Source organism: Thunnus thynnus, chromosome 9 (assembly GCF_963924715.1).
Source record: "Thunnus thynnus chromosome 9, fThuThy2.1, whole genome shotgun sequence".
NCBI classification, from domain to species: domain Eukaryota; kingdom Metazoa; phylum Chordata; class Actinopteri; order Scombriformes; family Scombridae; genus Thunnus; species Thunnus thynnus.
The window spans coordinates 7,004,506-7,137,686 of NC_089525.1; the positions used below are offsets into that span (position 1 = coordinate 7,004,506).

General features: G+C 39.4%; 11 protein-coding genes and 3 non-coding genes across 24 annotated transcripts in view; 5 read left to right on the top strand and 9 right to left on the bottom strand.

Moving 5' to 3' along the window:
- The window catches only part of irf2b (interferon regulatory factor 2b), a 12,382-nt gene extending 2,701 nt beyond the window's left edge, over window positions 1-9,681 (bottom strand). The window contains exons 1-9 of one of the 2 annotated variants that reach the window (XM_067598572.1): window positions 9,434-9,681; window positions 7,509-7,601; window positions 7,242-7,341; window positions 6,304-6,480; window positions 6,137-6,183; window positions 4,944-5,079; window positions 3,801-3,953; window positions 2,717-2,754; window positions 1-2,054 (exon numbers count right to left, since the gene is read on the bottom strand). The exon at window positions 1-2,054 is cut by the window's left edge and continues 2,701 nt beyond it. In XM_067598572.1, coding sequence (XP_067454673.1) covers window positions 1,791-2,054; window positions 2,717-2,754; window positions 3,801-3,953; window positions 4,944-5,079; window positions 6,137-6,183; window positions 6,304-6,480; window positions 7,242-7,341; window positions 7,509-7,595 — 1,002 coding nt within the window. In that variant the 5' untranslated portion in view covers window positions 7,596-7,601; window positions 9,434-9,681 and the 3' untranslated portion in view covers window positions 1-1,790. Of the gene's footprint in view, window positions 2,055-2,716; window positions 2,755-3,800; window positions 3,954-4,943; window positions 5,080-6,136; window positions 6,184-6,303; window positions 6,481-7,241; window positions 7,342-7,508; window positions 7,602-9,339 lie in introns of both variants that reach the window. The other variant, XM_067598573.1, reaches the window with a different exon arrangement.
- Window positions 9,682-12,747: 3,066 nt separating this feature from the next.
- On the bottom strand, window positions 12,748-23,214 carry LOC137188978 (caspase-3-like). Of its 4 annotated transcripts, none has more exons than XM_067598580.1 (7): window positions 23,082-23,214; window positions 20,755-20,826; window positions 19,739-19,899; window positions 14,340-14,468; window positions 13,871-14,046; window positions 13,546-13,666; window positions 12,748-13,312 (listed from the first exon to the last, which is right to left on the bottom strand). In XM_067598580.1, the coding sequence occupies exons 2-7, from the start codon at window positions 20,820-20,822 to the stop codon at window positions 13,083-13,085; spliced, it is 885 nt and encodes a 294-aa protein (XP_067454681.1). In that variant the 5' UTR covers window positions 20,823-20,826; window positions 23,082-23,214; the 3' UTR covers window positions 12,748-13,082. The 4 variants fall into 4 exon arrangements, with proteins under 4 accessions (XP_067454681.1, XP_067454679.1, XP_067454682.1 ...); XM_067598578.1 differs by having other exon boundaries at window positions 19,739-19,905; XM_067598581.1 differs by lacking the exon at window positions 23,082-23,214 and adding an exon at window positions 22,745-22,955.
- Window positions 23,215-23,711: 497 nt separating this feature from the next.
- cenpu (centromere protein U) lies at window positions 23,712-32,350 on the bottom strand. 4 transcript variants are annotated; one of them, XM_067598575.1, is made up of 13 exons: window positions 32,219-32,350; window positions 31,551-31,605; window positions 30,510-30,597; window positions 29,729-29,939; window positions 27,614-27,692; window positions 27,363-27,446; window positions 27,113-27,263; window positions 25,543-25,663; window positions 25,282-25,360; window positions 24,733-24,780; window positions 24,514-24,575; window positions 24,125-24,281; window positions 23,712-23,963 (listed from the first exon to the last, which is right to left on the bottom strand). In XM_067598575.1, exons 1-13 carry the CDS (start codon window positions 32,221-32,223, stop codon window positions 23,844-23,846), a joined length of 1,260 nt encoding a protein of 419 aa, XP_067454676.1. In that variant the 5' UTR covers window positions 32,224-32,350; the 3' UTR covers window positions 23,712-23,843. The 4 variants fall into 4 exon arrangements, with proteins under 4 accessions (XP_067454676.1, XP_067454678.1, XP_067454677.1 ...); XM_067598577.1 differs by lacking the exon at window positions 32,219-32,350 and adding an exon at window positions 31,809-31,840 and having other exon boundaries at window positions 27,173-27,263; XM_067598576.1 differs by lacking the exon at window positions 32,219-32,350 and adding an exon at window positions 31,809-31,840 and having other exon boundaries at window positions 25,543-25,659; window positions 27,139-27,263.
- A 2,034-nt stretch (window positions 32,351-34,384) lies between these two features.
- Window positions 34,385-50,121, bottom strand: LOC137188979 (long-chain-fatty-acid--CoA ligase 1-like). Of its 2 annotated transcripts, none has more exons than XM_067598583.1 (21): window positions 50,052-50,121; window positions 44,403-44,787; window positions 43,557-43,671; window positions 42,821-42,885; window positions 42,003-42,104; window positions 41,707-41,806; window positions 41,419-41,594; window positions 40,930-40,962; window positions 40,768-40,819; window positions 40,578-40,651; window positions 39,747-39,824; window positions 39,500-39,634; window positions 39,253-39,387; window positions 38,836-38,931; window positions 38,614-38,686; window positions 38,366-38,454; window positions 38,150-38,266; window positions 37,904-38,047; window positions 37,142-37,246; window positions 35,843-35,914; window positions 34,385-35,618 (listed from the first exon to the last, which is right to left on the bottom strand). In XM_067598583.1, the coding sequence occupies exons 2-21, from the start codon at window positions 44,595-44,597 to the stop codon at window positions 35,478-35,480; spliced, it is 2,097 nt and encodes a 698-aa protein (XP_067454684.1). In that variant the 5' UTR covers window positions 44,598-44,787; window positions 50,052-50,121; the 3' UTR covers window positions 34,385-35,477. The 2 variants fall into 2 exon arrangements, with proteins under 2 accessions (XP_067454684.1, XP_067454683.1); XM_067598582.1 differs by lacking the exon at window positions 50,052-50,121 and adding an exon at window positions 46,778-46,894.
- A 755-nt stretch (window positions 50,122-50,876) lies between these two features.
- Window positions 50,877-65,122, bottom strand: st3gal5 (ST3 beta-galactoside alpha-2,3-sialyltransferase 5). 2 transcript variants are annotated; one of them, XM_067598586.1, is made up of 8 exons: window positions 64,727-65,122; window positions 62,887-62,994; window positions 60,586-60,742; window positions 59,497-59,706; window positions 57,339-57,466; window positions 56,738-56,924; window positions 55,380-55,538; window positions 50,877-52,588 (listed from the first exon to the last, which is right to left on the bottom strand). In XM_067598586.1, exons 1-8 carry the CDS (start codon window positions 64,732-64,734, stop codon window positions 52,331-52,333), a joined length of 1,215 nt encoding a protein of 404 aa, XP_067454687.1. In that variant the 5' UTR covers window positions 64,735-65,122; the 3' UTR covers window positions 50,877-52,330. The 2 variants fall into 2 exon arrangements, with proteins under 2 accessions (XP_067454687.1, XP_067454688.1); XM_067598587.1 differs by having other exon boundaries at window positions 60,586-60,706; window positions 64,727-65,118.
- A 116-nt stretch (window positions 65,123-65,238) lies between these two features.
- Window positions 65,239-85,580, bottom strand: polr1a (RNA polymerase I subunit A). The gene is made up of 37 exons (XM_067598584.1): window positions 85,389-85,580; window positions 84,746-84,854; window positions 84,459-84,554; window positions 84,184-84,333; window positions 83,815-83,925; window positions 83,612-83,697; window positions 83,190-83,275; window positions 82,942-83,022; window positions 82,326-82,443; window positions 82,062-82,209; window positions 81,779-81,940; window positions 80,974-81,096; window positions 80,550-80,777; window positions 79,919-80,026; window positions 79,616-79,762; window positions 79,293-79,484; window positions 78,954-79,103; window positions 78,498-78,681; window positions 78,251-78,333; window positions 77,375-77,533; window positions 76,517-76,615; window positions 76,267-76,419; window positions 75,994-76,076; window positions 75,209-75,374; window positions 73,738-73,861; window positions 73,367-73,467; window positions 72,658-72,851; window positions 71,882-72,049; window positions 70,759-70,894; window positions 70,336-70,496; window positions 70,101-70,230; window positions 69,858-69,965; window positions 68,922-69,206; window positions 68,025-68,225; window positions 66,824-66,941; window positions 66,575-66,739; window positions 65,239-65,919 (listed from the first exon to the last, which is right to left on the bottom strand). The coding sequence occupies exons 1-37, from the start codon at window positions 85,463-85,465 to the stop codon at window positions 65,819-65,821; spliced, it is 5,091 nt and encodes a 1,696-aa protein (XP_067454685.1). The 5' UTR covers window positions 85,466-85,580; the 3' UTR covers window positions 65,239-65,818.
- LOC137190400 (small nucleolar RNA SNORA5) lies at window positions 73,023-73,159 on the bottom strand. The gene has a single exon (XR_010930226.1). It is a non-coding gene; the product is annotated as a small nucleolar RNA SNORA5 (small nucleolar RNA).
- LOC137190399 (small nucleolar RNA SNORA5) lies at window positions 74,970-75,106 on the bottom strand. The gene has a single exon (XR_010930225.1). It is a non-coding gene; the product is annotated as a small nucleolar RNA SNORA5 (small nucleolar RNA).
- LOC137190398 (small nucleolar RNA SNORA5) lies at window positions 77,892-78,028 on the bottom strand. The gene has a single exon (XR_010930224.1). It is a non-coding gene; the product is annotated as a small nucleolar RNA SNORA5 (small nucleolar RNA).
- A 192-nt stretch (window positions 85,581-85,772) lies between the features above and the next one.
- Window positions 85,773-94,831, top strand: ptcd3 (pentatricopeptide repeat domain 3). Its single transcript, XM_067598585.1, has 23 exons — window positions 85,773-85,903; window positions 86,939-86,991; window positions 87,966-88,005; window positions 88,189-88,234; window positions 88,323-88,391; window positions 89,332-89,436; window positions 89,685-89,808; window positions 89,945-90,048; window positions 90,152-90,316; window positions 90,418-90,478; window positions 90,754-90,836; window positions 90,988-91,132; window positions 91,365-91,415; window positions 91,513-91,602; window positions 91,759-91,787; window positions 92,128-92,234; window positions 92,370-92,448; window positions 92,910-93,000; window positions 93,203-93,288; window positions 93,413-93,558; window positions 93,694-93,735; window positions 94,118-94,276; window positions 94,651-94,831. Exons 1-23 carry the CDS (start codon window positions 85,776-85,778, stop codon window positions 94,694-94,696), a joined length of 2,049 nt encoding a protein of 682 aa, XP_067454686.1. The 5' UTR covers window positions 85,773-85,775; the 3' UTR covers window positions 94,697-94,831.
- Window positions 94,832-102,440: 7,609 nt separating this feature from the next.
- On the top strand, window positions 102,441-115,573 carry LOC137188984 (plastin-3-like). The gene is made up of 16 exons (XM_067598588.1): window positions 102,441-102,537; window positions 107,226-107,294; window positions 108,571-108,722; window positions 109,015-109,144; window positions 109,297-109,429; window positions 109,689-109,770; window positions 110,348-110,513; window positions 110,660-110,799; window positions 111,022-111,117; window positions 111,651-111,837; window positions 111,959-112,037; window positions 112,169-112,289; window positions 112,431-112,564; window positions 112,750-112,873; window positions 113,070-113,194; window positions 113,328-115,573. Exons 2-16 carry the CDS (start codon window positions 107,234-107,236, stop codon window positions 113,458-113,460), a joined length of 1,863 nt encoding a protein of 620 aa, XP_067454689.1. The 5' UTR covers window positions 102,441-102,537; window positions 107,226-107,233; the 3' UTR covers window positions 113,461-115,573.
- A 4,334-nt stretch (window positions 115,574-119,907) lies between these two features.
- Window positions 119,908-124,630, top strand: LOC137188737 (cyclic nucleotide-gated channel alpha-2-like). Its single transcript, XM_067598343.1, has 6 exons — window positions 119,908-120,173; window positions 120,444-120,931; window positions 121,094-121,372; window positions 121,754-121,852; window positions 122,815-123,192; window positions 123,619-124,630. The coding sequence occupies exons 1-6, from the start codon at window positions 120,089-120,091 to the stop codon at window positions 123,802-123,804; spliced, it is 1,515 nt and encodes a 504-aa protein (XP_067454444.1). The 5' UTR covers window positions 119,908-120,088; the 3' UTR covers window positions 123,805-124,630.
- A 303-nt stretch (window positions 124,631-124,933) lies between these two features.
- Window positions 124,934-127,853, top strand: LOC137188986 (calnexin-like). Of its 2 annotated transcripts, none has more exons than XM_067598590.1 (6): window positions 124,934-125,017; window positions 125,480-125,565; window positions 125,967-126,086; window positions 126,181-126,283; window positions 126,531-126,604; window positions 126,768-127,853. In XM_067598590.1, exons 2-6 carry the CDS (start codon window positions 125,494-125,496, stop codon window positions 126,774-126,776), a joined length of 378 nt encoding a protein of 125 aa, XP_067454691.1. In that variant the 5' UTR covers window positions 124,934-125,017; window positions 125,480-125,493; the 3' UTR covers window positions 126,777-127,853. The 2 variants fall into 2 exon arrangements, with proteins under 2 accessions (XP_067454691.1, XP_067454692.1); XM_067598591.1 differs by having other exon boundaries at window positions 124,952-125,017; window positions 125,492-125,565.
- Window positions 127,854-128,635: 782 nt separating this feature from the next.
- fgl1 (fibrinogen-like 1) lies at window positions 128,636-132,763 on the top strand. The gene is made up of 7 exons (XM_067598589.1): window positions 128,636-128,873; window positions 129,873-130,041; window positions 130,170-130,329; window positions 130,426-130,523; window positions 131,220-131,308; window positions 131,475-131,662; window positions 131,789-132,763. Exons 1-7 carry the CDS (start codon window positions 128,808-128,810, stop codon window positions 131,985-131,987), a joined length of 969 nt encoding a protein of 322 aa, XP_067454690.1. The 5' UTR covers window positions 128,636-128,807; the 3' UTR covers window positions 131,988-132,763.
- The last annotated feature ends 418 nt before the right edge of the window (window positions 132,764-133,181 follow it).

The following is a 133,181-nucleotide window of genomic DNA, read 5'->3' on the forward strand; positions in this document are numbered from 1 at the left end:
TTCCTATGATGAACTATTAGGGACCATTTCACATAGGAAGTCAATGTTTTAGCTGATGGGAGACTGTTGAATCATAACAGTGGATGAATATGACGATGTAGTTTCAAACCAGGCTACACCATGGCAACACTGACTCAAAGATCATTTTAAAATGACTTCATTTACAGGTTGTGCAATTAAAAAAAAACAAAACACTAAAAACTCTACACAACTAAAAGCACATGTTTCTTTCATTAGATAAAAGTGGTGTATTTCTTTCATTTGGCATAGTGTATTCTTAAGTGTTAGCACAACACAGCAGGGAAAAGCATCTAGCAGTGACACATGGATGATTAAAAGAGCCAGACATAATCCAAACCAGATGTGGACAACGGACGTGTAGGGATGGGTATCGAGAACTGGTACTAAATTGATACTGGTTTCTCACTGATCACTACTGAAATATTGATGAGCTCTTGGACGAACGGTGCTGCTATCGGTATTTATGTAACGTTAAAATTCATTCTAACATAGATGGCATTTTCAAATTCCTAACCGCCCCCTAATGATGATGATGAAACTGCCGGCGTCAGGTTACATTTTGGTGTAACTGAAGGTTGCGCTGCAGCCTCTCCTCTGCTCTCTGTGTCAGTGTTTGACCGAGGGCGGGGCTCAGCTCCACCACACACACACACACATGCACACACACATGTACACACGCGCGCACACACACACGTGCACACACAGGGGGGACAGCAGAGCAGAGAGGTGGAGACAGTGAACCAGGTGAGGTGGAAGATAACCTTTGACGACAACTACGCTTGTTACTGTAAGTGCAATAAAACCTTTGCGAGTAAAAAGTATTTTATCAAACCACCTGTTGGACAAGCATGAGCATGTACAAACCAGCCCCTCCTCTCTACCAGCGGTACCTGCAGCAGTGATTCACCTCAGCAGCAGAGGGAGGAGGACACAGGACAGGAAGAAAGATTGATGTCTGTGTTCTTTATTCTTTCTAAACTTCAAACTCTGTATTTTCATGTCAGAACTATTATTTATCTTACTGATATTTTAGATTTCTTTCCAATGAGATATTAGTTAATATAGTGATTTTGCTGTTGTAAACATTATTGTTGCTACTCTATAACAATATTTATTTATATTTAAAATATAAATAATTTCTAATCTTGTTCTGCATTTATTTTTTTTTAAAAATAATATACATTTTAAAAAGCTTTTCTTTAGTAATGAAAAAAAGAAAAGTATGTATGTGTAAAAATGTATCGATAAGGAACAGGACAGATAGGGAGTATCAATAAGAGTAGTAGTATTGATAAAATCCTAATGATACCCATCCCTATAGACGTGTGCACGATTGTATTTATCATATATGTATTTATTTATACCACGCGTCTGCACACATGAATGAGCTCACGCGTTTCGTGACGTGTACGGTCATAAATTTTTAGCTGCACTCCGACGGTCTGCAGTCCCTCACAGTCATGGGAAGATCACAAATTCACATCACGCAGACCCTCATGGCCTTGCAGATGCAGACAGTATAAACTGGGCCTAAGTGCTGACCAATTAATGGGCAGGTCAAGCCATGGCCCAAACACCTTTAGGCAATTTCTCTGATTACAAGGAAAAATGAGGGGATTTCATGGCCCAGACTGAAGCTACAGTAAAATCAAAGGTTTTGAAGCTCGCCCTCTTTAGGCTCCATGTGGCCGTCACGGAGAAAAGCAACATTCTCTGTCATTCCTATGCCCTGGAAGCGGTGATGATACTCCCTCATCTGGGATCAGAGGTCAGGAGGAAGTGACATCAGAGGTTTTCATAATGACGCTGGCCCGCATCTCATGGGTGTGACTTGTCGCCGGAGATGCGAGAGAGTTCTGGTTGTAGGCCGGCACCCAGCTGTCAGCGTGGTAGCTGATGAGGGGGGCCGGGTCTCGCGTGCTGGTGACCCTGAAGTTGGGCTTGTTCGCAGTGACGAAAGTGGCCATGCCGGGAAGAGAACATGAGGGAACCCTGAGAACTGGTGTGTTGTAGTCCCGCCTCCAGACTGCACCCTGTCAGTCAAAACAATGAAAAAGGAGAAGAAAAGAATAAGAGGAAGGTAACGACTGTGCAGCCAGAGTCACAAACATTGTGGTCATTTCTGACGTATGTTGTGGTAAAGACACCACCACAACGAAATAATCATAAAGCTCTGTAACCCTGTTACAATATTTCGACATTGTATGCTTCACAGAATGCTGCAATGAAATGTATTATATGTGGAAAAAAAGTGTCAATGAAACTGTTCAACACCAGCTAAAAACAGCAGTTATTCACAACTTCAGATAGAGATCTAAAGGAGAGTTTCTACATAACACTTGTGTACTCTTACACACACACACACTGCATACCACCAGTGGTGTGTATGTGTGTGCATGTGCATGTGTGTTCACTGTGGGTACAATGTACTACAAAGGACAAACTCAAATCAAACTGTTAATGTTTGACAGTCACAGTTCCTGATAAGGCCCTCCCTTTTCTCAGTTTCTTGCAACATTACAGGAAGACACACACACACACATACACACACACACACCCTGTTTCAGCAGTGAGGTTGAGACAGGTAAAAACCTGTTTATCTGAAGATCATGCCAGTTAATAATTCATTCATCACTCTCTCCTGTGTGTGTGTGTGTGTGTGTGTGTATATATGTTTGTGTAATGGGATATTCACCTGTTTGGTGTCTTCTGTATCACTGTCTGTGTCGCTGCCTGTTGGAAATAAACATACAAGATTAAAGGTCAATGAAATTGTGTTCAGGAAATGATTACTGATGCCAACAAGCCAACCTCAGATCACCAACAGCAGAGAGAAAGAGAAACACAAACAGTGGGAAAGATATGGAGAGCAGAAGAAGGAGGAAGAATTTGTTTAAACCTCTATTTTAAACAGAAAACCACTTTAGGCTCATATCCAGCAGTGTGTTTCCGACTGTTTAAACAGTTAAGTTAAAACATCTGCACACAGTAGCACAAAACAAGTGCCTGCATGGATGATGGTAGCGATTGAGAGAGATGAAAAACATACAAAGAAGAAAGAGGACAGATGGAATGACTACAACTCTAAACTGATAGAGCCAGCTCTGCCTGAATGACTGGTTGGGAAAGAGAAGTGAGACGAACAGTTCTCTGGGTGGTGATGTATAATGAAAAAAAATATATATAAATATAAAAATATCACCATGTCTACTCTCCAATGAGCCTGTATGGAAGCAACACTGTACTTTCATTTTGCCCTTCAATTCCAGCTACAAATTCAACAACACAAAACCTGAACAAGTCTAATTCAAACGCTGTTAGCAGTCGTGATCATCTTGGTTGTTTCACATCTGTTGTTGCTTATTTTCAACAATCAGCTGGTTTGCACATACTGTTCCTCACTTCAGATAAGATGTAGTGACTGCCATAAAGAAGATTCAGACACTATAAGTGAATTATGTAATAGAGGATGATGTAATGACAGGAGTCACCATCTGCTTTTGTAGGCTATTCCATATAAACATTAATTAATCCAAACCAAAAACAAAATATGATGTGAGTTTGACAGCCAGATTAAGCTGCACATCAGTCCCATTACGTATTGCTCTAGAGAGTTATTGTAAATATAGTAATCACTATGTCCTAAAATGCATTACTGTGGTCATAACTCTAGGTAACTGTGGCAGCTGCTTCCTTCTGAAGGCCTGGTACCCGGTAACCAAACCAGTTACGCTACAAAATGTGGTGAAGTTTGATATGTGTGTGGTGTGTCATCTCACCGCAGCATGAAGACACAGGAGAGATTTGGAGCGGGTACGAGTGGGAGGAGCTAACAGTCTGCTCTTCGTTCTCTGTGGTCACTTCGATTGTCTGACAGACGAATGGCAGCTGCTCGCTGGTGATCACGTGATCTTCTACTGAACTGTGAATGGCTTAACATAGAGAGAGAGGATGTGTTATGACAGGCTGATAACATTCTGACTGGATTTACTGATAAAACATGTGAAGTGCGTGCATCTAGCCACTGCCGCGAGATAAAAAGAAAGTGATTTTTTTATTGTTTTCTCCAACAGCTATTGCTAAACCTCAAATGTGTAGTTATCCATCATTAATCAACTAAAAAAAAAAAAAGACATCCGACACCAACTTCCTCTCAATGTAGTGCCGTCACTGAAAAACTAAACACAAATCACAGAGTACAACTACAGTAAACATATAGAGCAAATATTTGTTCATGTAATGAATTTTTGCAATGTGTCATTTTTGTGGACAAGCTTGTATTTATCTTTATACCACTGTGTTTGCACAGTAATGGTATTAGGCATGATGATGCTTATTGTTTTTTGAAAATGGTTAGACTCAATGCAGCAGAGGCGGAGATATCCTGAATTTTTCTGGTTCCCAGTATGAAATTAAGCTTCAAAATGCTGGCTCCTACAATTCCCATTATGCAACTCAATGGCGTATTTTCCCTGCCTGGGAAACACCCACGTCTTTCTAAGTCCACGCCACCAGTAACACAGAGTTTCTGTTACAAATCAAGTCAAGTCTGATGAAATCACCAGGGTTATTTTCTCAGACTTAATACACTCCTAAGAAGAAGATTCAGCTGCTTTCACAGACACTGCTCGTGCAAACTGATCTTCATGTGTAAAATTTGTAGAGTGGCCCTTTAAATGTAAACTGCACATTAAACCAGCACCCTCAGTGTAAAAGTATAGACAAGTATAGAAAATCTTCAAGTCAAAAACAACAACTTATCAACCACACTGCCAGAAATATTTGAATTTAACTAGAAACATGCCTGTGCTTAGATTTAGCTTTTTCACAATAACACTTCCAAACACAGGCCAAACCCAGAGACAGGTCACAGACAAAATAACCACATTATCGTAAAACAGGAGATACCGGTGGTGTATTACCTGAGGCATTGTCGGTCACTGTGAGCTCTACTACTTCCTGCTTGATCACTTCCTGTTTGATCGTTTCTTGTTTTGTGTAGTCAATGGGTCCAACGTGAGCTTCAGAGTGAGTCCTGTCTGGAGACGAAGAGGCTACCTGATGGTGAGAGGAGCAGAGAGGGGAAATAGAAGAAAGACTGTTGATGACTGCTTAAGATGATAAAATGGACAACTACATTAAATCGACATTGTATACACAGCAGGAAGCTCCTAATTCAAACTCCTCAAACACAAGTTCAGTTCTCAACATAATAACCTACATAGATTTTCTTTGATAAGACAGCTGGGATGTAGTGGCCCAACCGGAGACATTGGCTTTGCTCGGGTATTTATTAAAAAGATACTTGTAAGTGTGGTTTGAGGGTGCTTATACTGTATAAACAGCTTATTCCAAAAAAGGACACATCCTAATATCTGGAGCATTTCAGGCATGTAAACACATTAAGTTGACCACAAATACTGAAATAGGGTTTCATATTAAACATTCCAAAACAGCTAAAAACAAGTCATGTCTTGCTGTTTATCTCTTCTCAGTATTTCAGATTGAACAGTTTAAGCTGGTGTTGTTGGGATTATAGCATCTCTGACTTGACTTTGCACTTTGAGATTCACTGTGAATCAAAAGTGCAGCACAAATTAAATGTATCATTAAAAAAAAAAAAAAAAAAAACACAAAATAAGTTTCCTCTTACTTTGTGCTGACTCTGGAAATAAAGCAGTCAATCCCATCATTTCATCATTAGTTAACTGGAACTAGAAGCTACTGCTTTTACTTGTGTGCATTGTTTGGAGAGACGGAACCAAATCAGGCAGGAAAGCTTGGCTAAAGCGCCTGTTTTCTAGTAAATTTCAGAGTCATGTGAGAACAGAAGCCACGGTTGATTGTTCAGGCAAGTTCATGTCAATTTGCCCGCTCACGAGTCACCCCTTTCACGGGAATCAAAGCGACAACATTTCTAGGTAAAGTAAAATATTCCTGTGAAGCCTGACACATCACTGAAACACGTTTGTCTTCTGTGGTATTGTTTCCCCCATCATGCTGCTGTTCTTCAGCTGTGTTTTATGTATGTAATGAAAAAGTTTATGTCAGGTGTGACTACACTTGCATAAGATACTTTTGTGTTATGTGCCACAAACACCACTAGTTTATCTACCTCTTTATTTCCCTTTGGCTTCCCCTCCTTGTCTGTCTTCTTCTTTCCTTCATGGACACACAGACAGAGAGAAACACTTTTAAGAAACTGATTTAAAAGCCACAATAGATAATCTCAGAAAACAGAGTTCATCGCCAAACCAAGCGAGCAGAAGCAGCAGCACTCACCTTTCTTCATGTTTCTCTCCGCGGAGGAGAGCATCTTATAGACTCTGAAAGCATTGGTTCCCTTTTTGATACTTTTATCCTTCACCTCCTCAATGTCTGGCAGGCTGTTCATGGCACAACGGAAATTAGCCTTCCACGTCTTTGGATCTGGACGGTCTATGCCTGGCTGGTATTTCCCTACACATTAATAAAAACAAATTGTCGCAGAGTCAGAAATGTTGTTATTTCTAAGTAAGGAATGCTCAACTCACAAAGCTTCACTTTTCCATTAGTGCTGGGTAATATATCAATATTATATTGATATCCTGATATGAGACTAGACATCATCTGAGATTTTGGATTACTTAATATCATGATATAGCATAAGTGTTGTCTTTTCCTGGTTTAAAGGCTGCATTACAGTTAAGTGATGTCATTTTCTGGACTTAACGGACGGTTCTAACTGTTCTATTTGAGAACAGCAAACTTATTTTTAAAACAGCTGATTGCTTAGAGGAAGCTGATTTTATCTGCTTTCCAAACACCTAAAGTGCAGAACTGTAAATGAGGTCATATAGTTTGCCTCTGCCAATTCTAAGTTCATTTTTAGGAAACTTTTTCTGCACTTGTGGACAGCCTCCTGGCAGTAATTTAGTAGATTCTGGAAAAAATTCTCTTCCTTTTCTTCACTACTGATGTGGCAAGAAGTTGTGGGATTTTCTACTCCTCCAAAAACACTGTATGCTTCCTTACAAGGTACCTTAAGAAGAAAATTCCTGAGGCTTAGCAGAATGAAAAAGTCCTACAACTTGATCACTTTGATTTCTTACCTACAAGTGTTACATAAATCGAAAGTCTCTTTGATTTGAGACAGAGAACTAGTATTGTGGCTTGAAGGCATGAAAATGAAAACCGCTGAAAAGGAGAACCAGTGAGTGAGAGTTAGGTCAGTGTGTTACCTGTATGTATGGCCCATCTCATAAAGAGCGGAGCATCTTTCTCCAGGTCCCAGCCGTGACGAGCAGCGTGCATCCACGGGATCTGGAAGATTCTCTTTTCCTAGAGACATTTTAAGGTCACTTTTAGTCAGTAATGCACTGTCACTCTGCAACCATGAGCATGTGTTTGTACGTCTTTCCACCCACTTTTCCCCCACAAAACAAATGTTATTATTCAGCCTTTTATCAACTGTATTGCAGTGTGAGATCATATGCAAGTGTACTCACTTTGTTTACCCATTTGAGTCCTGGTATCTGACAGGAGTCGATCTGTTCCTCCAGCCACGGCCGCATCCTCATTCTCTCTACTGGCATTGTGGCCTGTGAACACACAAAAAACATCTGTATATACACAACATCTGCATGCACCGTAACTGCTGTAAGGCTTACATTATAATTAAAAACCGTCTTCAAAAATGTACATTTTGACAAAAAAAGGTTGTAATTCGTACAGGCAACAAGACAAATACCATAACATACTGGCACATGGTTTTCTCTGACAGGAAGCAACCACTTAAGATTGTTTTTCCATACAATCAACTTTTGGAGACTGTTGAATCGATCATGTCTGTGGATGTAACAATAAAAGTCCTGCAGTGTTTCACTGTTTGATGTGTGTTACAAAGAACAAGTTCCATAAAACGCTGTTCACATATAAAACTGTCAAATCATGTTTGTAACTGTAGCCATACAGTCCACTCCCTTCCACAACCGCTAACTGCCTTTCTTTGTCTGATGAATTCTAACTTAAACACTTAAGAGGAAAGACGAGAGGAAGGACAACAGAAAGGCATGAAAGAAGATAAAGAATACAGCTTGTTTATTAAAACAAGTAGAGCCGACTTTACCCCCCCACCCCACCCCACTACATCTGATTTAAGAGCAGGGTTGTGATCCCTGTCGTCCGATGTGATCAAAGTCCGGTGGGCCAGATCAACCAGTGAGCCCGACACTCCCCGCACACAGCACAGTGTGCCAACACACTGCCTCCTGACGTGAGAGTGAGCTCCCTAACAGGTCAAACAGGCTGACATGGCACCACATCAAATACAAAATATTATCCCTTATTATAAGCCACAGGACTGAAACTTCCAGCTGCATCCGGCCTGCTGCTCAGTGACACGCTGCATACATAGAGGCTGACCGCAGCGCAGTATGTCTATAACTCTACTATCAACGCAAGTTCACAAAAGGTGGTAGAGGTTGAATAAGTTAAGCCTGCATGTTAAGATGTTATCTCAGCTTAAACTAATTTTAGACCAACACTCTTTGTTATACTACTATGTGGTAGTATGTTCTTTTTTTACTGATTACACAATGAGGGACATTAATTATCCTTGCAAAAGAAAAAAAGGAGGTAAAAAAAATAAAATAAATAAATAAAAGCACAAGCAACTTAATGTAAAAGTTGAAAGAAACTTGTACAGTGTGAACTTAATAGAAATATGTAATATTCAAAATATCTGCATGATAGCTAGAATGATAATTCACAACGTCTAAAAGGTACGTTTGTAGGTTTCAGGCCAACAAATATTTGAGTTTACCTGTAAAGTACTTAGAAACGACATTTTCCCTGCTTACCAACAACCACCCAAAGATATATATTTCATTTGTGAAATAACAGCTAAACTTCTTTTAGGTTGCAAAACGAGATAAATAACCTGTAATGCAGTTTAAATAATACTCTCTACTAAGAGTCCTTTGATGTACAAACACATGTACTAAGGCCTGAATGCAACACGAAAATAACTCAAAAGCCAGTCTCATGTCACTGCTAATATCACACATTATACGTTCAGCGAAAATACTGGTAAATACTTAACTAACAAAACTGTTCCCCCTTTATACTACAAGATATAAAATACCGAATCAAATTGTAGCCATATTGCCTCTGGTGCACAATGTTAGTAGCAGGTTTGTTGGCAGCGAGGGGTCAAGTCAAAAGTTAACCGCGGTGTTGTTTGTGTACTGCCACAAAAACGACAAAGCCAAAAGTGAAAATAAATGTCATTCCTAGTCAACAAACCCGGAGAAAAACTACAGTATTACTTTCACTTACACAGCGAGCTATGGACCCGTCATGTCGTCCTGTAGGAAGTCTGTGTGTGGTGTGAGAGCAAGTCAGCAGCGTTAATATGCGGAAACAATGTTACCTGTTAGTTTGGACGGCCTGTCGCTTCACAGTCCTGCTGCCAGATTAAACACACGCGAGGCTCAAGTGGGACAACTTAATTTATTTTGTGGTCTTGAATGGAAAAAAAATGGAAAAGTGTGGCCGTCGTTTATTTCTGTTTCTGTGTCGAGACCGAAAGCAAAACAAGGCTGGTTCGGGAAGTGGGGGCTCGCGCTGGAAATCCCCCTCCTGCTCTCGTGCTCTCTCGCTCTTGTCGAGCTCGAGCGGCGTCGCGGAAGTCTCTTTGGCCGCGTGCGCGCTCCCCCAGGAAAAAAATAACACAAACGAAGAGGTCTCACTCTGCGCTTTATTCGTGGTACCATATAAAATCTAAACAAGCATGTCATGTATCTCACCAAAATTAAAAAGTTCGACTCGTATTTGCTGCACCACGCTTGTGAAACAGCTTTCATAACCATCCGAGGGCAGCGCAGATCCCCAGACTCTGTTAAAAAGGCCTAAAACCTTTTTATTCAGCAAGGTTTTTTCATATCAACTCTTGTTATTTTCTTTATGTTATACGTTTTTAACACTGTAGCACTTTGAGATTCACTGCGAATGAAAAGTGCTGTACAAACGTACCAACTAATAAACCAAATTTTCACTGCATGTCAGTTACTTTTTTGGTAATTGACTGGTTCCAAATGTGTGTGTGAATTTGCATCATTACAGTACAGTATCAACTAATGTGTGTCCTGCATTACTTCGAAACTGTGGACATGTGGAGTAGCGCAGTGGTTCCCAACCTGGGGGTTGGAACACCCACAAGGAGTCACTGGGTTAATGTCAGGGGTCACAAAATGATAGGACCACAGAAAAAAACATATTTCTGACACCTTTTTTAAAACTTTCCTCAGAATTTTGCATTATTTATTATAGATTACTATATTTTATCTCATCAAGCCTCTAAAAGTTATTGGAATAAATAACAAAAAAATGGGTATAAAACACAGACAGCTTGGGGTTGGAGTTCAACAGGGTCCCAGTAAGCAACAAGTTAATCCAGTCAGTGTTTAGATTGGGAAAATTCAGTTTGAGAGACATGTTAAAAAACACTTTTTAAATATATATTTTTTAAAGTATTCTTTCATAATCTTAAATTACCATTTTATCCTTTCACTTGAATATAATGATAACAAATGAGAGGCAGAAATTGGGGCAAGTTGTTGTGTCCATAGAACTAAACTGAACCCCAAACCAGAGTGTGGATGAAGTGTCACGTACATTTTTTATTGCTATCCCTGGCTGTTACATAGTGAGTGCATACCGTGGTTGTGTGGCTGGGGAACTTTATTGTAGCTGACATTCTGCCTCTACAAAGGATAAAACCAATGGCCAACTGTATCCATTAAAACATTTAGTCATCATAATATGACGCATGAAGTACTGTCATGAGCCCAAATTAACATGTATGCTGTGAGTAATAAGTAAGACTAGTTAGAGTGTAAACCAGATGTTTAATTGCAGAAGGGCACATGGTGAAAATTAACGCCCACTTATGGATCGTTTTCTTCAAAAACATAGACGATCTTTGATTTCATTTTCACTTCCTCTACACATCCCCCCTCCCCCTCCCTCTCACCCTATCTACCCCTTTCTCCGCGGTTGATGCTGGAAATGAAACTTGCAGTTTGCACCAGCGTGTACGTGTGTGTGTGTGTGTATGATTAAACCCCACCTGCAGTTATTTGAAGAGGTCAGATTTTTTACTTTATTTGCCTACACTGAACTTATGCATAGTTAGAGTGCTGGGGTCAAAAAGTGAACACATCCTATTTATACTGAGTGTAGTCATATTAAAAACGCAGCTTTGCAGTTTATAATAAAATGTTTTTTATGCGTAAGAAATGCAGTTCTTTCTTATCTACAAATTATAATATTGCCAATATACTGAAAATGTATTTACTTTTCTAAAATCGTAAGTTGTAAGTGATATTAGACTGATTTTTTAAGCTTTTGAGAATTTATATCATAGCCAATGTTGTGGATAACTTTATATCACTTTACAATAAACACACATTAATGTATCAATAGCAGCTAACTGGCTTTAGAGGTGTCATGATTATTCCCCTCTCTGTTTACATCAGGAGAGAAACAGAAAATAGGATGCACTGTTATTTACTAGATGCAAACAATTTCCATTAAAGACATGTAAACGGTGACAACAGACAGTTTTGAAGTCATCCCGGGTCAGGTCATAGTCCTCTGGACCAGTAGAGATCTGAGTAAAGTTAGGGTTATCTCTGCTGAAACACACACACACACACAGCAGCTGAGTCTCAGGAGGGGTGTGATAATCTAATAGAGAAAGTTTATAATTTAACAGCTGACAGGACAAAAAAAAAAAAAGCAGACTTCTAGACTAGAGGAATAGGGAGGTAAAAAGTCACACTACAGATGCTATATGTCATCTGGTGTTTGTTTTAATTATGAGTGCTTAGAGTATATTTTCATTCTAGTGCATCTAAAAAGAAATGCAACCTCTAACCCTGGCAGAGTTGTTGTCTTGCTCTGTAATTGAGCCCCACAGACCGGTTTAACCCTTCATTCTTTGAATAACTGACATACACAGAGACAAGAGTGACAGCTGGGAACAAACCTGTCACCCGATCTACTAAACGGATACACAGAAGATGAACAGAATCCATGGAGAAAACGGCTTTTGCCAAAATGACGTGTTCTGTGTGTCTCAAGGATTAAATTCAGCAATTTCAGTTCCTGGAACAATGCGCCTTTGAAGGACTGCTGACTCATTAAAGGCCCTCAGAGCTTAACTACATGTGTCTCTAGCTTCCTCTAGTGGTTGCATGTTTGCTCTTGCAAGTCTTTAAGCCTTTTGGTTTTATTCCTGAAAAGAAAATCCTTGTTACGTTTGTCTTTATGTAGAATGGAAACTGAAATTTGTGTGCTGAAATTTTTGCCCCAGAGCAAACGATAACCAGAGGGTACAGTTACTGATCTTAAAACACATTTTGGTAACAAGGGTATTAATGAAGTAATATTTTTTAAAACCTACCAAACTTCTATGATCACCTCAAAATTAAAAGAAATATTCCATATCTTCTAAAACTGTTCATATTTGCGGTAAACTATTATTATTATTGTGTTGCTTAGCTCAGTTTAAGTGGATTTTTACATTAGTACATTATTTAGCTTACACATTACTAAAACTACGAAAAGACAATCATCACGTCTTCTGTTTGGCCAAAACCTGTAGTTATTCATCTGTTTTCATGGGACAGCCTGGTTAGAAACTCAGAACTGTAATAACGTATGAGGACACAGTCACAGTGATCTTTTTGTGCTTGTAGATTTATTGTGTGGTCAACTAATCGTTCATCTTATACAGTGTACATCCATGTATCAAACATTTTTAAAGTTCACATTTTTAAGCCCTTTTTGGGGGATTTACTATGAATTCATTCATTCATAATGATCACAGAAAGTGGTTAAGGTTTCCCTGAAAGATCCAACACTAAAAACATACTTATCATCATAAAATCCCTTTTGTCCTAATGCTGATAGTACATTTCATCACATTACAGCTGTGTCAGTTTTCCATTGCAGGTTACTCTCTTGTAGGTAAAAGAAAGAGAACAGTTTAAGTGGAGCCCTGAGTAGAAATCAGACTAGTGAGGAAAGTAAAAGTCTTTAGTCAACATGGAGACAATGCAGGGGATCTGCTTCATGCCATTAAATCCAGGTAGGTTGGAGGAGGACTCAAAGTTTAGCGCCACCTTGCGGTTGACTCGGGTCATGATCTGCATCAGCTCCAGCTCTCCGCTGTGACAAAGCAACATCTCACACAACGCCTGCATGAACCAGGAACCGTTGAGCGTGTTCCTCCATGAGTAGTAGCCTGTTGGACGGTTATAATGATCAGTACTGTTTGAGACATCTTCATCAAATTGTGATTCTGCTCATTTTACTGTGAAGATACAACAAGCCATAAACAGCATGGTGCAGGTGTTCCATATTAGTTGTTACTTGGGGAACAACCGCTCTATTTAATAATTAACTATGAAGTAATAAAGCATCCGAAGGGCAGAAAAAAGTGGACAAAAAGTCTTTTCTACTGCCATTACTGGTTACCTGGAGCGGTGGAATAGGCATACAAAAAGTCTGCCTCCACAGGAATCCTCTCTATTTTTTGCTCCTCTACGCTGTCGGTCTCAACCATGGCTCCACCATCCAGCTCTGAACCACGGCACGCCTACAACAGACAATGTTTTATGGAAAAAAGCAGTAGATATTACTGTCAAGTGATTTTGGGAACTTGCTGAAATGATAAAAAAGCATTGATATAAATACATTTACATTACAAAACATTTAAAGACACATGTTGGGAGTAGATGGTGCTCTATCATATAGTTTTTAACCTTATTGTGTCCACCACCACATGTATAAATTGACTAACCTGTATGAAGAAGAGCTTTGGTTTCCCCACCAGACTCTTGCAGGCATCTCCTTTAAAGTGTTTTGTCAGGACTTCAAACTTTTCTAAGCCATCAGTGCCATATATCACTCCCTCATCTCCGTGACTTAGCAACACACATACAAATGATGCGCTTTTACTGTGGTCCTCTTTGGACACTGGAAACACACAATGAAACAAGACAGGGTTAGATTACCAGTCCAGATTACATGTTATCTTGAGGAAAGCACAGATATTTTAGGATTAAGCCGTTTTAGTTCTCAGGGAGGAAAAAAAACCTACATGGATGTTGACTTAACAGTTCCTCAAGATATTCATTAAATTCATGAAATTCTTATGTTTTTCTGTCACTCACTTTGCCTTTGATATATATATATATATGTATGTATGTATATATGTATGTATGTATATATATGGGAGTATAATCCTTGAAACAACAAAAATCAATTACCACTTGACATCATGTTCGTCATGTCCTTCACAGTCAGATCATTGGCCATTTTGACCTTATAGCCCAGTTTAGTGAAGGTTTCCATAGCAGAAGCAGCATCAACGTCCGTCCCGTTACGAGTACTCATCCCTGCAGAGACACACAAGTCAAAATGCAGACCGTTTTAATATCAGCATCTACAATTTCGTCCAAAGAACAGAGTCGCAAGCTCGAGACTCATGCAACAGAACCTGGATCTTTTGGTCTCACACTTTCACAGTTGCTGTTTCTTGTCTAATTGTGTGCGTTTGTGTAGCTGACATGGTGCAACACAACTGTGACTCAACTGACTGTGTCTGTTTGGGGGAAAAAAAAACACTGGCAGGATAAAAACTCAAGTTTCCCTCAGTGGACTTCAGTGAAGGAAAAACACAGAGGAGGCAGATGTGTGTTTTTTGTGATTTTCTGGTATTTTTATACTGTTATACCACAAACAGCCTTTTGCTCCGTAGCCTCTGTTTAGTCACTGGTGAAGTTTCTGCCTGGATCAAAACCATTTAATTTATTAAATCATTATCGTTTTAATTGATACATATATATGTGGTTCTTGAGAAATAATAAGCAATCAGCCCATTTCCAACAGGTATGTTCTGACCTGGCACTGCACTATTATTACAAACACACACTCTCTCTGGATATATGAATGCAGAGTGCAAAGCATGTGTGTTAATAATTCATATTAAAACAGACAAAAATCATTGTTGTTATAAGAAACATTTTCACTTTTGTGAATCTGGATCTGATGGTAAACATTTTAATATTATTATGCATTAGTATGCTGTGATGTGAACTGCAGGTTAAAAGCCTGTTCACTTTCTGTGAGTAAAACTAAAGATCAGCACTGTCTGTGTGGTTTCTCTGACTGTGTGATCATTCAAACTGATTGAACTCTTTTAGCTGCATGATGTCAGCCTACAGAAGAATGTCTGTCTTCCTGTTATGATGTCAGCGATTATGACAAATGTCTATAAATGAGTTCCTCAGAAGTCAGAATCTCTTCACCGGCTGAACAGACAAACAGTTATTATATGTGTCAGACACTTGATACGATCTTATGTCCATCTCACGTGTTAGATCATTTTCAAGATCATCAGCCACCATGGCGATAGACAGCAGAGCCAGCAGGATGTAACACTGCACTACTGCACACAAGACTATGAATGTTTTAATGGCTTCATATTGTGTCTAAAGCTCAGACAAATATACAGCACATTATCAGCACAGATGCAGATGAATGATGAGATGACATTTCATACAAATTTACAATGTCGTCTGAATTTAAAGTCATCTCTCACAGTCAGTCAGATGAAAACATAGATACCTGTGAATGTCTGCCTGGTTAAATGCCTCAGATTAACATGAATACATAAACATGTGATCTATTTCCTCTTAGTATTAACAGATGACTGTTTTCCTGTTTTTCTGTGTTTCTGTTTTCTGTTCTGCACAGGACTGTAACAGAGGGATGGAGGACATGAGGAGGCACATGGAGGCTGGAAGCTGTCTGTCACTGAAGAAGAGAACAGGAGGTTAAAGAGTGACCTCCAAGAGGAAAAAGACACAGAGAAAAAGAGATCTGGTCTCTTCACTGCCAGCTCTCTTCTCAGGAGGAAAAGTACGAAGTGCTGGAGAAGGCAGCAGGGTCAATCAAAAAAGAGAGATGAGCAGATCATCTCTCTTCAACAGCGCCTCCACACTCAGAGAGGAGAAACGGAGTCAGCCAGCTGGAAGCTCAGTTTCAAAGACAGAGAAATCAGCAGGGCCGATGAAAGAAGACGAGCACGCACCACCGCTCACATTGACACGTTGGCCCTGCTGAATGAGACGGAGTCAGCTCTGAAAGGGAGCAAGCTGACCTGTCATACTCTAGAGGAACAACTCAGAGAGCAGCTGGCTGACATACAGGAGCATCACCAGAGAGAGAGCTGTCAGAAAGAGAAGAGAGTTTCCAGAAGGAGCTTTCTGAGACAGAAATAAAGTCCAGGAAGGAGTTCTCTACGCTGGGTGAGGGTTGAGAGAGGAGGTCACAGCTAGTGGGAGAAAGAGAAGACAGAGCTGGAGGAGACGCTACAGGTCAAAGATGAGATCTGGATCCACGAGGAGGCGCAGAGGAAAGAGGAGAAGAAAACCTCCAGCTTCAGGTTTGCTGCCTCAGCTCATCTTTTTAACTGATTTCAGATCACGTCAGAGCTTTGGAATTGAACACAAATGATCTTTTCTTTCTCTTTTCAGGAACTCCTGATGAAAAAGGAGAAGAAGGAGAGTGAAACAATGAGAAAATAAGTTTTCTTGATCTGATTCATCGGCATTCTCGCTACCAACGCTCACCCGCTCGACCACAGCTGCTCTCTCTCTCTCTCCTTCTCTCACACTCTCTCTCTTTCTCTCTTTCTGTCATTTTTACAGTACAGTCTACAGTGTGTCAGTTAATAAATGCTGCAGCTTGGGGGTTAGCTCTGAAGTTAGCGACAATGGGTTAGCCTAACCTAACGAGCACTCAACCTGGGGGAAACACCGAACAGGTCGTCAGTGACCGTGACAGTTATGAAGTTCAGTTTTTTAATTCCTCAGTGTTTTAAACTCTCACACCCTGTCACACATCAAGCAAACTAAGCAGCTGTTTGGGGCCTCCAAATTAGGGCCCCAAAAGTCCCCTGTAACTGATAAATGATGATATGTGACATTATTAGATTGTTACTGATTTATCAATGTGTAAGAAGCATTTTACTGTTGAAGAGGCTCCAGCTATTTTATATATTAGTTTAGTTGTGGCTCTGAAGCTGGAGTCAGGTCAAGTCATACATGCACTGATATAGACTATGTATGTATGTACACAGACGCATACGCCTATAAATACTATGCACATAAATACAGCATTGCCATGAATTAGGGAACATACACATGTGCACACATGTAAATGGATTGTTATGTGATGTAAATACTGTTGTTATTGAGAATGTCACTATTTATTATGAGCTTTAAGCTTTAATGTCCCTGACAAATAAACTAATAAATAAATAAATGAAAAAAAGGTCCCATCCAAAAGACCACAAGATAAATCAATCACAAGAGAGAAAAGAAGACAAAACCAAGTATCCTGTATCTAAATTTGAAACTTTTCTCTGATTTTAGCTTTTTGTGAAAGATTGCATCATGTGAACAGCTATCAGACATCTGAAATGTGAGAAGGAGCCACAACTACACACTGACCTTTATGAGAGGTCACACGCCAAAAAGGTTCAGAGCCACTGATTTCATGTAGATATTTATTATATCAGTATAAGCCCCATGAGATGCATCATCTCCTTTTCAAGGGGTCCAAACAAATGCTCACAAAACAAATGGAAAAATATGTTCAATTTGAACTTAAAGAGTAATAAATAATAGCTGGTAGTGTCTGTAATGTATAAAAAAGTACCATATATTCCTCTGAAATGTAGTGGAGTAGATTCAACTTAATTTGGTCATTTCATGTAATTCTCATCAGGCGGTATTGTGTTTTAATTTGTACTGTAGAGGTGGAGTTATATCCTGTGTGAGACCACTGCTGTTAATACATGTCAGCTACACAACAACAACAACACCCTTTTTCAAGTGTGAAAATGATCATGAAAAAGACCGAAGGAGGGTGGAGTTTTGTGTTTCCTCGTTACAAAAACCCGTCTACAGAAATCAAAGAAAAGCCTGGACTCAAGTGCACCGTTTACCAGAATACACAGAATATAGCTGAGGGATGTGCTGTCTAGACCTGCTCTATGTGAAAACTTCTGTTGTGATTTGGTGTTATATAAATAAAAACTGAATTGAATTGAAGAACAGAAGAGTAAAATGGTAAAAGAATGGACATAGATCAATGAAAAAAGGTTGAGCTTGTCTCCAGCTATAAACACCTTGAAGCATTTATTGATGGCAAACTGTTAAGCTAACACAGATGCTGTTTACAGTGTGCCAACGCTCAACATCGATTTTATAGCATAAACAGAATGCTTTTAATGCAAGTAGAAAGGTATTAATTTTAATTTATAGATCTTTTGATTTTTTATTTTAATGTTTTCACTGACATGACCTATATTCCAGTAGAGTCCCAGAATAAAAATAGACCTGAAAATGTGAACGGTATATCCCCTTTAAGACTTTCATTCATGAATCTGTAGTTTCTCATCGATTTCAACTGAAAAACTAATGATTGAAGTGGGAGCTGACTGATTTTACCAGTGAATTTCAGGAGCATTCTTAGTCAAACTGCTGTCGTCACAGTGCTGCTGTGACTAAAATCTGCAAGATTGTGAAACATGTGCATATGTAAATGGGAAGACGGTGCACTTCATGAGACTTAGTTAATGCTTTATTTTACAGGTTCTTTCATTTTACATTAATTTCCTGGAAATTCTTGGAGTAATTTGCAAGTATTTAACAGTGAATTTTTGGGACATTTTACAGAGAGGGTGGTGCAATTTGTTACAAATGATAAGAAGCAATTTAAAGTATTCAGTTGGTTTAGTTGGTAATTTTTCTTTAACTGACAGAAAATAGTTAGTTTTTCGTGTGTAGTTTTGTGTGTCGAACTACATATTAGCATATTAGGTTGTATCTTAAAAACTCTATGAGCACATTGATGAGCACCCTTTCAAAGAAATGTCCTAAGAATTAACAGTTACACAGCAGCTACTTTTAGGAAATTATTGAAAAAGCACAAAACTACACACTGAAAACTAAGTTTTCCTGTCAGTTACAAAACCGTCAAGAGTCTACTTTATTAAGAAATTTTGAAAAAGAACATCTATATATGAACCCAAATAGCCTATGATGTATGGGTACTTACAAATTAAACAAACTTAACACTTAATTAAACAAAAAAAATTAAACAAACCTAACCCCTAACCCCTAACCCTTTTCTTATAATTTACACCAAATGTCCTAAAAATTCCTGTTAAATACCTGCAAATTAATCAAAAAGTTTCCAGGAAATTTGTATAAAATATGGGGACCTATAGTTACTGAGACTTTTTTGAACCATGGTATTCATTGATATTTTGTAAAATGCACATGATGATGGTTCGGTTGTATTCAGGTGTCGGAGTAAGCCATGATAGTGTGGCAGTGAGCCAGCATGCACAACGCTAGGAGCCTGAAACTGAAGCAGCTAAATGGAATTCAGCCTACAGTGTCTTCTCCAAATTTCTTCTGTGGAAAAGGCCTCCTGTACCTGTCACAAGCATTACTAAGAACTTGATTTCAGTCAGTCTCTCATCTCTTATCTGCGTAGCACCTACGCACGCAGATACGCAGAAAGCGATGTGACATAACCTGAAATAGATAAGTGTCTGCATGAGTGCATAGCAGCGTGTGCATGTGTTTACCTGTTCTACTGTGGAAATTCTTGTTGTTGATAATCAGACAGGTTCCCATGTTGGGGTAGTCCATCTTGTAGCGGTAAGGGTCGCCACCTGCTGCTTTACTGCTGCTGCTGCTGCTGCTGCTGGGGACAGTCTCCATCTCCTCAGTCTTATCACTGCCCCCCCTGAAACTTCATACACAGAGTCGTGAACACACGTTGAAATGAGCACTTTTACACTTAAACACATTTTTTAACATTGCACTGAACTCCCCATGCACAGCCAGTATTTGCAACCAGGTGCTGGTCAGTCACAGGAGCATCTTAGGTGAAGATCAAAATTAACCACCGCAAACTGAAATCACTTTGCTGTGACTTTATTAGGAGTGAACAACACGTTTCAACTGTAGTTTCTTCAGGTTTCACTCAGCTTTGGGCAATTTTGAACATGTTTTGTCAGCTCGGTGGTAAGTAAAATTGAAAGGCTTATTTAACCTCAGAGCCACATGACTGCTGACATCACAGATGGATGCCCTCAAGACTTTTGGAATATCTCATTAATAAGTTGATCTAGCAAAGTAATTGGAGTTCAACTCATGATAAATATAATGAATGTTCTAACTCTTTGAGGGAGCATTTACTCCAAAACTTGCTTGTATAAATAAACAATAAAAGTAAATAATAAAAGTAATAAATAAATACTGTATGTATGTATAAATGGTTTGTACCATATACACATAGACACAATATTTGCTGGACACAGAAGTCAAACTATTACCAGATTTCCTTTGTGGACAACTGTTGGTTGGTCAAAAATCTTACTTGCCATAAAATAAATCTTACATCTTAGATCTACAGAAACTGCTATTTGACTTGGACTAATTTGATAGATTACATGTTAATTCTACATATAGAGACTTTGAAGTCTGTAGCTGCTACCAGTATGAGAATATTTACCCTATATTCAATGGACAGAGCAAAACCGTTTCAGTTATTGTGACAGCAGATACAGATGATCAGAATGTCATGTACAGTGATTACCTCTTTGAAAATATTTTGAGGGCGTCCACTTGGTCCGCCTGGCTCCCAGCATCACTGGCCTTATCCATGTTTCTACAGATGACAGATGAAGACATAAGAGACAGTCTGACAATACAAACTATATGGAAACTGGAAACCACCATAAACATAACACCTTTGCTAGTATACATTTCCTGCTCTCTGTCAATGCATGTGCAGTGTGCATCAAATTCCTTTTAATGCATCAAATCTTGTCTCATACCAGCTGAACCAGTGTACCAAACTTATCTTTTACATAATTTTGATTTGTAATGTTGAGCTACTGCTGATTTTTTTTTAATGTAAACTACACTTGTGCAGTATATCATAAGCCAAGGGGAATAATAATGGCAATGCTTAAACTTTTAGCCTACACAATAGAGCATAAGAGAAAGCCTCTCTGTGTCTGTGTGGGTTTTCCTCCACCTGCTGTGGTTTCCTCCCACAGTCATACATCATGCAGGTTACACACTGTACATTAACCAGAAACTCGAGCTGGTGAGTGTGAAGTCTATATAAGAGCATTAGCACTGCAAGTGACTATACATCTGTCCATGTTGTACCCTGCTTCTTGCTTGATGTGTGTTGGGATAGGCTCCATCCCATCATGACCCTGAACAGGATGCTGGATGGGTTTAACAGTCATATTGCCACGTTGATCTGATTTAAGTATTTGCACAGACTGGATTAGAGTTAACCTTTCATGTGGAAACCTATGGCTCGGTTGCCAGAGCAACATAAAGAAAAAAAAAAAACTTGCCAGACAAGGAAGTAAACAAAAACTTGTTCCAATAAGAGAGAAGGGCTTCACAAGGTTTCCTCCAGGAAATGGTTTAGCCAAGTCTGTAAACAGACTCATGCTCAATTTAGCTAGTAGATTTAGTCAAACAACAAACTCAGAGAATACTTTTGTAAAATAGTGCTTCTTCTTCCTTTGAGGTTAATGTTTTATTTCATGAAAGTGTATATAATTTTATGGTAGTAGAGGTGGTCTTTATTTTAGGAAAGTCCTTAAAGCCGTCAGCTTACCCAAATTACAAAAACATGCTCTAACACGCCACCAGTAGTCTCTAGTTTTAGATCAGATCTTACTGTAAACAGGTTTTCTAAGCATGATTTATTCACTAGAAGGTAGATCCCATTAAAGCTTTCGACAGAATTAGAATTGAGTTTTTTATACTGCACCCTACTCATGGATGAGGGCGTATTTTCAATCTCTTTGAAATGATTTATTTTCCTCTCAAAGATAACCAGGGGTTTCGGGGGACACCAGAAGTGCTAACTCATGTCTTTTTTTGTAATTTAGGTGAACTGGCCCTTTAAATGTAAAGCGTGAGTTATATATTGATACACTGATGATGATTTGATACTGAGCAGCAAATAACAATGACACATCAGGTGTCACATGAGTCATGAGTTAAGGGGTTTTTGTAATCACAGGCAACTGTAAGATTGATTCAGGTAACTGAATACCGGATGCAAAAACCAGACTGGTTCACGTTATGGTTAATCTGGTTTGTTGTGGTTAATATGGTTAAGACCATGCATGCATTAAGAGAGCTCATAATAGCCTACATATATCTTATGATACATGATATTAGTATCAGATCACGATATATCATATTAAATAATGTTATCTAATATATAACACGACAAATCTCATAATAGGTCCATGGTTGAGGAATTAAGAACATCCAGTACTGTTCATATAGGGCGCAGCTAATAGTGAAACTATACTGACAGGAAATTTACAGCTTCTTATCAGTAAAGGCAGTTCAGCAAAAAAAAAAAAAAAAACGAACCAATGAACTGTTCGACATGAGTCATTGTTCAAATGTGTAATTACATATAATTCACCTGGTTCAACTTGGTCTGTTTTACTCCACATTGTATAACACTTGCTATAACGTGAAGTACTCTGAACATGTAATTGCATTTATAATTCGGGAAAGTGACAACATGTGAACTTTACCTGCTTCAGGAAGCAATATGGAAGCAAGTCCCTCCTGGCTAACAGCCGCCAAAACGAGTCAACATCCACAAAACTTCTGAACATATCTTAAACTCATAAAAGACTTTCTGACCGCCTGAGTTCGTTTGACACAGCGAATGAAGTTAAAATGAAATGAAATGACAATAGCCTGATTTAGCGTTGACCTACATCTGCGGTAAGTTCAGTTACAACTGAAGTAAACTCATTCGGACACGCCCAGTCCTGTTGTTACATATTACAGAAACGACAGTCATGATACGTCAATGTATAAATCACAATAAAAGAGGAAAAAATACTTGAATCAAAATACACCAACCTTCCTTTGCGTGGGACGGCTGTACAAGTCTTAACAGGTCTCCTTCCTTGTTAGGATGTGTCAAGTTGTTCAAAGTACAAGCAAGAAACTCTAAGCCAATCAGGGAAGCTGCTCCCTGTGTGGGCGGAAGGAATATAGGAGGAACCTCACCTTGACTTAAAGAGAGGGTTCCCAGTCTGAGGGTCGTGACCCGCACAAAGGGTCGCATGATGATATAACAAGATAGGATACAGAAAAAAAGCAACAACAAAAAAAACATATATTAACTGAATATCTTTGGGTTTTGGACTATTGGTCTGACAAAACCAGACATTTGAGAATGTAACCTTGGACTGTGGGGAAAATTAACGGATATTTTTCACTATTTTCTGACATTTTATGCACAAAACAATTAACAGAATCAAGACAATAATCAGTAACTTAACTGATAGACACTGCAACATGTGACAAGGTGGTAGACCTGGTAGACTTTGCTTTATTTTAAGGGGTCCAAGACCAAAAAGGTTTGGAACCACTGATCTAAAGGAGCATGTTACCTCAAAAATCCTCAAATCCCTCAGCACGTCAGCAAAGGTTGAGGAATTTAGAAACTGAAATACATTTACAGGACACAGAAAGACACAAGGAGAATGTTCTTATTTGTATTTATTGTATTTGCAATATTCTATTTCTCTTGAAACATTTCATCATGGTGTTCGTGTGCAGGATATAAAATCTGTCCGTAAGAGAGTCACCGGAGTTTTAAACCTTTGAGCATTGCCATTATTTCACATTCTCCTCCAGTCTTTTTTCCAGTTGGTTATTGATCCCTCTCAGCTGATGTTCTGCTCCTTGAATATGCCTGGCCTCCAACAGCAGAGCTGGCAAGCTGGACGCCCCGTACTGGGTGGACAGGGAAAGGAGAGAAGAGAGGACCACACAGTAAAATAAGAACAGTATGATAATATAATAATAACAACCACCAGACAGTATTCAGGTCAGTATTAGCGCTATTTTAAAAGTTACTTTTCACATCAGTATACTGTGTGTATGTGTGTTTGTACCGTCTCTTTCTCTCGCGGGTGTGTGTGTCGGTAATCTAAGTATTGTCTGTTGAGCTCTCTGATGTCACGGAGGAAGGAATGGCTTCGTCTCAGATCAGATAGTCTCAGCTCAAGTTCTGCTTTCTCTTTTTGCAACAGCCACGCCTGCCTCTCTGCCCTGTTGGACCAAACACACACAGTAAGAGTCATTGTGAGAGCTTGGATGTTGGTGACTTTTAGAGGTTTTAGTTTTACTTTTAGGGATTCTAAGTTAATAATGAAACACTTTTTGTGTAACTTATTTACTTATTAAATAAACTTATTTTTTTCAGTTTATACACTAAAATCTTACAGTAAGCTGAGTTTGCAGAAATGGAAATTGGTGTTTGATCCTCTGAGCTGCTTCTCACCTCATCAGCTCATGCTTGGCATCCAACAGTCTCTGTGTCTTTGTACGGATCAAAGAGCCCACCTGACGCACACACACACACACACACACACACACACGCACACACACGCACACACACGCACACACACGCACACACACGCACACATACAGGACAGAGAACAGAGTAAATACAGGCTGCCATCAAACCATGGTGCTTGTAAAAACTGATTGCCATAGTTACCTTAGCGTTTTCTCTCTTTAGGACCCTGAGCTCCTTGTGAGAAGAGATCTGGAAGAGCAAAAATAAACTTAAATGTGATTAAAAGTCTGACAGCATTTCTGGGTAACAGAAGAACTGTATTTTTTTGTAAAAGTTTTGGCATGAAAGAGATGAAATATCAGTCATCTGCAGCTTCAGGTATCTTCTATTGTCAAACTCTAATTGGCACCTGAGGTAAAAAAAAAAAAAAAAAAAACCTTGCTGGCATTCCTCATTAATGCACATTGGCTTCAAGGTTCTTCACAGTGTAACCATTCAGGATTAAATGAACAGTGCTTACCGTACCCTGATTTTGATTAAGTGCTTATTTTGGATTGGATTTGATTGGAAATTTGGTTGTAATTCTGTACTTTAATGACCTACGTGACAGTATATTCCACTTCTTTAAAAATGTTCTAGCTGACAAAATTATTCTGAAACTCTAAATAAACTCTAAAACTTCATAGAGTGAAGTTGGTATTGTGCTTCAACTTCTCTGTATCACAGAATAAGCAGAATTTGAAGTCTGACCTTTTCCATGAGTTGTTCCCTCACATTGTTGGAGAAAGAATCGATGGACTGTTTGACTGCTTTAGACTCCACCGACTCCCTACAAACAAGAATTTTATCATCTCCAAGTGAAATATTTGCGATAAAAATGATTAAAATTGTGAATGTTAGTCACTGTGTGGCAACATCATTTGAGAGACTACAATTTACAGACATCAAGAGACCCTTAAGAGATATTCATGAAAAGAATGAAGCAGAATGAAGAAGGATGTGACAATTTACCTGTACTGCTCACAGAAATCAAGGAAGGCATCCAGCACCTCCTCTAACTGTGTTCCTCCCTGACGTCTCTTCCTCTTTCGCTCAACTCTGTTGGTCTCTTCTGGTTCTGCAGATGCACTGCCTTCAAGGGGAAGAGGTAGATTTTCATTGTTCAAATGTCATGAATAATGGTAGAAATGTTTTTAAATCATGTTAACACACGATGTAAACAACTGTCAAACTAAATCAATTTACACCTAAAGTGTGTGGCGCTCACTAGTTTATTTAAGGCCTTAGGTTTACTACATGTACTGAACTACAAGTGTTTTATACCATATAGTGAAAAAGTCACAAGAACAGCTTCATATGTCCAAGTTATGCCAAGAAGCTATAAATACACCCACATACTGTATAATAAAAAGTTTTGAGTGAATCTATAAAGGAATAGTTTGGCTTTTTGGGAAATATGACTCTACTCCTCCAACTCTACTAACACTCTAATGGCCAGGACTGTCAAAATATAATGGACGTGGCCACCGTGACATCACCCATTGGTTTTGAAGCCTCGAGTTTGCATTTGACCGTCACCATTTTTAATTTTTGGAGTCAGAAGTGGCTAAATGTGGACGAGAGGGTGGAGCTGACCCTAACGCTAGCTGCTAGCTTGGTTAGCACGGTGCATTTACAGTCTGCGGTTAACTGTGATAATGCTAATGCTAATTTTTGTTAGCAAAAAAAGACTTACAACCATTAAAACAAAATGTACTGCCTGGAAAAACTAAATATCCAACTCCTTAAAGGGTCTTTTAGTACAACCAAACGCTGAACGAGACTTTTTTTAGGCCACCAATTAACTCTCATGAACTGAAAACACACTGAAACAGTGACAGCTATGGCTACTATACTCCATGGTAGTGACTTGTCAACAGACGGCATCCACTTGTTACTCAAAGCAGCCACACCCTTACTATGCATAACTTAAAACCTTAATAAAATTTAAACAGGTGAGTTCTAAAAAAATTCACCTCTCACACAGTTGTCATGAACAGGGAAATTAGTTACAGAGACCAAAACCGTTTTTTGTGGCAAGCTGTAAACATGTTTATTTCTGCTGTAAAGTTGGGCATTTTAACACGGGAGTCTATTGAGATTGACTCGCTTTTGGAGCCAGCCTCAAGTGGCCATTCGAGGAACTGCAGTTTTCAGCTTAATTTTTCTGCCCTAGACGATGCCACTTGGGCCAGGAGCAGTGACTTCCTGAAGTTTTGGACTCACCATAAAGTTGCCTAGAAACCAGCAGAGACTCCAGAAAGTCTCTGCGCCAGGCCAAGATTAAACAAAACAGATTTAACACATTAATTATTAAGCTTTAGAGGTCTGGTAAGAGGATTTTGTTACCTTTGGACAGAGCCAGGCTAGCTGTTTCCCCTGTTTCCAGTCTTTGTGCTAAACTAAACGAACTGTCCCCTGCTTCATATTTACTATATAAATATGAGAGTGACATTGATCTTCTCAACTAACTCTCAGCAAGACAGGAAAAAAGTGTACATCCCAGTATGTACAACTATTCTTTTAAACACTTTTCACTTACCAGATGAAGACTTCCTGGATTTGGACGTGCCAGAAGAAGACTTCCTGGATTTGGGCGTGCCAGATGAAGACTTCCTGGATTTGGACATGCCAGATGAAGACTTCCTGGTCCTGCCCAAACTATACACTCTATGTTTCTTCGGACTCGGTTTCTGAATGAATGAGATATACAATGAGATTAACACAAACTAAACAACAAATCACAAAGTGTCAGCTTCTGGCTTTAGCCATCTGCTGAAGGAAGTCCGTACCCAGCTGGTGTCCTCCACCTCCTCCTCATCGGAGGACAGGACTCTCTTACGTCTCTGCTGGCGGGTGTCAGACTCAGATTCCTCCTAGGAGAGAATAAATGTAATAACGTAATGTAACACATGTGGCACAACATGGTTTTCATTACTCTCAATTTATCTGTCACAAGAAATTATTTTCAGAGATTTTTTTTTCTAAAACTCCTTTCACTAATAAGACAACTGTGGTAAACTGTGGATACATTATCACTCACCTGTGACTGAGGGTCACTGGACTTTCCTGATTCACTCTTTCTCTTCTTGTCCTTCTTCATCTGCTGGTTCTTCACTGGCCTTGTTGGGGCACAAAGAGACACAGAAATACATGATTAATCATATTTATAATCCCATTATTGTATTTTGTATTTCTACTAACTGTTACAACTTTCTGTTTTTAGTTCCTTTTCTAGTTGTCTTTGTCCAACACACAGTTCCTATTACTCCACTGTCTGTGTGAGGAAGGTCATTGCCTCTCTTGGGTTTTCTTGCATTTTTTGCCTTTAGGTTTTTTGTGGCGATTTCTGTAAGGACTGCTCCGCATCTCAGTTCTTTTCATTTAAGACTTTTCTGTTTTCCTCTGCCGTTTATTAAATTACACCTGGATTGGATAGAATAGTAGCAGGGTTTGCACTCTTGAATCCAGGCTTTTCAAAAGATAGTGTCCAGTGCTTGTGGCCTAAATCAACATCATCATTTCACAAAAAGATCGCCCACACACTGACAATACAGTAGAAGAGGCTCTTAAACCGCAAAGTGAAGATTTCAGTTGAAGGACCATCGTCAGTACAACTGGTAGTCAGAACTTGCTTTGACCGAAATGTTCACATTTTCTCATTTTGGGACTTTTTGCTAATGCATTTGACTCATTTGCATCTCAATAGCATCTTCCTCTTTTTGTCGTCAATAGCTTTTATAGAATGGGTTCAATTAAATTTGGCTCGTTATATCCCCCACTGTACTGTAACTGCCCTCTAACTTATTATTCTTCTGTTGATTCTGTTTTACTCCATTTTATCATCTATTTTATTTGATATTGGTTTGAACTCTGTTTATCCATTTCTTTTAATATTGCTTTGTGGTTCTTTCATATCTTATCTTAAAGGGGAACTCCACCAATTTTACACATTTCCACATTCTGTTTACAGGTGTTGGGGAATACTACAACAGTACATATGTGGAAGAAACAGAGGAAGCTGTTTGAAATCTGATACATTGTCTCATGATATTATCTCTGGCTTTGTTGCATTGATTTGGATCCTTTTTTCACTGTCCAATGTGAGTCTGACGATGTTATAGAAGTGCAATGCTAAATCAGTGAGGTTCTATTTTAATGAAACTGATTTGAGCCTTTAAATCCCTTTTAAACATTGTACGATATGTGATCAGATTTACGGATGCTATTGCCTTAACTTGATTTCTCAAGACTGGTTAACACTGATTTTTTTTATTGTATCATATATTTATAGACCTATATATTAGTATTTTTGACACACATAATTTCTAGATGAAGTGTGCACATTTAGTTAATTTTATATTATCAACATGTATGTTCTGTCACCTGAAGTTGTACTAATATATTGTATCTTGAGTTAACGTGGTGCTGGTCCAGGAAACGTCTGGCCTCCATCATGTTAAACATTGACTGATGCATTAAACATTAACCTCCTGCAACAGCAAGGAAGGTTTGAGAAGAGCCTTTTGTTTATGTATTTTGCAATTAATTTACTCTGATTTAGAGTTATTGTTGTAAGATTATTCTTAGTTAATATTGAGTTAGAAGCAATCTGTTTATGTACAGTAGTGTTTATTTGTAGTTGTGTTTGTGAAGTGGTTTGGTCAGCCAGTTTTATGTTTCCTTCATGTGTCATTAGTTTTGTCAGTTTTGTCTCTGTTGAGGTCAGTTTAGTTGCAGTTCAGTTTGCTGTATTCTGAGTTCAATTTTTCTCTGTTGACCTCTTTTGGGGCCTAATTTTGTCATTAATCAAGATTGCTTTAGTCCTTTTTCATTTTTGGGGGTAAATAAAAACCCACTTTTTGAACTATAAAAACCTGCGTCCTGTGCCTGTTCAGTCTCTAACAGTCTGACAGTTTGAACAGGCTTGACATTGTCAAAATGATCAAAATATTTCTACAGACTTTGGCTGCTCCTTTGTTCAACCTTTGTGTTAACGCACATCAGCAAGTGATGTTGATTTACTGTCCATGAAAACAGTTATTTAATGTGAACTGCAAATGAAAGGTCGAGCATGTAGTCACATCTGACTAAAGAAGGAAAATCTAATTTTGTTGCTTTTTTTGCACTCACACAGCAGACAAACAGCTGAGCTCACCTGGCTTTGACCTTCCCTCCAGTACTTCTCTTCTTCTTCTGTTGCTGCTTTTCCTTCTCGCTCTCTCCATCCATCTCTGTCTCTTTCCTCTTCTTAGCGGCTCCACGCTGTTTGGCAGGGACCTCCTTTTTCCCCGCTCTTCCTTTGTTCACCCGTCCTTCCTCTAAGACTTCTAAATCTTCTTCTACAGCGGTACTGTGGAGAGGGTTGCCTAGGCAACACAAGAGGTCAGCACAAGATTGGTGGTTTGACATTATAGCAGACTCTGGAAACAATGTGACCTAAATAAGCTTTTTTACAAAAAATTAAAAAAGAGAGAGAAAACGGAGGAGTACAGAGATAAACATGTTAATGCCCCCAAAATGCTAATTTGAAATCCACTTGAATAAGAGCTGTTAATGTAAAAGTAGACTGAGGTACAACTACAGCTACAACTGGGGGACTGTTTATGAAAAGGGTTACATTTCAAATAGGGTTCAGATGTTGATGAAAAAAACCCTAAAATGAAGGTAAAATCTGCAGTTAGAGACTAAACTGTATCTCAAAATATACAAAGTAGATTGTCACGTGTTGAACAGAATCATGTGCTAGAAAGGATGAGGAAAAGGTGTCTCCTCCATTCACTGTTGGTAGACTGTAATTGAGTGCCGTGTTTGGCATGGTGTCATTTTTTGTACAGCATTTAATTTGAATTGTTTATTGCTTTTTCAGATCTTTTAAGAGACTCATTTATACTCTGTAAAAGACAGAGTGACACTGACATGGAAAAAAAAAGACTCACCATAATTTAGCTGCAGTCCCTCCATGAAACTAGCTCTCTCTATAGCAGACAGGTTGGCAGAATCCAAATGATCCAAAGATGAAGCTTTCTGGAAATCACACAACAGAGTGCAATACAAAATCCAAACCTGTTATTTACAGTCCATCAATGCTTAATAACACAGACAAGACACGGGCACAAAAATATTTGTCCTGATAATATGAAGTTAAATGGGAGACACATTAGATGAATGGTGCACTAGAACAGTGGGACACAGGGAAGGGTTACATATGAAAGAGTAGGAAAATGACAAAGGCTCTGTCAACAACATATTTATTCAGATTTTATCACCCCTACACATCACTCCTGTTCTACTCTCTTTACACTGGCTCCCAGTATGTTTTAGAATTGATTTAAGATCTTACTGAATACTTTTAAGGCTCTTCATGGCCTCTCCCTGCTCTATCTCTGACCTCTTATTACCGTACATGCCAGTACGTACTTTGAGATCCTCAGGCAGAAGTCTTTTATCTGTTCCAGAGACCTGGCTGATAACCAGCTCTGGAACAATCTGCCCGAGGAAATCAGGTTGGCTGAGTCAGTGATTTCTTTTAAGTCTTAAAACATACTTTTAATCGGAGAGCCTTTCCTGATTTGACTTGAGTTTTAATTCTCTCTACTTGAGTTTTTTTCCTACACTGAATTGGTTTTTATACACGAAATTGTTTTTATCTGTTTTTTTAAAACCTGACGATATCATGGTTTGTCTGTTTTATTTTGCTGCCTTTGTGAAACACTTTGTAACATTGATTTTGAAAATTGCTTTATTAATAAAGATGATATTGTTAATATCATTATCATTGTCCACCAGCCAAATAGCTAGTGAATGTTCAAATATTACCAGCCACTCGGTAGATTACTATTGTCTTTGTCTGGTGAGTGAGGCAAATCTAGCAGCCATCTGCATATTTTACCAGCAGGCTGGTGACTGCTGCTGATTTTATGCCCTGGCCATGAAGCTGTCTGTCAGCAAACCAGCACTGTGACCATTGACCAACTCACTTGACTGTCATCTGCTGCAGCTGGGGGCACCTTGTCTCTTTTGCCCTTTTTGGCGCTGTGGAAACAAAGAGGACAGAGGCGCTTCATCTTCATCATCAGTCTCATTCTCATATTATCACTACCACTGGGTGACACCTACAACTAAATTACAGCAGCCCCTAGTGGAGTCACACCAACAACCTGCCAGGCTTTATGTATGTGACCCCCCCAATTCTGAAAAGCTGTTGTATTATGTGCGAGTATGTTTATGCGACGAACCTCAAACCAAAGTCCATTCGGTCACTGAGTATATTAATGTGTCCTTCTTTCTTGCTAAGATGAATGCCTCACAACTGCTAAAACTAAGATAAAATGCTATTAACAACTTTGCTTCTCTGTTATTTAGTATCTTTACATCACCACCAAACAACACAAGCTAGTTTGACCACTTTTCTCCACACAAATGCATTATGAGGTGCGACTGTAAACCTGCTGTAAACTCATTAATCAACTGTAAAGCTGTCAGAAAAAACGTCGACGGGTTGTAAAACATCTCCAACTGTAACTTATACTACGTAATAACGTTACGTTTCTGGCTGCATTTGCCATTAGTCAGATATGGTAGCGTTACACCATAGATTTAGATTCGGATGTTGGTTAAATAATTACAAATACTTCATATATCTTACCTCATTTTGGACAAATGTAGGTTAAACGACGGGTTTGTTTTGAAAACGCTCCGTAGTTCAAACTGAAACCGCTACCCGCGCAAAATGTGACGAGTTCCGGTGTTACATCGTATTTAGTTATCCATCAGATTTTGTGACCTGCAGTCAGATCTTTACTTAAGTAGCTATCAATACCACAATGTAAAAATACTTCATTACAAGCAAAAACCATGCATTTAAAATTCTATTTAAGTAAAAGTATAGAAGTATTACCAGCTAAATGTACTTAAAGTACACTGTGGTATCGATACTTGTAGCTACTTAAATAAATTATCCTACTTCCTCCAACACTGCAGATCACAGAATCTGCTGGGTCACCAAATCTGGTGTAACACCGGAAAGTACCACTGTAGACACACAGGGGTGTCCTCCTTTTGGTTAGGCAGACTAGACGCTGCAGTGGCGTATTGCTGCCCTCTACTGTTTGTTATTGGTTGCTCCTTTTTATAGTGCTTTATATTGTGTTGTATAATCCAGCACTGTATAGAAATAACGACAATTTTTCCATCTTACTCCAGTCAACCAGATAGGGGAGAAGAGTAAAAACAGTTTTTCCAGCTGTTCCCAGGTCTTTGTACAGCTTCCTCCCTTGATGTGAGTCATTCTTGCACTGGATGAGGACATGCCGTACTGTCTCTGTGCCTCACATGGATGTATAATAAGACGTATAATACATCCATGGTGCCCCACACTCACATTAGGGTGTTACCAAATCAGAGCCAGCACATTCCTAAACCCGCAATGCTCAAGCCTCAATCTGGTTATTACAGCCGAGTCTTTTCTTTTGCAAGCAACATAGTTTTTTGCTCTTTTCACAGTTTTCTGGATGGTAAAGTATCACCTCCCCGTTTTTTCTTTATCCCATGTATTTTGCCACATTTTATAACTGCTTTGTTTATAATTGAATTATATTCTGACAGACCGTATTGGAGAGCAATTTCTACTCTATCATCATGAGCAGCATTCTTTGCCATTCTTCATCCATCTGCAGCTTCATCATTGTCTTCTACACCCATGTGAGCTGGTACCCTAATAAACCCACCTCACATCCTGCTGTGTGGATTCTGTACATTGTCTTGGATTTGATTTCTCTTATTGTAATTAAAGCTGCTGCTGAATCACTGCATGTTACTGAATTATCTGCTTTATTATCGTCTACCCACCAAAGTTCCCATAATATTGCCATCATCTCTGCTGTGAATACTCACATTTGATCTGAAATGATATGCCCCTTTTTAACTCTTCATCCAGGAATGGTTACTCCAAATGTCACTCTTCCACTCTCTGGATTCCTCAAGACATCTGTACACATCTGTAAATATGACCTTGATTTATTTTGCATATGGGTCTTAACTTCCTGGACTATATCCCCTGATTTCTTTCTCTTGCTGTTGTTCAGTATGCATAGATTAACTTCAGCTTCTGGGATTAGTCATGATGATATAACCGCCCAACAGATAATTTTTTAACACTTTCATGAAACTTTCTCTATGTGTACTTTCCATATCATCCTTTCATCTGACTACATTTTGAGAAACTAGAACTAAAAAAAGTTTTTAACTTTTTCAAGAGTTTTACCATATCTTTGTTTATTCTGATTTGGCAGTTTATGTTTGTATCCAAATATCATGTAAACACAGCAGTGTTATGAGGTGGTAACATTTAAAAATAACAAAAAAGCTACAGCTTAAAATGAGAGTTTATGATATTAAAATTACAACTTACTTAAAAATTATTTACAAAGAAATCTACTTCAAGACAATTTGCAAAAATTTTGGTTCTACTGGGAGCAAAATGGTTTAATTACCATTCTGAATAGCAGGCAGTGTTGAAACCATGGTTGAAATTTTACTTTCAAAGACATAAATGAAGACGAGAACTTGTTAGTGCAGCGAAATTAAGTAAAAATGACTAAAAAACCTGTTTTAGTACCTAAACAAAAGTTTAAAGTGATGTTTTTCACTAATCTTGGTCCAGTGCACATAAACAATAAAATCCATACTAAATGAAATACTTTATGGATAGAATTAGTCTTGGCTTTATGATTCACAAAAACTGAACTAGATGGTACTCGGTCCAACAAGATTACAGTTTCCTGATGGAGCAAATGACATAACTAGGATCAAACAGCTTTTAGATGGTTTTTAATTAAAACTTTTACAAAATAAATCTGAGAGCACAGTAAAAACAATTACAGCGAGACCACAGACAAAAGTATTTCCATGAAATTAAAACCACAAAATTCAAGAGGACTTGATTCAGGTTGTGAACAATGATATTATGACATTTACCTTTTCACCCTAATAAAACATATAAAACCGGTTCATTCAACAAATCTCTTTCCTTCCTGTTACCATCATAAATAAATTAAGACATTAACACAGTTTCCCTTTGTCCTGATTGTGCTTTAGTACGTGAATTCCCTGTGTACAGCTTATAGCTTTGTTTGCATTAACATTAATATGGCTCACTCTGCTGGTTCCCAGGATCCTAACTGGACCCGAGCTTATTCATGAAAAGAGTGAAGGACCCGACAGAAACAATCCGTCTATCCTTTGTGGGTTTCAACTTTCAACTGAACAAACTCAACAAACACATTCAAATAAAAATCATGACATCTGACAAAAACAAAACAAAAACATCTCATCGAAGACACTGACGTTGTGTTGTGTGAAGGGTGTTCAACCCTCACTGAACCCGTTTTAGTGGTCCGAGTTTTCTCTCTTCATCTTTAAAAGATAAAAAGTGTGTGTGTGTGTGTGTAAGAGGTATTGTGTGTGGTTCATGATATTGAGGTCCTACTGATGCTACAGAGCTGCACTTTGATATTTCCCTTTAAAATGCCCTTAATGCAGATAATATCACAACATAGCTGATTAGAATCAACAAATGATCACATAATTTGTACTCTACATAGCTTAGGAAAAACGATTTGATCGATGGACACAATCATTTTACGCATAAAATCTACTCTGCACCCACAGAGACAGTTTATGCTGCGCCATAGATGTTATATATCATTCATTTTGTTCTAAAGGCTTTGAGTTCCATTAACAGCTACATTACCTGCTGCTCCTGTTGTTTCTAATGTTACTGGTCATGAGGTCTAAACAGGCTGATGATCCTTTTGGTCTGTGAGGAGGACTTTGCCTTGTACTCCCTCTCTCTCTTCCTTTGCTCTCTATCTAAAGACCTTTGGTAGAGCTCCCCTTCTCTTCTTCTACATGTTGATCCCAGTGTACAGCTCATCTATCTGGGATCTGAAGTGTTGTCGCATTTCATTCCTCTTGGCCTTCAGCGTTGGAGTGAGCAGGCCGTTCTCGACTGAGAACATCTCAGTGTGGATACAGATATCCTTCACCTAGAGGACACACACATGTTTTGTTAGAGAGGATAATCATGTCTTATTGCTGGTAAAACAGCGTCTCATGCTTGATCAATGAGTTACTAAGAACGTTGTAAAGTGCACACAACTATCTCCTGGTTTACAGGCAGATGACACATCTATCTGTATATGCTTTACTTCAACTGTTAGTCGTTAATGAACCTCAGCTGACTGACAGATTGACTGAGTCAATGTTCTACCTGCTCAAAGGACTTGAGGCCTCCTTCCTTGCCCAGCCGCAACATGTCCTCCAAGATGGCTGCCTTGACTTCCTGTCAGTAAATGAAGATACTTCAGGTGAAATTATCTTTCATAAAAATACAGACACAGCTCTGCTGAGCACTGTTCTAGTGCGTAAAGGACAGTGAACACTGTCTACATGCTGCATGGTTTTCATCCAGTTAATGTGATGTGGCTGTTACGCTTAACTCACAAACCACATTTCAGTCTTCGAGTCTGTCTCAATACCCACATTTGCGGTATTTGCAAGTACTCAAGTGGCTACTTGTGTGACATATTTTTGGTAACTGCCACAGTGCCCAAGTACCCATTAAGACCACAGGAGTGTGGAGGTTTACCAGAGCTGGGACACTTTTGATTAATAAGGACATCCTTTCACTATTCTGTACATGGTGCAATCCAGCCCAGATGAGTTGTTGAAGTAGGAGTTGGATCAGGACCAAATGGTGTTACAGTCAAAGTCAGATGACAGTAAAATAAAACAACACATTCAGGAGCTGAGAGGAGAAATACAAAGCAATTATATAGAATCAAGCTGTCTAGAAGCATGTTTACTGCACATAAAAGAGACATAACACAACATTATTATGAAATGTTTCTGTCTGATAATGGAACATATTTCTCAAAATCTTTGATAAAGGAGATATTTAATATTTATCTTGACAGTGACAGTGATGTGATATTATTCTTAATCTCATGAAGAAGAACAGATTAATTATTAATATTACATGATAACCACGTGTGGAGGTTCTGCCATAACTTATTGTTCGGATATTAATAATAATATTCATGTAAATCCAACATGTCATAAACATCAACTTCTTGTCTGATTATTGTCAGCCTATAGGTGCACTACTGACAACTGCACTGGTGTTATATAATATATTGTAGTGAATTACGGGATACATTTGGCTCTAAATATTGTTTTGTAGTGGTGAAGCATCAAGTGTGGGTTAAGTGTAGTGTGTGTTGGATACACTTGCCTACAACCTGGAAGAGGATCTTTTAACAGCCAGTATGAACAGAAATGATAACAGCAAACAAAACCTCTTTCAATGGGCACCTGACTGTTGTTTTTAGACAGACTTAAAAAATTGTGTACCTGTCCTTTAAGTACTCAGGAAAATGGTCTCAGACACGAAAACACAATCCAGCACAACACCACAAACTACAGCTTCTAAAAAATGTCAGTTAAATCACCACCTTAATAAAAATGATAAACAGTATGCATGCAGTCTGTATGTCTTGTGGAGTATTACCGCTCTGCCACATAGTTCTTTGTAGCTGCCATTCAGTCCCAGGGTCCTCTTGGCCCAGCCAGACAGGAACTCAGGATCAGGAACCACCACTGCTACCAGACACGCCTGAAGACAATTCATACAAATTAAATACAGGAGGGATTTTCAGAGCGCTTTAATTTACATGTTATGAAGTGTAGTTTCACCAAAGGGCATCACAGTTAATGGCAGTTTAACCGAAAATAATTTCACAGAACACATACCAGGGTTTCCACCAGTGTACTGCAAGCCCAGTGACCCACCAGGCCTAAGCATCACGGATTTAACAAAAAAAAGGAATTTTATGATATTGTCTAAACTAAAATGTGTTATACAAGTGGCATAGCTCCTTTAAGGAATAGCTCATTGCGTAGCGAGTATGTGATTGAGAGAGAGAGAGTGTGTGTGTGACGGTGAGGCTGCAGTGACTGGAGAACAGAGTATGAAGTTATCAGTATAGCTGTGAACAGTGCAGTGTGTGTACAGTCTAGGCTATTTGTCAGTAAACACATGCTACAACTCCTCAACACTCAAACCAAGTTCTCGTGTCTTGCTTGCCACCCGGCTGAAGTGAAGGGGTTTAGCTAGCAACAACTTCGGCTCAGGCTCACTTTAAGGACCAGCTATTCTCATTTTATTGACAATCTCAGCCGCTATTCCGAGTTTTTCTCAGCATCCCTCCCCAGCTGGGCCTAACAACTTTTCTGGCGGAAACCTTGCACACTCAGAATTTGCTCCACCTACCTGCAGACTGTCCCCGTGCACAAAGACCTGCGCCACTGCATCGCTCCTTGTGTAGATATTCTCTATCTTTTCAGGAGCGATGTACTCCCCCTGTGCCAGCTTAAAGATATGCTTCTTCCTGTCCACGATCCTCAGCGTGCCATTCTGTGCAAACACACACACACACACACACTCTGAATGAACATCTGTCCACATATTTACATATCAGGCTGTCAGAGATACAGAGGAAGCATTTGTTGACCCTACCGGAAGCCACTTCCCAATATCTCCTGTGTGCACCCATCCGTCTGTATCGATAGTCTCTGCGGTCTTCTCCGGGTCGTTCAGATAGCCCTGGAACACGTTAGGACCCTTCACACACACCTACAAACACACACAGACAGTTACAAGTGTGTATGTACATTATTCTATTAGATTTCTGAAAGACAGGACAGTGTTTTTCCACGATGACGTATGTTTCACCTCTCCCTCTCCATTCACAGCCAAGTAGTTCATCTCAGCCACATCCACCAGTTTAACTAAGTTACAGGGAAGAGGAGCTCCAACATGACCTGGGAACATGAGGTCAAGATAAGTTCTAGAAAAGCCAATTAATCAGTCAATTCATCACGTTAACAAGGCGACATTTTGGAGGGTAACAAAAAACCCAACACATCTAGTAAACTCTAAATCAAGTAGCTTTCCTTAAAAAGGCCAGAAATGTGTTTTACCTGCAGTCCAGTCTCCAGGCATGGTCAAAGTGCATCCTGCTGTACACTCTGTTTGTCCATAGCCTTCATAGAACTGAGACAGAGAAAAACACTCATTATTACTACACACAGACATGCAAATAACTGATATGGAACAGAGAAGGAGTGTGAAAGAAACATTTCTACATATTACCTACTGCAGGACATTGCAGAATTATGGGAAAGATGGTGCGTGTGTGTTACCTGACAGCCTATTGCAGCTCTGAGGAAGCTGAGGACAGTAGGAGAGACGGGAGCAGCTCCTGTTATCATAAGACGCACACGGCCTCCGAGGCTGGCCTGTAGAGGGCAGCACACTACGTTTAATACTTGACAGCTGGATCAATCGCATCACTGAAAAATCAATGTTAAAAGGTCGATCAAACAGATACTTTCAACCCTAAGATGCAACAAAATGTCTTTATCCTTACTGGTTCAACTTACTGAACACTTTCAGTGACAGGTGCTTCAGGATGATAACAATGTATCTTCTAAAAACAGCCTCCAGAAACACACATATAACTTAAACCAAACGCTATATGACTTAAGTCAGTGTTTGTAAGGCCTACATGTGTCTTCAGCAACCATTCAACCATTTTTAACTGTGCCGGTTCAGTTTACCTGGACCTTCCTGAAGATGAGTCGATCCCAGATGCTGTCTCTCCTCACGATGCCTTTCAACAGCTCTGCTTCCTTCCGCCTGTAGGCAAATCCCAGCAGCCAGCGCTTCACAGAGGTGTTGGCCTGCCCAAAGATCTACAGAAGCACATACACGAAGGCTCAGCAGAATAATCAGGAGCAGCATCGTCATCGTTTGAGTTCATGCCGGATAAATGGAAGTAAGGTGACATCTTGAACATTCACCTACCTTGTCATACATTCTGTTTAGGAGTCGGGGTACGACAGGGAACACGGTAGGTTTCAGTGTGTTCAGGTCATCTGTCAGCAGACGAATGTCTCCCTGGAAATATCCGATCCTTGCTCCCTGCACTAACATCACTCCCTGTCAGCCATATCAGAAGGAAAAAAAAAAGTCATAAGTCAAGTCAAGACAAGTTTTGCAGGAATACTGATCTGTCTTTAAAGGGTGACTAGGGGAAACTATGGGAACATACCTGTACTATTCTCTCAAACATATGAGCCAATGGAAGGTATGAAATGTGGACATCACTGGGACACAATGGACAGTTATCCTAAAAGCCGTACACACGCAGATGGGAACACAAACGCACGGACGAGGACACATGGACACAGATATACGAACACACACACACATACAGACAGGGATGGAGAGCGGTCAGTGTTAATGTTTGTACCTCCACCACCCTCTCAAACATGTGGGCCAGAGGCAGAAAAGACAGCATGACGTCCTCTGAGGTGGTCTGAGCGTAAGACTGGAGAGAGGAGGGAAGTGTTTATCAAAGGGAGGGAAGGTCTGAAGTGTCGATACAGTGGACTGATGGTAAGAGCTCACTCTCTTCTCTTCTGTCCTTGCTTTCTGTCTCCTTCTTCCTTTCCTTCTCTTTGCTCCATCATCCATTTATTCTTTTCTTTTATTTTTTTAAACCAATAAAGATCAAATCTCTCTAACCTCTCTTCCTCTTGTTCTTACTCGTCTGACTATCCTGTGCTTGTCCTGCATCTCACTATGTTTCTAACAACCATTCTGACTTCCTCCTGCCATCGAACTTACATGGAACAGTATTGTCTATGACAGCACAGTGAAATAAAAAACCAACAGCTCGAACAACGTTGGTGAAGAAGGTGTGAGCAGTGGCTGAAAGTACTCAACAGCTCTGTACTGCTCTGCACAGTCACTGGGCCACACCTATTTTTGAGCGATGCAGTCAAACCTGAAATATCTGGTTTAAATCCTTTCATTCAGAAATGTCATTATAAAACATTACTGCGACTTTAACGGCTCAAGTGTTACATCAGCGTCTCACCTCTGTTATTTTGATGAAGGCTGAGCAGTTGGACACAATATTCCCGTGTGTCAGCATAGCTCCCTTTGGATTTCCTGACAGTGCACAAACATTTACATGTGTATTTAGAGGGATAGTAGTAGATATACAGTATATTTCAGATAGTGATGAAAAATGATATTGTGTGTGCATGTGTGTGTGTGTGTGTCACCTGTTGTTCCACTGGTGAAACAGATGACTGCCATGTCCTCAGGTTGGGGAGGCTGGAGGGATGTGGGTGTCAACGGTCAAACAGTGCCACATAACACACAGTATCATCGTCTCTTTAAGTATTAAGTGGTAAGAGGTAAATAACAAGCCGATGTTTACTTACCAGTGGTTGGTGATGGTTGGCTTTCCCGATAGCCTGCGCAACAAGAAAAGTACAAAAATGCATTATGGATGGAGTCCAGTGACAAAGAAAATGGTGAAGATGGCAAAAACTAAAAAGTAAGAAATAAAAACCTAAATATGGATGAAGACAAGAAAACTAGCAAATGACAAAGGAAGAAAAAAGGCAAGAACACAAGAAATAAAACATTAAAAAGATAACAAACCAAAACAGAAAAGGAGCTAAGCATAAAAGAAGGTAAAATAGGAAAGCACAAGATAAAACCAACAAGAACGCAAAGAAACACAGGAAAAGTTTAAGTGAAACTAGACAAGCAAGAGAGAGAGACACGCAAAAAAATGCAAGGTTATTAACCAAAAACAGGAGGGAGGAAGCCAGAGGAAGAAAGCAAAAGTAACCTAAAAGAAAGAAGAAGAAATAAAAGTAACAAGCAAAGAAAGACGGAAGCGGGCGCAGAAACCTCCTGCTGACCTCCATCTCCTGCAGGCTGAGGATGTGGATTCCAGCTTGTTGCCCTCTGTCCACCAGCTCAGCACTGGGGGTCCCCATTAGAACGATGGTTTTCACGGTGTGTTTCCTGTCCTTAACACAGTCCAGTACTAGGTTAGCTTTATCTGCCACGTCGCACACTATTGTGGAGATGGAGGCTGCAGGAAACAACATACAAACAAACTCAGTACCTCCATAATGAAAACACTGACGTACTGTAGGAGGGCATTGAAGTGTGCATATTTCTGTTGTTGTTGTTGTGTTGTTTACCTTTGTCTATAATGTAGTGGATGGCTTCTGTTCCCAGTGTGTCGTACAGAGGGACTGATACCAGAGAGTAGGTGTAACATGCCAGCTCAGTGATGGTCCACTAAAACCACACACACACAAACAAACAAGCACTGGTTTTAAATTCATACTGAATAGGCAAATTATTAGCAGGTAAAAGCACTTATGTCATTTTTGGGCCAAAACTCTATTAAGATTATAGATTCTTTACTAATATGTTTGACTAAAGGTTGAACTAAATGACTGAAAATCACTGTAAGGCTTTAAAGTGTCTGCACCTCTGGTCTGTTCTGAGAGAAGATGCCAATGTAGGGGTCTGTGGTCTTGGAGTGTCCTTTATGAAGAAATGCAGAACCCAGATTCTCCGTTCGCTCCATTACCTAACATACACACACACACACACACACACACACACACACACACACACACACCGTTAAAGCTGCACTAACAATTAACATTCGTTCTACCTCATTATCAGTCAAAGATAAGGCCACTGAGGACATAAGGTGTTTTAGGTCTGAAGTAATCACATGTACTGTTACTATCGCAGATGACATGTTATTGGCTACAACTTTTACTGCAATTAACTGACATAATCAGCCAACAACTCAGCACAATGTGTTCACTCATTCACTCACTGAGGTGGTGCTTGGATGTTTCATTATGAGTAGTTCAATGAAACTGATCAAATTGAGCTAATATTCTAATTAACTAATAATCTCATTCCCATTAAAGTATTATAATGATGTAAGAAATTAGATAAAAGCTACAAAACCCAAACATAAATGACAAAATGAGCCAATTTCAAGGTGTAGAGGAGATCAAGAACATGTGATTTCTTTGGTCCAGAGCCTGTTGGATCTCAATAGTACACTGAAACATTATTCTAAGCAGCCACAAAGGTTCATGATTAAGAAGCTCACATGGCTGACACATGGAAAAAGGCATGCAGGTTATATGCGCCCCACCTCTTGGTCAGCTTCACTAAGAAACCACCACTGTGTGTCAACAACTTCCTGCAAACTTTTAGCTCTACTGCTGTCCAGCTGGAGGCCATAATGTTTTTATAAGGTGAGCTGCTGATGGTGAGTGTTACCTCTCTGTAGGACATCCATTCATAGGGTTGTTTGGGTTTCCTGGAGCCCAGACAGGGACCATTATCTGGAGGATGATGTACACAGCGTGACAGGATATGGGTCAACAAATGAAAATAAACTAGTTTAAGTAAAAAGAATAAGCTTCAGGTAAAGTAAATGTAATGTGAAGTGAACATTGTACTCAGCAGAGGGTGCTCTATGTTTACTGTCGTGGCAGGGTAGCAAGCGCCTAAGTTTAAAGCTGGAGTGTGGGACTTTTGTCTCCTCTTTCTGGCAGTGAGAGTAATAATAAAAACATTGTTGGCACGCTTACATCATAGGCTCCGGCGTAGCCTACTCCGTCGCTACTGTCGTGGCTGTAAAAAGGTGGATAAACTGTTTTGAGCGTCACACAACCCCCCCTCCCCCGAAATGACTCGTTTGCTTTGCCCAAAGAGCATGTGCAGTATGCATTCATCTGGCCAGAGCGGGAATGTCACACCAGACACCAGATTAAAACCTACTGTGAAATACAGAGAGATTTATCTGGACTTAATCAGCATTGTGTGAACTCGTTTGGCAAGGGCTCGAATGACGTTCATTTATATTTAAAAGTTCCACACTGCAGGTTTAAACTCCATGTATGAGGAAAAGCTTGTATATTTCCTGGTCAATAGCAAGGCTAGCAGGCTCTTGAGTAAATCTACAACTGAAAATATATGCTCTCATAATCATATAATATTATTTGTGACTTACTGGAGACTCGAGCCCCTCTGAGGAAGAACTCATACATTGTTCTGGCATCCTCATAGAAATGTGTAATGTGACCGTCTCCATCCAGCAGAGCTGATCGACGCACCAGCTCTCCTCCCTGATAAAAGAGACAAATGTGGGTTATGAAACCTAACGTCCTGATCCTAAAGTTATTCCAACATCAGATTCAGTCTGTGTTGAATCTTGCTTTTAAATTGAATTCATATACAATACTGACATTTAATGAAAAACCTCTTTCTAATGAAAAACTCAAAATCCAGCCGGATACTTTCAGTTTCTCAACAGCTCAATTTTAACTGAAGTTCACAGCTGTGGTATGCATGAGAAACACACACACACACACACACATAGCAGACAGCTGTTTGCCTTAAGTAAACAGCTAACAGCAGCTCTACTTGTTCTATGAAGTGCCACTTGATTGTACACTCCACCCTTTGTCCTTAAATTGCATACCCAAGTCAGGTCAGGGTTGTGCCTGTGTGAGCATTTATTACTCAATCACATCACAGTTTGCTTTAGCACTATTGACATCATAAACTTTACATCTGTAATGTAAACTGAAACAAATTCATAAAATTTCAAAGTTGTTTTATGCTTGAGTAAACATTTGTGCCATATAAGTTAAGTACATAATAGTAGTAGCAGCCTTTATGGAAAACACTTTCTTGCATCAGCTCTGGTTAGTCTTCATTAGCTTAACTGTACATTCTTTGGCTTTTAATCAGAAACAGCACATGTCTGGAATCTGCAGAGTATAACTTGATAGGTGAATGCTGCTTTTGTGTAATCCCTCAACCTTTCAGATACTTGACTCCGACTTAAACTCACCGGAACCTCGACTGACTGCATGCGGAGGTTGCAGACAGGAGGGAGGGCCTTGGGCCGTGTTGCCAGGTAGTAGGTCGTCGCGGCAGCCACTGCTCCCATGCTGACTAACGTAGTGGTGGACAGACCCCTGACGTACTGACTGACATTGTCCAGATCTGGCAACCCCAGCTTCTGCAAGAACTCCTGGCTCAGCATGATGAGGCAGGTGTGTGTGATGAGTGTAGCGAGTAGCTTTGTGTGTGAGTGTGTGTGTGTCAGATGAATGTAGGGCTGGAGTGGTTGCAGTACAGTGTGTTGGATAACAGTGGGCTCTCTCTGCTGGCCCTGAGGTGAGGTCAAGTGTTACAGGAAGGAGTGTGTAGAGGGATGCTGGCCAGGAGGGGACCTAGAGAGAGAGAGAGAGAAATCAGCTGAGTGATTACATCCATTAATTTGTGTTTGTTTATATTCTGATTACAATTACAAACTAGTTATAAAGCATGTGTACTTTTTAGGACTCTTGGAAGCAGCTGTTATTTACTCATATATCTTTATATCTTGGTTAATACAGTATCTACAGATGACAGTGAAACATCTGGTTCAACATTTATTTTTTCAAAATGAAAAGTGTGAGTGAAAGTAGCTCTTGTAGCTACACTGGTGGAATTATTGCTTTATTCTGTAAAGGCAATGTTCTAATGATATTTCAGCAGTAACACACACAATAAAGCTCAGAGCAACAGCAAAGATAAGCATGAAAGCATGACAGTATATCATGAGTCAAACTCAGATTCACAATATTTTAATTGCACATTTTGCACCCTATATCCTTCATCCTGTATTTTTAGAGCCTGGGTGTCTAGAACCGCCTGCTGTATTATTAGAGTGATTTATTGAATTGCATCCTGGATGAGGATGATTATTGCTATCTGGCAGTGCAGATAGTTTTGGATTTATCTTCAGTTTTTTCAGACGTCTGTCTCTGAGATTTCAGCTGCCAACTCAATACAATCAACATATTCCTTCCTTATTCTGTTCCTCCATCACTTGACATAAAATGCGTTTTCAGACTTTTTTAAAAATCTTGAATACGTTGCTGAATCCAAACTGGGCTGAATAATAAATACAGAGACCTCAGCTGCTTTCTACTGCTCCTACTGTAGAATAATAACAGCCTGCATTGTTCAGCTGTGGCTCATGGCAGTATAATTAGATCATATATCATATATTTAGCAGATTTTCTTTTGAAAAGTTCAGCAGGTGTCAGGTGTCAGTTTCCCATGGTGTGTGTGCGTGTGTGTGTGTTTCACAGGTGGGGAAGATGATTCTTAGCGTTGTAACAAACACACACACACGCACACACACACAAAGCCAGATGAGGTTACAGAGCAGGCGAGCTGAGGTGAGGTAATGTGTGTTTAAGAATAAACAGATTAATCTTTGAGCGCAACACAGTGTCAAGTCAACCTGCAGGTCAACCTTGAGGATGAACACCATGACTTTTGGCCCAGACTCCGAGTTAACAAGCTAAACTGACAGACATCACCGCTTACACCAACACACACACGCTGTGGAGACACAGACAGAGCTCTTACCACATCAGGTAGAGTGTTATTTACTCTTCCTCCCCTCTCTAGTCATGTCAGCCATTTGTCCACGACACACACACACACACACACACAGACAGTTTCAGGCCTGGGAAAGCCGCTTTTTACTATTTCCTACTGGCTGTACTGACAGTCTGTTTTAACATATCGGTTAGAAAACAAGTCCTGCAGCCACAAAGGAATACTAGTCTGTTACTATTCCACACTTCATAGAAATGAACATTCACTAATGATGGATGGATGATATATGGAAGGTACGGACAGTTAAAGGAACCACCGGAAATGGAAACGACCAGTCTTAGCCACATTCATTCATTTTGTACACTAATCAAGCCACAGTGGCCTCAAGTGACTATTATGGGATGATGGCAAATGCTTACATGTAGTGTAGAGAGTCATATCATTAGTTATCTGACTCAGTAAACTGTATCTAGTTTGCAAGTCTTGTGTCAAACCCACAAAAAAAACACTACGATACAGCTCAGGTGTTACAGCACAGGAGCGTTCTCAAAGCCATTTTTGTTTTGGGAAGTTAAGAAGAATCATCAGTCTGAAGGGTATTCTTTAGACTGTATGTAATTGCCATAAATCCACTCATCCTCAGTCACTAAGTACATCAAAGTTACCATGAATATGCTTCAAAAGCTACTAATAAATTACAGCACCAACTCTAAGCTAGAAAAATCAGTACAAGACTGTCTCCACTTTCTATAAGCACAATGCAGATGTATCTCTATATGTCAGTGTACATGTCTTCATACAGGACTACTGAATTTATCCTCCACTCACCTGTAACACAAAGCTTTCCTTGTTCAGCTGATGGAAACGCTGCTGTTACTGCTGCTACAGAAACCGACACACGCTCTACTCTCAGGAGGAGGATGCTCTGATATACTACTTGCAAAACACCCACACTGACTCTGTTACAAAGTGATGTGTAACCTCAACTAATCCACCAATCAAAGGTCAGACCGGCTCCAGGCGGGGCTTCCGATTGGCTGGCTGCGAGCAAGACGATCGGTCTGATTGACTCAAAGACTTGATGTAAACAATCAATGAACTTATCGTTGACAAGATTAATTAGATAATAAAGTTTACTTCTCTTTTATCCAGAGAGCTTTCATTGTGCATCAACACATCCTGTTTATCTTATTAAACAAATGTATTATGTGTCTTAGATTGCGTTACGAATGAATGGAAGCACCACTTCCCCTGACCAAGTGCCTTGCAGAAAATAGGTTCCAGCAGTTGCACCGGCCCCCCCTGACCTTTCCCCCAGTGACCTATGACTCATGTGCGGTCAGCTGAGATCATTAGACTGGATGAGATAAAAGCTGATCACTGCAGGAAAAACTGCAGAAGATAGATAGGCGGCCGTCCTGTTGACACTGTGTCGTAACAGACTGTTGTTTTCTTCATGTTGGGTCTGTGTTCAAGAGTCTATTAATGTGTGTCTATGAGCCACGCAGAAACTGACGCTTAGCTTGTTAGCAGTGCTGCAACTGCACCGTCAGTTACATGGAATAACATAATTAGGACTGAAACTAACATATTTTGGCTGATGGTTATTCTAATTGTTTCTATCTGTGACTCAATCAGCTGAGACAAAGGGGAAAAAAATCTTTTATTTCCTGTTGCACTTATCTTGTACAAGACTGGATTGCCAAGCAGGCAAAATATGTAACTGCCTCAGGGCCCCGAACCCTCAGGAGCACTGAAGATCCCAGCCTGAAGCACAATAAAAAGTCAAACCTGGCCCTGTCTTGCAGAGAGGCTGTGTCTAGTTTTGAAGGGAACATGTTACAAGTGTCAGACGTACAAGTTAAACATTGTCAAGGTCACAAAAGCTGAGGTGAACGCCTGGGGAAATTAAAAAAAAAAATTGAATTTTGCTCTTTACTTCTGCAACAAGATGACATCAGCTCATTTTGGATGTCCATAAACGTGCCTCCACTCCAGCCTACAGTGGATAATATAAAATGTACTTTTGGACCTCATACAACAGTACAACTCCAGCATTCATCTGTCTTTGCATTTCACCATGTGCTGCTTTGCTGTGTGCTGTTATGCTGAGAAACTATTAGAACATTTTAATGATTTGTAAAGCAGTTACTGTTCAACCACTATACAATCTTCACTGGCAGGTTCACTCATCATCAATGATGATAGATGATCTATAGTCTATTTGTGGTCTATTTATGAATGTGAGGACAAACACAAATAGTGTTTACTTGATTAGTCTGAAATCTCCAATATTTCTTTAATAATCATGCAGTATTTTTTCAGGCTGACTCTTTTTTTGAAAATGTCACAAGCACCAAATTCATAGGATCAAGCCAAAGTACCCTAAATTAGAGTTGCAACTATTAATCGATTAATTGTCAACTATTAAATCAATCACCAACTATTTTCATAATCAATTAATATTTTTAAGAAGAAAATTTCCAAAGTCTCTGATTCCAGCTTCTCAAACGTGAATATTTTCTGGTTTCTTTAGTCGTCTGTGACAGTAAAGTGAATATCTTTGAGTAGTGGACTGTTGGTCGGGACAACTCATGACACCTTGGGCTGTGGGAGACATTTTTCACCATTTTCTGGAGTAAACAACAAATGAATCGATTCATCGAGAAAGTAATCATCAGATTAAACGATGATTAAAATAATCATTAGCTGCAGGCAACCCTACCCTAAATAAATATGTGCTATGTTGAGAAACCTAAAAGCAGGATCCATTCAGCAGAGATGATTTTGCAGCTGCCAAGATCTGCATCCTCTGTTATTTCACCCAAGAGGACTAAGACATACTGTATGAAATTCTCATTTTTATACTAGTACAACCTAATGACACAAGTACCATATACAATGAATAGACAGAGAGACACAGAGAGACAGAGAGAGAGAGAGAGAGAGAGAGAGAGTCCACTTTAACTTCCAACCAACACATGCCAAGACAGTGCGGGTAGGAGGGTCAGCAGGTTCATACACTGATCTGCTCCAATATGTCTGTCAACAAAGCTTAGCAAACAGTTTTATAGGAACATCGCATACACAGCTCATATGAGGATGTTTTTATGACTGAACGCGTGTTATTCTGCATGCCTGTGGTAGTCATGAAGCTAAGTAGTAATGGGGGGAGGGGGGCTTACTATAGGAACCAATGAAAGTAGGGTGGGTTCATGACTGTCAGCCAATCAGAGACGAGTCACCTTTCACCTCAAAACCTGCAGTGAGCCACTTATATCCCCCCAACAGTTATCAATACACAGTGAAATATCACCGTGCATTGATAACTGTCTGCCTGGAGACTTTACATAACGACACAGTTATTTTAGGTTATTTATCTAAGTTACTGTTGCATTCATGCATACGACCATACACACACACACACACACACACACACACACACACACACACACACACACACACACAATGCATTAGAGCGAAATAAGGTCGTTAATGTTAATGTGCAACATGTCAGTTAAGTTATAGTTCAATCTACCTCGCTGCTTCGTTTCACTTATGATTTAATGGCACAACCACCAACAATCACTTTCAGCGTTTAGTCAGCAGTGACTGGACAACAGTTCATTTATTAAACTGTTCAAGCACCAAACCGTGGATAAAGTAGCATTAATGGCAAAAAAAAAAAAAAAAAAAATCAAGGTCAAGTTTATCGAAAAGGGAAAGACGTTGTACATAAAGTTTTACATCTGCCTGGAGACATATTACCGTGTAATTATCCACAGTGAGCTGTGGTGATAGAAACAGCTCTGCTCGGTGGGACCAGCACACACAACCCATTCTTTAATGTTTATAAAAGTGCGCGTGACAAAGCAATACAGAAAATGCTGTTTTTCTGTCACGGGTCTGGAATGCATATATTACCATAAAACTGCCAGATGCCAGTGAATGAGTCCGCCTGAGCTTTCTCTCAACACTGCTCTGCTTTCCTTTCTCATGCTGAGTTTGTACAAAGTAACGAGCACGCGCTACAGTCAGTATCATTTAGTTCAATAATTGTAAAGTAGCTGACAATAATCATCTTGTATGAAGTTCTCCCCACCTGTTAGCGGCAGCTCTCCCCGGCTTCTTGCTCCTGAACACGCGCGGAGCGCACAATAGTAGTACGCGAGTGTTAAAAACTACAACTTCCTGCCACACGTTTCAAAATAAAATCCGTACTATTTACATATGTTCTTCGTAGATAGATAGATAGATAGATAGATAGATAGATAGATAGATAGATAGATAGATAGGGTCTACAATTGCGATGAAAGTTCCACTTCTGACACATCCTAGAGGACCCCATGTAGCTGCACAAACATTTCCAGATCATTTCACTGTTGAATTTCACAATCGCTCGCTTGAAAAATGAAACATTTCAAGTGTTATTTTGTAACTTTCAGGAGAATGTACTAATTTTTGCAACATGGCCTTTTACAATTTTGACAAGAAAATAATCTTTTCCTGTTTAGTATTGACATTTATCATTGGTACCTGATAAACGAGAGGAACATTACATCATATAGGAACCCCAAATACTGTATGTCACTGATTTTTTTACGTTTAAGAGAGTGTACTCATTTCTGCTGTGTACTGTAGATAGATAGATAGATAGATAGATAGATAGATAGATAGATAGATAGATAGATAGATAGATAGATAGATAGATAGATAGATAGATAGATAGATAGATAGATAGATCTGATATTATGAAGGGCTTTGCTGCTTACAGGACCTTAATGTGCATTGTGGAGTCACATTAATGGAAATATAATCAATCTTCATCAGAGACAAAAAAATCACATAATTATTATCAACAAAGACATAATGTAGAAATGATTAAGGGATAATGATTCATGAGCAAAACCCCACAAAATCCATCAACTTGTAGGAATGTTTTCAGTTTAATTTCCATCATATGTACATTCAATTTATAACAAGATCCAGTGCAATAACTTAAGACTGATAAGACGTGGTAGAAAAGTAAACTGCATCACAACAATAACGTCTCTTTAAGCCTCCGTGACGTTCTTAAACACATAATGTGATTAATACAGACAGGTGCATTTATCTCTTTCTGTTGGTCACATAGACAAACAAACTTTTCCATTTAAAACGAGACTATTTCCTCAGAGAACAGTAAGAAATTCACATTTGAACCGAGTATATGACTGGTATTAATCTTTATATTGGCTGTGCTTTTCCATTAGCTTGATGTCAGTTGTGTTGGCTATTAAATAATTTAATAAAAACATAAGAATTGACTGTATTCATGGAAATGGATGAAATTTAAAGCTTCAGAACATGAAAAAAAAGAGGAAAAGAGCATGAACATTTCCAAAGTAACCACGAGTGTGTTCAGGGGAAATGTTATTAACTACATAACAAACAATGAAAATTATACAAATGATTAAAAAAAAACAAAAAAAAAACCCAGCACAATTTGTAAATAACATTTTTCATTGGTGTAGCTTTCATGGACCAGCCCAGACTAACATAAACAAGTTACATATGTTTTTCTTTTTTTAAAAATCTGACATATCTTTTAAAACATAAAAATAAAACTGCAAAGGCATCTTGGACTTTTTTTTAAAACTTTAAATACAAATCCTTTTGTTCCAGTGTTAAAATAAATAAATAATATAATTCAAAATGCATTGAAACATTCAACACATACTGATCAAAGGCTCTGTCGTTCAGTTTGTAAGTGGACAAAATGTCTTTACAACCAGTGATACCAAAGAGACTATTGTATTACCAATTGAAGCAGTCCTAAATTTAGAGGTGGGTGAGCTATCTATGTTGTAATTGACACAAGCTGCTGTTTGGAGTCCAGACTTGATGTTTGAAATACCTGCAACACAACGACTATCTGGAGTAAAACATGTCTGCAATGCTAATATGGATTAGAATCATTCAAAATTATAATTCTACATTTTCCACATGAAAACTTGGTTTTCCATGTTAGTAAAGGAACTTTAACGGCATTTGATTGGTTGGTTTCAAAGTCTATAGGTCAGATGGATATAACTGCTGTTACAACAGGAAAACTGAAATACTGAACGACTACGATGCTTACTTTCTGTTTTTGTGTCCTGCAAGAAGCACTTTGTGTCAAGTATTAAATGTATTAGATTTTTTTCTCAGTCTTTGCATCAAGTTTCTCTCTCAGCTGTCTTTCATCTCACATGTCGCAAGTCCTTTGCTCTCAAAAAGCACGTTTCGCATACCGTCAGTCTTGCCATTGCTTCAGTACTTGCGTACTTGCTTCAGTGTTTTGTCCTCAGACAGCAATGTACAACAAAAAAATGAAACGCTTTATGGTAAAATATGTGGAGGTCAGCTGGGGCAGAAGGAGCAGTGAATCCCCCCCGTCAGGTCAGTGATGGCTCCCTCTTTGACAAGGCTTTGTAGGAGCTTGGTCTCTTTGTCCACGTTGTGCATCTTCTGCTGCAGCATGGCGCTCATGGGCAGGTGGTCATAGTAGTGCAGTGGCGCCCCCTGCTGGGATAGGTTGTACCCAAAGCCTGCCAGGCTGACCTCGTCACACAGCAGACTGGCTAAATTCAGTGCAGAGACACCAAGGGTGGGCACATTCTGCAGAAAAAGACAAGCAACAAGACTAAGCATTAATAGTTTTCTTATCATTATGATAGATATTCATTTTCTTTCTTTACCTCAGTGGGCTCACATCAATGTAATTAATCAGTTTATCCTCCTTGTTGTCATGTGCCCTTGACAGATCTACTAACTTAGCATAGACTGTTGAGTGATAGTAGGTGACTATCAATTTTTAAAAATGAGAAAATAGCACACAGCAGGTCTATTACTTGACGTAGATGTTAAGTTAATTTAAATGGTATTTTGCTGGAGGTTTAGATTACCAGGAGAAGCTGGTAAAATTTACAGTTATGATACAACAAAAAGCACAAATGTGCCGTTGCTCAGTAAAAATATACAAGTGGTTCTCACTCAGCATGGTTTATGTTAAAGGTCCAGAATCAAATATGAGGGACACGAGAATGATCTTGGTGTCAATGTTATCATTTGTTAACAGCTCTCCTGAGCTCAATCTTCACACCTTCAATACAGATAATATGAAGTAGGGATGTGACAGTAACTGATACAATCTAACTATCTAATCTAACTGTAAAGCAAGGAATCTCTGTCTGTCTGTATGAATGTCCTTCGCTTATCTCAAGAACCGTTCATCTGATCAACTTCAAACTTGGCGAGTATGTTGCCGGGGACCTAAGGAAGTGCAGTGTTGAATTTGGTGCAATTTGGGACATACGACATGTTTAATATTATTTAACTTTGAATAAACAAGTGAACAGCGAGCCGCTCAGCTCTGTGTCAGAGTGCTGCGTGGACTGTTTGATATAAATACTGTCACATCAGAGCGGGACGGGGCTTCTGGGCTCTGACTTGCTGAGCAAGACAAAGGCACGCGCCCCGTTAAGTTAAACTGCCCGAGAGGAAAGAACGAGTGCACTAGGGTTGGGTGATGTCTACAGAATTGGCCTATGACGATGTCCACAGTGAAGCATCGCCATGGACGATGTTATCAGAGAGGGGTCGATGCTAAATTACGCTTATTGGCTTTTTACTTGCAAAGTTTTTATTGCACTTACAGTAACGTTACAAGTGTCGTCGTCAACTGGAGTACTTCATGTGGCTCACTGTCTCTCCTCTGCTCCGCTCAGAGGACACACACTCACACACACACACACAGAGTGCTCAACCCCACCCACAGTGAAACAGGAGAGAAACTTAGCGTGACCATAAGTGACAGCAAAACATAGTAGACACTATTTATTTATGTTATTTACCTAATTTATGTGCACTCGTTTCATTTCAGCTCAGTGTTTGCGTCTACTGCATTTTGCTGTCATTTATGGTCGCACTAAGTTTCTCTCCTGTCCTCTGTTTCACCGTTGGCGGGGCTGAACACTCCGTGTGTGCGAGTGTGTGTCCTCTGAGCGGAGCAGCGGAGAGACAGTAAACCAGGTCCACTTGACGACAAATAACTACACTCCTTGCATTACTGTAAGTGCAATAAAAGCTTTGTGAGTAAAAAGCCATTAAGAGTAATGTAATCCACGCAAAAGATGGACAGACCCATCAGTTGCCCATCAGCCCAACCCTAGAGTGCACAAGGAGAAAAAAAGACAGAGGCGAAGGCAGTAAAACTAGCCAATAGGAGTGCAGACAGATTGCAGATCGATCAATGGAAGGCTGTAAACTGCTTCTTTGGTTCAACCTCAGTTTATTCTCACTGTTGACGTTTCTGTCTGGATTAAAACCATTTAATTTATTAATTCCTTCTCCTTTAAATTACTACATTAGTCAGTTGATATATATATATATATATGCAAGTAATAAGCAATTAGCCCATTCCGAATAGGCACGTTTGGAACAGGCACCGCACTAGTATCATTACAACGTGAATGGTTGTGGTGGTTACTTTAGTCAGTGCTGCAGTAACCAAAACCAAACACAAGGTGGAGCCACTTCTACACAGCAAAGTGTGGACATCTGCACTTGTTGGGAAACACATTTGTCACTTTTCTCACAGAGGAAGCAAGTGTTATGTCTGCAGAAAGACAACTGGCTCCCTGTCAAAGAGGATTTGGTCTAAAGTATGTTTAAATGTTCAAAAACGACTACCAGCCACAGAGATAATGATTTCTCTCTGTACAATATACAGTTAAAGTTCTAGTATGTCTTATTTTAATTACAATTTTCTTATATTTCAGTGATTATGTAATGAGCACCGTATGATCAGATTAGTTTGGCTGAGCACATGCCTACAGAAAAGTACGAACTAAGACAGATTGTTTACGAGTACCTGAGTTGATGAGAATATACTGTATGTGGTACAGTCCAATAGGAAATCCAATTAACTACATATATCTTTATTTTTCTTATCAAAATTCATATAGTTTATTTGATTTGCACATGAGCAAATGTGTTTGCTTGTCTGACTAATGGTTCTACTGGGCAAAGTACAGTAAGTGCACACACAACTACTGCACATGTATGTAGTTAATGCAATGAATATAAATGATTTTTTTTTTTAAACTACTTTTAAATTTGGACTGTTTAATATATCTAACTATAAACAGTCACATGTAGTAAGTAACCAACTGTTAAATAAATAAATAAGACAAAGTAAAATAAGATAAGAATACAAGTAAAATAGAAATAAAAGTGTCCTACAGTGAATACAGGCAAATTTTTTATTACATTTTATAACCTTATCAAATATAATAAACTACGTTTTACAAATCTGTCTTTGTGTTTTTTTTTATTGCTGGGTGTTATCCTGGTTATGAGAACATACAGACAAACAGATGGACTCCCTGCTTTGGGAGGTGTCTATTACCTGGTCCCAGCCCCAGAGGCGCTGTGTGGGTGGGAGGTATTTTAGCAGGTCCAGTGCGGTCTCTCTGATGACATGCGGGTTGAGAAGTCTGAACATGTTGCGCTCCAGAGGGATTTGATCTGGAACCTTCTGCCAGAAGAAGAGCCAGTCCCACAGAGGCTGCCACACAAAGCACACATCTGTCATAGATCAATACAGTACAGACGAGTCTTATCTATACAAATGATTCTTTATTGGAGCTGCAGGCCGCTTTTGAGTCTTGGTTAAACAAAGACTATTATGTGATGGCATCCAGATTAGAAACAGTAGGAGGAGCAGGCCAGTGTGATGTAGAAATGTTTGCTGGTTCGTTTCGCTACTCAACACGGAGATCTGTTCCGAGTAGGGTTGAGTAAAACTGACTTCCTGTGAGAAGAATGAAGTCCTCTCCTCTCTCTTTCTCTCTCTCCCTTTCCACAAATTGTGTAGTGTATTTTATCCATCCTATCATGTCACTCTGTCTCCTTCTTATTCACCATGAAGCTGGTTTAATGACTCCTGTTTCATTAATAATATGTAACAATTAATTATGTTAATATAATAATAACTGTCATACTTTGAAAACCCCTGCTCAAGCGCTTAGGGAAAACTGAATGGTTGAGCGGTCTGGTCTAATGCTTGTTAACCACATCCACCCGCAGTTTCAGGCAGGTTTCGAGAGTTAATGTGTGAATTCTGTATGTGTTCGGAAATAAGCAAAGTGCAGCTGCAAGAAGTGAGAATACGCCCATACTTGTCAGTTTATTTCTGTGTTTTTAGTAGTTTCTCTCAATTGTTTTATAATGTTTCACACTTTTTTTTTACAAATTCAGATTAGTTCCTCAAACGCCATTATTTTTCTTGAGATTGTGTTCCTCTGATTGCAGATGATTTGACTGCTTTCTACTGTAAATGTATGAGCATATCAGCTATTTCTGTGGATTAAAGAAAACAAAAAAAAAAATCACCCACTCATTGACAAAATCAAAGGTTTTGCCTGATCAAGTCAAACCTGATTTGCACCTATTTCACAAACATTACAGTAAGTTTCTGCCTTTATCTTTTAATACAAAAAAAAAAACTACGTTAACTTATGCAGGAATTCAACCAATAAACTGTAAGTTTCTGATGGTCAAAATCATAGCCAGAATTTCCAGAACAAAGCTGCCCATTGTTGAATTTATGCTGACATTTGATATCTTTAAATGTGATCATTTTCATATCAAAAGACAGCACTGTATGTGGAAAGACAGAAAACTCTCTCTAAAAAAAAAAGCCAAAAGTCTAATACTGTAAATATAACAATTTAGACATATGTACTGGATGTGAGCACTACTCACCACAGTGAGCTTGTTGATCATAGCGGATGTCCAGCTGATGTCTCCGCCTTTATACACCACAGCTACGAACAGAGTTTGTGCGTCTGTGTCGACCCAGTGGAGCGGTGTGCCCTCCGGGTAACTCATCCTGATGCTGGTTCGATTCCCGACATCGACGCTGAACTCTCCCAGAGGACCGCTGTTTAACCTGGGTGAGGGAGACACACACACAGAGTCACTGATTAACAGATTTTCAGTGCAATTCGTTGACTTATACGGCTCTCTTGGTTATGCATAGTGGGAACTGTCAGTAATAAGACTTTGGTATAAGTTGAGGATCATTATAGCGTTAAATCAGATTGATACAGTCATATCACCACATGTATAATGTATGTATAGATGAGAATAAATGCATTGTTACACTTAGTGGCAATTTCCATCATAAACATTATAATTGAGTTCATGTTTATCGTTCGGCAGCTGACAGGAAATAAACTTGGACTCAAGCTGTTTCCTAGCAACACAATTTTAATGTAATAGAGTGCAGTGATAAAGAGCGAGTTTTCCAAAAAGACACATGGTTTTAATCCAACATCTTCCACTGTCTTTTTTTTTTTATTACCTGATGATGATGTCAAAGCGGTCAATCAGAGGGCCCAGGTCAAGGCCTCTGAGAATGCCTCCGTTTCCCATGACCACACAGCGTCGACATTTCTCTGATTTTTCCTGCTGGGACGCAGAGTCTGGCAGCTTTAAAGGAAAATTCACAGATGATAAGGTTTGTGTCTTGAAAAATACAGTACAGTAAAAAACATAAAAATGCACTTTGTCATATTCATATTCATTCATATGCATATGTCATGTTGTTGAATAATAAAAGGACGCTTGGGGGCTGAAATGTTGTTATTCTTGGGAAAAAACACTCCTCACGTGCAGACATCCAGTGTTTGTGTGCTGTTTTGGCTTATATTTGTTTGGCTTTTTTATACCACAATGAAGATAATCTAATCAAAAAAAATGGAAAAGCATTTTGTTTCTTATGTATCGAGTTCTAAATCATATTTGTGGATTCTTCTTTGGATTCTTCATTTTTTCATCTTTTTCCAGCTCAGATATCATCACATCACTAATCATTTTATTAATAGATTGAAAAATACTAGCAAGGATGTTTACGGGCAACTTTCACAGAGGTTGAAATGTTTCCATTTGTTGCACTTCTGGCCAGATTATATCAGTGCAGCTACTTTGCCCTCACTCTAAACTCAGTTATCAGTTCCCGCTCAGCCAGCAATGTTATCAGTTAAGCAAAACCTTTCATGCAGATTATATTATTTATCAAGAAGCCTCTTTGACCTTCACCGCTCACCCTTAGAGCTTCACGTCATTGTCTAGATATTATTCCGACAAGAGGTGCAGCAGTGATTTACTGTGTTTACTGTTTGGAATAAGTTGGTCATAGTCAGCTCCTACTAGAGCTGGAAACCAAAGTCACTTCTAGGTGTCTACAAGTGCATGATGACCATTAATAACTACAGATACAGATATCATAAAAGTATTACTAAACTATATTGAACTGAGAAAAACTGAAGAGATCATTCATTGAAATATAAATACTAGTCAAAACTGAATGTAGATATCTTGAATTTAATGTTAACATTCAGCCTGTAAAGTAAATTCCTACTTATTAGTAAGATTAGTCATCAGAATTATCATACGTTCTTGTGTTGATTAGACATAAATGTAATATATCTGTAATCTGAGTCTCTTATTATAATCTATTATATCTGAAAAACAGATTTTAATCTCAATGAGATGTTTACCTGGTTAAATAAAATACAGAGTATAGAAATTTGGAGTAGTAAAACAGTATGTGGAAATATACTGAATTATCATTGGTGCTAGTCAGATTGTAAATATTTTCATCATCATTCTGATTGCCCACAAAATAATTATTCCTCATCAAACTGCATGTGCACATGTTTCAAATATAATTACTGTTAGTCAAGTAAAACTTTTAAATGTTTAAAAAAAAAAAAGAAGAAGAAGCTGACCATTGTCGTTGTGCCCCGCTGTTCTACTTCCCTTGCCACATTGTATTTAGAGTTACTCAATTAAAACCACAAGCCACATCCTGCTGTTTTGCGTGCAGTTATGTGCCAGAACAAAGCTGACACAAATCTGAGAGTGATATGTGGTAGAAGCAGCTGTCAATAAAGGTCAAACCCTTCATATCAAAACACACCTAAAAACAAAGCTTTCCCAGATAGCATATGGAAGTGGGCCACATCAGGCAATGATTCGGCACTGCTGGCCTTCTTCTGACCCAGAAAAAAAAAAGGACGTGAGCCTGAAATGGCCCGCATGTAAAATAGCAAATATGGCCCAAATATCCAAAATCAAATGATGTGGTGGTGCTCTCAGGTGTTCTGGATGTGGGTCAGTTCTGGTTTATCTGGTTTGTTCTTGGTTGACATACGGCTTGCTTGTGGCCCAGATCTGGGAAACAAGAGCGGATCGCCCGAGTGTCATCATTCCACGCGGTATGTGGGCCGGATGAAACCGCCCCCAAGTGTCGGGTTTGGCCCGGATCTGAGCCTCAGCAATTTTGCTTTCTGGGTTGAGCGTTTACAAGATTAGGTGTTCTGGTATCTCCTCTTGTCACATGGCCAGGAACACACCAAGTGCCATTCAATTAATTTTATTACCCTGTAATAATTATCAAATACTGTATGGATGAAATAGAAACGATAGAGCGACAGAGATAAAGAAGTTGTATTCACCTGCTTGAGCAGGTCCTCCACTTTGCCCCGGAGGCCTCTGAACCCAAATGGGGGCGGATACAGAAAGAGGTCATCAGGAAGCGGCGTGTCCTTCCAGAGGAAAGGCTGAGTCGCAGGACTGGAAGCAGAGAGTCGAGCTAAAAAACTCTGCCTGCTTCTGCCGCGATGACACTGACCCTCCAGAACCCTGAGTACATAATCCTGCACTAGCTGCAAGTAAAGAAGAGGTCATGTGAACAAGATATGCTGGAAACTCTAATGACATCCACAAGGTCATTACAATCTGACTCCAGAACCTGTTTTACTGCAGTCCAGACATGTAGGCGTAGCCATAAATGGTATGTGTACATGCTGGTATTTAGGATTATATGTTATGAATCAGAGGCACAAAGGCTCAGTCTGTGGCCACGCATAACTACTGGCAACCACTTTAAAAATAAAAAAAAAAACATTGTGAAAACAGTAAAAGTGAACAGTGTTAAAGCAGTTACAACTATTTGTGTAACATGCATAAGTCAGACACACTCTCTTTATGATTGTTGTCCCCTTTGGAGGGAAACTATGTGGCCTTTCCAGAACATCTTTGAAAAACTACATGCACGACTGGCTTCAACAACTAAACATCTTTTTTCAATACCTCACTTCACTCAGTATGAAGGAACATGTTTTTTAAAAAAAAGGCTTTTCCCCTATTCGACCACATAAACCAAATTACTTCTGCTATTATTATTATTATTATTATTATTATTATACATACATTTTTATTTAAATTTGGCGACGTCTGATCCAAGAATGAGTACAGTTATCTGACAAGTTAAAAACTTACCCTAAAGAGTCTGATAGTGGAGCATAATTAATTCCCTTGAATAAATTAAATCTTCTTACTTAATTGTAATTCATATAGTCACATGATCTAATCATGTGTACCATGAAAATCCATGCATTAAGTCTATTGTGTTATATGGGATGGTGCCACTACAGGGAATCAATCTGAAATGCTTTTTTTTTAACACTCCATTAGACACTGTAACATGTGTGGATCTGCTGTTAAAACTCTCAGCGCTCTTACCCACAATTCTGAATACTGACCTTTTTATGTGCAGGGTTGACGTGCAAGTCCACAGGTTTGCTTTTCTCTGTCCCGAACTGCGCTAAAGTGACCATCGCCAAATACAGAAAACCTAAAAGAGCAACCGGCACTACCACACGCCTGGACACACACACACACACACACACAGGGCAAGATCTAGAAAGTGGGGGGAAGGAGGCATGCCCACATAGAAGAGAGAATTGTTAATTTAATTGTTAAGTTACAAAAACTAGTATAAGTTTCTGCTCACATTATGCAAGAGACAAGTTGATAAACCAACCAGAAGTAGAGGGTTAATGTCACCCTACTCTGTGTCTTACTGACTTTCAAGGAGGAAGGAAGTCTCCTATCTTTCAGTTCATTAAAGTTAATTTTAACATTTAAGGTCACCTAAAAAAGTCTTGTTCAGCATTTGGTTTTACAACTCCCTAAAGATACCAACACTTGAATCAGTTATGAAAGGTAGGGTAGTTGAACAAATGCTAAACCCCATCTTTAGACTTTGTTATTATCTAATCAGACCACTGCCAGTATCTGAGCTTTTACAATGTCATATTTCAAAAGTGTCTTCTTTTTATCTCTCTCCTGTATTTCATCACCTCAACCATCAGATTTCAACTCATGTGCCAAAGAGGGCTCATTAACATGTTGCTCCACCTTCCAGTAATTGTTTTGCACTTATCAAGATTGAAGTTTTGAACAATTTTGGTGTCTTTTATTGGTCACAAATGCATGTCTTTATTAAGTACCAAACAGGCACGCTGATGGTTTAGCAGAAGCACAATTCAAATGTCCTCATGGGTGTTCACAGGTGCGGAATAAGCACTGAACTCTGTGCCGTGTATCCCTGTAAGAGCCGCTGTAGACTTAACAGGACAAAATCTATCTACATCGAAGGTAGACAGGAATAAGCAAAGCTTTAAGTACAGTAAATAGCTGCACTTTTATGAGAGTGGACTATGGTTAGTGTGCATAGAGTTCTGGTGCAACTCACAGCCTGAACTAATGACAGATGCACCACAAGATAAAACACTTAATAGCCTTACACAATTATGCAGCACTATGCCACCGCCTGCTTACCCCGGAAAAACGTTGGGTAATATGTCTGGTGCACGATGCAAACCACAGACCAATGCAACAAACATGATTCATTTGCAGCGAGACCCTTGATGTGAAGTGATGGCACAAGATGCAAGAAGGATTTAAGCACACATGACCGAGTCACATTCGGGAAAACACTCAAAATACTTATTGAGTAATTCTTAGTAACTGCTGAAAGCAAATGTTAAAATATAGTTTCCTAATGCAAGAACGCTCGCCGTGACTGTTGAACTGCTGAACTGTGGTGAGGCGAGTCTATTTGTATAAAGAATTTGAAAGTGATAAAAGCAGTCGGTCAGACTAACAGAGGGGATGCGAGTATGCGTCCTATGAAAGGTTGTTCTACAACTTCTGCTCTAGAGCCTGATAAACAAAGCGTGCATTCATAAAGTAAGACACTATATGCAGGAAGAACCCGGGTCTGATGAGCAGCTGAAGCTCAGGAAGGCAAATAGCTAAACCACAGGTTTTGGTTGCACAGAGATACGACTTTGAATGTGGAAATGAAAATCATTCTTGCTCTGCTTGTAGTAAAAACTCTGCTTAGCGTTTGGGTGCCAATCAACCAAGCTAGTTAAACCAGGAGATACTTAAGAGGATCAAGCTGGTTGTTCAACTATTTGACATCCCTGTTATTTATTCATGTGTGTTCCTCTTCCTACTACAATTACACCCTGAAAATTTCTAACAACTGTCCACATGATCACCGAAACAGTTAGATGCTTTCACACAGTGGCTAAGAAATGGATTCATTAATAATTCATTAGGATTGAATTATTAATTACTACTCATTCAATTAAGAAGACAGCAGAACGGAGCTTGTGTGTCTTTTCAAACAGATTGACATGTTGATGCTTTTTAGTTTGAGTTAATGGTCAGGTTGCTTGTTCTCATTCGTCCTGCTAATGGGCGACCACAGTCGGAGATATCGAGATAAGCCTTTCAGACTCAGCCGTCAGCTGATAAACACTTTGGAAAAAGAGATGTGAAACAGAGAGTCGCCTAAATGTCACATCGGCTTTCATACTAGAGATAGTCTGAGCTCCCTTCAATTGGTTTTTAAATGTTAAAATCACTTTAGCTGTGGCTTTAAATACTGCTGTTCTCCTTTAAATTCCTTAGAAGAATGGAAAGCAGGTCAGGTCTGGTGGCTTTCAGAGAACAGTAGGAGTCTTTGTGGTGTTTTATGTAGACATTACCTGAGTGCTCCCCAGCACCTCATGTTGTCCTCACTCACACTGGATAATGGGAACTCTTCTGGTTTCTCTGCTGAAGACTGAATCCCTCTAACTCTTAGGGGTCTTGCGCTGGACACACACGGGTAGTTAATCATTAGACACATTAGAGGACAATATGCAGTGTTACTCAAGACTCCACTACATTTATGAGGGAAATATACAGACGTGTGACATATTAGAGGGAAAACAGCTCTCTGAACTCTACTGGAGGGATGAACACCATTCTACCAGAAGATATTGCCTTATTTGGTGTTTTGATGATGGTGGTGGAGAGAGATCTGGTGACTGTGAAGGTCATAGCATATCATTCATATCATTTTCATCAAAGCATTCAGTGACGCCTCGTGTTCTGTGAATTGGGGCATTGTCATCCTGGAAGAGACCACTCCCATCAGGATAGAAATGTTTCATCATAGGATAAAGGTGATGACTCAGAATAACTTTGTATTGATTTGCAGTGAGTCTTCCCTCTAAGAGGACAAGTGGATCCAAACCATGCCAGCAAAATGCCTCCCAAAGCATAACAGATTCACCAGATCCCCTCACTGTAGGGATCAAGCATTCAGACCTGGACCGGTTTTTATTTTAATTTGTCATCTGTCTGTATATTTTTTTTACTCATTTTACTCTTTTTAATTCATTCAGATTTTAAATGCAAAATATATATTTAGTTTATATAATCTGATGCATTGTTAATATATGTTCCTAGTCAGAATTATTATTATTTTCCACCAAGCCTGTGCTATGGTTTATAAGCAAGGCAACATTTTTTTCATAATATTGACTGTAGTTAAATATAAAACACTGTCATGCCGTGCCAGGCTTTTAGGACAGTCGTTGCTGTTTAACTGGTGTTTCCAATCAACTGGTGAGACTGGTGTACGTGATTAGGAGGAAAATACACAGAGGCAAGGACCACACTTTTCTCCAAGGCACATTCTTTACTATTCCAAATGTTCCCACATGGGATTATGTAAGGGATTGTAACAATATCTTTTTGGAATAAAGACCTAATTGTTCTATTATTAATCTGATGCTCTGCTGAAAAGCACAAACCACCCACAACAGCATCAGATAAAGTGACAGTCTTAAGAAAGAAATGCATCAAAAACGATATTTCTTATCTGTTTGGGAATCTGATGCTGTAACGTAGAAGAAATACGTCCTTCTTCTCCTCTGGCGTCTATGGCGAACCGTTTTTAACATTTAACAGCTAGACTGTATATCTGAAATGTTCGTTTTGACTATGAAGAATTGAATTGCAGATATCTGCGATACATATTTTTAGATATCTTACATTTATTTTTGACTAGTGCGTCACAATCACAGTCGCAGATATCTTGAAATACTATTTCTACTAAGCAAGAGGGTTATTATGGATATCTTTAATTACCATTCTGACCAGTGAGAATACAAGTTCGAGCAGGAGAAATGCTATTATCGATATCTAAAATGTAATTGCAGATAGGAGTTCGGTTCGGATGATATAAGCAGCCCCGAGATCGACATCACCACAGACGCGAATATCACCTTTTTTCATATCCAGCAGGTAATTCAGACAACAGTTTAACTGTAACACCAGACCGACTTAAAGCAGAGTAAACCTGTGTCGTAACACGTCGTAACAATGAACGATAAAATGCAGTTGGTGCTTAGTTTGTTTAACGGACCACGACCATTAGCCGTTAGCTTATATTTGTTTAGCTGACCATTACAATTACCATGTAAACACTGTTTTATACTCGATGCTATCCATTCAGCTATTCATTATCATCCGTCATTTATTGACTTAGTTACTTACCCTTCCATGGATACCAATACTTCGCCATAATGAATGCTTGGACAGAATAAATGATAAGCTTCTTCTTTTTTTAAATCCCTCAGCTATTCATCCTAGCTTGGTTCTTTCCAGCCCCCCTCACCATCGTTTCCGCTCTGTCGTAGTAGAGGGGCAATGCAAGATAGGATGAGGAGGAGGAGATGAATTCTCGCGGTTAGACTCAAGTTAAAGCAAAGTTAAAATCTGACAAAAATGGCTCCTCCGGTTGCTCCGATCTAGCCAAGTATATGCAGCTGCAGCCGCTGCACGAACGTGTGGCATCCACATTAAACATCTACTTAGACAGGTTTAGGCAGAAGTAAGTGGGTGGGGTGCGCCGTTAGAGTGACATCAGGAGGAGGGTGTCATGTAGGGTTGGCTACACCCTTCTCGTACGCACGGCCCTCAAAAGTCTCCTGACACCTAAACGGCGAGTTTAAATAAAGAGGCAAAGAAACACAAAGTACCCAGTGTGGAAAAAAAAGAAAAACAAGTACATACAATTTTTTATTTTCATTATTAAATACAAAGACAAAAATATTATGAAGGTTGTTTGTCCACCGGATCAAGGACATGGCTGGTGATTTTCTATATTTTTCCTTATTTTCAACAAATCTCATGTGCCAAACCAACAATGAACTCATCCTACTTAAGTATTAAGTATTGTGCTTGATAAATCATATTCATCTGAGCCATAGACCTCTGTTGTTGACATCACAAAGGAATATGATATATGATGCTTTGGATACAAGCACAATGGATGAATGGATGAATTCACTGTTGGTTTGGCTCTGCACATGAGAAATGTTGACAATAAGAAAACTAGAAAATTGCCATTCATCTGGTCTGGCTTACATTCTCTTTCAAATCAATTAATTCAGGAGCTATTTTCTTCAAAACACACATTTTAAAGAACGTGGCATTTGAATATAGTCACATCCACAGTAAATAGGAACTGAGATATCACGAGTTATTTTTATTTGTTCATCAAATAACTAGTGTGTAAATGTCTTTTGAATCAGCAGAACTGAAGTTTCGTAAGTCATCACACCTGACCAGGCTGTTGTATCACATTTACTGCAACGGTTGTTTGAGTTCAAACAGTCCTGTTCCACCTTTGACTACCTTCCCAACGACCAGACAGGCTGACGGCGAAACCAGCTCATCGTGTGAGCCTGAAACAGAAAGAAAAACAGGCGTGAACAGACGCACAAAGACGGCAGTTGACCTTAATTAGGTTAGGAAAGGACTTGTGACAAGAATCCAAAAAAACGGTCTAAACGGTCAATAAGCTTCACCGAATAAATAAAAGTGAAAGAAAGTGTAGTTACTATTGCCTTGAATTCTGAAAATTTAGATTTTGTAACTTTCATTTTGTTTATTTCAACTTCCTCTTAATCTCAAAACGTGGAAAGCTTATTTTAGTAGTTGTGAAAACCTTTAATACTGTGCACAATGCAGTTGACTGTACGCTCTCAGTCAGTACCTTGAACTTCCTGTGTGGGGCCTGCAATGGAAATGCGGCTTCACATTGCAAATGCATTTATTCTTATAAGCATGAATTAATCATCAAACCTGAATTAAAAAAAAATCCACTGAGGCACTAAGCGACTCTAGAAAACATCTGCTAATGCTCTAAAAGCTTTGCTCACCAACCTTGATCAATAACTACAGTTTCTATATACTGCTCAGTGCGATTTCTTATCTGCTGAGTAGTCATATGTCTCCTCTCACCTTCAGTCATGGCACAAAAAAAACCGACACAATCAATGGGTGTGTGTGTACAGACAGCTATGCTTGTTTGTTTTACTAGCATCATCTGTTCCTCACCCAGCATGGTAGCCTGTTTGAGGAATTTATAGCTGGTCTCAAAGGTCATCTGCTGCAGTGGAGAGGAGTTGGACCGGATGGCGTGTCGGTTTAATGGCTTATATACACCTTCGAAACACATATAGTCCGCTACCAGCGACAGATGTCTGGGATCCACCTCAATACCTAGAGACAGACAGAGTAATATCAGATATGAGTGATTCTGAGGATCTTGTGATTTGTGTTTTGACTGTAAGTGTGTGTACGTACCATAGACCGCAAAGACGTCTTTGATCTCCTTCTCTATGACTTTTAAAGCCACTTCGATCCCGTAGGTGTTAGCCATGGCGTGGACCTCGTTGGAGTACAGCCTGTTGATGTCCAAGATCTGGAGAAAAATAATAAAAGACCCGATGTTGAGATGATGATGTATAATAAAATATCTTAGCACTCTGCGGAACAAAGATCTCATTAAAGATAAGGTCCTTGATTGTGAGGTTGAGGCATTTTTTTCAGTATTTAAATGGTTCAATCCAAATTTATAATATCCTTTGCTTTAGAAGACTAGACTCCACTGGAATGATCTGCATCAGTCACATCATGATTTTAAATAGTCAAAACTGAATTTGATATCTGAATGACAAACCGGAACGGTCCACCAGGGCCGGCTCTACTTTTTGAGAAGGCTGAGATCTTTTCACGAGTGTCATAAGATGCTCCACATGTTCTATCAGTTTATTGTGGCAAGCGCAATCTTCTTTGCTATGTTGTGCTGGGCAAAGGACGCCAACAGTCTGAACATAAAAAAAAAAAAAGTCAATGGGAATGTCATTGACTTGAAGCTGACCACACTGGAGGAAGTGGTAGAGGAAAGACTGCTGGTGATAATGGCCCACCCCCTCTATGACATGACAGCCACGCTAAGGAGCAGCCTTGGTGCCAGCAACAGGCTGATTCAACCCCGGTGCCGCTCCCTGAGGCACCGGGGTTGGGTCATTCCTGCCAAGTGTCATCAGACTTTACAATTCCTCTGATTTTGCCAGACCCGGTGACATCACACCGTCTGTGCATTAACTTTAACCTGACTCTTAACTTGACGAGTTAATGTGTTTTCATGTATTTTTGTCGTCTGTCACGGTTGCTATGACAATGCAATTTCCCTTCAGGGATTAATACAGTTTTCTATCATCAATCTATCTGACGTAATTTTAGATATCATTAAAAGGAAACTTCTAAAACTATATCTGCAGGTATCTTGAATCACTTCTGAACGGTGATTGCAGTGCAGTGCTTGAGAGAAAGAAAATGAAAATCAGCTTTGACTACGGCAAAGTGCCTGAAAAGAGGCAAAATTATTAAAGTGTTTAGTTAAATTTTTTATATAATGGACAATCTGTCCTCAACCGTTAACACAATGTAGTCTCGTGTGCAAAATAAGTATGAAACCAAAAAGTCTAAGTAGTCCACGTACATCACTGTGTTTGAACATTTCATGCATGTTGATTCCCTCAGTGTTGAGGACCGTCTCTTTTTCTCCGGTCTTTGTTGTGTTTTCGCTCAGCAGGCAACGAGTCAGGCCCTTGGTTTCCATGATGACGGCGTTCTGAGCCAGCGTCGACAGGACTGACGTCAGGTCAAAATGCACCTTGCTCACCGGTAAGACCAGCTCCACCTATCAACGGGGAGAACAAAAGATTCAACAAAAGATCTCATTAGGGAAGTGTAGCGGGACTTCAAACATGTCCTCTGTTTGTAAGGTTTAAAAACATCTTCTGACAAAACTGGTTCTGTATGAGATCATATGTGCACTTTAACAGATAATATAACATCTGGAACAAGTTGTTTGTGCCTTTATGACCTAAATCATCAACATTTATGCTTTCCTCACAGCGAGGGTCTCTATCGTGTTGGCCATCACTGATAACTAAACTGGGTTTTTCCTTTTCCTGAGGCTGACTGGTGTCATTTGAGTGACCAATGAAAATAAAAATACACAGAGGAAGTCCTACGTGATCTCTGCTGGTCTTATCATGTGGTGAGATCAAGTGCTATATTCTCTATTCTTGTCATTTGACTGTTCACAATTACAGTGGAATGTCACAAGGGTTGATTACATAACATTCACGCCTTGCATTGCTATCATGCCCTACATTAGAAACATAGAGTGTACATTACACATATATATATATATATATATATATATATATACATACATACAGCAGTGACTCTGTAAAACCATGCTAGTTAGTAAAAAACAGTAAAAAAAGTAATATCACACCGGCCTTCCCTTTAACACTTCTCTATAATCTCAGTATGGAAGTTCAAGCAAAGTCATTTTCATCCGCTTGTATGATAAGTACAAGCTTACCTCACACCAGAGTTCGTGCTGGTAATCGTAACAGTATCTCTCTATCGCCGGGTTGGACTCTAGTACGGAGTTGACTCTCATCTGATTCAGGGATTCTTCTCCTCCTCCCGTTCTCCTCGCTCGCTTCTTTCTCCTCTCCGCTCTCACTCCCGCCGACTCCGACTGGGACTCCTCCAGACTGCCGTTTTCCACGTTCTCCTGCGCCTCCTCTTCCTCTTCTCCCAGATCTTCTTTATCTTCACCGTCATCGCCTCCTCCTTCCTCCTCCTCGCTCTCATAGTCCACCTGCAGAGGAAAGCGGAGAAAGGTGCGGGTTGTGTGTAACGCTTGCTTCTGCTTTTGTCTTTTTATTTTGTCTCATTTTGTCCCCATTTTATTTGCATTGTGCATACATACAGCCCTACCAATCGTTTCACACTACGCCGCTGAGCTACAGGTGGCTGTAATGTGTAACATATATTTCTTGAGGAAGGAAATGGATTCAACACATTTGTTAGACTTCAAGGATATACATAAGTTTTGTTTGTTTACAAGAAAATTCCACAGGGTACCTTTAAGATGAGTTGTTTCATTGTGGTCTGTTTTTTTTTGTTTTGTTAGTTTCAATAACTCTTTCATACCCAAATTTCCATAGACAACGTTAACGTTTCATAGAAAACCGTTAAATGATTGCAAAACTGTTATCACTTTAAATGATCGCTGTTGTTTTATATAAATGAGAGGCAAAAAACAGCCACAACATTTCTATCAAACATCACGGTTGTTTTGCTTTGAACGGCATGCAAACCAGATGAAAATGTTTATACGGTATAAAAGCTATGTCAACTAAGTGAAGACAGGCCAGATAAATGTCTGACGCATCACTTTCTAGGAACATCCAGCTTTACCCAAATCATCACAGCATGTAACAGAGCGTGTTTCTATTAGTCTTCGTACCTCCTCTTCCTGTTTGTCTTTTCGCTTGGCGTCTGATGCGTCGGCGTCTCCTTCGTTCCCCTGGTCATCCACGATCTCTCTCTCCTCCTCTCCCTCTCCGTCGTCTGCCTGATGATTGTCGACATGACAAAGATCACTTCAGAGTCTTTTTTTTTTATTTTCAAGGCATTTTCAAACATTCAAAACTGAGTGATGACACTGATTCTATAATTCCTAAAAGGGAAGGGCCAATTAAAAACAGACCCCCGCTGTGTCAGCCGTTCCCTCGCCGTCGTGGTCCTTATCTCTGGGGGTGGCCTTCCTCGTCTCCACGGCGATGGAGGCCAGCTTGGCGCTGCGCTTCTTAATGGCTTCCAGGAGAAGACGGAAAAACCTGGGAGACAAACGAGAGGGAGAGAGGATGAGAGATTGATGTCAGGTTATCCTGCTAGGAGGGTCCAAAACACACACACACACACACACACACACACACACAGACCTAGTTTCCATGTAGTGGAGGATCTGTTGGGGCGATAGCAGCTTATCGTCACAGTAACGGTCAGGAGGCAGGAAGTGGAAGGCGACTTTGAACGTCCGCAACTTTTGGTGAGAGCCGCTCTCGATCCGCAAAGTCTCTACCACATCAACTTTCTGCAGAACCTGCTCTCACACACACACACACACACACACATTTAGATGTTTTCTACAGATATATGCAAAAACATGCTGAGCAGCGATTGAGGAAATTAAAAGATGACACAAAAGAGAGAAAACAGGAAGTAGTACTAGCATGAGAAGGCTGCAAAAAAAAAGCTATACAAAAAAAGGACAGTTGAGGAAACACAAATTAAGCAAAAGATGACAAAAGATGAAATGTTGGACAACAAAAAAGAAGTCAAGAAAATACAGGAAGTGCTCTTACCTCAGCCAGACAGACCCTGGTGAGTTTCTTGCGGAGCGTCTTGGCTCTCTTCAAGGCCTTCTTGTTGTTCAGCACTGGAACGCTCATCATGGGAGTCTTGATGTTGGAGCTGGCCACCATCAGGATCTCCCTCAGTCTGTGAGACAAGTCAAACATGAAAGATGCTCTGCCTTCACTGTCAAGCTCATAAACCTGGCACTACAAAAAGCCACGTTTTCTCTCAGCAAAAGGGAAAAGTAAAGGGTGTTTGAAGTAAGTTTAAAGTAAAGACAGAGATCAAATAAAAGCTTATTTGAGTTACGACATGCATTTACGAGCCTGTAGAATTATGGTTTTATGCAGCATTGTTTTTAGATGGTGCTGCGAGACAGTGTTAAATGTTGATAGCGGCAAAGAGATGGTGTGGATTAGCATTAGCATTCACTCCTCTCATGGGGCAGAATTGACATGGATGTGCCTGTAAATGCTTCGTGTCTGTGGTTAGTCTGATAATAGGTTGGGCGGGAAACCACTGGTGCGTGAGTATTTCTTCTCTTTTACAGTGTAATATTCTGTACTACTGTATCAACTGCATCAAAATAAACCCTGTGTGTTAGCTTCATGGGTCGTTTCTAAAAGAAGAAGCAAAATCATAAGCAAAACAAGAGGCAGTGTGTCAGAGCCAGTTTATAACCAAGAGTTCTTCATTCTTACCTTTTGGTGAAAGTACACAAATCATAGCACTGGCTTTGATATAATTACCTTCCTTAATGACGCTGACATGACCGTGTATACACAATATGTCTATTTAGGGATACGTTTGTGTTATAAAAAAACAGCCAACACTACATATTGCTTTGTAGCGGTTTGTTCCGCTGTGGTGGATAATCCCACACCTCAAAGAGGAATGAAGCCTGTTGAAAGTAAGTCAGTCTTTACATTGAACACACACATGCTGTGAAATGCTGTAACCATGTTGACACTACACTGTATATGTGGTTTATGGTATATATGGTTTTGCTAGCTAAAAAGGTTGACGCTAACTGCTAACTTGAAATTTCCACAGCTTTTTGTGTGTGTCCTCTATAACGTGTTCATTAACATAACAGATAAGTAACGAGTTTCAACGCAGAAGAGACGTTACCGAGGTATTCCCAGAGTGACGTTCATCTCTCCTCTGCCGGCGAAGTGGAAGGTGTTGAGGGTCATCTGGGTGGAGGGCTCACCGATGGACTGCGCTGCCAGCAGACCCACCGCTTCCCCGGGATCACATAGCGAACGCTGCCACTTATAGTGCAACAGCTGGCGAAGGCTGAAGACACAGAGAGAAGAAGAATGTTTGTTGTACCTCGCAAAAAGACAAAACGAGTTACAGTCAAACTAAATATGGTCAAAAAGCCAAAGAAAAGAAAAGAAAGAACTACAATGAATCAAATGTGGTTTTCGATTTATTTATTTTCTAGCAAATAGTGTTTTTGTGTTAAAGACTTTTTTTTTTTTTTTAATTACTACTAAGTTACATGTTTAATTTGCTTCTGAGGACACATCATTTTTGGTTTTTTCACATTTCAGTGATATTCCTTCAGCTTAGGGAGCAAGTTTTTATATTGTACGTAATACTCTGCTTTCATTGTCGGCTCATTTAAAGTGTTGCTAAACCATTTTTTTTATTAGGTAATTTTTTCATTCATTACTGCAATACGACTGCGACTTCCTTCTTTTGACTGTGAGGGCTGTTTGATTTCACATTAAGCTGGAACCTTTCCAAAAAACCCTTTATTTCAAGTGGAGTGGAGGCACAACCAGTGACTCAACACTGATCTCAGAGGAATTTTTTTTAAAAATATGTCAATATTTGCTTTCTTTTTCTTTATTAAGCTGTATTACATTTTATAATAGAGATACATTTGAAAACTCTACCTGTGGGTGTCCAGGCTGTCTGTACCCGTCCTGTTCTGCAGGTATTTCTCTGTGATGCTGTGAAAGTTTTCAGATACTGATCCGAAGCAGACGTCGGGCCTAAACACGCCCAGGGAGGGCTCGGGGCAGCGGGAGGACTTTCTGCTGTATTTTGACCTGCTGGCTTCATCCAGAGAATGCCACTGCTGTACCAGCTGTGGAGGGAGCACAGTGAACATTATGGTTAAATTACTGATCTCTTTCATATATATATACACTGATGCTGGAGGAGAAGACTGTGACACTGAAACTTCCTGAGACGGTGAATGTTTACGCAACAGTTGTAGCAGCTGTAGAGTGATAGTAGTTCAGCTGAATCACTAGATGTTTGTGTGTAGTACATATTTATCCCCAGCGGCCATGTTGGAGCACCGTGGGGCCCATGAACTACACCTTCACTGTGGCAACCGTTTTGGCCAGTGGCATCCACTGAGGAGGAAGCACTGAATTTGACAAGGCTGCAATTTCTCTGGATATTGATTTACTCTGTGGATGTGGATTAGTCCTCATATGTCCCTCGCTTTATTTATTTATCAACACAAAATGTGCTGCAGTTGTCATGGTGCTTTAAAGATGAGTCTCCAGGGCACAAAAAAAACGTCACAATCAATTCCATACGTCATTTCCCCCCCCCCAAATTTCACATTCATTCACTGTTGTGCATAAATACCTGCAGTATAGCAGCATCTCTGCCATAGGCATCTGGCTCTGCTGTTAGTTCAGTCTGTTTTAGTTTAGCCAACTTCTTCTGGGAAAACAACAGGAATGCTCCTAACACAGATTAACACACACACACACACACACACACACACACACACACATTATATGACAGATATTCACACAGGCGGTGTACACACATGTTTTATACAATGTCTCCTCTATGGATCTAGAGTGGGTCCAAGTGAGATTTCACACCTATTTTAATGACTTTTAGAAATGCCTGAATTACAGGCAATTACAGGCATTACCAAACACACTGCATAACTCTAGATGATAAGGTTTGAACACTGCAGATTTGTCTGGTTTTCTGTTGTTGTGTACCTCTGCGTGGAGATGCCACCTCTCTCTTTGTTCTCCAGCGCTGGATGGCCGCAAAATGTTTACTGGCAGTCTGAGGGTCCAAACGTGCCAAAACATCATCCAGGCCCTGAGACCTCTTGATGACCTGACAGGAGATGGAAACTCATGGTTGGTTGTTTTTGACTCTGCAAGGTTAGCAGGTTATTATTCACAGAAAGTAAAGACATTATTTATCATTTCAAAACTAGAACCGTTCTTAGTTAACTTTTTTAGTGAAGTAAACATCTTGCACTTGTATTCTTGACACTTTGATCATTCGAATCAACTACATTTAAAAACTTGCATGTACTTAAAACACAATATAAGATGTTTGTGTTTTAAAGGTTGAAAAGCCGACGCTGCTGGAGTGTGTTAGCCAATGTGGGGCAGGATGTGTGGTGATCCCGGTTTCACTCATGTGGCAGCATGGTTTCATGTAGAATTTGCTGCTGGCTGAAAGACCTGATTGTGTGTGAATATGAGGTGAGCACTTTCACCAATAGTCATGAAAAGCAAACAGTGTTGGTCAGAAAGGAATTTTGGGTGGATAACACCATGAAACTAACGCACCAACTTAGAGAAATAGATGCTAACTTGAAAAAATATTCTAATCTACATAATACAAATATGTGTCATTATGCTATAGGTGGTGTGCTTTTCTGAGTAAAAAGATAAAATGTACTTTCAGAGAAAGTAAGAGGAAGTAATAATACATTATCAAAATGTACAGTATGAACTTAGTGTGTTAAACACAGAGCTCAAGCCAGGAGGGGAATAGCCTAGCTAGAATAGCCTAGCTTAGCTTAAAGACCGGTATCAGCCCCTCCAAAGTTCAAAAATCCATCTACCAACACCTCTAAACCTTACGACTTCACATGTTGCATCTTGTTTTTGAACCTTGGAGAGAAGTAAGCTAGCTGTTTCTCCCTGCTTTCAGCCACCTAGCTAAAGCTCCATATTTGAGACACAAACATGACAGTAGTATCAACTGAACACTTAAGTGTATTAGCATATTTTCCAAAAACTATTTGTTAACAGAACATGTATTTGATTTGAAAATACTGTGATGATTCAACCTCAAATCTAAATAAAGACAGCACTAGACCTGCTGTAGCTAACACAAGTTAACAATAGAGACAATGAATGTTTATGCAACAGTTGTAGCAGCTGTAGAGTGATAGCACTTTTCAGTAGTTTAGCTAAAATCACTAAATGTTTGTGTGTAGTACATATTTATCCCCAGTGGCCATGTTGGAGCACCGTGGGGCCCATGAACTACACCTTCACTGTGGCAGCCATTTTGGCCAGTGGCATCCACTGAGGAGGAAGCACTGAATTTGACAAGGCTGCAACCTTTCTGAATACTGATTTCTGAATATCACATTCATTGGCTGAAAGTCTAATGTCAGTATTTATGGACTATGACATATTTACAACAGCATGTGTGTTTTACCTCATAGTTGTCTTCTATGAAGGGGAACTGTCTTGGCTGCAGGAACTGAGTCTTGGGGATATCCAGCCCGTCTTCACCGTACAGGAACTGAACCACAGATCCGTCGCTGTCCCTCACCGTAAGATCATATTGTACTACCAAACCCTCCAGATGCTTAATAACACATCTGCAGAGGACAGGTGAGAAGAAAGAAAACATCAGGGAAGATGAGAAAGTAGTAAAACAACTTTTAAACAATAATTCACGTCTAACTAGGGAGAGAACGATGCATCTTAGTTTGAGTTTCTTTGTATTGGGGTGGTTTTTCGGGGAGAATTTTACGCTATAATGTTCTAAATAAACCATTGCTCATTTGCAAAAGCCCTGTAGCACCACCATCTCCCTCCCATACTATCAGACATTTAGTGCAAAATATGTTTTTTGTTAAACCCATCCTTAAATCGTTGGTGTTTGAGCCAAATCTAGTTGTAATTCCTAGAGCCGAGTGGGATCACGGCTGGATTATGCTATCACTTCAATGATCATCCAATATTTCAGTCAGTTTAAACTACCTGCTGAAACAAGCTAACTGTTAGTGTGCTATGGAAATGTCATGGTGACTCAAATTTGCATTTGTGTTCCTTGTATTTCCATTTCCCCTCTTGATTTTACTAACCTCAGATGAGAAACCTGATAGGATCAAGTTCAATTGGAACATTTTCATATGTACAACGTGTATGACAGTAAACTACTGTACAGACACGTGAAGTAAAGTCACGGCTGTTTCTACGATATGTTTCTGTTACCTCTGCAGATATCCTGATCTAGATGTTTTCACAGCTGTGTCCACCAGTCCTTCTCTGCCAGCCATACAATGGAAGAAAAACTCCTGAACACAAGATGACACACAAAGAAATGTATCATAAACTAGCAACAATATTCATAAACGTCTGTAAAGTCACTGCAGCATGTATGCTTTCATGCATGCCGTTTGGCCAATGCTCAGCAGAGCTACAGCACCCACTTTTAAAACCAGTCTTCTACACACAACACACACACATGCATATGTTGTCATGTACCTGTGGTTTGATGCCCGTGAGAAACCTTCCAGAAACGAAGCCCCCAGCACCGGGCGCCGGGTCATATGGCTGGAAACACGGCAATGATTTCCCAGAAGGCATCAGTGGAGGCCTACGACCCTCCAACTCGATCTGGCCTAGTAGACATGAGATCTGAAACACACATAAATGATCATATATGTAGGGTCTGCAGTTCAGAGAAACAGTGGATGTGAGGAAAATGTCACAGCGAGGGTGCGGGGAAAGATACCTGCATGGTGTTAACTGTAGAACCCTTGGCTCCTGATTGGACCATCAGTTGGAGGTTGTTGTCTGGGAAAGAGGTGTGGAGGCCGACTGGCATACACACCTACAAACACACATGACAGTATATCATCAACAAGAATGGTGGAGACCAGCAACACACACTTGGCCTTACAGTTCAATTCTGCACCCGACTGTTTACTCAGGAGAAAAATCCCTACCATCACTACCACTACATTCAGACACATGGATTTGTGTCTTAATTCTGATCATTTGGTGGAGCATTTTTAGCACAGAAAAAGGGTTTTTTGCAAGTGCTTCCCTGCTTCCAAAGTAACCAATAATTTGTTTAAGTTGTGGCACAATGTAACCCTGTCAAGTTGAGCGAGTGTGCAAGCAAAGGTGAGAGAACATAGAGTAGACATTGTGAGCAAGTGCCCGAGGGTTTGTGAGCACACAGGAGGAATTTGAGAGAGGACGAATGAGTAACACATGGTTATTGTTGTGTTCTTGTGTGGATGATAGCAAACACAGAAATGAATATGTTGGGCACAAAAGAGACTTTTGTTTGCTCAAATTAAATGGTTCTTTGCATGATAATAATTTCTCTTCTAAATGTGACTTCTGTGCTCACAATGTGCCATCCAAACCTGAGAACTGAATTGCTATACAGTCCTGCTGTTCTGTGGCTGTTCATAACTTAAGAAAACATGTCAGTACCTAAGTCAACAGGGTGTTTAAGTATGTCGAAGTAACTGACAGCGAGTGTTTCTCTTCTGTTTCACCGTACATATCATGGTTGACGATAACAGCAATGAGAGAGAGAATATTAGCACTACCACTATTTGTGGTAGTGACAGGTTACCTTGTTAATTTCATTATTCACTTGGTTGGCCACTTCTTTGAACTTGTGGTCAGCCATGCTGAAGTCTCTCTGGTCTGGGTTGAGGTGAGCATCCTGCCAGCGGCTCTGAGCGTCCGCCTGATCCACGTTGGAGGGCAAGTTAAATGCTGCTTGGAGAGCCTGAGAAACAAGACAAGACAATTTCATTTTTACTGGAAAAAAAACACAAAAAAGTATTTAATTTACAGTTGTATTTAAAGCCACTATGCATAGAAAAAAAGAATAGACTCTGGCGCCCCTCAGTGGTGGTATGAATAAAGACATCAATGCATCCTGTCACCTGTTCCTTACAAATCTGACCAAGAGGTACTGACATAAAGAGCTGATACATAGACTGCACCAGCTGACAGGTGAACACACAGTTTACTGAACTTTAATTTTCAAAGACTCAATGATGAAGTGACTGGACAGTTTAAAAACTCAACATCAGTTGTGGTAGAGTAATAACGCTCTTCATTAGCTCAGCTACACCCTTAATGTTTGTGTGTAGTACATATTTATCCCCAGTGGCTACGTTGGAGCACCGTGGGGCCCATGAACTACAACTTCACTGTGGCAGCCATTTTGGCCAGTGGCATCCACTGAGGAGGAAGCACTGAATTTGACAAGGCTGCAACCTTTCTGAATACTGATTACTAACTATGTCTAGTCCTCATATAACATTTTCTACAGGCACTGGCTTTGATATCCTCATTCTTCTTATAACAATGCCTGCATTGCATTGTTGTAAACCTTATTGTCTGTCATGTTTGTAGTCAGTGTGAATGATCATAATGATGATGCTGACCTCCTGAAGGGGATAGACATTTTATTTCAGCAGAATGAGCCAAAACTCACTTTGGTGCCGATCTTCAGTGATTCTTGAATAATCTTTTTCCTCTGCCGGTTGGCACCCTGTTTCACCAGGATGTCCTCCACACCTACATGCAAACACGAAAAAGATTTAAGTGTGATACTCATCTTCTATTTTCAGTGAAATATACACAAATACTGACAAACATAATAATAGTGTTCCTAATCTTTCCATGGCAGGAGAGGAACAAATCGCACTGTGTGCTTTAATTTATTTTATCTGGGTTCTTACCCAGAGTGAAGCCTCTGTATAACTGCAGGTAGGCAGTGAAGAGTCGGGCCAGACAGCTGAGCAGTTTGCCACTGGTCTCCCCTCCGTACAGCTCATAGCAGCAGTGGACCAGACCGTAGACTGAGGAGCCATAGTGAGCTTTGTCCAGAACCCCCACTAACAGCTCCCCCTGACGAATCACCACCTGGGAGGCAAACAGCAAGGGAAGAAATAGGGGTTAAATAAAGTAAAATGTGAAATAAAACTTAGGCAACTTATTGCACCAAAAGTGTTGTTAATGCTTGTTTTTAACGTCATGTGAGTCATCTTGAGATTCTCCTGGAGACAAGTTTCAATATGCCGAACCAAGAAAAAAAAAAAAGCAAAACAAAAATGCAGGGAAATAACATTGTGAAATTGTGATCTTGCCACCTTGTGTGTGTGTGTGTGTGTGTGTGTGTGTGTGTATGTGTGTACCTGTGAGTCACACATGCTGTCAGGTCTGTATCCTGGAGCGGCTCGTGGTGGTTCTTGGATCCATGCTTTGCTGGGGATTTTTGATTTGCCAACCAGGTTGAGAGGTACTGCTTTCTGTGGGATTACATTCAGCAGGAGGGTGGACACCACCTACAAGAGACAACACATTAATGAGACATTAAATACACAGCACAATCAACTTTTTACCTCAAAGTCTGGGCTAAACTGAATGATAATGACTTTCTTTCATCTTTCACGGTCATAAAGCGCCCCCAAAAGCTGAAGTTCAAGTACTGAAACAGACTAAAATGTCTGAGAACAACAGGTGTAACACGTTACCTGCTTTCCTGTCCACAGTGGCTGTGGTTTAAATATGGCCGGTGGCAGCAGTTTAACTCTGCCTGGTTTGTCAGTCAGTCCTCTGTACACCAGCTCGGTGTACTGGTCTCTGGTGAAGAAACAGCCTCGTATCGTCATCCTCGTACCCGAAACCATGTGGTCCTGGATCAGACCTGCTAAAGGTTTACCATCCTAGTGAGAGAGAGAGAGAAAAAAATGAGCTACTAAATTAAATTATTCAGCAAAGTTATCCAGACAAGTTCATGTTTGCGGCTAGAAATGCTGACGTTTATCCGGTTTGTTGATGGTACGTATATACCAACCTTGGGGACGAGGTACTGCTGGTCGGTGCTGACTAACATGTAGGCCTCTGCTCTGCCCAGTTCACTCTGAGGGAAATGAGCGTTCATCTCATCTCCGTCAAAGTCGGCATTGTACGCCTTGCAGTTGGCATAGTGGAGCCTTAATACCTGTTACAACAAATGAAGATGAGGTACACTTTGTTAGGTATTAGACTGAGTGTCCAAGCAAAACTCAGCAATGGAAAAACCTCCTGCTGCTGATAATGATTCCATCTGTTGTTCAAGTACTGCCTTCAAAATTCATCACAACAGATTAGATCTTACCTTCTCTCCAGGTAAGATGCGAGCAGAGTGGGCTTGTATTGAGGGTCTGTGCAGAGTTGGTTGTCTGTTCAATAACAAAACGTCTCCGTTCTTAATATGTCGATTTACCTGGAGAAAGGAAGGGAGACGGCAAGAGTGGAGGGTTATGTCGGTGGCAGTGAGAGGTGTGACTGAGGTTTATGTCTGTGAATGACTACATTAACAATCATGGAGAAACTCAAACTACTGTGCCAACGCTGATTAAAAGGTTCAGCCTGTTCACAAGAACCTTTGAAAAACTGCCTCAAAAAGTAAACTGTCTTGTCTTTGAACATTTACAGTATGTGGATGCAAATGTTGTCAGATTTTTTATGAGTGCAATTTTGCAATCACAGAGACGCTAAAGTTAGCACGAAAATGATTTCTGGAGGTCTGAGATCTGCAATATTGTGCTGTTTTCACTTCCGTAATGTGTTTCATAAGCTGTTGTATGACGTAACCGGTTTCACTTGTAGTCTGAATAGGGTCCAAAAAGAATGAATTATGTTTTTTATGTATAACTTGGTGTTACAGGCAATTACACATTTTAATTTTGGCTTAATATACTAAACTTTTACCATGTGACACAGCCAACAATCTGCCAGTGACTTACTATCTTCATGGGCATCTTCTGTACACCAGGACACGGCGTCAGCAGTTGCTTGGCAACTGCTTCTCTCTGTGCAAGATTGGTAGGTGATAGGATGGTTCTCCTGCCATCCTCATTTATCACCATGGAAGCACCGGGGTGGACGTTAGGCCCGTTAAGGACGGCCTGACGAAGCTCCTTCACGTTCCATGGAGTGACAGGCTGCGGGTAGGTCAGTTTGGTGGCAAACACCTGTACAAGCATAGAAAACAGATCAAGATGCAGATGGTTTGTTTAATTTTGGATCAAACTTTGAGCTCTTTGAACATATTAAAAGAGTTGTTGAGTCATGTTTCTTTCAGTTAAGAATGACCCATCCCCCTTCCACAAGAGAGAAGACTATTCTCTCTTTAGGTGGAAAAAGAATCGGACACAGAGTCACATGTACCATAGGTATTCCTATCTCGTTGGTCCCTATGTACATGTCTGGACAGATGACAGATCGTGCAGCGTAGTCCACTCGTTTGCCCATCATGTGTTTCCGGAACAATCCGTCCTTCTTCTCCAGGATCTGGCAAGGAAGAGTAGATAATAAAAGAGAAAATTCACTGCTGTGAATGTGATAATTTCTTAAAACTAGGTCACCCATGTAGTAGAAATGTGCAATTATTTTTTAAATTGGTGCTCTAAGACAAGAGAAAACTGAGAAAAAGGCTGTAGATTCCCCATACCGCTCTTCAACAACCTTCCTACAACAACCAGAATACATTTCGTGCGTCCTGTCCAATCATCTACCGACAGTGTGTTTATGGAATGTAGGCGGTGAGTACAGAGACAAAGTTTCAGAGACAAATTTAGTGAGCAGCATTATATCTATTTACTGAGGCTATTTTCATTTACAAAACATTTTTCCTCATCGAGTCTGGATATATTGTAACAGTGTGCATAGATCATAACACAATTGCACGCTGGACGATCATCACTGGGCACTGGTCGATGCTGCAGCAGCCACTCCGGCTACAGTGCCTCTATTTCTGCTACCGCTGTAACGTACGTGATATTGTAAGTCGTAATAGTTGAAAATCAGCAAAGTTTGCCTCTAAGCAACAGGAATGTCTTCATCAGAAAAGAAAGAAAAAGTTAAATGCTTAGATGAATAATGACCAGCTACACTCTGTAAAGTTCACTTATTCTCCTGGCAAGTTGCTGAAGCACTGGTTAGACTATGTCACACTATTTTGTTATACACATACCTGTCTGATTCCAGGGTATTTCTCTGTCATCATTTTGTCCATGTCGCTGTCAAAAACGATGTTAACGTGAGTTTGGAGGCGGATCCAGATGTTGTAGAGTTTATCTGTTAATGTCACTCCTGGAATCCCGGACAGAAAGGACTGGTCTGTCTGTTCAGGAGCCTGAGATCCATGAAAAAGGACAGGTTGAAATGAGATGTTTGAACTGGATCTGTGTAGCTCTTATACATCAACAGCATAACTTTGGAGACAGATGACTAGAAGAATGAAGAACATATCTTACCTCTGCCTCTTCCTCCTGAGTGGTTTTCTCGCCCGCTATGAGAGCCAGAAGTTTCCTTATGATTCCACAGTCCTTCATAACAGCCTGCATGTTGACTGTCTGTCCATTAGTAAACATCTGGTCACCCAGTCGATTGATTGGACGATACCTGACGGGGACAGGATGAGGGGTGTATTCAGTGAGGCTACGTAATCACACAGTCTCATGGAAGATCACCAGTAGGTTGCGCAGTATGTGTAGTCTGTGTGTGTGTGTGTGTTGTACCTGCAAGGTGGGACCACCAGCAGCTCCAGGAAGAAGAGGTCAGGATAGAAAACTTTTTCTCCCTCCATCAACTCTGATCCCTCCTCCAGCCCGGAGAACAGACACTTGAGGAAGAAACCTGGAAAGAAACAGGGAGAGATGGTTTTATTTATCTCACTGGCCAAAACGGATGCACGTTTTGATTTGTTTGCGCTACTTTACAATTTTTCCAACAGCACTAAAACAATTTTCACTTTTTAAATAAAGACATCATTTATTTAGCTCTTATCAAAACTGTCTGAAGGACTTCAAACGGTTAAAACTGCAAGAATATGAAAACAATGCAAGAGACATAAAAATAAGCTATAACAGGCAGAGCAAACAGCAAATGACATGCCATCCATTACAGTAAATGATTCAGTATAAACTCTTAATTATCGTATCCTTAGACATTTTAAACTGACAACTATAATTCATTTTTGATAGATTTTCAGAATGTTACTGTTTTTTTCAGATTAGATGTTTCTCAAGTCATACGCACCTCCGATAAGACCAGACTTTCATTATATATGATGTAATCTGGCTTATATGCATGTAGACATGTGGTAGCAGGACAAAAGGTGAACAGTGAGTTTACCTTCTTTCTCCCACAGTTTGTTGGTGTGTTCTCTGGCTGTACTGGCAGTCAGGTAGACTCTCTTTCCAGCTACCAGGTCCTCTACAAAGAGACAAAAACAAGAACTGAGTAAGATCTATTTACTGTGTGTGTGTATGTGTACATCGACAGCTCCTCTCCAACAAATCACTCCATCCTTCAGAGGTTAAACACGTGCTATTAAACATCTGTATTATCTAAATGAGAGATTTAAAAAGAATATTACTCACCGTTAGTACTGTCAGTCTGTGCTCCTGACGGCATCGTGACAATCAGTTTACTGTTGTGTTCACGACGTACTGTAAAGCGCCCGCTCCTACACACACACACACACAAAAAGAAAAACAGCATTACACGAGTATTAACAAACCGCTTATTTTTATCATTACCTACATGACGAGTCAGTATGTCGGCATACCATACACAGCGTAATAACATTTCCTCTTGTGCACTTAGTTGTTGTATAATGGAAACGACATGTTCAAAACATTTTCCCGTTCAGGACATATGAGAACAGTCCTGGATGGGACTATTTACACAAGGCTGAAGTAGACATTTCACTTGTGTTTACTGTCTTTCCACATTTAAGCCAAAACCAGACTGACATTAAATGTAAATAAAATGAACAGCATCACTGTGTCTGCCATGTTACCTGCAGTAAGGACACTTCCTAGTTTTCATGTGGATTCTCCAGAAGTCGTTTATTAGACTGCTCTTCTTTTCAACGAGGTGTTTAATCTGGAAACACACACAGTTGAATGACGTTTATCACAATATGGTTTACATATTTAAAATAATGTTAAATATGTGTACATGTATGTGTGTGTGTGTGTGTGAGAGTGTGTGTGTACTGACCGGTTTGCTGTTCTCTGAAGCTTCGACGTTCACTCCAACTATTGAATCTGTGAACTCTTTCAGCGCCTGCTCAATCTCATCTCCGGTGGCTTTGGCATTCTCCTCCAGGAGCTAACACACACACATAGTACACACAAATGAACTAATTCTACATACACAGAACATAGATATTTACACAAGCTGGATCCATGAGCATAATCTATTTCCTGCTTCAATCAGGCTTTAAAATGAATATCTGATAAGAGATAAGTGCACTGCCCTTAGTCATGTCAATGGATAAATGGCTTGTTGATGTATATTTGGCTGAAGGGTGCTTTTGTCAGTACTATTCCTGCCGAAATGAGTTTCCACAGCGAGTTTAAACCCCACCTGGTTGAGAACTTGCTCTGCTTGGTAGACGTCCTGCATGGCTCCATGGTCTACTAACTTAAGCTGGTTCAACAGCAGATGGATGGCAGCTCTGGGACACGTTAACATGTGACACGCCAGACATGACCCACGAATCAACAGGTAGAGTTTCTGATGGAGGAGAGCAGAACAGAGACAAAGACGAGGAGAGTAAAAGGTTAAGTTCCTCAGGTTGATCTCGAGAGATTTAGGTTGAGGGATTTAGGGGTGTGTGTGTGTGTGTGTGTGATGCTTACATCAAAAAACAGTGGGTTGTACACAGGAAGAGGTAGCTCTACGTGTCCCAGGTGTCCTGGACAGTTGTTGAAGTCCTGACAGCAGGTTGAACACACCTGATTGAACAAAAACAGAGAGTGACAGGAAAATATGAATAAATGCAAACGCTTTCTGAAATATGATGTTCACCATCGTCAGCTTTAAATACATTTGTCTATTCTAAAGACTGACCTAGCATGTTACTGCTGTGTCAGTTCTGTTATGTACAACACAGAGTGTATATAATACAGTTTCGGCGGAGATGTACCTCTTTGTTGTCTGCTGGCCCCAGGGCCAGATCGTACAGGCTGTTAGGGGCCACATTCCCAACACCATCGAGGAACCTGAAGTTAGTGATCGTCTTCACACTCAACTTTCTGGACAGGAGATCAGAAAAATACATTATTACTCTACAATAACACCGGATTCTTAGCAGTTCTTTGTTCAATGTACCTTTGAACAAATTGGTAGCATTTTCACATCTTTGTTTCCAGCATTCAGTCTGTAAAGTGTAATCTTAATGGGCCCTAGAGTTTCTGACAATGAGAGTTCACATTAATTCCCATACAAGCCAGCCTGATCTAAATCATGTTCTTACCGGATAAAGACTAATAAATCTGGTGCAAACGGTTAGAATGAATTCTACCACTTTCTGAAGGACATTTGTCATATTGAGGCATTTGGCGTAACTGGATGGTGAAGTATGATGTGAAAAAAACGCTGGAAAAACACTGGATTATTTTACTTGACTGACATTCACAGTTGTAAGAGAATCAGGTTTGGTGTAAAGTATATAAGTATTTATATATAGTGTGTAGTTTGAGAGAAGACATGTTTAGCTGCCATGAGGAGCAGGCATGTTGTTTTGAACTCTGAAAGTGTAGCATGAAGCTAACAAAACTTCCTCTCACCTTATCTCTTCGGCAGAATACAAGCCGAACGACATGCCCTCCAAACGCCGCCATGGCACGTCTTTTCCAAACAACATTTTTGGAGAATTATCCGGACTTTATGGTGTTTATTTGTACAAATTCATGACGTCCGATTAGACCACATGCTACACACAGCTCCTCTAGTTCCCCACGTGGGTCCGTCAGACCAAACCTCGTATTATTTAGAGGGGAGACACGAATACAAATAACTAGGCTTTTTTACAAAATAATTGAATATTTCCATTATTTTCTTTATACTCAATGAAACATGTTAGACTTATCAGAGTTTAAAGTGTGTAAAAGCGTAGTATTTCTTCATAAGATAAATTATTATTATTACTTTATCCCCCCCGTCTTTTAGTCCAAATGGTTTCTTCCTCCCAGAAGCCTTTAGTTTGTAGCAACATGGCGGCTGCAGGGAGGCACGGAGGGCATTACATCCAGAAAAACAGCCGGTTTCTGCTCAATAACATCCAGCAGTTGTGGGGTCACAGGTAAGAAGAGCTTTAAATGTGTTTGTTTGACCAGAATATTATTCAGTCTGCTGTATTATTGTTTCGTTTGTTTTCTGTACGAGTCCTCTGACAGGAGGTCATGTCTGAATGAAGCTCACTGACATAACTGCAGAAAATGTTTACAGCATGTTTCAAGTTCAATTCGGCGTGTAAAATGCACCTCAGAGATTTCATACAGTGTGTCATTTCTGTAATGAAAGTTTTTTTAGGAAGTTTTCCAATATAAAAAACATAATGAAACACAAGACCACTTATTACAGTAAATTAATGAACTATAAGTAACAGAACAAACAGAGGAAAACAAAACCAAATAAATCTGGGCAAACAAAATTAGCTACTAGTACAATAAGAAAAAACAGTAAACCGTGGAGACAAATGAAGAATAAAAAATGAAATTAACGGGGTACTATGTATCAATAAAATGGGGTGGCACATTTCCTTTAAAAAAAACAACAAGAAAACAAATTGTAGGAGTATTTACTTCCTGTTAGGTTCCTTCCATTTATATACATCAGAAATTTGGACCAAACTTTATTAAACCTTCCCTGGTAATTAGGCTATTAGTCCTTGTGATTAGAGATTTAAAACAGACAATGTCTGTCATTAATTTTAACTATTCAGCAAAATCTGGTTTTGTCTGACTTCCAGTGGTGGAGAACAACCCTTGAAGTGCCACTAAAGCCTGTCAGTGCAAGTCCACAATTTTAGTTGGACATACCTGGTGTTAGAGATCAGTCTCCTGTAAGCACAGTTGGGGATATTCTGGCAGTGGCCTATGCAACCACTCCTGTTTCATTTTTACACTTGCAATAATTGTCATCCATGAATCAGATTTTTTCTGAAGCGTAACTGGTGTATATGAATGATTGTGTAGTGTGTAAATGTGCTGTAGATACTGTGTGTGCAACAATGGGCTCTATGAATTAATACAGCCTAACAGACGCCTGTCAATCAAGAGGTTGTCTTTTATAAAACGTACTTCTGTTTAGTTCATCGTTGATTCTTTTTTTCCAGGAGTTTTGGTTGGACTCCAGCTCTGCGACAACAAGCTGAAGAAGCTATTAAAGGTAAGGAAGGACGGTTGTTACCATGATTAAAACACTTGTCAGTAGAGACAGTACTGGTGTGAGAAACTGTAAACTTCTTCCAAATATAAAGAAAGTCCATATTTACTCATCCTTGTGTCAAGAGTCATAATATATGCAATTAATGTAGGATACCAAATCTTAAAAACACATCAAAGAGCCGAGCTGTTGCACTGGCTGAGCTATTCCGAATAATGTGTATTAAACTATGGCTAAAAATAATCCCCAACAAAAGCACTACTAATTATATTTGTGTGATTTGTGTGTGATTTGTGTGTGCCCAGCTGTTTTAATTGAGCTGTCTTAGCATGTTCTAAATAAAACTATATATTCTGTGATCCTTTGTTAAAGATTTACATCTTCAGTAGGAATGAATGGGCTGAGAGCCACAGACAGTTTAGGGAAGTATTGAAGAGGTCGACTACTGTGGAGCTGCAACGATTAGTAGATTAGTCAGTTGACAGAAAATTAAATGGCAACTATTTTGATAATCAAATAACGGCTTCTGTTCTTTTTCAAGCAAAAAAAGCCAAATATTTCTCTCATTTCAGCTTCTCAGATGACAGGATTTGCAGCTTTTCTTTGTCATTCATGACAGTAAATTAAAAATCTCTTGGTTTTGGACTGATGGTCAGACAAAACAAGTAAACCTGGGCTCTGAGAAACTGGGAATGCCATTTTTTTCACAATTTTTCAATATTTTGTAGACAAAACAAAAAATCGATTAGTCATGAAAATAATCGGCAGATTAATCAATGATGAAAATAATCGTTAGTTGCAGCTATTGCAGTGTTGGTTTTAGTCCTTTCATGGGATCTCTTGACAATTTGAAAAATAGCAGCTGTGTCCTTTAAATCATTGGATTCTTCTGAGGACATCCATTACATCAGATGTTATTTATGAGTGTAATATATCAGTGAAATTTAAATCACACTTTTTTCTCAATGGTGTTGCAGAATCTACAGAGACTATTGTCATCCCCAGGAAGAAAACATGGTATGCATCCGTATTCCTGTTACTGTACATCAGGTTTTGAAGTGTCATAGACATACAGTCAGGTGGTCTGGTAGTCAGATAAACCTCTTTGAACCAGACCTCCCAAATCAAGTCTGCAAGTATTTTCTTTGCATAAATATCTTGAAACAAGATCCTGAATGAATGTGATCTCTTACTGAACAGGAGCAAGGAGGCGGTGCTGGAGGCTCTGGCTTCCACTGTCAGCAGGGTGAGAGCTCCCTCACGTCATTCTGATCACTCTGTCAGTGTTAATATGAAGCAGCTCAGTGGTTTATCTGTTTTCTTTTACCCTCCAGGATCCTACAGCTTATCCCTACCAGTTCCAGGATGATCCTTACCTCTCTCCCAGGACCTCTGCTGAGTTTGTACGTCAAAAACATCCTAAGATTTACACTGATATGACATTACTCAGCTGTCTTTTTAACTCTCACATCAGTCTCTGGCGCTCATATTGGCCTATATCAGGCCCACTGAGTTGTTACATATTATATTGGGAGGTTTTTTCATGATGCATTTACTTTTCTTTAATTTAATTTTTATTTCAATTCAGTTAAACAGTTACATTTTTAAAGATGGTTTGAAAGTTTTTCTTTGGTTTTTATTTTATTTAAGTTTTTGATATGGCCGTTTTATTTGAAGGTACCTTATACAGACATATAAGATATATTCTGTGTGCATTAGAGATATTCTTTATAAAATACATTTTTTTCAAAACTTTGCCTACATTTTTCATACTTTCCCAACTCGCTTGAAGTTGGAGCCACTTTTCTTTTTACCGCGTGATCAAAAAGAGGAAAGTTGAAACAGGTGTTTTTAATAGTAGCCATTTGGATGTAGCACAGGTGTAATTAATAACACTAATTATGGCTGCATTCTATGTGTATCTGCCTGTTTCTGGGCCTTGTTATTGTGTTCGTTGTCTCACTGATGTGACTTACTGGGGCATTTAAATGGAACAGATCTGCCTTCAGTGTGATTTGTTCTTCTATGAAGTGAAAATGTCTGCTGTAAGAAAGCTCTACACTTTGACATTCATTTCTAGTTTATTTTATTGACTTCTACTATTATTGTTTTGATGCCTGCTTTCCTTTATGATGATAATCATGTTGAGAACATATCAAAAAGTGGCCAAAAACAACATGAACAACAATTGAAACATGAAATGCAAATAAGACTGTGTAAGTTCAACAGCACAGATCACTGTTGTGCTCATAATGACTGTAAAGAGATTCCTTTCTAGTGTAGTTACTGTAATATAGATATCTTTTACATGATCTCTCTCTCTCTCTCTCTCTCTCTCTGCAGAAGCTGTACTCTCTCTCTCAGGAGTCCGGCAGATCTGCAGCCAAATACTTTGTCAACAACAACCCCAGGTTCTTCACTAAAGACTTTGCAGAACCACATATACCAGTAAGAAACACACACACATGCACACATGTACATGTACCGTATGAATGTAGATGGGAACTTTAGTGAGGAGAAACAGGCTGGAAAATCTCAATCTTGATTGGTTGTCGTGTGTGTGTGTGTGTGTGTGTGTGTGTGTGTGTGTGTGTGTGTGTGTGTGTGTGTGTGTGTGTGTGTGTGTGTGTGTGTGTGTGTGTGTGTGTGTGTGTGTGTGTGTGTGTGTGTGTGTGTGTGTGTGTGTGTGTGTGTAGTGTCTGATGCCAGACACTGTGTCGCTGCTTCTCGAGGAGGTGAGCGAGGAGGCGCTGAAGGAACGAATCAGCTTGAGGAAAGTTACAGCTGCAGTTGACATGTACGATCAACTGCTGCAAGCTGGTGAGCACGCACACACACACACACACACACACACACACACACACACACATACACACACACACACGTATTATCTCTCTTATTGCTGTCACTGTAATTCTACTACATCACCTGTGTCTCTACAATTCAATTCCTCCAGGCACAGCAGTCTCCATGGAAACATCCCATGACCTGCTGGACCTGATCTGTCTCTATTGTGACAGAGACCCTGTCCAGGAAGGGGAACCACAGACGGAGGACACGGTGGGTCATCTCAGATTCATCTCAGATCATGGCCACAAGTACAAGAGACTTGAGAGATCATTTTTAAGGTTACGGATTTGTATGTTTGCTTTTGTGTGTTCAGGAGGAGTCGGGAGAGGAGGTGAAGAGGAGGAGAGGGAGGGTTCGTCGGGCAACAGACTTTCTCAAGTCCACCTGGAAAGAAAACAACAACGCAGAGAGGATCTTCAGCCTGCTGCCGGAGAGAGATACACGATGTTACTCTGCTCTGATCAGAGGCATGGTGAAGGTATGACCAGCTTCATTACTGCTTGCTGTTAGTGTGCTTGTCAGGAAGGTGCAGTGTGCAGTAAAATGATCATTTTGATCAATTCTTGATTGATTTTCCAGCATGGAGCCTATGCGAAGGCCTTCAGCACGTACACAGACATGCTTAACAACAGACTGACAGGTGAGTTGTAAGAGAGACAGAAGGTAGATGAATTAAGTCATTTGGTGCCTTTAAACATCAATTTAAAGGCAAATTTGCAGTAGAAATTTAGCTTTAAGTCATGAGATAACATACAGTTTTTTTTGTTCAGTGCTTTAACAGTTGTTAAAACAACATACAGCGTGCAGGTCATTTGAAACTAAAAACCTAAAATTATTGGTTCAAACCACTTTCAGTCCATATTGAAGTCTGTGTATTACAAGCTGATATCTACTAACCTGACCTTCTGTCTCCAGCCGACGTCCACATCTTCAACGCTCTGATCTCAGCAGCTCCAGAAGTCCGAGATACATACAACGAGAAATGGGACCTCATCACCGTAAGACCCTTTTACACCACAATGCTTTTTCTCACAGAGCTACAGATAGCACATTTATATTAGGAGCAGATCTTTGGGTCCAGAAGTGATAACTCAGACCAGTCAGCTGTCGTGAAATCATTTGACACATTGTGTTTGTATCCGTCTGTAGGAGTTGTTGACCCAGATGAGTCAACAGAAAGTTCAGCCCAACCTGCTGACCTTTAACAGTGTTCTGAAAGCCCTGAGACGCTGTGGCTCTTTGGCCAAAACACAAACTCTACACACTCTGAGTGAGATGAAGGCTCTGGGGATAGGTAACTATACACACACACACACACACACACACACACACACTGTGGTACACGGTACGGTACAAAGCTGTCCACCCAGACTGTTTCTAGTAGGAATCATGCCAGCATTCATGTGTTTCATCACCATTATGGGGTTTTGTTTACAAGTTGTATTGTCCTATGTCCAGCAGGTGTTTTTTTTCTCCATGTGTATCTCTGCGATAACAGTTGTTAATGTGTGTGTGTGTGTTTTCAGCTCCCAGCCTGGCCTCCTATAACCACATCCTGGCGGTCTTTTACAAAGCAGGTACACACAGTAGCGGAGGTTGATGTTACACTTCACAGACTCTGGTGCTGTCGTTTTTGTGCCGAGTCATATTAAGCAGTTTTTGTCTCCCCTTCAGCCTCGTCTGGTCAGAGCAACGCTGACGTTTTACAGGAAGTGATGGCGGAGCTGGCAGGAACCAGCTTCACCTGCCAGGACCCTGATGACGGTATGTGGGGGAGGATGTGTGTAAAAACTTGATAGTACAGACTTGGGATGTATGTCTCCCTTATTTAGATAAAATATATGAAAACACATGAATTATACATTGAGATTTGGTTTTAAATATTTACCTTGTATTTTCTCTCCATCTCTTTTTCATCAGTTCTGTTCTTCTGTAGCGCCATGAGAATAGTAAGTCATTTTGTTATTGCTTGTGTTACATAAATATTCATCACATATATGTTTCTGCAGAGTGAGTCCTTTATTTAGAAGTTGAAAGGAGTCTTAAATAGTTTATTTATTGAATCCACGTGTTTGTGTTAAAATATGAATCACATCTTGTACTTAACATCCACTTCAATCAGTCAGTTTCCTGTTATTCTGTTCATTAGTTATATTCAGTCAGATATGAGCTGTTTTTGACAGCTTTGTTCAATTAGTTCTAATCCCCACTAGCCAATAAATAGTTTAATAAGTCCATCTGTTCACCCACCTGACCTGTGTTTCTCTCTGCCAACGTTTGTCATCACAGTGTCTGGACAGTAAGGATTTAGAGCTGGGTTATAAAGTGCAGAGTCTAGTGGAAGTAGGGGACAACTGGAGGATGCTGGGAGATTCCTACCAACAGAGTATATACTAGTGAGTAAAAACAACACCTGTGCCTCTACTTCCAGGGCTGAGGGTGCCAGGTTCTAGTACAAAGCTTTTATTACAAATAAATCGTATGAATTTCTGTGTTTTTGTCTTGTGTAACTGGACATTTCTCATTTGCAGTGGTCGCTTCTTCAACCTCTTGTGTATGATGGAGCACATTGACATGGTGTTAAAGTGGTACAGGAAGCTCATTCCCTCGGTCAGTACATATATCAAGTCTTTCTGCAGTATTTTCTTCTTCTACAATGCATAAATCATCTAGTTTCTATGTACATTTCACAGGTTACCACTCTCGGCCTTTTAAAGCTGCATTTCAGTTTTTCTCCAATGTGTTGATGCATTATTAGAAACAATGTGCTGTGAGACAAACATCAAAACAGTGTTTATATTTGCAAAACAGAAAAAAATTTGCAAAACTCTTCATTCACTGCATCTGCACTCTCAGAACACATTTGGCAGATGTGGCCACTTGGAGGCAGCAGAACAAGCCAAAAACACAACATTGGAAATTAGACAGGTGTTAATGGGAACATGTTGGCAAAACAGGACAGTTATCAATTAATTTTCTATTAATTTCTCCAGGAGAAAGTAAAATAATTGAGTGTGTATCATTGTTTTTTGGAAATTGACAGTTCTTTTCATTGTGTGCTGTGTCTCTAGTTGTACTACCCAAACTCTCAGGGAGTGAGAGACCTGCTGCGGGCTCTGGACACAGACAGTCGCCTGGACCTGCTGCCCAGTGTGTGGAAAGGTGTGTTAAAAGATAACTGGCATCTAATTTGATTGAGTGTGACCTCCAGTTAAAGACATGTTGATTTGAAAGAAGTCTTTAGTTAGGGATTAAAAAACTGGTGTAAACTGTATGAAATATGCAAAGACTGGATCTCAAATCAGTAGTGTCTAACTCTTAATTCTCTATTTTCTAAATCTGTTGCACTCTTCCTCTATTCCAGATATTCGGTCCCTGGGTCATGATAATAAGCCAGATCTGATCGAGGAGCTGCTCACCCTGATGGCCAGAGACAAACACAGTCCTGAGGTCAGCGAGGCTAACACGCAGCATGCACATGAGCACCTAAACTCATTTTCAGTTCTCCACCATTTAACAAAGCATATGAGATGAATATTTCAACCCGACAGTGTTTATGAATGTGCATCTGCAGGTTCAGGAGTCTTTCGCAGTGTGCGCTCTGGATGTAAAGAGTGCGTATGAAGTCAACAGAATGAGGCCTGGTCTGGAGTGGAGCGCCTCCTCCCTCTCACACATCACCTCCCTGCTGCTGCGAGCCAACAAGATCCAACAGGCCTGGTGAGAGAAACAGCTTTTTATCTGTCTGTCTGTCTGTCAATTTACAGGAGAGATTTTACTCTCTGCCAGATGCTGTTAAAGTGAAAAGTATCTGACTTCCTCTCTCTCTCTTCTCTTTTTCTTTTATCCACACAGGGAGATGCTGCAGCTCTTCAAAACAAATAACAGAGTTCCTTTGTAAGTTTATACATGAAGTGCAGTTACACAGATAGATCATAGTCAATTCAGTTCTCTAACGTAGGAACATGTTCATCATTTTATATATGAAAATCCATCTGGAGTAGGAAAGAAGGAATTGTTTTTGTTGGCTTCAACGTCTCCAACTTGTAATGACAGAAGATGTCGACATAAACACTAAACATGTCAGTAACACGAGGTAATAAACATCGAATTAGTCATATTCATACAAATATTTAGGCCTTCAATCCATTAATGCAGTTGACTATAGATGTGGATGTTCCAGCAGGTTAAACATCACTTTTAGCACCTCAGATATAACACAAATGTAGCATCATGTTGGCTGAGCCGTCTATCTGTTCTCCGCTGTGCGATTCTCCAGTGACGAGCTGTTGGAGGACTTCCTGTCAGCGTGTCGCAGCGATGGCTCTCCCCAGAGAGCCGTGGAGCTGGTTCAGCTGTCCGCCTCCTTCTGTCTGCGGGCAACACCGAGACTGGCGACGCGAGCGCTGGCTGAGTTCGATCTGACCGAGGAGCAAAGGTGAGGAGGAGAGAATTATAGTATGACAGATTAATAAATGTGTCGTCTTCAGATAATCGATAAGAAACGTGTCATCGGAAGTGTTCTTTAAGACAAGAATCTGATCATAATTGTAGGTATTTATTTAATCATTCATACTTTGATGATTTTAATATTTATTTGCATTTTTAGCAACTTTGGGCAAATCTGTGCCATTTTAAAAATTGCCATTTGAGCTTTGGTGCAACATATTACCTCCCAAACTTTCATCAAAGTCCCATTTGAGATAGCAGATGTGATGGATGGACAAACAAACAAAAGACAAATGAACACAGATCAATTCTTTTCATGTAGACACTATAGACACAGTAACTTTTCCTCTCTGTGCCATCCAGAACCATCTTATCTGAGCTGGAGTCTGCAGGAGAGCCCGCTGAATGAACCAGACACACCGGGAACCACAGCAAGATCTCTCTTAGCTAAAAATAAAATCCATTAATACAAAAACGTGACAAATCTGTAGAGAGAGTGTACCTGTTTCTATATCTGTGTAATAAAGTATATGTGACAAACACATTATAAGCCTCTTGTTTGTCTATTGTCTGTCTGTGCCAGCCAGAGGCCGCTGTTGTTCAGGAAATTAAGTATCTCACTTTACAGGATTAGATAAGAATGTGTCATATTTTACTCTTTTTAGGTATTTGATCATTTGTTTTCAGACTGTTTATCACTATAAAGAAGAGCCATGAACAAATCATGAGAGAAGAATATCTTTAGCCCACAAAAACATGTTTCTGAAATTCACTACCAGAGCCACAGATTGGTGAATAGAACTTGCTGCAGAATCCATGACCATAAAATGTGTGTGGCCTAGAGGAAAAGACGCAGACGCAAATTTCTTTCTGTGATAACTGACCGACTTCCTCAAATTACTGATAAACCACTTCCTTGAAAATTCTGCATGTGTCACATTTAAGAGGTCTGGGATGCCCATGCGGACAGTCAGTGTCCCAGTTTTTCCTGGTAAACCTCCTGCAGGTTTATAGGGAACATACAGATTGAAAGATAGTAGTGTGTCAGATGCAGGTATGCAGTGTGTGTGTGTGTGTGTGTGTGTTTTTGCAGACGATTTTTATGGAGTGCATGTCTAGACAAGACAGGTGCCTGAGGTGTGTCGTTTTTTTATGTCATTTCAAGCTGAATTTGAACACAACTCCAGCTTCGTTTCAAGCTAAAACACTGCATGCATGAGCACGAAATAAAGATAAATATTTAATTATATACTTAAAGTAGCGTGATTCAGTTTCATTAACAACCGTGGGCATTCTCTTTAGTGACAGTAGACAATCACACTCTATCAATAAATAAAGAGGATGTGTCATTGTGTAACAGGGTATCTGTGTGTGAACACGGGAGATGGTGAGAACAAGATTGGGGGGTGTGTGTATGTGTGTGTGTGCAAGCCTGCACAGGTGTGTGTCTCAATCATAATGTTTTTTTCTTCCTCGACCAATCATCTGCTGAGCTGGCAGCACGACCAAATAAGGACAAGTGGGTTAAAATGAGAGGGGTGGAGGGGCGCTTTAAGATGGGTGTGGTCTAGGGACAGAGTGTATTGTTCTCCAGAGGACCTGTGTAAAACCACACACACACGCACACTCTCACACATGTACACACTGATAGTCACGGCAGAGTTGCATTTCATATTTACACATCATCAATCTGCCACTCCAATCTTTTGCCTTTTGACCTGCGTAAGACCACATTAAAACACACACGCACACTCTTTCCTGCTCTCTTATATTTTTATAAACTATCTTACATGCGCTCACACACACACATCTAGTTTGAAAATTTTCATCAAAAGCAAACTAAAGGGAGTTTTTCTTGCCGTCAGCTGAGAGGAAATACCCTAAACCTGTTTTTTAAAGTCTGATTGGTTCCTCCTATGAGACGCCGTAGGTGTAGTTAAGAATCAGAATGGACAGCCTGAAAGACCTGGAAGAATGGGAGAAGTGTTAAGTTACCAACAACAGTGGGAGTTTCATTCGCCTGGATGAAAGGCCAGCACGTCACTAAATAGTTTGTGTTCAGCAAGTTTGCAAAAATCAACTCTAGAAGTGGCCGGTCACCAGCATTCCTTTCCCCTCCCACTCTTTTATGCAGCATGACTGCGCTGTACTGTAGTGAAAATCAGAGGTCAAACCTGCTCACAAACACCGGATGTGCTGGCACATCCTCCCATGCTTTTAATACCTCGCCGGTGTGTTGATGTAAGAGTAGAATAAATTCCGGTTTGCTGGGGTTTTAGGGTGAAAAAGTGAATGAGTTCTTCTCTTAAAAGGTGCTAGGATGAGGGGGAGGGAGTGATGAGGGGAGAGGATATGGAAGGTGGAGGAAGGAGCAAAAAAAGATGGCAATGAAAGAGGAGGAAAAGGGCATTAATCCAACTCACGAAAGTTGTGATTTTCCTAACTTTACAACAGAGGAAAGTCAAGGACAGCCACTCACCTCTCTCTGGTGATTGTGAATAGTTAGTGAGCTGCTGTAAAAGTTTTTTACTCACATCCTTCCAAATATCTAGCAGAGTCTGTGGCGTAACTGCAAAGGCTGAACTTCTCAGATGAAAAGGGGGCAGAAAAAACAAGAAGATGACAAATCATATCAAACTGCAGGTGGCGTCACAATCTACCCACGCCAAGATTTCACGTTGATTGACAGGTACTAACAGGCCACAGTCAATGCTGCAGATCCAAATGTTGGTGCTGAAATCCCACACTGTGGAAACAGCATAAGATGAACATTCCTTAACCCTTTCACAATCCTTTTATACCAACCGACATCCACATCCATTAATCACATCAGATTCTGGTCAAGGGGATGACTTCACTAACCACCAGCCCATCTTGCTGTCATTTCATGAGTTTGGCTACATCAGCTGAGAAACATTTCTAAATATAAGCTCAATCGGCAAGCATGGGGTGAGATTTTATTCAATAATTCACTCGTGTTAGCTTCCTAACTCATAGCTTGGGGCTGAGGTGGAGACAGATGTCTCATTTTCCAGAACTGAGATGAGCAAAGCTGGAGTCACCAGCACTGGCTCAGCACAAAAACTAAACCAAAAACAAATCAAGTCAAATTCATGGTTTACACCTACCAGAAAAGATCATATGAACACCTTTCTGGATGATTAAATATGGGAAATTGAAAATCAACATGTTGGTTCAGTCGACTCCTGCCAACAACTTCAAAGAGAGCACACTTCTCAAAGAGTCTTGTGGATATTTTAAGACTTTTTGAAGATAGGAAGCACATGTAAATACAGGGAGCGCACCAGTAGCCCCAGTACCCATCTCTCTCTCCCCTTGTTTCCTGTCTGCCTCTTAGCTGCTCACTGTCCAATAAAGGCAAATAAACATGTGAATACAGTGTTATTGCACAGATATACAGAAATAGTGACTGAGACAAAGCATCGCACATAATGATATTCATTTCCAGTCCAGATATGTACGACAACCTTTCAAGTGTAATTTCCAGAAAACTGTGTACTTCAGCCAATATAGTGAATTTCACACAAATCTGTGAACCACAAGTACAAGTTTAAAACACTTGTTTGATAAGATAGCATTCAATTTGCTGCTGTACTAAAATAGCCAAAAACCACACGTTAGCTATCTTGCTAGCCTGGAGGACCTTGTTACTAGCCAAAATAACTGCCTTCTTCTAACTTTTAATTTTGATAAAGCATGTCGGCTATAAAACAAGTGAGTTGGCCAAGTTGCAACATATTGCAGACCTATAGAAAAATGATTTGACATCACTTGAAAGCACATTAAAGGTATATTATGCAGGATTTGTTAACTGACTTGCAGCTAGTCACTGACTAGCGGCTAAGCATTCAAAGTTGGCCCTGCTACACACCCACTGCCCAAAGGTTACCGCCCAGAAGCATCCTTAACACAGCAAAATAATAAGAAAAGAATAATGTTAAAAAATAATAAAAATACAAACAGAGGGCAGATAAATACACAGCCACACACTTCTAGAGGGTGATGATTGAGAAGGATTATTTTTGTATGAGTCTATACATTGTTTTGTTTTTTTAGGAGAATCCTGCACATTATATCATTATGGAGGAAAAATATTTACTGACATCAACTTACAGGATTTCTGGGTATAAAAAATTGCAAAGTTGCTAGTAGCTTTAATGTCGTGCACTGAGCTATAAAATGTTAGCTTCATGTCAGCCTTAAAGGATAGGTTCACAATTGGACACCACACCATAAACAAGCATATATGTACATTTACATTTCTAAAGATTATTTACATGAATGGCAGCTATACTTTGCACACAATGTTGGCTGTGTGTTTCTATGTGTGTGTGTGTGTGTGTGTGTGTGTGTGTGTTTGTCTTATGAGTCATAGAAGCATGTGTTTAAAGCATTTATTGCATCCTGCCAAAACAGCACAATGGTCAGTCTTTCAATTTTTCTGTCTTACTCTCTCTGTCTGACCGTCTCGTTCCTTAATAAGCGCCTGTCTGCGGCTCTGTCTCTGCCTCAATTTCATGCTATCAATGTCTGTTTCACACACGTTACTGAGGGGCAGATAAACAGCCAACAATAGTGAATTGGCCAGCAGCTTATTTGGCTTGTTGACATACTATCAGCCTTATCACATGAGCCAGTTGTCAGCTTGCAGCTCCGGTTAGGCACCAACAAAATCCAAGGTCCTTCTGTCACTGTATTCACTCAGGAAGACAAATTATCAACTGTGTTGCTTAGTTTCAATTTAACATGTGGCCACATTTTATTAATCATTTAATTATCAGTTGTTTGTTAAAACTGTACTTAAGGCAAAATAATCTAAGTCGTTATTCTATAACAGTAATGTTACAAGATTAGTATATTAGCAACAACAAACAAGACAGACACAGCTGAGAAACTGATTCGCTGACCTCTACATTTATTAGAGAAAGAAAACTTGGAGCGATGACTCTTATTTTTTGTGTTCTAATGATTTTTTATTTGGTTTTCCATTTGCTGAGAATTTCCTTAGAGAGCTTGATCTGTTCAGAAAGTGATGGTGTTGTGGGCCTGTGAATCCCAATGAGACACTGTAATATTAAGCTAATATAGGTGACTTGACATAGGTAATTAAAGACCCTGCACACCCACAACCCACCCACACAGGTGTTTTCAATTGTTGCCTGATTAGACCTTGTGTTAGGACATGTACAGACTGTGTTTGTTTGACATTCTCTCTGACTCTCGTTAATTTTGTCGTCTCTGCTCGTGCCCAGTCAGACCAGAAAGTGACTCACGGGAATGCTATAATATGTGGATGATACAGCGTACTCCTACTAACTCATGAGTATGGAGAGAGTTCAGTTGGAAGAATCTAACTAGGTTCTCCTTAAAAGCAGACATCTAACCGTCGAGCTAACTAGCTGAGTCACAAACCAGATAAAAGTGCATGATGTGACACAGCTAATACAGCTTTCTCCATTTTAGACTATCCAGCTCTGTTTCCTTTAAAGGTTAGCACTGTCGGAGAGCTTGCTGTATGCCTTTTTCACTTGCACAGTAGGAAAAGCACAGGTGTTGCTAATAACATTAATAATGGCTCTGTTCTATTCAAGTATCCCAGTAAGACATGACGGTGTGACAATGAGCCAGCATTTGCATTACCAGGACCCTGAAACCGAAGCAGCTAAATGGAATTCAGCAACACCTGTGTTTTTCTTACTGTGACATATCAAAGTTTATTCTGTAAAAAAAGCCTATCAAAGTCAAAGTTCACCACAGTTGTGAAAGCTTTGCACCACAGCAAATTGAACGTCTTCTTGACCGTGGGGCAGACGAAACATTTGAAGACGTCACCCTGCACTCTCAGAGCTTGTGATGGCCATTTTTTACTCTTGTTTGTTTTTTAACCAATTAACTAAAACATTATTCAATCAATACATTAACTAATAATTAAAATAATAGTTAAATAAACATATCACTGTTACCTAAGTAATAATATAGAAATCTTGAAAAGGCTGTCAAAATATGGCAACTGCAAAATATACACTATTATAGAAATCTGTTATGGGATGTGGCCTTTACTTGGGGAACATTAATCAGTTAAAGAATAACTTGACATCCCTTGAGAATTGTTTTTTATGCTGACCTCTAGTTTTACAGTGATGTACAAGTGCACTTCAGGACTCCGTGATGTCACTGTTGGGGGTGTTTACAGGTGCAACAAAGCACACCTATGACCACACCCATCTGTGATGCTGGGAGTGGCACTGCTGCTTTTCAGTGGAGTGTTACAGTAAGTAACTCCTTAATGAGCACTTCCCTTTTTTTTATTCAGTGTCTGTTTCTTGATTTAAAACAGTTGTAAAAATGATTTCTGCTCCACCGCTTGTCTGTCAGATCTTGCTCTCTGCCATTCAATGACATCATTGTCTAGTCCTTCTTTTAACACTTAAATGCAAATCCACAACTTGGCCTACGCGGGATTTTCATTTGTTTAAAGGAAAACTTTATATGCTCAAGGGAAGTTAAGAGAGCTTAGTCACATTTACAATCAGGCTCAACCAAATCCACAGTATTTTACTGTTTGAATAATGTCTCTAATGGAGCACAGAGTTTATCCTGAATGTTAAACCTGTATGGATATTTAAATAGGCATTAAAATTAAGGGAACTGGCTCATGTCAAGCGTGAAATGCCAGTCTCTGTGCCAACTTTAACTGGTATCTTATGCCTCACCCTTTTTTGGGTGAACTGTTTTTATTCATTAGGGTGATGTAAATTATGACAGAGTCTATAAAAGACATGAATTAATTCATGCTTAAAGTCATTTTTAAAAATAGTATTAGTGGTTGTTACTGTGTGAAGACAATACTTTGTCTTTATCCACCTTTAATTTACTATTGTAGGTGACTAACGTGACGATATTCATAATAAAGCAGTGAGAAAAGTTAGTTCGGGACACTAACTACAGAGCTCTGAAGCATAAACCCACCACTGTGCTTCCCAGAAATGGAAAACAGAAAAGTCAAGGCCTTCTGGAAAGTTCTTCCTGGGTTTCTGCCACAGACGAGGAATTTACTCTGACAAGATTCAGCACATCAGTCTGAAGTGAGACAGAGAGAGCTATGAGAGGAGAGGGAAGAGACAGAAGGGGAGGGAAAGGAAGGAAAGGTATGAGAAGAATAGGAATGAGAGGAGGAGGAGAAGGAGGAGGAGGGGGAGGAGGTGGGAGGGAGGAAGGAGGAATTCATGCGTGTATAGACTGGTAGCGGCAGCAGAGCTCTGACAGTTCACACACAAAGTTACGCTCACTGATAAAGCATGTTTGAAGAATGAATAATCAGTAATCTGCTGCAGATTACAATTTGAACACAATCTAACTAAGCCTGCCTGATGGTGACAGGTTTTATGTTAGGGTGATGTGATGTGTTCAGTGTCTTATGGTAAAGACGTGCTTTTGTGTATAATGTATTGCTGATATTATTTAGTGTATAAAAAGGTCATATTTAGTCATTTAAGAGGCATGTATGCCTATACAGAATACGACTTGGGTTGAACTTCCTCCAGTTTAGCCCCACAGGCTACAGTTAGTGCTCTTCATACTTATGTAAACATGGTTTCTGACTGGAAAAAGTAAAAAATTACAATAATAATAATTAGGATAATAAATACTCTGTACAGTAGGTTTTCCTGTTGTTGCTTTTTACCTAAGTGTTATCTTTATACTTCATTGTATCAAAATGCATCAAAAGAATCGCCATATTTTTATTTTCCTGAAACATTTTTATGCATTAATAGCAAATATTTCATCTGTAAACTCTTTAATTACAGTGATTAATACTACTGGAAATATATTTATAGCTAAAACAATGCAACACACTTATTAACAGCCAATAGAGAAGAACAAAGGCTTAAAACTGGTCAACACTAGTATTACAAATAACCACAAAGGGAGCAATTTTAGAAACTGTTTGCATTTTTTCTCTTTGCATTTAATTTGAGTATACTACGGGAGCTTTGTTTCCCATACCGACACAGAATGCTTTCAAATGCCTTTAGAGGTTTTCCTAATGCTGCTGATGGGAGGAAAGCGGAGGAGGTTTGATTAGGGGAGGGTTGGCGCGGAGGGGCGGGGCGGTTCCTCATACCGGGCGGTGTCAGCTGCAGAAAACGGGACAGAGGAGCAGTGAGAGGCCGACACAGGGCTTCATTTCCCCGGGTGATTTTACTGAATTGCACACGCGGACTTCAGGTAAGAGGAAGGAGCTTTCAGGGCGTTTCCTCATCTCTCATTATTCAGTCTTGTGTTAGATTTACTAAGGAGCGGAAAATAGGATTTAATAAGTAACTGCGGCACATCTAGTGCTCTTTCATTCAGTAAAATATACATTTCATAGCAGATATGTTGAAAGATGTGAGTGAAAATATGTAACAATAACAGTAGCTAAAAAATGCACCGTGTTTATAGATCCTATGTGGCTTGTGACACATTCAGAGGGTATTGTGAACCCCGCAAATTATACCATTTTCTTACCACAAAAATATTTAACGTTATATGTACGGTAGCAATTTTAATTTAATTCAATTTTATGTACGTATTTCTATATGTGAATGATATTATTGGACGTTTTTAAATTTGCAGTATAGTTTAAAAAATTGCAGTATAGTGCTTTATTTTATGGGATTCTCCCATGTAGCTTAATAAAGTACTAAAAGTGAAAAATCATATTTATTGTGCAGGTCTATACAAGATCATGCTTTACCTGCTTACCACCTCTAATATAAAATATTATATGTTTGTAGCATGTTAAGGTTGTTTTCAAATGAATAGATAGATAGATAGATAGATAGATAGATAGATAGATAGATAGACGTAGTTTGTTGATCCTAAATTGGGAAATTCTTGTGTTACAGCAGCAGGTTATCCAGGCATTGCACAAGACAGTAAATACACAATAAATATACATATCAACACTACAAGAGAGAATTATATATCTGTAGAAAAATAAACACACACAAAAAATAATCTATAGAGAAATAAACACAAAAAGTGTGATTGGCAGACAGTGCAGCAGCAGCAGCAGAAGCAACCTTGTGTCAGGATGAATGATGACCTGAAATGCGTCGTCATTCTGAACCCAGACGTGTGTGTGTGTGTGTGTGTGTGTGTGTGTGTGTGTGTGTCTGTGCGTGTGCGTGTGGGTCCATCAGGACTACCCACACTCCTTCAGTCATGTGCATCACAAGTGTGACTGCATGAATGGATCCTCAGAATCCTCAGAAAGGACAAACACAATCCTGACAATGCAGAGTCATTGAGTCAATGTTAGAACAAATTGAAGTGATTGGATTTGAGTTATTGACATTGCATCAGTGTCAGATGTCAGAGTTGATTAATTGTAGTGCTGTGTTGATTTCTTGCCAAGTTACTTTGAGCAAAAGATAAATCAGTGTGTAAATGTTGTTTTTAATCGGTATTTTCCACACTTGTTTTATTCATTTATGTAATGTCAACAACACATTTCTGTGACTTTATGATTCATATTAACATAACTGACCTTTAATCTATCTCTAATTTATAAAGAACATAAAAACATAGTAAGGACAAACCTTAAAAGCCTTCTCTTCCTGAAGCACTGACATCTGGTGGCAGTAAAGATGAGATATTTCTTCTGTAATCCATTAACGCTGCATGAACAGCGTTGCTTCACACTAAAGAGGGTTATGTATATGACAGTATATACAGTACTGTGCAAAAGTTTTAAGCACTAAAAGTAAAGTGAGAATACTTACAAAAATATTGCTATAAATTGTTTTAGTTTATCAATTCACTTCTTACAGAGTTGAATAAACAGCAGAAACCTAAATGAAATCAATATTTTGTGTGAGCAGCTTTGCCTTTAAAACAGCAGCAGTTCTCCTCGGTACACTTTAACACAGTTTTTCATGGTAACTTGCAGGCAGGTTGTTGTAACCATCCTGGAGAAAGAATGTTCTTGTGTGGATTTATTATTTAGGCCATCTCAGGTGCTTCTTCATGTAATCCCAGATTGACTCCATGATGTTGAGATCAGGGCTCTGTGGGGGCCAAACCATATCATCTGCTGCAGGACTCATCATTCTTCTTGTTGCTGAAAATAGTTTTTTATGACTCTAGCTGTATGCTTGGGGTCATTGTCATGTCATAAAAAAATTTTGATTGATCAGACACCTCCCTGATGGTATTACATAATGGATACGAATCTAAACATCTAGGGTGCCTAAAACTTTTGAAACAGTACTGTATATATCATGATATTTTCAAAAGCACAGTCGTGCCTGTTAAGATTTAAAAATCCAGCTTGACAGTAATATGTTTAGACAGACGAGTGTACACAAAAATAGCCTATAGAACAGCTCATCTGACACTATCTGCATTGTGTATACAGACCTGTTTTGCATTGAGAGGGATGCTTGTCCATCCATTATTCAAATAATCCAGGGAAAAGATAACAGGCAACGTGTTATTTCGTGTCATCTTCTTTGCAGAGTCTCAGATGAAGCAAGTAATTTTGGAGACATTACTGGCCCTGTGATTGCCTTATGCCTGCTTTAGGCTGCCTGTATGCATGTGTTTGACTGTGCAAACACTGCATTTGCATGATGTAGCTAGAGCAGAACATATTTGTTTTTTTGCCACGCTGTAACATGATCATGGCGAAAGATTTGTCAAGGTATCCAGAGAGGATTACTGATTGAAATAGAGTCAATTTAAAGCTTATCTCTTCAAAAAATGAGTGATGAGAGACTGAAAAGAGGGAAGAAAAACATTATTTAGCTCTTTAAATCAGATCTGGATTTCTCAACAAAATTGGATCTTTTAAGGCATGTCTAAATAAGGACAAATAAGATTCTGTTTGATTTTCAGATCTCTTTTTCTATGTAGAGTTTGGACTTAGTTGCTACCTCAGACTAATAATTCCTGATTTGTCTGGATGGCTCTGGCTTCTTAGGCTTCTATTTATTGTCTGTGGATGTAATACATCAAGTTGCCATGTCTTCTAGTCCCATCTAGCAGGGCTCTGCTCTCTGCAGCAGAAAGCTCTCTCAGGCTAAAGGATATTACTGGGACTGTATAGTATTTTCTGTATCGTTATCTGACTTAATGCATGATACATCATGATGGCAAGCTGCTCTAGATTTTTCTGCCTTGGTGCTGCTTCCTACTACTGAAAGCCTCCTGGCCTAAGATATAATCATATTTATCTGTTATGGAAGGGATCTGTATGATACAACTGATGCATTCAGATGCCACATTTAATTCACCTATTTGGTGGTGAAAAAGGAACAGTTCACCCTAATCACAAAAAACTGTTCTCATACATTATGTCTGTAATAACTTTTACTAAATACCACTGCCATAAATACCACATTTGGTGTAATTTGTAGATGTTTTGAGATTTCTGCCTAACCCCCACCCATCACCACCACCACCATTACAAAGGAGGCAAACTGAAGTACAGATGTGTCCACATTTAGGTGTGTGGTTTACCTGAGTACCAAGGAAAGACACATTGCTTCTGATGTTTTTTTTAGATGCTTTTAGTGGCTAAATGCCATTCACTTCCATTGTATTTGCACAGTAGAAGGGATCTAAACAGAAGAGGTCTCAAAACGTAAGCAAAGAAACTGTCTTCATAGCTAGATGCTACTGTGGGTCTATCCATAATTGCTATGAATAAAAGCTTTGAGATTGACATTTGCAAGTATAATTCAAAATGCCGATCATAGAGCTATTAAATATAAATTACTGTCATATAAATAGCTATGTACGTAAGCAATAATACAAACCCTCTATACCCTCCATTACTGCACAAACAGTGCACACAAATCTATTAGATGTTTTAAGAGTCTCTGGGCTAATGTGACTGTATCGCTGAACGACTCTTTGTGTAATAGATGAAGCTACAATCTTCTTGCTGGCTGAGTTAACAGAGATGTGCTGTTTGAGAGCTGCAGTATGGCTCCAGGCTGACCCCACCATTTAACAGTAAATAAAGAAATAATGAACACGCTGAGCTATTGTATCTCCAAGACCAAGCTATTAGAGCCCAGAGCCATCCTGTTTAACAAATCTGTGTCTGTCTGTGGCACACTAAGATGATTAATACCAAAGGAACAAATCAATACACTCAGCTCCAATGTTTAGCTTAGTGCTCAAAAATAGATCACTGAAAAAGCTATCTTAGATGAAATAATTTAACAAAGCGAGAAAGAAATAAAACAGGCTTCCTCTTACAAATGAAACATTAAATTCATAACCAATAAAACACTCTTGCTCAACTAAAAACACTCAGGGGTTTTGCTGCTACTTAGCTTACTGTTACTAAGGCTTAGCTTACTCAGTCTGGTATGACCAGAAGATTACAGTTGCTAATGTTGGCTAATGTTAGCAGTCTTTAAATGTGTATTAGACCCATGTAATCCATTCCCTGACTTTACGACTCTTTTCTACATGTGTTACTATTGTACTAACACTACATTTTAGCACGTGTGGCTACAATGGTGGCTGTTCTGCAAAGGTTAAGGTCAATGACAGTTCAGGCAAATTGTTGTTCTTCAGCATGCAAAATTCAAACAATATTATAAAAATATGAAAAGCACCATTATAGTTAAGGAGAGAACAAAGAGGATTCATGACAAATGTTGACTTGTCTTTGTGAGAAACCGTAACTTTGTTATATAGTAGTTTATATGCCTCAATTAGATTTAGGGTTCTGCAGATAATTTGATGATAATATGAGTATTTAAAAATGAAAAATGGTATCTGTTGCAGCTTTAAACACTGACAAACTCATTTTTGTATTTTCCACTGCTAAAGAGACCTTGATTCTCATTATTTCAAAGGTTTACAGTATCTTAATGGGGCATTTGTCTGTTTTCTGTTGTACTATTTGTTAGGTGTCAGTATGTCACAAAATATCAGCGCTGAGGAGATGGAGGAGATCAGGGAGGGCTTCCAGAAAGTGGGTGAGTAAAAATATGTGTGTGTGCGGATATTGCAGGGAGTTGATTGAATGTGAGTGACAAATTAGTCAATTACATTTGAAGTGGGATACAGCAGCTGACCAACACATGTTCTTATACTTATATGTATATGCTTTCGTATGTGTGCATGACATCTGCCAGACAGATGTTCTTCCTGGTGTTCATGAAGAGAAATGAAACCTTTGATACACCCACGTTTCACTTATCACTTAAAGGAATAGATTGATATTGTGGGAGATACTCTTATTTGTTTTCTTGCCGAGAGTTAGTCTTTATGCTAAGCTAAGCTAATCATTTCCAGGCTGTAGCTTCATATTTATCGTACAGAAATAAGAGTTAAAATCTCACTGGACAACATTATCTGTTTTTTTTTCTTGTTACAACAAAATGAGCTTCTTCCTGTCAAATGCTGTGAGTTAGAAGTTCACTTCTAGAGTTAGTGGTTCTTGTCAGATTTCCTCAAAGGTGCTTAAGACCTTCATCTAACCGGCTTCATCTTAAGGGACAGGTTTGCATTAATTTTCAAGTTTGTCTTAAAGCAATATTACTATGCCCATATGCAAGTAAATAGGGATGTTGGTCGCTGCAAATGTTTCCTGTGTAAGTGATGGATGACAAAATCAACAATGTGAGTTCTGTGGAAAAACACAGTCCAATGTTCAGCCATCACTTACACTGGAAACACATTGAGAGAAAAAGATCCAAAAAAAGGTAAAAAGTGAAGCAACAGAGGCTGAGCTTTTTAGTCCCCTGTATTGGTCAAGCTCCAAAAATGCTGCATCCTACACTTCCCATAATGCAACTCAATAATCAAACCCTCCTGGTTACAGTAATACCCATGTCTTTCAAACTCCATGCCTCCAATTTGTAATGTGGGTGATGTTGTTTTCTTTAGAAAGCTCCCTTAGAGCCACAGAGGGCATTACACAATTGTTTTCACAGGCTGAATAGCACTTCTGGTAACAAGCAAACTGATCTTTCTTTGTGAAATTGGTGGAGAGACCCTTTAATTACAATTATTCCTCTACTCTAAACAATTATGAACATAATAAATGCTAATTGCAGAGAGGCAAGTGTTCTACCAGACACATGGTTTTTAGAACAGCAAATGTAAAAGCTGTGATGAAGATAATGACTTAGACTCCTGACAGGGTCGCATCAGTCAGAAAAAGAAGAGAGCAGCAAAATGCAAAAATTTCTGATCGTTACTCAAACTTTGCTATTTTCCCTCCAATCTGCCTCCAACCCACCATTTTAGATGTGGATAGTAATGGGTACATCTGCGCTTCTGAACTCGGTGATCTCTTCCGTGAGGTGGGCTGTCCTTTACCTGGATACCAGATCAGAGAACTCCTGCAGAGGCTGGACCGAGACAAAGACAGCCGCATCAACCTTGATGAGTTCACCGCTGTAGGTAACACTAACTGACTAACTAACTAACTAAACTGATTCACAACTTAACTAATGATCTACTAACTCTCACGTGTACTTGAAGGCTGACAGACATACTGAATAACAGAATAATAACTGAATGACCTGACCTGACCTGAGATTATGTACAAATAAGATTATTACTAATATACTGTCTGTGATACGTAGACTGGTAACTGGTAAATCAATGATAATAACTGATATATTAACAAATATAACAATCATTTAATTGATTCTAAGCCTTAGTGTGTGTTTGTGTGTATACATTCAGATTTTCAAGGAAATGAAGGACGATCGCTTGGCCCAGGGTTTCAGGAAAGCTCTCAACAAGAAAGAAGGCATCGTAGCCATCGGTGGCACCAGTGAGATCTCAAGTGAAGGAACTCAACATTCAATCTCTGGTTAGTAAAGTAATACCTACAGAATGATATGTGATGGTCCACTGTCCACTGAACTCAATGCTACAAAGTCATCCATGTCATTTATTGAACTTTGATTAGAAAGTAATCTCAGATTTTGATGAGATGTGACACTTGACTGAACTGTATTTCAGAGCAGGAGCGCTTTGCCTTCGCCAACTATATCAACTCTTCTTTGGAGAAGGATCCAGACTGCAAACATGTGCTGCCCATCAACCCCAACACTGAAGCTCTGTTTAAAGCATTGTCAGACGGCATCGTGCTTTGGTAAACCTTCATATTTAACTTCTACATTTTCCTCCTGGACCCTGTTTTCCCACCTTGTCCATCATAGATTTTATAGAACTCCTCACATTACATCAAAACACTCACATTGTGTTTTTCAGCATATTGGTTACTCACTTTGTAACTCTCTGTACTTATTTATCTGTAACTTAACCTTTATCTTGGTCTTATCCTTAATTTAACCCACAGTTCCATTGGTCCTTATACTGATATCCTGTTTTTCTCATATGTGCTTTTGCAGTAAACTCATCAACCTCTCTGTTCCTGACACCATCGATGAGAGAACCATCAATAAAAAGAAACTCACTGCTTTCACCACACAGGTGGGGTGTTTGGCCAGCTAGTTGATAAGTTGTTTAGTTGATGGTTATCGTGATTTATAGTTATAATCCTCAAGATTTCAGCCCTGGTTGATTTGGCGACATCCATGGTTACAGTGGTAACAGGAAGTGAGTTTTACAGGAAACAGTGAGGCTGATATCAATAAGATGAAATTCTCAACAGTAACACTGGATTACATGCTGCGTCATTTCTGTTAATCTCTTGTGTGTGTGTGATGGCAATTTGAATACTGTGCAGAATGAAAACTACTATATAGAGAATTATGTAAATACACTGAATTGCTATTGTTGAAAAAAAATGTCGACCATAAACAGGGTTTGATTTTATGAAAGGATTATAACTTTAACTTCAGTGCATAAATCATAAATATCAGATGCATTTAAGATATAAGTAGGGACTTATATCTAAATATGCATTAAAACAAATCAATTAAAAACATATTGTTTGTTCTTATTTGATCATCATGCGTTTGCCACTGTGGTTAGTTGTTTTGTCGTTAAACTTGGAACTTATTTAGTTTATGAGTTTCCTCCTGACTTTGCATTTTTTCCCCAACAGGAGAATCTGAACTTGGCTCTCAATTCAGCCTCAGCCATCGGCTGCCAAGTTGTCAATATCGGAGCTCAGGATCTGAAGGAGGGAAAACCTCACCTGGTGCTTGGACTCCTCTGGCAGATTATCAAGATAGGACTGTTCGCTGATATCGAGCTGAGCCGCAATGAAGGTATGTACAAACACACGCAGTCAGACTGTTGTAGGACTGAAAGTGATGTGCTCACAAAGAGACTCTACATGACAATATGACTGGCCTCTATGTATGCACACACTCTCTCTCATACATAAATGCTTTCATATAATTTATGTCTGCAGCTATAGCAGCGCTGCTAGAAGAAGGGGAGAGTCTGGAAGAGCTGATGAAACTCAGTCCTGAGGAGCTGCTGCTGCGCTGGGCCAATTTCCACTTAAAGAAAGTTGGCATGACCATATCAAACTTTTCTGGAGATATCAAGGTGAGAAAATATTACTGTTCTACAGGTGTAAGCTACAGTCTGCTTTGTAAACCTGGCATTCAATGTGCGCAATTTGTGCAGTTACATATTTCATTATTGTTATCATGAGATAGAGTGGGATTGTTAGACTCACATGAACAAACGTCATCGTGCAGAAGAACAAATGGACCATATCTCATTGTGTGTATGTTCATCTGTACGTGTGTTTCTGTCTCTGTGCAGGACTCCAAGGCATATTACCACCTGCTGGAGCAGATTGCTCCTGACGGCAGCAAAGAGGACGTTCCCCGGGTTGAGATTGATATGACTGGCCTTTATGTAAGTTGATGAAGCAATAGTAAGAGCTAGAATATACACCCTTTTGACTTAAGGCTTCAGAATGTGATTAATTTGTTTACTGCTTTCTTTCTTGGTTGGTGGTTTACCTTCTATATTCTATTAATTTAGTGTCATTTTAGAAATTACAACTTAATTTGTGTCTCAATAGATCAGTGCTCTACAGAACCACACTAAGAAACAGAGTTTTAAACGCAGATAACCACATAAACACACATTGGCATGTTATTAAAAATAAACCGTCCAGTCTAAACTCAGTTGATGCTTTCCATTTGGCTATCAGAGGCTGGATGGAAGCTGACTTCCTGTTTCCTGTAGGACTAAATAAGGATCCTCATATCATTCTGACTCTGAATCATTAGACAACAAAAGTCTTTTTTTTCTCAGCACTTTTTGTAAGCAGGGTTTTAATCACTTTCCTCACTCTCCTGGCAATTTTTCATATAATGGACAAAAGTTGTATATTGCAAAATAGCAATAATTGTAAATGTGTGTGTGTGTGTGTGTGTCATCAGGAGAAGGATCTTACAAAGAGAGCAGACTGTATGCTGAAACAGGCCGACCGCCTCGACTGCCGACAGTTTGTAACTGCCAGTGATGTCGTGTGTGGAAACGCAAAGCTCAACATGGCCTTCGTTGCAACACTCTTCAACAAACACCCGGCTCTCACCAAACCAGAGAACCAAGACTGGAATCTGGAGAGTAAGTATGGATGAATAATCCCGCTCACACGCACACACCCTCATCCATGTCCATACAAGTAAAACACATCCTGTGTCTGAGAGGCTTACCTTTGTCTCTTCTTGTCTCTCGCTCTGTCAAGGCGAGACCAGAGAGGAGAGAACTTTCAGGAACTGGATGAACTCTCTTGGAGTCAGTCCACATGTTCACCATATCTACGGGTCAGTGTCTCTGCTTCTACAATGACTTCATGCTAATGCTACATTAGCTGTAGTTACCATTTTCACTGTTTAGTGCCACACTGATGCACAACTAACTGTTTAAATAAACACATGTGTGTGTGTTGATGCAGTGATCTGCAGGATGCCATGGTGATTCTTCAGCTGTATGAACGAATTAAGGTGCCAGTGGACTGGGACAACAGAGTCAACCACCCTCCATTCAAGACAGTAGGTGGAGGGCATTTGAAAAAGGTAAATGTACAAAGCACTTTAAAAACTGCTACAGTACATATCTGTTGGAGAACCTGAAATCGGTGAGACAGAATTGAAAAGCAGAAAAGATTATGTTCTATAAAAATATATTAATTGTGTGCGTGTGTGTGTGTATGACAGATAGAAAACTGTAACTACGCTGTGGACCTGGGAAAGAATAAAGCAGGTTTCTCCCTGGTGGGAATCGGAGGACAGGACCTCTACGATGGAAATGCAACTCTAACCCTGGCACTGGTCTGGCAGCTGATGAGGAGGTGATTTATGTTTGATATTCAATAATGAGACTAAGTATGTTGGAGTTGTTATACAATAGGGAGAGGGTGCTCTTTTTACAGCAGAGTTAAAGCTTTCACTGTGTCAGGCAAAGTCACATAGTGGAAGGATTGAAAGGCAGATCTAACATTTGATTCTTACATCTGCTCTCAACACCTAAATGCAGGTACACTTTAAATGTTCTTGAAGACCTTGGACATGGAGAAGCTGCAGGAGATGATTTGATCATTTCATGGGTCAACAAGACTTTGGCTGAAGCTGGCAAGAGTTCATCTATCAAAAGCTTCAAGGTAAACAAGTTTCACTTTAGTTTGTTTTTTACTTTCAAACCGTTGTAAGAGAAAATCTTTTCTTGGAAAAGACAAAAGACTCTTTTGTATTATCGCTTTTTCACAGGTCAAGGCCATTTGTGGACCTAGTTCATACTTAATACGTTCCTTATGTGTTGTGTATTTATTTGTTATGTGTGTGTGTCCCTCTGTTCAGGACAAGTCGATTGGTACCAGTCTTCCAGTTCTGGACCTGATTGATGCCATCCAGCCACAGAGTGTGAACTTTGAGCTGGTTAAAAATGGAAGTCTGTCGGACGAAGACAAACTGAGCAATGCCAAGTAATAACCTACCTGCTACAATAATAATTTAAATAAAACAAAACAGAAATGAATGCATGGGCTATGTAAACAACAAACTAAAAGTATCAAAGATCTAATATGTTTATCTAATTCTGACCCTGCCCTGTACCAGGTATGCCGTTTCCATGGCGAGGAAGATCGGCGCGAAGGTCTACGCCCTGCCTGAGGATTTGGTAGAGGTCAACCCTAAAATGGTGATGACCATCTTCGCCTGCCTGATGGGGAGAGGCATGAAGAGAGCTTAAAGCAGGCACTCATGCAAATATCCACCCACATATATACATACTGACTGACTGTCTTTGCCTGTTTGACTGGATGAGACATGAAGAGAGTGAACACAGTTGTGTTGTCTTATTTTATTAAGAGGTTATTCTGTGGTAGCCAAACAAGTACATGGTGAACGTTTAAGGGTTTAGGTTTTTGTTCTGGATCTCAGTTTTGCTTTTGAGCAATATGGTGGCTGAGTGGTTAACAGTGTCACATTAAGTAAGACACACTTTCCATACTGCTCATAGAATGTGAACGTGTCTGTTTATGTGTTTGCACTGTGGTAACCTGGCCACCAGTCCAAGGTCTGCCCAGTGCATGCTGGGATAGACTCCTACCCGCCTGCGATCCTGATGAGAGACAAGTCTGCTGATAAAACAGATGAATAAAAGGGTTTTGTTTCTTTTAATGTAAAGGCTATGATACATGGGAAACATTCAAAGACAATACTGTAATATTTCTCAGTCATGTTGAAAGCAAAAATTCAAGGTGGTGATTCTTCTTTTTCTCAGCATTTCAGTTTTTTACATACACTTTTCAGTCATTTTTAATGAGGTTTTACTGCAGTCTTACCTTTGCTGTCCTGCCTTTTTGCCTGATGACATACTTGACAGTTTCTCAGCTGCATTGCCTCAAAGTTTCCCAGATCCTTATGATCTGCTGACAAGGCTCTGCTGTATCTTCCAATGTGCCAGCCAGTTCACAGTATGAACATTTAATGTACTTAAGCCATAATATTCTTTACTAAATACCTTCTTTGGCCTTTTTTTTTATATATGACCAAAGCTGTGCTAGATTATCGGTAGCTTATGTCTTCACACTAGACACTATAAAGCTGAATCCATTCATATTTTTTTTACCTTAAAATTCAAATAATTTGCATTTTAATTATGATACAATTAAGATATGTTCAGTGACATTTGAGGGGATAATTAATAGATAAAAAATTAATTGTAATATATTGAGGTATTTTAAATATCATTCATTTGTATTTCAGGATTTCAGATTTCAGGTATAGCTTCCATACTATTTAGTAAATGGTAAAAACCATTAAAACTCCGTGGGTGAAATTTGCACCTTAATTGCAAAAATATGGTTCTTTTAAGTTTAAAATTAAGTGTCTGTATTCTGTATTTTTTAACCTTTAATCTGGGATATTTGAATACTGAATAGGAATCCCTTCAAGTGTCATTAATTTGTACCTGAAAATATTTCTGTCATTTGAAATGTAAGCCTAAATCCCAACATTAAAAACTGAAACTGAAACTCACCCCTTCCTTTTTTAGAAAAAAAGGGTTTATTTTGTTGGTCTGTGCAGAATTGTGTTTTCTAAATTTGGACACTGTGGAAATGCAACATGTCAAAGCTGCTACTGTTTCCATATGGACTCAAAACAACAGACTATTATGTTTGCCTTTCTTGTGAAGACCGGACTGCTTGTCAGTGTGCTGCTTTCCTCCCTATAACCATAATGCTGCCTGGAGACAATTCACAGACTATTCATACAGGACTATTCATTCATGAGTTGATGACGTACAACTGAACCATGTAAACAGTGTCAAAGAACATGACTTCTGACTGCCTATTTCTGATTATGCAATCATGTTTAAAATACAATTTTCAGTTGTTAAAAACACCCAAAGATAGATTTCTACTTCACGTGTGAATTGAAAATATGATTGAATTTTGTTTTAACTCTCAGCTGAACACGTGGTGCTCAAAGTTGATCCAGGTTTGTTGCTGCTGTTAACACTGTGTTTTCTTTTATCCCAATGTTGCCAGTAAAGCAGGGACATGACATTGCAAATTGACATCAAACCTTTACTCTCAGATATTGTACAGGTATTGCTGTATTGAGGATCTTAACATGTATGCAATTTTGGTCGACTCAGTGAATCTCTTGCAACCTTTTAAGACGTGACCAACTGCAAATGCTACCAATGTGCTGAATGGAAGCACTTTCCAATCATTTTTAATGGTCCTTTAGAAAGCCACTGTGGGAAAAATATTGCTTTACATGCTAGCAATACTTACACAACTTCAGTGTGCACATTCAGATAAATAATGATAAATAAAATAATTTTTTCCATATATTGTTTGATTTCTGTTTTCTGTTTTGTTTCTGTGCTACTGAAATAATTATAGACTCTGTCAGTATCTAACTATAATCATCATTGAAATGCAAATTCATGCATTTCAATGATGTATAAAATAGTCACAAAATACATTTAAAGAGTCTTTTAAATTTTACCTTTTATTTATTCCATGTGTAGGACAATACTACAGTACAGTACTCAGCAAATCATTTAATAATGCTTTATAAATCTATTATAAGCCATTAATATTAACGATTTTGTTGTTGCCAGATTTTGGTAAATCCTCCTCCACTGTAACACTTGCTTTGTCTTTATAGCTAGCTCTTTAGTTCATCAGGAAGACTTCTCAAATGGACACCTACCCTCTGGAAGCAATTCTTGCATATGGACCTAGTTCATTGCTAAATGGCGATGTTGCAGGAGCTCAATAGTGTGGGTTGCCAGATATGGTCAGTGAGCATAGGTTTTGGTTTTGATACAGGTAACCTGGTAACACCACAGTGATGACAAGACTCTGGAAATATGCGTGCAGCCAATGCACCCAGTTGTAGTTAAATCACGTAACTGTCTAAAACAAGAAGTAGTCGATTTCTACAATTCTGTTATCTGTGTGTCAATTGGTGAGATTAAGAGTTACTGCTCTGCTTAATTTTCACTTTGGCCAGAGCTTGGCAGCTATTTCCCCCTACTTCCTGTCATCTAAGCTAATCACATCCTGACTCCAGCTCTGTAATTAAAGCACAGACATGAGATTGACCTTCTCATCTCACACTCGGAAAAAAATAAATTGTTGTTGTACAATTTACAACAGTATCTCACAAATTTTGGACCTGTATAATTACAATCCTTAATTTTTAACCAGTTTTATCATTTATTCTATACTAAATACTAATGTAGTGCACCAGTCTACCCATCATATGTAACAGTACATTCAACGTTGTAGTACTTCAATGATGGTTATGTGATAAAGAAGCAACAAACAACACACAGCAAGCACAAAAATACAATAAACAAGATAATACCTGTGATAGGTCAAGTGTGTTAATGATGCAGTGCTGCTGCCAGCCTGCTATTGGTGTCACATTGTGGTTCATATGACATCATGCTAGTAGTGCGGATAGATAGTTGTAATCAGTGCTGAGAGGCAGCTGTTGAGCTTACTGAATGTTTCAGCCAATCATGTGTGATTGAGGAGCCTTGTTTTTGTCCCTGCACATACTTTCATGTTTCATGTGTATGTATGTGTGTCCATGCCAATTTCAGGTGAACTGAGTTTCATTTCAATATATTCAGATTGCACCAAGAGCAAAAAAATGAAAAACAGCACACTCAGTCTCAGCTTATTCCTTGGTTCAATACAATGCTTTAACGACCAAATCTTTTTGTGTTTGTGGGTTAAAACAATTAAATGAAACATGATTTTGTGAATAGCTCTGAATTAAAAGTGCGTCTCTGTTCATGTGTGCAGGTGTGTGCATAATATCACGTCGCTCTCAGTAATCAGGAGAATATACACACACAATGACACACTTGTAGTTCAGAGGCCACTTCAAACAGGGTTCTTGAATTCAGATGAGCTTACTGGTAAAAAGGAACACGCACACATGCACACACGCAATTTGCAATTGAAACGACGTTTTTGTAGAGTGTCATGTGATCATTCCTTTTATGTTACATTTGTTCACTCCATCCATCCATCCTTTCACATGAGTGTTCGTCTGTCCCTCATGATTAATGTTGTGTGAGTGTGTTGTGTGAGATAGATAAATAGATAGATAGAAATATAGATAGATAGATAGATAGATAGATAGATAGATAGATAGATAGATAGATAGATAGATAGATAGATAGATAGACAGATAGAAAGAGACAAACAGATAGATGTGTGAACTGTGCTGACGGATTGAAGAGCTGGACGTTGGGATATCAGGACATTTATCAGGTTTGTTGACTTTGAACATCTGTCTTTCCCTCTTACGATCTGTTGTCGTACCAACTATACAGCTTGTTGCTATGCCACCTGGTTTCCCTGGTGATGCCTGATACTGGATGACCCTGTACTGGATGACCTACCTTTTCTGACTGTGGATCCATCATTGCATGTGTGTGTGCTGTTTGGTGACTTGTGTGTATCAGTCTGCATGAGCCTCTCTATGTTTGCATGTATCTTTCTGGTTACTGTGAGTGTGAGTGATAGTTTGTATAGTTTGTGTGTGTGTGTGTGTGTGTGTGTGTGTGTGTGTGTGTGTGTGTGTGTGTGTGTGTGTGTGTGTGTGTGTGTGTGTGTACTTGACTGTGTATCTCTGTAGTTAGGGTATCTTGGCATGTGTCTATCTGTCTGACTGTGTGGTGTATGTGTGTGGTGATAATGTGTTTGGTTCTTTCTGTAATGAACAAACTTAAAATTAATTGAGGCTTGCCACGGTGTGTATCTGTGTGTGTGTGTGTGTGTGTGTGTGTGTGTGTAGTATGACAGGTCCGGTGCAGGATGCACACAGGCTATCTGTGAAAACATGGACAGAGGAGGAGAGTGACCGAGCTGACAGCACAATTAGCAGGTACACACACACACATACACACACATATGCTCTCCTGATTGTATGTGCAGTGCTGGTATTTGTACATATGTAGAGTTAGGTGACATGTTCAGAACTATATAAGATACTTGTATTTTCAGAAAACTGGTATTTTATAGTGTATAATTAATCTAAATGTTATTTTTTACCTGTTATCCAGCAGTGAGTTGCATCTTCAAAATTTCAGGCAGTCTGCTGTTTGCCTAGAATAATAAAAAATGTTTGCCCAGAAACATTTAAAGCTGCACTAATCTCTAAATTTTTTTAATGTTAACAATATGAAATATGGCAGATATCCACTTGATATGACTAACTCAGAAGCCTCATATAAGCTTCAGATAAACTTTTAAATGCACAAAATGACATTGTGGACACACTGTAGATTTTGTCCCCCATCACTTACATCTCCACCAACTCCTGAGGGAAATTTCTGCTTCTTTAGCTACTAAATTCTTCACTTTCTTCATCTGCTAGTTGCTAACTTTGTCTGTCTGCCGTTTAATGCTGAGCAGGTAGCGTGCAGTGGATTTATCAAAACTTTTGAAAAATTGTGAACCTGTCCTGTAATGCCTTCCTCTGCAAATTTGTTTATAGTTGTTGTAGATAGTTGTGATTGAATTATCATTATTTTTATGTATTTGTGGTGTGTGCGTGCATATGTAGAGGACAGTCGATGTGTGATGACACTTCCTCAGAGCTACAGAGAATGGCGGCCATTGACAGGAGAGATATTAACTCCCAGAATTCCTTTCGTGGGCGAGGTGCTCTGTCCAGGTATGACAGCTAGGCAATAGACTGATATTCAAAAGTATTTATGGAAATCCTTTTTTCCCACAGTACGTTAACTGTAGCTGCCCTTTTTAATGACGTTTTTGTGTCCTACATACAATATAATGGTCAACAGAGCCTGAGGTTGTACTGGGCAGATCCCAGATGTAAATGTGCTTTTTCTTTGTTTACTTGTCTTCAGGATTGTTGGTATGGTGATGACTCTGAGAGAATGGGCTCAGAAGAGTTTGGCTGAAGAGACGGAGAGGCCAGATTCGTTTTTGGAACGTTTCAGAGGCCCCGCCCACATGGACATACAGGCCCCACCCAGCAGGTTCAGCCACAGCCACACTGGCTCTGATACAGATAACGAACTCAGACGCACCAGACGCACGTAAGAAAAAAAAAAACAAAAAACAACTGACACTTGTATTTAATGTTATATTATTTTATATATATATATATATAAATCTTTGTGTTTCTCCTTCTCTCTGTCAGGAGGAGGAAGTGTAATATCCTTGTCTTATCACCATCTGATGATGCGTACTACCATTGGCTGATGGTGATTGGTCCTGCAGTTTTTTATAACTGGACCCTGCTGGTCGTCAGGTTGGGAACTATTACTGTGACTATGAATACTACAACAGTACTAGTGGCAGTTCTAGTATTACTTCTTGCACTACTATGAATCCTATACTTCTAGCATGACTACTACAACATTTACTGTTAATGCTTCGAGACTATAAAAACATGGGCACAGCTATTGTGATGTGACCCATAGCTTTCTGAAGGGGTGTTCAGAAACTTAACACTGGGTTTATCTGATTTCTCTGACACACATGGTGTCATCAGCAACTTTTTTCCCCAAAGTCTTGTGACAAGGTTATTGACTTTGTATTTTGGGAGAACATTGGACTTTTTTGTCCCAGGACTTTGGCGTTATCTTCAGCATTTGGCAATAGTTGTGGACTATTATTACAACACCTGCTACTTCTATCGATACTGCCATTTTGAAAAATGCACCGGCTAAAAGGTGGCACTATCTCTATGATCAAAAGAATATTTGTCACCAGTACTTCATCATTTGCTTGGTTTAGTGTATTGCTGTGATTTACCTCATTTGCCAGTGTATCTGGTTCTGTAGGGCCTGTTTTGATGAGCTCCAGATGAAGAACGTGTTGGTGTGGCTGGTGCTGGACTATGTCTGTGATGGAGTCTACATCCTGGATATAGCTGTTCGTCTTCACACAGGTACTGAAAAAATAGCGAGTGAATAAGAGAAAAGAAACTCAAAATTCCATTCCTACACAAAAGTGTTTGATAAGAAAGTCTGTAACATCTAAACATAATTACACTGATCTCTTTTTTTTACTGAAGACAATGTAGTGCATATATGTAATTGTGTCAGCATGTATAATTGCTTATGCACATTACCTGGAATCGGAGCTTTATCTAATACTGTTGTTATTTGAAAGACACCTTCACTCATTCATTAATTTGTTCATTTATGTTTATATGAAGGTTTCTTGGATCAGGGCTTGATGGTGAAAGATGTTCGGCGTTTGAGAGAAACCTACGTTCGAACCCTACAGTGTAAACTTGACATCTGCTCCATCCTCCCAACTGATCTGCTGTACCTGACCATTGGAACCAGCTACACTCCTCTTCTTCGATTCAACCGACTGCTACGCCTGCCACGTCTGTTTGAGTTCTTTGAACGTACTGAAACACGAACGGGCTACCCCAATGCTTTCCGCATCTGTAAACTGGTTCTGTACATCCTGGTGATCATCCACTGGAATGCCTGTGGATACTACAGCTTCTCCAAAGTCCTGGGACTGGGATCAGATTCTTGGGTTTATCCCAACGCGTCGGACCCAGAGTTCGGCTCTCTGACTAGAAGTTACATATACTGCCTGTACTGGTCCACTCTGACACTAACTACCATTGGAGAGACACCACCTCCTGTTAGAGATGAAGAGTATCTGTTCCTGATATTTGACTTTTTGGTAAGTTTATAGCAAAGGTGTAACCTTAGATTTTCTAATATATCTTACAATGATTCTTTTAGCCTCATTTCTTAAGACTTATCCTTACCTGATCAATGAAAGCTTTATACCTCTCCAGTCTATCAATACTACTTCTGCTAATACTACATATTTCTGTTCCAGGTTGGAGTTCTGATTTTTGCCTCCATCGTGGGCAATGTTGGAGCCATGATTTCCAATATGAATGCCACAAGAGCCACCTTTCAGAGCCGTGTAGATTCACTGAAACACTACATGCACTTCAGACATGTGAGCAAGGTGCTAGAACAGCGTGTCATTCGCTGGTTTGACTACCTCTGGACCAATCAGAAGACAATAGATGAACAGGAAGTGCTAAGGAGCCTGCCCAATAAACTGAGAGCAGAGATTGCGATTAATGTTCACCTGGACACACTGAAGAAGGTAAAGACACTGATTCAGCATGACCCAACTCCTTTCTCATCCACACCTGTAACATCCATATATGCAGGGTATATTTTTGTAGAGATTGTTATGAAAAGTCAAATACTTTTAAAATGATTTTACTGTAGAGATTGAGTAGAGAGTACCCTTCTGTTCAACAAAATTGTCCTCCATGCAGACCCAAAAAAGGATGGGATTATGCGGGTGATAAATAAATATTATTCTAATACAACAACTGACTGGTGAATATTTGTAGAATTGTAAAGTAATGTCACTGTACTGTAAGTTGCCAGAACTGTTGCACACACTTCTTCTACCATCATCACATGCAATCCACAATCATTAACACAGTTTTGTGTTTGTGCATGTGTGTGTGCATAGGTTCGTATTTTCCAGGACTGTGAGGCAGGCCTCCTGGTAGAGTTAGTGCTAAAACTTCGACCGCAGGTCTTCAGTCCTGGAGACTACATCTGTAGAAAGGTCAGTTTTACTACTACTGGTGATGTAAGTGATTTTACAATATCCTTACTAACATGGATGTATTAAACTATGGAAGGGTGTTCAATCAAGGCAATCCATTTATTCCAATGAGAGCCAGTAACCCAGCACATATGGTAAAAACCCCTGCTTCCTCCTTCCATAGTGCATATGTATAGTGGATCTTTATGGTTTTACCTGGCCAGTGGTGGAGGAAGTATTCGGATCCTTTAATTAAGTAAAAGTAGCAATACCACACTTTAAGAAATACCCTTCAAAATCCACTTACAGTATCAAAAATAAAAGTACTCAATTCAGAAAATTGCCCATGAGAGTGTTATACCATAATATATTATATGAATAGATTAGTAGCTACTAATGATGCATCAGTGTCTAAGCAGCATTTTACTGTTGTAGTTGGTTGAGGTGGAGCTCATAACCTGTTTCAACTCATCAGTGAAGTATTTAGCAATATCTACTTGGTTCCATATATTCCACAGTTATTCATATTTTCTTATTATGGTTTGCTATCCTGAGGTAACAAACTACTTACAGTAATTTGTAAAGTCCAGAACCCTGATATTGTACAACAGACACTTTCATGATTTGTTAATACTGCCAAGGCTTCTCTATAACTGATTATAGCAGTACATTTACTGCTGTTACTAGCCTACATTACCTCCTTGCTAAAGATAAAAGCAACTTTTCAGTTTCAGAACTGAAAAAGCCTTTTCGATGAGAGGCGAAACATCTTCAAGAATCTAAAACAAGTCCAGTTGCTCTTGACTAACCTTTCTGGATATACCATGATCTAGATTTTTAGACCAACAAATTTTTCAGTTCTTGTGTCTTATTGCTGATGAAAGTATTAATGTAAATATTGTCATGACTTCCTTTCAATAACGGTATATAGCAGTTATCAGCAACTTTTCCTCCTTATATATTCTCTGTCTTTTTTTCCCAAGGGAGACGTAGGTAAGGAGATGTATATAATTAAAGATGGCCGTCTGGCGGTGGTCGGGGAGGATGGAGTCACCCAGTTAGCTGTTCTGACGGCAGGAAGTTGCTTTGGAGAAATCAGCATCCTGAACATTAGTGGCAGCAAGATGGGGAACCGGCGTACAGCTAATATTCGCAGTCTGGGATACTCAGACCTCTTCTGCCTCTCCAAACAAGACCTGATGGAGGCGCTTCAAGAGTTCCCCCACGCCAGGGCCCAGCTGGAGCAGAGGGGGCGGGACATCCTGCAGAAGGAGGGGCTTCTGGAGGAAGTCAATGTGTCTGCAGGGGAGGAGCTCCAGGAGAAGGTGGAGAGGTTGGAAACCAGTCTGGATCGGCTACAGGTAGACCATCACCGCTGCTACTACTGCTGCTGTTGCTATATATATTGAAACCACTACCTTTACTGTCTTTTATGACCTTTCTATCATTTTTTTCTTGCATCATAGCTTATCAGATGTGTAAAATGTACCCTGATGAAGACTTAGAGTCGATAGGCGTTGGTCTGTTTGATTGCCTATGCTCAAAGAATACATTTATTATATTACTTCACCTGAAGACGGAGTGCTTTAGTTTTTCTGCATGGTTGTCTGCTCCACTTAAGGACAAACCCTCAGCAAGACTTCCAGGATTTTGTTTTTTTTGTGTGTTCAGATCCATGCAGCGCTTCCTCCTCCTGTTGTGATATGTGGAAAATGTAATGTCAGAATACAACACTACCATCCAATGCTTACAATAATGATAATGACTAATAATAACATTGTTTTCAGACTTGTTTGGCCCGTCTGCAAAGTGAGTTCAACTCTTCCCAGCAGCGACTGAAACAGCGAATCACAGCCCTCGAACACAATGTGACCACAGTGGTCACAGGCAGCGGTTTTCTTTCAGACGCTGATGGCAATGAGAGTACCTCTGGTGGTGATGGCGTGCGCAGTGAAATTAACATCCAGCTCTGACTAAACAACTTCTACTATGGAAATAGTACACATATTTCTTGTCATATTGTACTTACTGATTTCTTTTTATGTTAAATGGCCAATATTTGACACAAATCCTTGAAATATGTATTTTATTGAATGTCTGTTCATGTCTTCACTTTTTAAAACTCAACTTCTTACAATTTTAGACATTTTGTAAAGGAGAAGAGCTTGTTAGTGTATATTGAATTTTTATGACTTATATTGAATTTTTGGATTATTTGGAAATAATTGAAAATACAACATAGAATAACACAATAAACTTCCTTACTTACTTCTACTTTGGCTGGAGAAACGTTTACCCAAGAATTCACTAATGGCTGGTACAAATCTGAACTAATACACATCTATGGGAACATTATTAGATTAAAACCTGACTTGTGTTTGAAAATGTGTCCTTAATTAAGTCCTTATCCACTAGAGGGCATGGCACCTCTATTGCCTGCCTGTTACTGGAACTGAAAAAGCCTTTCAGATGAACAATTAAATATCTGACTTCAGTAGAATCAAACTGTGTGATAATGTACAGCATTTTATTTTAAGCACATTTTTGCAACATGTTCATTGCATATTGTATATATAGATGTAATTTGTGTCAGGTTGCCACATATCTCATGTTATTCTTAAAACAAATAATTCTACTAAGCTACTCTTTGAGTTCAGAGAACTGTTGCTAATGTACCTTAATTAATGTAGATAAAACAACATAAGCAATTACAGTTTCTATCACTTAACTTTTTATTATAGTCTCTCTTTCATTGAGCCTATTTCTGTTTTCTATTACTCTTTTTTTCAACTTTGAAATACAGGCTACTTTACAAAAAAGTTGTTTTGTTTTGTTTTTTACTTCTTTAGCTATCATCTGCTCTATTATTAATAAACACTATGTTAATCCTAAAACCGATCATTTATTGTGAGTTTGATAAATGACATAATTCAGCTCCTGCCATTACTATTACTGTAACCATGACAGGCCCTGTGAATGTGTGTGTATGTGTGAGTGTGTGTGTGTAATATGCATGCACAGTATGTTAATAGCCATGTCATACCCCCATAATGTGGTCACTGCATGCTCTGCAGCCATGTCAGCAAGTGATTTGGGACCAAAGTCCAACATCACATGACTGGAAGATTTCAGGAAGTGACTATTGAGAAACTCGTGGAAACTGTTAGAAATCACGGTGTTAAAAAGGTAGAAACACACTGCTTGGTCCTCTTTAGCTTCCTCTGTTCTCATCCTGCTTGTACTCTCACTTCTTTATCATCCTTTTTTTAATCTTGTCTATTTTCTGTCCCAATCCCCCCCCTCCCTTGTACTCTCTGCATGTTTCTTTTCTTTCATCCAGTTTTGATTTCCTTTCTCAGATGTGTTTTCACTGCTCTTTCTTTCTTCCTTTTTGTCCTTTATCAGCCAGATCATTGGTCATATAATAGAAAAAAATGATTGATTAATAGAAAAACTGATTACATTGGAAAACATTTCTTTTCTTTCCTCATTCCTCATTCAGGGTCTTTGAATGCAGCCTTGTATGTGGTCTTATCTGAGTGTGAGTCATGTTGTGTACACAGTATATAGACCGTTACTGTGTACATGTGGACATTTTTGTGGGTGTATATTTGCGCACACACGTATGATTGTGTGTACATGTATAAGTGTGTGTTTCAGAGATGGAGATCAGCTGTGTGTTGCTGGGTTTAATGCTGGTTGCTAGTGTGACACCAGTGTCGGCTGCAGCACAGGTAAGCCCTGGTTTATATGCACCTTTCATTTTAGGAAGAGAAGGTAATGGGCTTAATGAAACCTTGAAAGAGTTATTGCTTCATTACAAATAGATCCAGGCTCTCCGATTTCAAATTAACCCAAAGAAGATAACACTTTATATTGCTGATCCCACACATGATCATGATAAAGTGATTTCAACGGTTGTGTGTATTCACTGCAAGCACAAGCACTGTCACAAACTGCTTCCCTGAGCAGCAACACCTGTTTGTAGTTTGAATCAGTCTCCTTATGTACATAATATTCATATGCCACCTGGTGCTCGCAGATATATATGCATACAAATAAATGAGTTGGCATACTAGCTATTATGTGCAGGTGTGTATACAGATATGAATTTGTATGTTTATGTTTATTCTAGCCTGGCTTCATAGAGACCCTTCTATTGGCCACCCATCAGCGTCCCTGGCTCTGGAGTGTCTATGTCTTCACCGTTGGACTTCCTATCATTCTTTTCATTAGCTTCATGTGGCCTGACAAGGTACAGTATGGGCTTTTTTTTATGTGCGTGTGTGTTGTTGTCAATTGTGTTATTTTGTGTCATTAGACCAATAATTGTGTGTGTTTGCATGCAGAGGTTTGGTCCCCCTGATCAACAATATTACTATAAGAAGTCTGATGATGCTCAACCAGATGATCCTGAGTCCTCACAGCAGACAGAATCAATGGATATTAAAGGTAATATATTATTCATTAGATTATTACAAGACACAGTAGTAGAGGTACAACATATAATATAATATAAGCAGTACCAACAGAAGTATAAATAATAAACACTTGTAATGCTAGTGGTTCTCCCTTTATAGTGGCAGACTAGTGTAGTAATGGTAAGATTAGTAGTAACTGTATCAGCAGTGATGGTAGCACTAGCAGTAATAGTAATAACAAATGTTTATTTCACTCTTTTCTTTTCTTCTCTGTTTAGGAAAGGCTGACAGAGCGGTGTCGAGAAGGAGAGAGGCTCATGGGAACCAGAGGAAGTCTGACTTAGATCTGAAGGTGAGAATCAACAGACAATGTGGAAATGATAATGACTGATAATGACTGATAATGACTGATAATGTGATTCTGAAGGTGCAAAAGCAACTTTTGAAGTACTAATGTATCACAGAGCATGTGTGTATGTGTGTGTGTGTGTGTGTGTGTGTGTGTGTGTGTGTAGGATCACTGATCAGTGCAACAATCTCAGGAGAGGAAGCATCACACCACAAGAGGATGCTGCACAATCACCAGTCTTATTGGTGACTGGATAGTGTGTAATACAAACAAACAAAAATCAAACAAAAATATTATCATAGTCAGATTTAAATAATTTATAATTCCAAAATTAATATTTCCTAATGTTACTATCAGACATATTACTTCGCTGCACCAGCAAAGTAGGATATATAGTGGCTGGTCTCTGCTTCTGAGAGTACTACATTTGGAGTTGGAATAAAGGATTTAGACTCCACAGCTATTCTCAGGGTAGAACATCACAGACTAAATAATACACACTGTTGTCTCACAGCCTCAGTCAGCTGGTTTGAGTATAAAACCAGTCCCACCACCTGTTAGCTGCTGAAGCCAGGTGGAAATATGAACTGCAGTTATCCATTGCCGATAAAAGCCTCAAACATTGAGACAAGATGCTTTTGTTTGTTTTTTTCATAACCAGATTCAGGATCTGATAGTGACCTCTACATGTACAACATATACTTAAAATGTGAACTATTCAAGTGTGATTTGCTAGATTCTTGTCTGTATTATTGTAGATGATTTGAATGTTAACCTGGAATGAATGAACTGATACATCTTGTATATAATGTGTGTAAATGTTGATTTACCATTAAAGCCACGGATTGTTTTATAGTCTTGTTAAAGGAATAGTTTGAGACTTTGGAAAATATTTGCATTCTTGCCTAGAGTTAGATGAAAAGACTCATACCACTTTTACCTCTGTACAGTAAATTCTGTTTGTGGCTGCAGCTGCTAATTAACATTTTTGTTTAATGTATACAAAAACCAAAGTGTAAAAACGACAAGTTGAGGTTTCACAGAGACTTATGAGCTGGACTATTTCTTGACCAGGAGCAGTGTCATCTTCAAGTTTTGTCAGGCTAGCTGTTTCCCCCTCTTTCCAGTCTTTATGCTAAGCTAAGCTAACCTGCTGCCAGCTGTGGCTGCGTATTAACTGTACAGACATGAGCGTGGAATCAATCTCATTTATCTCTTGGCTAAAAATGGAATAAACATATTTCCCAAACTATCTACTGTGAACTGTGTAAAGGCTTTTTAACACTCAAGTGCCAAACACATAAAACTTGAATAAATATCACCATCTGAAACTGTGTCCACATGGTATGGCTAATAAAAGCCTGTCTCCTTTTCCTAGACTGCATGGTTGTATCTTCTTCATTTTGAATAATCTTAAATCTGTGACATCCATTATTCACTGAGATTTTTGTGATTCTTTGAGATAAAATGTCTCTCCTGCTCTGCCTCTTCCAGCGCTGATCAGCGCTGACCTTCAGTGGCATTTAACAGCTCGCAGCATTTATTTGAAATGGCACAATACTGCTCATCAGCAAAATGACTACTTGAGTCTTTTAATGACACTCACAGAGAATACTGGCTGGATAAGTGGGTAGAAAGGAAAATGGAAAAGCAAAGAACTGGCAAGTGGAGAACAGAAGAGAGTAATGAGAAATGGAGAAGACAAGACAAAAGCAAGGAAACAGAAAAAAGAAGAAAGATCTGAGGATGTTGAGCAACACATAATGCTGACCCTTGGCTTTCTCTCCTCTGATCAAATCCATATGTCTGTAGAGGAACATGGTTCTAGCATTTTCACATTACCCTCTATTAATATAGAAAAATGATGCCTTAAAAAACATGTTTTTGATTCTATTTTTTTCTATTACGTAGCACAATAGAGAGGTGTTCTCTGCAAAGTCCAGCTGGTTTTGGCGAGTGTGCGTCTGTTCTTGACACTTGCTGCATATTTTGTATATTTTATGACTGTAGAGAATCAGGCATTTCATCAGGTTCTACTTCTCCTTGGCACAGCACTGTTTGGCTCCAGGTGTGGGGAAGATTTTGAAAATTGAACATACTGTCAGGTGAAAGGCAGATTTAACTAAACTCAAGTTCTACAGAGAAGAAGTCCTCCTCTTGTTTGACTTCTGGTCTTTCAGTGTTGTGATATCTAAACAAGAAGAGGATGCAAGGCCCACTGCTGCTGCTCACTGGACTGTTGGTCATCACAGCTTGCTCTCGGTCTCTCTGTGTAAGTACAGGGGTGCAGTTATCTGATGCCTGGATTTATTTTTTTGCTCACTCATTGTGGTACAATTGTTTAGTGTGTGTTTTTGTCATCTGAAAATGTGTTTAAGTCTTACTTTTGAAACTTTCCAAAGTTGCAGGCCTGATTCCAGAAAAAATGATAACAGCAATGATGTTGCTGTTCACATTCCTTAACGTCTGTTTATATATTCATAGTGTTTTAGCAACAATAGGGATAGTAACCAGGCCCTGAAAATAAGAGGAGTGATTTCTTTGTGTTTGGCTGGATGTTTCTGTATTTCTTTACCCATGAGCACCATTGCAAGTACTGAAAATTGCAGTAAAAGTAAGGATATTTTGGCTGGTTGTCATCTCTTGAAAGGAACAGTTGACATTTTGGGAATTATAAATATTTGCTTTCTTGCTAAGAGTTAGACAAGAAGATCAACACCAGATGCATAGAAAGGGTCTGACTAAAACTCCCTGTAAAACCACAACTTGCCATGTTTACACTTTGGTTTGTGTATGGATTAAATCAGCAAGATATAATGTGTTAATAAGTGAGCTGATAGGCTCCGGTAGGTGGATTTTGGACAAAGCTGTTTGTAGTTATTTGTGTTAGCTAAGCTAAATATCTGCTGACTATAGCTTTGTATTAACTCTTGGCAATAAAGCGAATAAGCGTATTTCCCAAAATGTCAAAATATTCCTCTCTTGGGTTAGATCTTGGGTTAAGCATTAAGTTTAGTCTTTGGGTTTGCTCAGTTATGAAGATGAAACTAACATTTATTGTTCTTAACATGCGAGGTGATTTACCTTTACTTTTAATGATTTATTAATGGTGATTTGCTTGAAACAACTATTAGAAAGTAGAGGAAATTGTTTTCTATGCTTCTTGTGTCATTATATTCCTTATACTGTGCATGTTTTATCTCATAGTTAGGGTATGAATATGAGTAAAGATCCTCACAAATATAATACAAATGTGTGTGCGTGTGTGTAGGCGTCAAACAGTTGCCAAGAGGAGGTGGCTCGTCTGCAGGAACGGGAGAAGCTTCTGAAGAGCCAGCTTCAGAAACAAGAACTCCTCCTACACAGATTGCAGCTGCCGAACAAACCTGGCAACAAGGACCAAACCAGAGCAGACCAGAGCCAGGACACCCAGTACACAGGTCAGTGAAGCCTTCAGGAATGGAAACCAACATTTGAAGCACAAAATATCTTGTTTCAGGTCTCATATTGCAGTAACAGGAACCAGATGATGTACCAAACTCAGAGTGTTTATTTGTGTGTGTGTCAGACTGCTCCCAGCTGTTCAGTTCTGGCTCCAAATCCAGTGGTTTCTATAGCATCAAACTCCATGGCAGCCCTGCTCCAGTCAGAGTCTACTGTGATATGAGTGAAGGAGGTGGTTGGACTGTCATACAAAGACGGATCAGTGGAACAGAGAGATTTAACAGGTGTGTCTGTGACATCAACTGTTACTACTACTACTATTACTACTATTAAAATAATGAAATCAAGTCAATCTATCTATCCATCTATCTATCTATTAGATCGTGGGCAGAATATAAGGATGGCTTTGGAGACATGGATGCAGAATTGGGAGAATTTTGGCTCGGGAATGACAACCTGTATTACATCACAGCACAAGGTCAATACCACCTCTACAAACCATTTACTACATTTTGTAATTTAAAGCTGCACAAATCAACATTCTTATATTGACAGGGGATATAATGACTATGTGTAATATAAAAGATGGCACTCAAAATGACAAACCCATGGATATTATCACCAGAGTCTGCAATTCCCTCAACTCTACGGAGCGTTTTAGAGTCTTTTAGCTAAATATTTTGGTTTTCTGACCTGAAACTTTACTGTGTTGATTCAGTCTTATAGCTCTCATCAACCTCATTTCCAGGAGCATTTCCAGCAGCTGTTTTCAGCAAAAAAAAAAACTCTGATAAAGCCACTGTACAAAGCACTAAGCAGCAGACAAACAAAGTTAATAACTAGCTAGTGAGCATAGTGGAGCATTTAGCAAGAGTTGGTGGAGACCAAAAATAGAGCCAGGAGAAGAGTGAATATTGGACTTACTTTCATCAGGTGGCTGGAAACACAACTGAAATGAATGTTAATGTTGGTCTGTGTCTGCTGGATGTGTAAATAGGAATTTTTTGCTAACAATATGGCAAAGTTGTTTACAGCGTATTTAGCTGCCCCCATGTGGCTGAAATTACTGCTTTAAAGAAAACTGATGCTATTCTTCTGGTAGTTTTGAAAGGATAGGGGTTGATTTCTTTGCATTTTAGAAGGCATCTATCATTTGTTTATTTGTCTCTTCCAGGGAATTATTCTCTACGGATTAACCTTGAAGACTTTGATGGAAATCAGCGCTATGCCGAGTACAAGAACTTCAAAGTGGCAGATGAAAAGGTGTTTTTGATAGACAGATGATGACTAAAAAAAAATATATATATATATATATAGTTTATAAAATAGTTATTTGCTTAATGTAGAAATATTGACAATAATGGAAAATGCAGGCTTGATTTTTGAGCTTATGCAAGTTCATCAGCTTTCCTTCTATCTCTCTCTGCAGGATCACTACCGACTTACCTTTGGAGATTATGTAGGTACAGCTGGAGATGCTTTGTCTGGAAGTTATCAGGTTGGTGTGTCAACGTGGGCCAGTCACCAGGGCATCAAATTCAGCACCTATGACCAGGACAACGATAACTACATGGGAAACTGTGCACAGGAAGACAAGGGAGGCTGGTGGTTCAACAAGTATGAGTTTTGTGATCTTTACAGAGAGTCACATAGATGCAAACACATACACCAAGATGTTCACAGTCATTCATCACAGTAAGAAATAACTAAATGCTCTTTCCTCTCCATTCTATTGCTCCCCAGGTGTCACGCGGCCCATCTTAATGGCCTGTACTACCCCAATGGGCACTACAATGGGCTCACAGATGATGGTATAGTTTGGTACACTTGGAGAGGATGGTGGTACTCCCTGAAGACCAGCATCATGAAGCTGCGTCCCATCAACTTCAAAATTGATGCCATTGACGACCCCAATGCTGTTCGTCGCAGTCCACCTTCCTAGATCAGACATGAGCAGATATAAAACATTCTTGGCTTGAAAACTGCAAATTGCAAACAGCACTGTATTAATTAGTGTAAAACCATATTTCAAATTTTAAAACTTTAAAACACAAATCTCTTTTTATAATCCTCTTGAATCCCATCTGGACTTGTTTGCACACTGAACTCTAATCAACTCCACTAAGGCCTGGTAACAAATATACTTCCCATGTCATCAGTTTGTATCTGGAAGGAGAAAAGTGGAAATTACAAGATGAACTAAAGATGCAATCACCCAAATGTTTGAAGTTGTCATAAATGAAGCTGGACACTTTAACAATACTGAGAAAAATTAAAGCAAACAAGAGTTTGGTAGCTTATATAGTAATATACTCAAAAGAGACAGCACGCTCAGTACTGGTGAAACTCATTGCCCATTTTAGAGACATGAATGTTTCAAGGGGAAGTAGCATCTACACACAGCTGTGTGTTTTAGTGGAGGAAAGGGAAATTTTATGTCAGCATGTGTGCCAGACACAGGCAGAAACATTGGAATGAAGGACTGAAAGGAGTCATTGTTATGTAAGTAAAAATGACAGCAAGAAGAACTGGAACTGAAAAATAAAGGTATATGACAAATCATCTCCTCCTCCTTCCAGAGAACAGTACTTTTGGTGCATTTCCTCTTTCACTTACAACTGATAGTTACTGTAACAAGCTTGTGAACATACATACAGCTCTATTTTTCTGCCATCTGCATTATAACCATCACTGAAGAAATAAAACAAGGAAACATTTGCTTTTTTCCATTGAATTATTTCATATTGATGTCTGAATTTGTAACATTAATCTCATCACCACTCATTTTAGGGTCCATTTTTTAATTAATGAGGTTAACTGTCAACATTTATAGCAACAACCTCCAATATCTGTGATTCATTTCAAAAACAAGGGCTTACTGTTCATTGGCAGTGGACATTTTTCTGTCATAGCGAGACATTCTGTCAATTTGAAGTGGTCTATAAAATTTAATTACTCTGCTATTTTCACTTTAATTATTTGCCTTGCATAAGCACTCTTAAGAACTCCAGATGCCAAACCACTGTCAGAAATTGAAACGGAGAACTGTCCACCTATAAATATAACTTACTCAAGGATAACTATATCTCAACCTTAATCATAACCTTTTGCTTCTCTCACTATTCACTATCTCATA

Excerpts from the sequence above, each read along its gene's own strand:
- LOC137188978 (XM_067598578.1), bottom strand. The coding sequence starts at position 20,822 with ATGGATAAGGCCAGTGATGCTGGGAGCCAGGCGGACCAAGTGGACGCC. Across the intron at positions 14,469-19,738 it reads GAATTTCCACAGTAGAACAG|GGATGAGTACTCGTAACGGG; the intron begins GTAAACACATGC and ends GTGTCTCTGCAG. Across the intron at positions 13,313-13,545 it reads TGCCTATTCCACCGCTCCAG|GCTACTACTCATGGAGGAAC; the intron begins GTAACCAGTAAT and ends ACCGTCCAACAG.
- cenpu (XM_067598574.1), bottom strand. Across the intron at positions 25,361-25,542 it reads GATTTCTGTGAGCAGTACAG|GGAGTCGGTGGAGTCTAAAG; the intron begins GTAAATTGTCAC and ends TCTTGTTTGTAG. Across the intron at positions 24,576-24,732 it reads TAAAGAGAGAAAACGCTAAG|GTGGGCTCTTTGATCCGTAC; the intron begins GTAACTATGGCA and ends TGTGTGCGTCAG.
- LOC137188979 (XM_067598583.1), bottom strand. The coding sequence starts at position 44,597 with ATGCTGAGCCAGGAGTTCTTGCAGAAGCTGGGGTTGCCAGATCTGGAC. Across the intron at positions 40,652-40,767 it reads TTTCACCAGTGGAACAACAG|GAAATCCAAAGGGAGCTATG; the intron begins GTGACACACACA and ends GTGCACTGTCAG. Across the intron at positions 39,825-40,577 it reads CCTTCATCAAAATAACAGAG|GATAACTGTCCATTGTGTCC; the intron begins GTGAGACGCTGA and ends TACGGCTTTTAG.
- st3gal5 (XM_067598586.1), bottom strand. Across the intron at positions 57,467-59,496 it reads TGGAGGACCTGCTCAAGCAG|CTGCCAGACTCTGCGTCCCA; the intron begins GTGAATACAACT and ends TTTCCTTTAAAG. Across the intron at positions 56,925-57,338 it reads CGCTTTGACATCATCATCAG|GTTAAACAGCGGTCCTCTGG; the intron begins GTAATAAAAAAA and ends TCCCTCACCCAG.
- polr1a (XM_067598584.1), bottom strand. The coding sequence starts at position 85,465 with ATGTTGTTTGGAAAAGACGTGCCATGGCGGCGTTTGGAGGGCATGTCG. Across the intron at positions 69,207-69,857 it reads AAGACAAACAGGAAGAGGAG|GTGGACTATGAGAGCGAGGA; the intron begins GTACGAAGACTA and ends TTTCCTCTGCAG. Across the intron at positions 65,920-66,574 it reads CAAACAGGCTACCATGCTGG|GCTCACACGATGAGCTGGTT; the intron begins GTGAGGAACAGA and ends TTTCTGTTTCAG.
- ptcd3 (XM_067598585.1), top strand. The coding sequence starts at position 85,776 with ATGGTTTCTTCCTCCCAGAAGCCTTTAGTTTGTAGCAACATGGCGGCT. Across the intron at positions 90,049-90,151 it reads AACCACAGACGGAGGACACG|GAGGAGTCGGGAGAGGAGGT; the intron begins GTGGGTCATCTC and ends TTGTGTGTTCAG. Across the intron at positions 92,449-92,909 it reads ACAGGAAGCTCATTCCCTCG|TTGTACTACCCAAACTCTCA; the intron begins GTCAGTACATAT and ends CTGTGTCTCTAG.
- LOC137188984 (XM_067598588.1), top strand. The coding sequence starts at position 107,234 with ATGTCACAAAATATCAGCGCTGAGGAGATGGAGGAGATCAGGGAGGGC. Across the intron at positions 112,290-112,430 it reads GTGGAGGGCATTTGAAAAAG|ATAGAAAACTGTAACTACGC; the intron begins GTAAATGTACAA and ends TGTGTATGACAG. Across the intron at positions 113,195-113,327 it reads GACAAACTGAGCAATGCCAA|GTATGCCGTTTCCATGGCGA; the intron begins GTAATAACCTAC and ends GCCCTGTACCAG.
- LOC137188737 (XM_067598343.1), top strand. The coding sequence starts at position 120,089 with ATGAAGAACGTGTTGGTGTGGCTGGTGCTGGACTATGTCTGTGATGGA. Across the intron at positions 121,373-121,753 it reads ACCTGGACACACTGAAGAAG|GTTCGTATTTTCCAGGACTG; the intron begins GTAAAGACACTG and ends GTGTGTGCATAG. Across the intron at positions 123,193-123,618 it reads CCAGTCTGGATCGGCTACAG|ACTTGTTTGGCCCGTCTGCA; the intron begins GTAGACCATCAC and ends CATTGTTTTCAG.
- LOC137188986 (XM_067598590.1), top strand. The coding sequence starts at position 125,494 with ATGGAGATCAGCTGTGTGTTGCTGGGTTTAATGCTGGTTGCTAGTGTG. Across the intron at positions 125,566-125,966 it reads CAGTGTCGGCTGCAGCACAG|CCTGGCTTCATAGAGACCCT; the intron begins GTAAGCCCTGGT and ends TGTTTATTCTAG. Across the intron at positions 126,087-126,180 it reads GCTTCATGTGGCCTGACAAG|AGGTTTGGTCCCCCTGATCA; the intron begins GTACAGTATGGG and ends GTTTGCATGCAG.
- fgl1 (XM_067598589.1), top strand. The coding sequence starts at position 128,808 with ATGCAAGGCCCACTGCTGCTGCTCACTGGACTGTTGGTCATCACAGCT. Across the intron at positions 128,874-129,872 it reads CTTGCTCTCGGTCTCTCTGT|GCGTCAAACAGTTGCCAAGA; the intron begins GTAAGTACAGGG and ends GCGTGTGTGTAG. Across the intron at positions 130,042-130,169 it reads CCAGGACACCCAGTACACAG|ACTGCTCCCAGCTGTTCAGT; the intron begins GTCAGTGAAGCC and ends TGTGTGTGTCAG.